The sequence below is a fragment of the Urocampus carinirostris genome, chromosome 2 (genome assembly GCF_059441175.1).
Source record: "Urocampus carinirostris isolate Australia breed hairy pipefish chromosome 2, RoL_Ucar_1.0, whole genome shotgun sequence".
Classification (NCBI taxonomy): domain Eukaryota; kingdom Metazoa; phylum Chordata; class Actinopteri; order Syngnathiformes; family Syngnathidae; genus Urocampus; species Urocampus carinirostris.
Genome location: NC_142350.1, coordinates 49,178,717 through 49,321,210, shown reverse-complemented (window position 1 = coordinate 49,321,210; position 142,494 = coordinate 49,178,717). Strand labels below are relative to the sequence as shown.

At 39.1% G+C, this 142,494-nt stretch overlaps 11 protein-coding genes across 20 annotated transcripts in view; 5 read left to right on the top strand and 6 right to left on the bottom strand.

Moving 5' to 3' along the window:
• ccdc106a (coiled-coil domain containing 106a) overlaps positions 1–5,616 on the bottom strand; it is a 13,221-nt gene extending 7,605 nt beyond the window's left edge. Inside the window, exons 1-7 of the mRNA XM_088326921.1 lie at positions 5,480–5,616; positions 4,266–4,344; positions 4,084–4,185; positions 3,564–3,779; positions 2,889–2,948; positions 793–1,059; positions 557–724 (exon numbers count right to left, since the gene is read on the bottom strand). Coding sequence (XP_088183047.1) covers positions 557–724; positions 793–1,059; positions 2,889–2,948; positions 3,564–3,779; positions 4,084–4,185; positions 4,266–4,335 — 883 coding nt within the window. The 5' untranslated portion in view covers positions 4,336–4,344; positions 5,480–5,616. The remainder of the gene's footprint in view (positions 1–556; positions 725–792; positions 1,060–2,888; positions 2,949–3,563; positions 3,780–4,083; positions 4,186–4,265; positions 4,345–5,479) is intronic.
• Positions 5,617–7,427: 1,811 nt separating this feature from the next.
• On the top strand, positions 7,428–9,980 carry LOC148372270 (transmembrane protein 238-like). The gene is made up of 3 exons (XM_088326920.1): positions 7,428–7,578; positions 7,708–7,845; positions 9,451–9,980. The coding sequence occupies exon 3, from the start codon at positions 9,453–9,455 to the stop codon at positions 9,780–9,782; it is 330 nt and encodes a 109-aa protein (XP_088183046.1). The 5' UTR covers positions 7,428–7,578; positions 7,708–7,845; positions 9,451–9,452; the 3' UTR covers positions 9,783–9,980.
• Positions 8,860–51,602, bottom strand: LOC148372268 (C-Jun-amino-terminal kinase-interacting protein 3). 3 transcript variants are annotated; one of them, XM_088326917.1, is made up of 27 exons: positions 51,457–51,602; positions 31,493–31,718; positions 31,240–31,434; positions 31,062–31,182; positions 29,682–29,752; positions 29,543–29,607; positions 27,532–27,592; positions 27,075–27,471; positions 26,105–26,162; positions 25,864–26,016; positions 25,755–25,791; positions 25,147–25,274; positions 24,994–25,047; positions 24,784–24,906; positions 23,361–23,493; positions 23,191–23,277; positions 21,516–21,563; positions 21,312–21,453; positions 21,133–21,175; positions 17,803–17,883; positions 17,668–17,735; positions 14,098–14,246; positions 13,861–14,032; positions 11,964–12,077; positions 11,785–11,883; positions 10,979–11,065; positions 8,860–10,908 (listed from the first exon to the last, which is right to left on the bottom strand). In XM_088326917.1, the coding sequence occupies exons 2-27, from the start codon at positions 31,589–31,591 to the stop codon at positions 10,796–10,798; spliced, it is 2,898 nt and encodes a 965-aa protein (XP_088183043.1). In that variant the 5' UTR covers positions 31,592–31,718; positions 51,457–51,602; the 3' UTR covers positions 8,860–10,795. The 3 variants fall into 3 exon arrangements, with proteins under 3 accessions (XP_088183043.1, XP_088183042.1, XP_088183041.1); XM_088326916.1 differs by lacking the exon at positions 51,457–51,602 and adding an exon at positions 33,297–33,428; XM_088326915.1 differs by lacking the exon at positions 51,457–51,602 and adding an exon at positions 33,280–33,398.
• Positions 38,322–51,487, bottom strand: LOC148372269 (uncharacterized). The gene is made up of 3 exons (XM_088326919.1): positions 51,457–51,487; positions 44,762–45,126; positions 38,322–40,104 (listed from the first exon to the last, which is right to left on the bottom strand). Exon 3 carries the CDS (start codon positions 40,053–40,055, stop codon positions 39,639–39,641), a length of 417 nt encoding a protein of 138 aa, XP_088183045.1. The 5' UTR covers positions 40,056–40,104; positions 44,762–45,126; positions 51,457–51,487; the 3' UTR covers positions 38,322–39,638.
• On the top strand, positions 51,411–61,725 carry rcvrn2 (recoverin 2). The gene is made up of 4 exons (XM_088326918.1): positions 51,411–51,507; positions 51,591–52,060; positions 56,660–56,771; positions 59,521–61,725. Exons 2-4 carry the CDS (start codon positions 51,680–51,682, stop codon positions 59,607–59,609), a joined length of 582 nt encoding a protein of 193 aa, XP_088183044.1. The 5' UTR covers positions 51,411–51,507; positions 51,591–51,679; the 3' UTR covers positions 59,610–61,725.
• Positions 61,726–65,903: 4,178 nt separating this feature from the next.
• On the bottom strand, positions 65,904–86,606 carry LOC148372266 (germ cell-specific gene 1-like protein). 4 transcript variants are annotated; one of them, XM_088328008.1, is made up of 10 exons: positions 86,443–86,606; positions 86,301–86,318; positions 82,955–83,084; positions 78,770–78,820; positions 78,291–78,522; positions 74,467–74,649; positions 71,562–71,609; positions 71,336–71,488; positions 69,543–69,654; positions 65,904–66,596 (listed from the first exon to the last, which is right to left on the bottom strand). In XM_088328008.1, exons 5-10 carry the CDS (start codon positions 78,484–78,486, stop codon positions 66,212–66,214), a joined length of 1,077 nt encoding a protein of 358 aa, XP_088184134.1. In that variant the 5' UTR covers positions 78,487–78,522; positions 78,770–78,820; positions 82,955–83,084; positions 86,301–86,318; positions 86,443–86,606; the 3' UTR covers positions 65,904–66,211. The 4 variants fall into 4 exon arrangements, with proteins under 4 accessions (XP_088184134.1, XP_088184135.1, XP_088184132.1 ...); XM_088328009.1 differs by having other exon boundaries at positions 78,291–78,618; positions 86,301–86,606; XM_088328006.1 differs by having other exon boundaries at positions 86,301–86,606.
• A 1,624-nt stretch (positions 86,607–88,230) lies between these two features.
• atg12 (ATG12 autophagy related 12 homolog (S. cerevisiae)) lies at positions 88,231–94,971 on the bottom strand. Its single transcript, XM_088326914.1, has 4 exons — positions 94,855–94,971; positions 91,106–91,242; positions 90,958–91,020; positions 88,231–88,628 (listed from the first exon to the last, which is right to left on the bottom strand). The coding sequence occupies exons 1-4, from the start codon at positions 94,946–94,948 to the stop codon at positions 88,569–88,571; spliced, it is 354 nt and encodes a 117-aa protein (XP_088183040.1). The 5' UTR covers positions 94,949–94,971; the 3' UTR covers positions 88,231–88,568.
• A 37-nt stretch (positions 94,972–95,008) lies between these two features.
• Positions 95,009–100,696, top strand: isoc2 (isochorismatase domain containing 2). 2 transcript variants are annotated; one of them, XM_088326912.1, is made up of 7 exons: positions 95,009–95,149; positions 95,276–95,366; positions 97,010–97,214; positions 97,283–97,495; positions 98,465–98,535; positions 100,367–100,484; positions 100,554–100,696. In XM_088326912.1, the coding sequence occupies exons 3-7, from the start codon at positions 97,080–97,082 to the stop codon at positions 100,617–100,619; spliced, it is 603 nt and encodes a 200-aa protein (XP_088183038.1). In that variant the 5' UTR covers positions 95,009–95,149; positions 95,276–95,366; positions 97,010–97,079; the 3' UTR covers positions 100,620–100,696. The 2 variants fall into 2 exon arrangements, with proteins under 2 accessions (XP_088183038.1, XP_088183039.1); XM_088326913.1 differs by having other exon boundaries at positions 95,011–95,149; positions 97,090–97,214.
• A 3,355-nt stretch (positions 100,697–104,051) lies between these two features.
• On the top strand, positions 104,052–115,133 carry foxj2 (forkhead box J2). Its single transcript, XM_088326910.1, has 10 exons — positions 104,052–104,170; positions 104,403–104,705; positions 107,555–107,629; positions 107,697–107,789; positions 108,684–108,809; positions 110,294–110,621; positions 111,177–111,317; positions 112,683–112,784; positions 112,860–113,120; positions 114,685–115,133. Exons 2-10 carry the CDS (start codon positions 104,412–104,414, stop codon positions 114,795–114,797), a joined length of 1,533 nt encoding a protein of 510 aa, XP_088183036.1. The 5' UTR covers positions 104,052–104,170; positions 104,403–104,411; the 3' UTR covers positions 114,798–115,133.
• epn1a (epsin 1a) lies at positions 114,915–130,212 on the bottom strand. 3 transcript variants are annotated; one of them, XM_088326907.1, is made up of 13 exons: positions 129,897–130,209; positions 127,064–127,221; positions 126,789–126,890; positions 126,292–126,450; positions 125,828–125,956; positions 122,353–122,473; positions 122,128–122,285; positions 121,919–121,990; positions 119,105–119,188; positions 118,742–119,030; positions 117,980–118,144; positions 117,616–117,858; positions 114,915–116,311 (listed from the first exon to the last, which is right to left on the bottom strand). In XM_088326907.1, the coding sequence occupies exons 3-13, from the start codon at positions 126,855–126,857 to the stop codon at positions 115,872–115,874; spliced, it is 1,929 nt and encodes a 642-aa protein (XP_088183033.1). In that variant the 5' UTR covers positions 126,858–126,890; positions 127,064–127,221; positions 129,897–130,209; the 3' UTR covers positions 114,915–115,871. The 3 variants fall into 3 exon arrangements, with proteins under 3 accessions (XP_088183033.1, XP_088183035.1, XP_088183034.1); XM_088326909.1 differs by lacking the exon at positions 117,980–118,144 and having other exon boundaries at positions 129,897–130,212; XM_088326908.1 differs by lacking the exon at positions 121,919–121,990 and having other exon boundaries at positions 129,897–130,207.
• A 9,115-nt stretch (positions 130,213–139,327) lies between these two features.
• Positions 139,328–142,494, top strand: part of sbk3 (SH3 domain binding kinase family, member 3) — a 13,119-nt gene continuing 9,952 nt past the window's right edge. For both annotated transcript variants that reach the window (XM_088328004.1, XM_088328003.1), the window contains exon 1: positions 139,328–139,490. In XM_088328004.1, the coding sequence (XP_088184130.1) occupies positions 139,485–139,490 (6 nt within the window). In that variant the 5' untranslated portion in view covers positions 139,328–139,484. The remainder of the gene's footprint in view (positions 139,491–142,494) is intronic.

Here is a 142,494-nt window from a genome sequence, read left to right as displayed (position 1 = left end):
TAACACAATAAAGCCTATCAATCAAAATAACGTAAAATTTAAATTGTAAAGTGTAAAATGTAGACTTATAATGTAAACATTATAAAAGTATTTAATTTTATATTTTTTCTTAATATTTTTACATACATTCATACGTTTTGATAAGGTACTTTTAGATAAGTGTCATGTTTTTCATGATCATGATTATTTAACTATGATATAAGATTAACACAGAAAAATTGTAAAAACACAATAAATTAAATAAAAAATACAAAACATCCTGTAGATATTGGCAAAGCAATTTTTTGTTGCCTTAACTAAATCCCAAATCTGGGAAAAAAATAGAAGTGATTTTTTTTTTCGAGAACTGTGCATATTTCCATAAAACAAAACAAAAAAACCCACAGAAAATAATTTCCAGGGGGCTTTTTTTTAACATAAAAGCACAATTAAATTGATTTAAGTTTTAAGAAACGAAAATGTTGGAAAATGTTCCAATTAAAATCGGAGGGTTTTTTTTTTTTCAAATCAATATTGCAGTTATCAAATAAATTTGAACTCATGGTTCTTTTGGTACCTCTCTGCCTCTCTCGAAGCCCCCGGAAAATCCGCCTCCTCTTTATCAAAGACTGTTTGTTGCCGTTGTCTTGGATGATGGAGCCTTCTCCGGATAACATCCCCTCGTCTTCTAGGTAGCCATCGTGCTCCAAGTACTCCTCCGATTCTCCCAAGAGTGAAAGCGAATCTGTAGAGAACAATCACAATCCTTTTTTCCCTTTTTCACACCCAATTTCCTTAACTATTTGATATTACCTGCACCCATGTTCCCATGACCGTTCAGGTCGCTCACAAGCGTTCTGGCGGCGTTGCCGGTGGCAACAGCCGGGGAGCCAGCCGTGCCGAGGCTTTGCAGGAGCACCGCCGATTGCGCCGAATTGAATAGAGCGTTCATGGAGGCCATCTGATTGCTGATCGGATTAGAGATTAGGTTTTTAGAGGGAGTTGCGGGCGGAGGAACTTGCAACCTTCGTTGGATGAATTGGCGAGAGGGCAAGTGAGGCGAGTCAGTTGCCTGTTGGGCTGGAAATGTAAAGAAAAAACATGATGCTACTTAATGGCTCTTTATTCATTTGAATAAAATATGATAGAGAAATCCAAAGCTACTTCGCGCTTTGGTTATTGCTGGTTCACAGCTTCACACATTTTGAAAGGAATTGTCCTTATCTCGTCATTGATATCAACGTATGGCGCATTGTGTTATCAGAAGACAGCGCACGGCAAATGCTGTCACCGGGGCAGGTTAAGGAGGGATTTGTGTGATGGGTGGGCTTAACGCTGTGTGCTCGACTGTAGAGCCTCTATGTATGCTGTCGTCAAACAACACGGGGGGCGCACAAGTCAATTTGTTCACACAAAAGCAGTGGCATGAACAAAGTCATAAGTGCGCAAAGACATGGTGATCGCCAGGAGATAAACCCTGATCTCATGTTTGGCCACCATCTTATTACTTTGAAACCCCTAATGACCCTTTTGCCAAGCTAGCTTGTCCCAGTGATTCTTTTAGCTATTAACGGCCACTTACCACACAAAGTTGATCAAAACATGTGATCACTGCCGAGTCCCCTGTTTCAAGCATATTTGCTCTTGCAATCCTTTACTGGCCTTTGTATTAGCTTCTCTAGCCAGTAATGTCAATCACTTACACCAGCTCAACCTAAGTCTAATTACTTGTTCTATTCAGCCACAGCGGGTATATCAAGCTCGCTTAGCCTAGGTGTTATTGGGGGATTAAAACTATCTTTCATGCCCTGTTGCTGGCTAATATTCATGTGAAATGGTCATATAGTATGTCTCCAAATCATATTTGTATTGTGGTAAACATTAGATGGATTTAAAAGGATGCGACAAGTAATTATGTTTTGAATTACAGATGCTCCCCTACTTACGAACATTCGAGTTACAAACAACGGTACATACGAAATTTTTTGGGGGGATGTCGAAAAATATCCGGACATTGCTCTAAGTTAGATTTTGTATTATGTGCACCTTTTTCTGAGTAGAGAACAGTGCTGCAGAGCTTCTTTCCACCGCTACCGGCATGTGGCGCTGTGAGAGGTCACCCAGCATCCACACGAAGAAGAAATTCGGCTTCTACTTCCTAGTTTGTGTGTATACACACTGCACTGTATCTCAAGCACGCTAAGAACGTTGACATTTTTACTTTTTACTATCTCGTGCATCAGTTTAATTGGGTGATGTAAATTGTAAAGAAGAGGCGAGCCGTTTTTTTTTTTTTTTAATTAAAGTGGAATAAGAAAGCTTGATGCATTTGAAAAAAATGATCGGAACCCTTTTTTTCGACCACTTTTTACCACGGAGGAGGAAGTCGCCTAACTCTTCGGGAGGTCTTCATTGACTTGAAAAGCGCTATATAAATGCAGACCATTTACATTTAAACGTAACTTTAGTTATCTTTATAGTCAAGTCATGTTTATATGTGACGCCCTTAATCACAGGGAGTCTCAAAGGGCTTCACAGACCAAGATTGTCAACGCCTAATGTGTAGGTTTGTTTTTCAGTACTATGCTTTATCATTAAGCCTGCTTTGTAACGTTATAGAGCATGGTATTTTATTAAACGTTTATTTTTCAGTTTCTAAACAATACAGGTTACTTATGCACACCTTAAACATGCTTATATAAACATTAAATATAGAAAATATAGCACTGGAGCAACTTAAAAACAAATTCAACATACGAACGATTGACCGGAACCTCGTTCGCAAGTAGGGCAGCGTCTGTATATTGAATATGTTTTCAGTCAAACACTGTAATTAGAGTTGATACATTTATTGGATGAGCTCTATGCAGGAGTCTGCAAGTACATATACATTTTAGTCTTTATCTTACCAGCAACAGGTCGTTCATCATCTCTTCTTCCTCTCCAAGTGAACCGTCTTGACTCATAACCTGCAAATGGGATGTTTTCTCATTCATTGTCATTAAACAGAAAGGAAAAAACATATTTTTTTTATAAATTAGGGTGCACCGATACCATGAAATCCTGCTTCTGGGGGCTCAATGTAACATATGCTTTGACTTAGAAAAATATATTACTCATTTTCATCAAGTGACCTTATATTAGCTGTACACATTACGAATGCTTTGACTACTTATACCAAGTAGTATTGGTCAATATCAAGATTATAACGTGGCATCAGGTCTTTTTTTTTTCTTCCCATCAAACTGATAACTGTGACCTCATATTTGGCAGTTATTGCTTTGATAACCATAGTCCTGATAATGATCATGCATCCCAATTTATATTAATATAATAATAATTTCCTTTGTATTGTCATTCTTTGTAACAATGTACACAGAACAAAATGTCGATACACCTGACCCGTTGTAGCGAGTCGATGCAGCCGCAGCCAGAGGGCGCCACCATTATACCAATTAGGTATGTCTCGGCCGAGGCGCGAACCAGCGACCTCCCAGTCTCAAAGCGGGCACACTACCATCTAGGCTACTGAGCTGGTACATATTGTATTGCTAACATTACTAGCAAATATCATAAATTCTCACCATTATTGTACTGGCTCTGGTCCTGCCGCTGGTTCTTTGTGGACGAAATGAAAGAGTCTAACTGGCAGCGGAGGAAATCACGCTCCTCTTCCAGGTCCTCAATCCGTTTCTGGAGCCACGAGTTTTTTTCCACAGAAATCTGTAGCTGCGTGCGTAGGTTGGTGAGTACCACGTATGAGCTGTTAATGTGAGACGGGCCTGCAGGTGATGACGACTCTACCGAGGGGGGAAAGACACAGTCAAGCGTATGTGAATGTATTTGAAGCAACTATTCTGAATATTTCGCTTTATTTTGCTAGCCCACCATAGATAGGCTAATAGATAGCTTTAACACACTAAAATCATCTTTCCTGCATTGTTTTTAACATTTTAATTTGGCTGTCCAAGATAAAAAGCCAGACAGGCCCCCATTTTAGACACTTAAATGTCACTATTATGGACTAAGTGTCAAGCTGGAATGGATAATTGTTAATTTCAACGTCAAAGCACACTCATGATTAGCCCAAAAGGTAAAATCTACCTTCAAAACTTTGCTCGCCTTGGTTAAAAAATCCTCCTTGTTGCTCAAAGTTGTTTTCCTCCAGCGGCATGGTGACATCATAGGTGTCTTCATTTTTTAAATCTTGATTGGGGCAGGGAAACAGAAGGAATTAGGATATTATTTCCAATGTGTGATTTTGTGAAAACTTATTAAGATCTTACTCTGTATTTGTAAAGTTCCTGAGGGACTCTTGGACGTGGGTGCAGCATCAGATCTGTTTGCGTTCTCCATCACCAAAATCTAGAAACATGGGGAAAACATTAGTTTTAGGTTAATTGTTTTATGTTGTTGCCAAAATAATTTCGTATTTCTTTCAAGCATCTACATGAGAAGTATATTATTCTTTATATTTTTGCAAAATGTTGATGCTAATGTCATTACACGATTCGTCAGTGCACAATTTTCCAATGCACTGATAACTTAGGCCAGTGGTCAGTCTGTAAGCGCTATCTTGTAGATGTTGCTTATTTATCCGCATAATCTTTTTAAAATTTGATTTGTTTCTTTGAGGGGCAGCACGGTCGCTGAGCGGTTAGCGCATCCGTGGCACACTTCTGAGGTCATGGGATCAAATCCAGCTACCAGGCTTACTGTGTGGAGATTGCATGTTCTACCTGTGCCTGTGTGGGTTTCCTTTGGGGACTCAGATTTCCTCCCACATTCCAAAAACAGATTGTCTGGCCGGTCCAAATTGTCCCTAGATGAGAATGAGCGAGTGAATTGTATGTGTCAGTGTGCTCTGCGACTGACCAGCAACCAGTTCTGGTTGTCCCCTGCCCACTGCCCGAAAGGAACTCGGATGGACTACAGCACCCCCGCGACCCCAGTGAGGATATGCAGTGCAGATAACGGATGGATGGATGTTTCCTTAGGTCTTTTATTACATGTGCCACATTTATATAACCTCATTGCAAACGATTTATCTTAAGATGTGATCAATGACAATAAAGAATTTTCAATATTTTTATATTCTAATGTAAGAACTATCATAGTTGTTTTTCAAAATACAATTAGTTTAAAATATATATTCTTACGAGAACGATTTTCCAATTTGATGCCATTAGAAGTGTTCCTTATGAAGTGTCCAGTGATTCAGGACTACCAAAGCTAGTAATTTGTCGACGAAAGATAATTTTGTATACCTTTATTTATTCGCATTAAAAATGACAATGAGCTCAAATGTACTTATGACATGTCTATTGTTTGCTTTTTTAATACATATTGAGGCTAATGCTAACGAGCTAACAAGGCTAATAACGATAAGAAATTAAAACACCAACAAAACCTTTTTTTCACTCTAGGTTTTCATTCTGTCTCGGGAGAATACATCTCATCATTTCTATTGAAACGGCGCCAATGTGGACAAAATACATACCGGTTGAACGCTGGTAATAATAACCGTTGGATAAACATGTAATAAAGCGTCGTTATTACTCTGTCATGTCGCCATCTTGCGAGCCCTCCGTTAGCTAACAAGCTAACAATAACAATATTATTATCATCAACGTTGCATCTTGGTGACGTCATTTCCGGTCAACGAGAGCTTTGCGGCCTGTTAAAAACATGAAATAAATAATGCGTGTAATGACAAGTAAATAACAGAAAATTTGGAAAAAATTGTTATCTGTAATATTATTATTACAAATCTGGGGCCCCTCACGGTAGCTAACAAGTTAACAATAACCGTAGTACTGTTTTATTGATGTGTGCAGGGTGACGTAATTTCTGGTTACAGTAATTTATTAAATACAGTACTTTAATGCACTGTTTATGCAATACAGTGGTATGATGTTCCTATGGTAATGTATATGCAAATTTTCAATAAAGCAAGCAAGAAAGAAAAAAAAAGTAATTAATAAATATTTAAAATACATGTAGTTTGGTGTTTTTGGAAAATTTTGTAAATTTAAAAAAAAGTCAGAACCCTTTGGTAGCTAACAAGTTCATGATATTGCTATTGTTATTATAATAAATACTTTCATTATTGTTTGTATCATTGGGGCTGACGTTATTTTCGGCCACTGTGAATTCCCCAGACTGATTTTAAAATATTTATGATACATATAATGGCATTGACATTAAGTTAAGTTTGGACAAAAACGTGTTGTTTTTTTTTTGTTAAAATTGTTTTTTAAACATGTGCTAATAATATTCTGACTGCCTTTGTGGTGACGTCATTTTCGGTCAAAGTGGTCATGAAGCGTGATTTTAAAAATATTTAATAAATATTTAAGATACATCGAATGACATCTTTACAGGTAAACGCGGTGTATCGTATTTGTTCAGGTTTTTTCAAAAGTTTGTGTTATACAACAACTTATTTCAAATGAAACGCAAATAGTTACTTTCCCCAGTAACTAGTTATTGGGATTCTAACAATACTGTAATTACGAGCAAAGAATAATTGCAGACACTCAATTTGGACAAATCATGGAAGGGTATGAAGTTCCAAATAGAATCAGGACTTTTGATAAAGTGTAAGACCCAAATGATTTTAAAATGATGTATTAAAACTTCCAAAATCAAGAAATCGTAAATCTCACTTTGCGTAGTCATTAGCAAAAGCAGGGTTTTTTCCCCACACCAAAACAGCTTTTCAATTTCGGTCAACGATTTCTTTTCCAAAAAACAGAAAATAAAAAGTGTCCGTTTACTGAGAAAACCCTTCTGCCTTAGACAGGAAAGGTCCCACAAGACCACTGGTTTGATTTCTTCTAAAACATTTTCAATGATAGGAATGAAGTTTAAAGCAGTGCTTTTTGCTGTCCTTTGGTAATTGTAACCTCTACCCTAGATAAACAAGTCCAGATTTTACAGGAATATTATAAATATAATTGACTGAACATTCACTGAACAATTCCTTAATAGGCATGATTTCACATTTAATGAGATTCAAGCATAAACTGGAAGCTGTGGAAAACCTATGAATCATACTTGTTGCACAATAAACTTGTTTTTCATGTCTAAGAAAGAGCATTTGTCCATTTTGAATCAATGAGAGCTTCTTACTGAGGAGATAATTTATCCCTCGTGCCATGAGGCTCTTTAACTCCATCCAGGGGAGTAAAAAGCCCACATTAAACCCTAACCTCACATTTGCACATGTTGCTTTATGTTTTGTGTATTTTCTAAAGAGCTTATTTCTGTTGATGATTACAAAGTCATAGTATTAGGTGGTAATTTTGGGGGTGCTTGAGCACTTCCGAAAACAGGCTGGTTACGCCTATGTCTAGCACTAATCTCACGGTTCTTTTGTGATGTGTCTGTTACTTATAAATCATGACTGAGTTTCATCAATGACAGCGCCTTCTAGCCATGACTTTAACCTCCTTGCAAACAAAAGAGCCATCGTTTTATAATCATTGTTAAATAAGGAAATTGGACTAATCTATTTTTGTTAGGTTTAGGAATCAAAAACAATATTCCTCTTCTAATTATTTTCATTGCATGCGGATTACGACATTTCTCGTCACGGTGAGCTTCGAGGCAAGATTTTAGAAACATTTTATAAATGTTTACAAAACATATATTGATATCAAAATTAAGTTTAGTTCTGAGAAAATGTTATGAAAATATTTTTTCTTTTTTTAATCACTTGTGTAGGCGCCAGAGTTGAACAACAAAACCGGAAAAAGACAGGTAGAGATGGTGTCGGGTTTCACTCTGTCCTTACGGGGAGTGTCACAAACTATTTGCTCACCAAACTCCAACAGAAACCGAATAACTCTGGATTTATTTGAGGTAAGAATCAAAGAACGATACGTACGTTTGTTAAAAGATTGTTTTCGATTGTGTGCTTGAGTTAAATGAGGTGGATACTTACCTGAAACTCACAGAACAGGTGTGACATTTTATGACCGTTTAGAAAACAAGCTAATGTTTGCACAATATCCGTCATTTTAAAGTCGGTTTTTAAATCTTTAAATGACTTTACACTTTGGAATGTTTTTGAGGGTATATTTTTAGCACCAATTTTACAAGTAGAGCATTATTGGATTTTTTTTTTAAACCTACCACGACAGAGACATAGGACTCTGACAGAAAATTAATCAATCCATTATCGGCACCGCTTATACTCAGTAGGGTCGCGGGGGTGCTGGGGCCCATCCCAGCAGTCTTCGGGCAGTGGGCAGGGGACACCCTGAACCTGTTGCCACCCAGTCGCAGGGCACATATAGACAGACAATTCACTCGCTATTTCACCACTAGAAACAATTTGGACAGCCCAATTAACCTGACATGCACGTTTTTGGAATGAGGGAGGAAACCGGAGTGCCCGGAGGAAACGCACGCAAGCACAGGGAGAACATGCAAACTCCGCACAGGAAGGCTGGTAGCTGTTTTTAAACCCATGACCTTGGAACTGTGCCGCAGACGCACTAACCACTCCTCTGCCGTGCTGCCTCCGAAAATTAATATAAGAAATATTATATAGAGGACTGTATCAGAAAATTAGAAAGTTGTAATTAAGTTCTTCATCTTCTGTAGGCCTAATGGAATTTAAAAAACAAAAATATGCATTCTGGATTCCTTACAAATCAATTGAATTATTTCAAATCTTTTATTTTGATATTGCTAATCATGGACACATTGTGAATTTCATCTAAAATATTAAAATATCATTTGAAAAGTATAGTAGTAGGCCATGAACCATAATCGGCAATATCAAAATAGTCAAAGGCTTGCAAAATATTTAATGAATTTTAATTGCATTACAGAAAAATGAACTTTATTGCCATCATCTCATTCTCAGACAGTCCTGTATATATTTTATTTAACCTTGAAACCAAAGCTGAATTGCCAAAATTATTAAACATTACTCAACATGCAGAGGTTAAATGAACAATTTTCCTTAACCAAGCAATTTTTTTTAAGAGTCGATGGTAAAATTTGAAGGCGGTTCATCATTTTCACAGGTTAAAAGATGGGGCCTAAACCATAGCAGCCGTACGTGCTTACGAATCGAGTGCAATTGTTTGAGTGGCAGGGACAAAGAATAACAGTTAAGGGTGGACAACAGAAAGGGACAGGAAGGAGTTCTTTGAATCTACATTGAGGGGATTTTGGTTGTTTTGCAGAGCACGGGCTCTCGCGGCAAACTATTCACAGCCTCTTAACGTCTCGGCGCACTATGTTAGCATAGCAACATCGCACACACATCTAAATAAACTTATATTTCTTTTAAAAAAGAAAATCGGTGAGAAAGCGAAGCTCAGCCCGACCTGAACATAATGATTGAGATTTTAGACCCAACTCGTATTTAAGCTTGGATTTTGGGTTTAATATTACACCTTTTGAGTACAACATACTTTTTGATTTATGTATCTTTTTTTTCTGAATTTTAAGAAATGGCCCCAAAATACGACGGCTTGTCCCACTGCAAGCCCGCCTTGGTGTTTGCGGTTCTGATGGACCTGTTGGGCGTAACCTTCCTTTTGCTGGGCGTCTTTGCGCCGCTGGAGATTCGAGGGAGAGATTTTGGGGACTTCCTGGTGTATTCTGGGGCCCTGTTGGTGCTGATGTCGTTGGCGTGCTGGGTTTTGTGGTACAGCGGCAACATTGAGGGCCTGACTTCCAAGAAGGAGCTGGGCGGCGCAATGGGTGGCGCCGTGGACCGACTGGCTCGATCCCTGAGCCGGAGGATAAGGCTACCCCGTACTCGAAGCAGTCCCACATAAAAGGAGTGCCGCTGTCTGCAACCAAGGACAAAGAAAAGTGGTTGCAAAGCAGGAAAGTGTATTGGATGTGTGTGTTTTTAATTGACAAAATGGGGAATACTGTACCTCAACCTGATGCGTCATTTCCAGTGTTGTTTAACAAACAAGCAAGAACTCAAGCTATGAAATAAATCACATTTTTATGTACAAGATTGTAGATTTTCTCAATAGTTACTGTGCGTTTCAACTATCTCCATTCAAACAAATCTTTTGACATTAAAGCAATCAACAATTTGAAAGAAACATGATTATAAAAATAAATATGTTCTTGCATTCCATGATTGTAGAATGTTAAAAGACAGGTATTTGGATACCTAAACTAAATCACTGCTAGCCCAGTAAAGTTTTTTGGATGTCTTTCCCCGTTAAGAGCACTGAATGAGGTAAATATGTACATCACAACCAATTTGACTTTTTTTTCCCATAAGAGAAATAATTAATTCTAGTTGGTTGTAAACAACATATGCAGTAACAACAGATGAATAATAAGCATCAACAGAGTAGAACCTTATAGGTTCATCAACACAGCCCAGACAATCATCAGCAAATCTCTGCCCAGTCTGGAGGAGATTATGGACATTATAAAGGCCTCCGCTCACACTGCCCACTACTTCTTTGACTGGGTGCCCTCTGGCGTATGCTACAGGTTCCTTAAAACAAGGACTAGGAAGCTCAGTTTCACCCCTAGAGCCACCACTGCCCTTAACAAGCACACAGCACTGTAAAAAATAAAATCTCATTGTGAACAATGAACACTACATTGTAATCAATGACAACAAAGACAATTCTATTCATAAACTTTGGAACTAAAAAAGACCCTCGAGAAAAATAAATTGGTATTAAAGTGTGAAGGTTCAAAGCATGACAAGTGACATTCAGTAACAGAAGAACAACAAAAAAAAGACGAGTTTAAATAAAAACTGCAAAGGCACACATGGATTTTTTTCCCCACAATGTCCAGATTTGGAGATGTGTCAGAGGGCCGATGTGGGCCCTGCGCAATCCTGCCAAATGATCAAGTGACTGCGCTCGAAGCGCTGCGGCGTAGCCTGCGATAAATCCGTCGAGCCGTCGCTCTCGTCGTCGCCTGGTGGACGAGATTGAAAATTACTGTGGCCGGAACTGACAATTGGACATTTTTCCGCCTGTCCGTTTACCGATGCGAAAGTTGATGTAACCTTCACCTCCGCTCAAAATTAGCTGACAGCTTGTGATGCTACTGCTCCCGGTCGACATTAAACAACCTGAGGCGAGACAGAGACAAATCTTAGTTCGTTACCATTGAAACTTAAACATAAGTAGGCATCCAAGAATTAGAAATATCCAACTGCATTTGAATGCACCTTAAACCGCACTAAATGCTCTCATTGTTTATGTGCCGCATCATACAATGGCACACACTTTAAATTGTGTTGTTTGAGCATACTTATGTAGGGCTGATTAAAAATTGAAGCCAATATTCTGATATTTTGTCACAGGTTGGTTGAGATCAGAATAACTACTACAAATAATGCTAGCATAGCTAGAATCGCTGACATGTATGCTAGCATTAGCAAGAGAACTTGAGCTGCAATTATTTACAGTGTCTATTGCTAGTAGTTTAAAGGTAGCAGCCACATCAGCGATACCCCTCACTAGGCAAATAGCGTTTGACTAAACGGCAATTATTTGGAGCGTACATGATATGCTTGAAGACTGGCCTAAGTTTTAATAATAGTGCAATGAAAAGGGTGCATTGCAACAATAAAAATAACATTTAACAGCAAAAAAGTTCCCAAAAAGATAATTTTTTTTACAGTTTTGCATCTTTGTGGCTAAGCATGACTAGCTGCTAATGCTAAGTGACGCTAGCCAGCAATAACAGCTTAATAAAAGGAGTAGACTAAATTAAAAATAAAACTATTGTATAAAAATGAACCGAACTGCAAGAAACTGCAACAAGATTGAAAAATAAATTAATTACCTGGTGCACCAACAATGAAGCGGACAGCTTGTCGGTGTCCGTGGTAACACAACTGGGCGTTTGCAACAGAGCAATATGGGATGGAAAGTGCGTCAGATGCTGAGGAGGAGAAGTTTGCGAATAAAAAAAAAGCTGCCTTTACGATATGTACGGTATGACATAAAAGTCATGAGGATTACTTATGGACAGAGGGATGGAGATGATGGCCCCGCCCGTCGTGCCCACCCAAAGGCGGCCACAGATGACAGCCAGGGCAGAGATTTGAAGAGGTGCCAGGTTGAGGAAAGCTTGGCCTGGACATATATGACAAATATGTTTGTTACTTGGTGTGAATACATTTCAACAGCCCTTAAATAGCCAATGTTAGCCCTTTTTAAATCGGAGTCCTTGAGCATTGTTGACATTTGTACATGGCCACATTTCGGCATGGTAAGTTTCACGTTTTTGTAAGTAAAATTTCAGTTTCAATGTAATCATTTCCATGTAAAAACAAAGTTTTGTGTTTCATTGTAATCATTTCCATGTAAAAACAACCAAAGCCGCGGTATGTGAAAACTTTACTTTATCACATAAATACATAACATGGATCTATGTCAAAAAATTAATTGCAATAGAAAAAAATGACTTTTTTTTTTTAAAGTTTCACTTCTTTGTGAAGCAATTAATGGCAATTTTTATAACTCTGATTTTGTAAGCACAAAGCGACTAAAAACATGTTATCTTTAATTTTTTCTATTATTTAAGTTATTGACAAAATACTAAGTTACCGGAACTTCATTTTGCCAAATATCAGAATCACTGTAATACACTTTGGTTAAGCTTTCATTTTTAATTTGAGTAATAATTTTACTAGTTATTTCTTGAAAATACATTTGTTCTTTTTTGTCTCAATAGGAATAAGAAATTTGTATCTCTTGCATGTATAAATACAGAATAAGGTTGAAAAATAAATTAGTAAACCCTGAAATATGTTCCAGTAATTTTTTCAGAGATGCACCATTACTGTTTTTTTTCCCGTATTGATACCAAAAACATTAAACGTTGCTTCTGGCGACCAATACTGACAACTTTTTATTAAATGCAAGCTTTATTTAGGAAAAAAAATAAAATAAAAAACACACAAAAGGTCTTTTTGTCTGCAATTATAACATCAAACAGCTTCAATAACTATATCTCCAAATGGTGTAGGGGGATTAGATATTGATTTTATCAAACAATAGGTTTATACTTACTTATTTCACATGCGTGCTGGTTGTCATTTATTTGAGGATGAAAATTGTGTATAAAAGTAAAGGACTGTTTTAACTACAGACCAAATGCCAACGTAAACACCCAAAAAAGTGGAAAAGGAAGAATTTATTCGAGCACATCTGAGATGGACAGGAACGTGCACGGGGCTAACGGCCATTTGACAGAGGCTGCAATGACGATTTCAGCCGCAAGATGGCGTTAGTAAGTAGAATATCTATGACGTGACGGACACAAACTTTTATAAATAGAAATAAATATATAAATATTCAAGCAGAAAGCAAATATAAGGCTTGGAATATTACAGATGTAAAGGTCTTTCAAAGTGATGATTTACTTTGGTAGTACTAAACATTAAAAGATGTGCACTACACTTTACATATGTCTCATCTCATCTCATTAGCTGCACCGCTTATCCTCAGTAGGGTTGCGGGGTGCTGGAGCCCATCCCAGCAATCATCGGGCAGTGGGCAGGGGACACCCTGAACTGGTTGCCAGCCAATCGCAGGGCACACGGGGACAGACAACTCGCTCGCTCATTCACACCTAGGGACAATTTTGACCAGCCAATTAACCTGAAATGCATGTTTTTGGAATGTGGGAGGAAACCGGAATGCCCGGAGGAAACCCACGCAAGCACGGGGGGAACATACAAACTCCGCACAGGAAGTCTGGAGCTGGATTTGAACCCACGCAGGAGGTTCCCATGACTTGAACTGTGCCACACATGCGCTAACCACTGCGCCGCCATGCTGCCCACTTTACATATGTGTTGTATAGAAAAGTAACAGATTGTGTCACTATAAAGACGTTTGTTTTCAGACTCACCCAAAGATTTTGTCACCAACGCAGCAAAATCCACTTCCTGTAGTAGACGTCCGCTGGACCAATCAAATAGCCTTATGACTGAGTCGAGTCTGCAAGACGTCCACACGCTGCTTCCTCCGGTGCACAGGAAACGCACTTGCTGCTCGCTGCGTTCCGACACTGGAAAAACGTGCTGCCAAGCAAAAACCCCAAGTCAAACTGGCGTGAAACACTTGCACACTCCCTGTGTCCGCTTACCTCCACCTTCCGCTTGTTAATGTCCACCACATGGACTCGGTTCCAATATCCGACCCACAGCCGTCCTCCTTTGGCAAGACAACAGCGTATCGGCTGAACGGGGTTGGAGCCCAGGTGCATCAAAGAATGGGACTGCAGGTTCCAGCCGCCTTCAAATCCCAATCAGATTCAGATTCAGATTCAGATCTACTTTATTGTCATTCTAGTACACGTGTATACAGAACGAAATGTCGATGCATCTGACCCCCACAGTTTCCTTGAATGTACAGATATAAATAATGTTGTATTGTATTTTGGCTACGTGTAGTATTTTACCATAGTGCCGATAGTGCAAGAAGAGTAGCTAACCAGATGTGCAATATGGGCAGTCAGGTTAACAAGTCAGGTACACAGTAACATTAACACTGTAACAATAACGCTGTAATTACAATAGTGCAGAGAGCAATGTGCAAGGAGTGGCAAGCTATAAAAAAAACTGCCAGTAGTGCAAAAGTCAGATTAGCAGCCGTTTAGATTTAAGTTAACTATATGTTAGATTGACCATTTAACAGTCTAATGGCCAGGGGGACTAGACTATTGCGGAGCCTGGTGGTCCTGCACCGCACACTGCAGTACCTCTTCCCAGAGGCTAGCAGAGTGAACAGTCCATGATGGGGGTGAGAGGGGTCCCCGGTAATGTTTTTTGCATGGGATAGGCAGTGCTTCTGGCCAATGTCCTGAATGGAGGGAAGTGTAGTCCCGATTATTTTCTCTGCTGTCCTCGTTACCCTCCTCACACTACCCCAGTCGGCAGCGCTGCAGCCTCCACACCACACAGAGATACAGCTGGTCAGGATACTCTCTATGGTGCCCCTGTAGAATGTAATGAGGGAGGGTGGGGGCAGGTGGGCTCTCCTCATCCTCCGCAGGAAGTACAGGCGCTGCTGTGCCCTCTTAACCAGTGATGCAGTGTTTACGGACCAGGTGAGTTTGTTTGTAATGTGCACCCCTAGGAACTTGATACTGCTGACAACCTCCACAGCCTTGTTGTTGATGCAAAGTGGGGCATGGTTGGGCTGGTTTTTCCTAAAGTCGACAATGATCTCTTTAGTTTTGTCGACATTCAGGACCAGGCTGTTGTCCCTGCACCAGCCCACCAACTGCTCCACCTCCTCTCTGTAGGCCAGGTCGTTGTCATCCCTGATGAGGCCCACCACTGTTGTGTCGTCAGCATACTTCACGATGTGGTTTGTGGCGGACCTAGGGACGCAGTCGTGTGTCATCAAGGTGAACAGCAAGGGGCTTAGGACGCAGCCTTGGGGGGAGCCCGTGCTGAGGTAGATGACATCTGAACTGTTCTGACCTATCCGCACTGATTGGGGTCTGTCACAGAGGAAGTCCAGCAGCCAGTTCCGCAGGGGGGTGTTGAAACCCAGGAGTCTCATTTTGTCTACCAGATGTTGTGGGATGATGGTGTTGAATGCTGAACTGAAGTCCAGGAACAGCATCCGCACATGGGTGTTCTTCCCCTCTAGATGTGTCAGGCTCAGGTGAAGCGCAGAGGAGATGGCATCCCTGGTGGAGCGGTTTGTCCTGTAGGCAAACTGAAAGGGGTCGAATGAGGAGGGGAGACTGGAGGTGATGTGCTCTTTAACCAGTCTCTCAAAGCACTTCATTATGATAGGAGTCAGTGCAACGGGCCGGTAATCGTTGAGTGATAAGATCTGGGGTTTCTTTGGCACTGGGATGATGTTGGCAAATTTGAAGCATGATGGTACTTTGGCTTGGTCTAGCGAGGTGTTGAAAATGTCTGTTAGTACACAAGCCAGCTGATCGGCGCACTCCCTAAGTACCCGCCCCGGAATGTTGTCCGGGCCTGGAGCCTTCCTTGTGTTGACCCTTCTCAGGGTCTTCCTCACGTCAGATGAGTCCAGGTGGAGTGCTCTTTCGTCCTGATTTGGAACCGCTTTCGCTGCAGGGGTGCCGTTTTGTGCCTCGAACCTTCCAAAGAATTTGTTGAGGTCATTCAGAAAGTCCATGCTAGTGTTCTGCACTGGGGCGGTGGTTGACTTGTAACTGGTGATGGCCTGAATGCCTTTCCACATATCCCTGGTGTTGGTTGTGCTGAGGAAACGTTCCTGGATTTTTTGACTGTGCGTTCGCTTTGCTAGTCTGATAGCCCGGTTCAGGTTAGCCCTCGCTGATAACAGCGCCTCCTTGTCACCAGATCTAAAGGCAAGGTTCCGTACTTTTAGTTGTTTTCGTATTTCAGCAGTCATCCAGGGCTTCTGATTGGCACGGGTGCATATAGTTTTGTTATTGCTGACGTCTTCTGCGCATTTACTGATGTAGGCTGACACAGAAATGGCGTACTCATCTATTTTTATTTTGTTGTTGTAAGTGGCAGCCGATTTAAACATGTCCCAATCAGTGCAATCAAAGCAGTCCTGTAGTGCCTCCATTGCCCCCTCAGACCACACCCTCACCTGCTTCACTGTAGGTTTTTCTCTGGTCAGCAGGGGCTTGTATGCTGGAATTAGCATAATAGAAAGGTGATCTGATGAGCCAAGATGGGGGCGGGGGGCTGCTTTATATGCACCTTTGATGTTTGTGTAGGCCAGGTCTAATGTGTTCCTACCTCTTGTAGCAAAGTTTACATGCTGATGGAAATGCGGGAGAACTGTTTTCATATTGGCCTGGTTAAAGTCCCCCGCCGCAATAAAAATGCACTCGGAGTAAGCATGCTGCAGTTCACTCACAGTTCGGTAGAGAACGTCCATTGCCTCCTTTGTATTAGCGCTGGGGGGCACGTACACGGCAGTAATGATGGTCGCGCTAAACTCCCTCGGTAGGTAGAATGGTCTGCAGATCACCGTCAAAAGTTCAATGTCTCGTGAGCAGTGTTTCGATATTATCTTCGCATTTTTACACCAGTTGTTGTTGGTATAAATGCATAGACCGCCCCCCTTGCTTTTGCCGGTGAGCTCGCCGCTTCTATCAGCGCGGAAAGCAGTTAGCCCCACAATGCTAACAGCGTCATTCGGGATAGTTGAGTTTAGCCATGTCTCCGTCAGAATTAAAGCACAACAGTTCGTCAATTCGCGGTTCGATGTAAATTCCACTTGTAAATGGTCCAGTTTGTTGTCCAGGGAGCGGACGTTGGATAGGAAAATGGATGGTAGAGGCGTTTTGAAGGGTTTAGCCTTCATCCGAGCCGTTAGCCCGGCCCGACAACCTCGTTTCCTTCCCCGGTCACAGCGCTTCCGCTTGCCACTTTTACTCGCTGCTTTGTCGGCCGCTGCGTTCTGTTGACGTAGCACTCCGAGGCTAAGTAAACACTCCAGAGTGATCGTCGAAATTTGCGCTGGATTTCTGGATGTTCGCATATCCAGCAAAAAACTGCGATCGTATATTAATCTACAGTTAGAGTTGTCTTTGTTCGCCCTCATAAACTGAGTCGAAGATTGGGGTTTTTGACTAGAATGTGAGAAACTGTCGGGAGCAGATCCAGCCGCCGCCATAGAGGGCGCCGCCATTTTGGTGTAAGAACATTATGGTGAGAAAATATGCTCGATAACAGATAGCTCTTACCTGAACCGCTTGAGAAAAACGCTAAAGTTCCGTCACCTAGGCCGGCTATGACTTGACCCTGGGAATATCTGTTGAAATGGAACAAACATGTCAAGAAACATAAAAATAGTTCTGTCAGGAAATACTCGCACTCACTTGAGTGAATGAACGCTTTCGGAGAGGGAGACCGAGTGCAGACAGCGTCCCCTGCCTGCTGAGGCCGAATGGATCACTATACTGAAGAAGGAAACAATTACTTTATCTAATGTCTCTTTTTGGTTTAAATTATTACTATACATGCCAACCTTTTGACATTTAAAAGCGGTAGGTGTTATTGCACACTGGAAGTGGCAAACTTTTACCCAAACTGAAGTCTAATTCGATTGTTAGAGTGGTTGATTTCCTGCACAAAGTCTTGTTTAAAAATGAAGCAGCCGTGAACAAAAATACAAGACTCAAGTCCCGATTTTATCTCATCTCATTAGCCGTACAGCTTATCCTCAGTAGGGTCGCGGGGGGGCTGGAGCCCATCCCAGCAATCATCGGGCAGTGGGCAGGGGACACCCTGAACTGGTTGCCAGCCAATCGCAGGGCACACAGGGACAGACAACTCATTCGCTCATTCACACCTAGGGACAATTTGGACCGGCCAATTTACCTGAAATGCATGTCTTTGGAATGTGGGAGGAAACCGGAGTGCCCGGAGGAAACCCACGCAAGCACGGGGAGAACATACAAACTCCGCACAGAAAGTCTGGAGCTGGATTTGAACCCACGACAGGTTCCCATGACATGAACTGTGCCGCACAAGCGCTAACCACTGCGCCGCCGTGCTGCCCTCCCGATTTTATGTGTTGTTTAATTTAAAAAAAAAGAAAAGCTGTAGAATAATAATAAAAAAAAAATCATAGTTATTTTTATGGGAGAAATGCAATAGTCAAACGCTTACAACATTTAGTGCTGGTAGGTATGAAATATGCCAAAATCCATAGAGAAAAAAAATCAAATATTTGACCTTATGTTATTAGTCACAAAATTAGTTATGTGTATCTTAATTTTTTAAAAAATAAATAATATTATAACAGAAAAAAATAAAGCATCGACAAGTCTACATTTTTTTTTTTTTTTTCAAATTCAAGATTTTACTTTTTTCCAGTACGGCCGTGTCTATTTTGTTTCAGATTTGTATGCTCTGGAGGTGAAATTTAAAAAAACAACTGTTATTGGTAACAACATTAAAAATAAAACGAGTGAATGTATATCTTAATTGAAAATAATGTTAAATATTCCAACATAAAAAATAATATATACACAAGTGTAAATGCAACTAAAATATTTTAAAGATTTTTTATCTTATCCGACTGCTGTTATTTTAATTTTGTTTCAGATTCGTAAGCTCTAAAAGTGAAATAAAATTAAAAAGAATAGACCTTCATAAAGGATTGCTGGAGCCAAGATTAGAATCCTAAACCCCAAAACCGCGATTTTCTTTTTCAAATTACCAAACGTAAAAAAAAGACTGTCGAACACACTGAACAACAGGTGGCGCTAAAAACCCTGGTAAGCCTGGCAGCCAATCAGGGTTGAGCATTTATTGCTGGTAACAACAATGTGATTCAAAAATAAAGCAAATAATTGAATATAGGATAGAGCAGGGGTGGCGAACACGTGGCTCTAGAGCCACATGCGGCTCTTGGCCAATAAGAATGCGGCTCTTCGCCTCCTGATATTTTCTATATACTGTGGCGCTTTGCCTCGTTTCTTTTTTTTTTTAGTGTTTTGAGGGTGGACACTTTCCTTGAAACCAACACAAAAACAATACTTGTTGTATCGGGGGCGGCAGTAGCTCAGGAGCTCAGGAGGTAGAGCGATCGTCTTAGGATTAAGGGATCCCAGTTCGAATCCCGGCTTGTCCGTGTTACATGTCGAAGTGTCCTTGGGTAAGACATTGAACCCCCAATTACCCCCAATAAGCAGGTTAGCGCCTTACATGACTGCACAGATCACGGCCGCTATTGGGAAATGTGAAGCACACTGTAAAGCGCTTTGGGAAGTCATTGACTTGAAAAGCGCTTTATAAATGCAGATCATTTCATTTCATTTCATATTGTAAGGAGAGGAGTGTGTGTTTGTGTGTGTCTGTCTGTCATGGCAGGAAGTGCGTGGTGTGGCTCTTTGACTCTCACAGTTAAAAATTTCGGCTCTTTGTCTCAAACTTGTTCGCCACCCCTGGGATAGAGGGTATAATACGTTTATGCACATGCACAATTTACAGCCACGAATAACCTCCCATTAAAAAATGACTGTTGTGCACACTGAAGCAACAAGTGGTGCTCAAACCTCTGATAATTAGTCCAAAGCAGCCAATACAATTGAGTATTGCTAAAAACCACAACAACAATAAATGAAAAAAAATAAAGAAATACGATAATACAGTGGAACCTCGGTTCTCGACCATAATCCGATCCAGAACCCTGTTCGAAAACCGATTTGGTCGATCACCGAAAATCGTTTTTCCCATTAAAAGTAATGTAAAATCGTTTTAATTCGTTCCAACACCCTGAATGTTTACCATGAACGTAAACATGAAGCTAACCCAGGCTAATTGTACGTTCGCGTTAACGAAAGATTACGCTAACGCGAAGGTGTAAAAATTAAAAAATCAGGTCGTTTACACGTCATTTAGCACCCGGGTCTCCACAACAAGTGGAAAGGGAGCTCGGTTCCAACACCCTGAATGTTTTACGTAAACAAAGCTAACCCGGGCTAATCGTACGTTCGCGTTATCGTAATCTTCCGTACGAAATATTACGCTAACATGAACGTGTAAAAATAAAAAAAGGATTATGAATAGGATTTCTTACCTTTGTGGTGGACGGTGGGGAGAGAAAAATCCTCAAGTTTTTCAACCTCTTCCAAAACTTGCGGCAGTCTCTTGCTTATAGCGCTAACTTCCTTAGCCGCATCACTCAATTTCACAGCCTCCTTATTCTTTACTATCGTACTGATAGTAGATTTAGCCATGCTGTATTCACTAGCAAGATCGGAAATTAGTACACCTTTTTCATATTTAGCTATTATGTCTTTCTTAAAGGCAACAGTTGGACAAACAACTTGTTTTTTTTTCACCTGTCCTGCTTGCACCGACCTTCTTCGGTGGTATAATTACGGGCTAAAACACCCGTACGCCGCTCAGCATCGCACCCTAGCGTACCGGCGTTCAAACTCCGATTTTTTGACCGAACAGGGAAGCAAGAATTTCTCGAAATTTTTGGTCGAACACCGATTTGTCCGAACTGAGAGGCGTTCGAAAACCGAGGTTCCACTGTATAACATAATGAACATTTGAATATAAATATATAATTTAAATAGATCTGTGTTTTTTTTTTACAATAAATGAATATAGAGGAGGGATAGGGTGTGAGTTGTTACGACGTCTTACAAAAACCGTGAATGGACATAAGTGCTTGTTCAGCATACATTTACCTTCCTTCCTGCGTTCCGATCCACACGGTTCCTGGAGAGTCCCCTGACATAACAAAAACACGGAAGAAAAATGTGAGGGAAACAAAATAATGTAGCCAAGCGACTCTAATCAGTTTCCAGTAATGGGTGGGAGCAGACTAAACAACGTCTTGGGAGAATGTCGGCAAGAGGGCACTGACCGACGGGGGGCACGGCACAGACGCAGAGGGCAGGAGCTGTGGGGGGGAGGCTGAACTGATCCAGGACAGTGTTGGATCGGGCGGGATCAATCACTGTGACGGCACTGTTGGAGGCAGGCCCGGAAACTACCCACACGGAACACTGACGGAGTTTGGATAAGAGGTTACTTTAAAGATGCAAACGACCGGTCGTCAAAATCTTACCGTCGCTTGTCCGGAGATCTCGGGTGGGACTGCCACGGCAAGATTCAACTGTGGAGAAAGTGGCGTTTACGTTTCCAGGTTAAAGTAAAGGTGGTCATCTCTGGGTACCTCATGATTCGATTACGATTTAGTGGGAACCATTATGATCACTGAGGTTTTTTGTTTTTAAAAAATATATTTTTCCCTTCACAAAAAAATTTACAATATTTTTCTGACTAAAAGACACCTAAAAAGCATAGTTATAATTAATTAATAGTGTATATTACAGTAGTCTCGCTTACTGTAATGCACTACTCTCCGGTCTCCCGAAGTCCAAAATCAAGAGCCTTCAGCTGGTACAAAATGCTGCAGCGAGGCTTTTAACTAAGACAAGAAAGTTTGATCACATTACCCCGATTTTAGCTAACCTGCATTGGCTCCCTGTTAGCATAAGATGTGATTTTAAGGTTCTGTTGGTAGTATACAAAATACTGCATGGACTTGCTCCCTCATATCTTTCAGATTTAATTTCCCACTATGTTCCGGTCGGGAGCCTTCGCTCCGAAAATGCTGGTCTACTAGTGATCCCAAGAGCCAAGAAGAGAACCGCATGTTCCAATGCGTTCTCCCTTCGGGCCCCGGTGCTGTGGAATGCTCTTCCTCCTGAGATTTGATCTGCAACCTCAGTGGAAATGTTTAAATCTAAGCTTAAAACACAATACTATTCTATAGCATATGAATAACCTATATTTTATGTTGACAGTATCTGTGTATTATTTGCCCTCATGTAGGTTTTGGATCAGGGCATGGTGTCATAATAGTCTGTGGTTTGCAGTGTTTCGTGGTCTGGGCAGCCCTTTGAGACTCTTTGTGATTAAGGGTGTCACAAACAAACATGAGTTGACTATATGGTAACTGTTCGCCCTTTGGGAAACAGAGTGGTCTTCGAGTGCCCTGTTGTGGTTAAGATGTTGTTTGTTACTAAAAAGAAACAAAAGAGAAGCGGAGAACTTCAACAGTAGCTTTGATGCCAACTTTCGAATGCTCATTGCAAATGCTGCTCTGTTTGTTTTGTTGCTTTTTAATTTTGTTTTTGATGAAAAGGTTTTCCTGAGCACGTGAAGTGCGTTCAAATTTCTGCAATAGCAGCAGTTTTTCTTTTTATTTGGGTGCAGTTTCTAGTCACCAATGGTAAAAAAATAAAACAAAATCACAGTTACAGTAACAAATTAATGCGTTGAACAGTGTGTTCATTATCCTTACTTTAAAGGAAATGGACAGAAATGTGAGCAGTTCGTTATTTTGACTAATATACATCATTGTCGTTCATTATTTGGACTATTATGCACTGTTTACATCATTGTCAATATCTGCTAATAATATTTTTGCGCTTGGGGGCAAATCTGCTTTTTGTATCCTAAAATATTTAATAAAAAGAAAGGGCCCAGGGGAGGACTTTTTTTAGACCAGATTTTGAATTTGGCATTGTAAGGGTTTTTTGTACAGTCCTCTCCTGTTCTTCTTGCTAGTTCAAAATCTATTAATGTATTATCTCCTTATTTTGAGGGTCTACTAAAATACAAACTTATCAAAAATGTACAACTCGATTGCGATTTGTTCATGTCAGAATTGCGATGCATCGAGAAATTGAATTTTCCTCCACCTCTAAACATGAGATCTGCAAAACATGCATCACCTTAGCAGTGCAATCTTTCTGGTCCAGGAGGCGGAGTTGTGTAAGGACTGGTGCGTCTTTGGTTTCTGGGAGTGCTTCCTGTGTTTCCTGTAAAGGATTGATGACAATACAAAGTAAAGTTTTGATCGGAGATGATAAGAAAAGTACTGCCTCAAAGCTTTTTCCGCTACCTGAGCGTTAGCCAGAGGCACGCTCCAGCCGTGCAGCTGATGTTTTCCCAGCGTACCCCAAACGTGCGAGCGGATTTCTCGGTAGAGTTCCCGTCTCCTGGCGCGAGGTGATACAACGGCAACAGCAGATGATCTGAGGAGGAATCGTGGGCTCAAATGAGGGATGTTATCCAATGAAAAGTGTGCATCAAATTAGCACACAAACACATTTCCAGTTGCTAAAATAAACAATTAGGTTACATGATCAAGTATTTTTGATCAGACTTTCTTTTAGATGGTGGAACACAAAGAATAAAAGATGGGTTGAATTTACTCAGTTTTATTTTATCAAGAGTGTGCATTAAAAAAAAAAAAAAAATCCAAACGAGTATAACCAACTTAAAATACGGATCTGCTTCCAGATAATTATTTTTTTTTTCAACCACTTAACACAAAATAAGAAAATAAATTCAGTATATTGGGTTTCCCTTTTATTTAATGACAAGTAAAATGTGTTTGTTATCATAGAATCCATCCATCCATTATTTGTACCGCTTATCCTCAGTAGGGTCGCGAAGGGGGCTGGAGCCCATCCCAGCCATCTCTGGGCAGTGGGCAGGGGACACCCTGAACTGGTTGCCAGCCAGTCACAGGGCTGTTCATCATAGAATTGTAATTATATAACTAGACATTTTTATTGTGTCAATTTACATAAAACCATGTAAAACAGCAACATTAAAACTATTTAGAAACATTTATGATCGTATTGGCTGATTTATTATTTACATAAAATAACGAAAACATATTGATATTAAATCAAATCAAATGTATTTGTAAAGCACTTTTCAAAGTGCTCTATAAAAACACGCAGGGTAGAAAAGGGCAATACATTCCCCTCTTTTATCCTTTATTGTATCTATTTTTAAAAACATTTATGAATCAGTCAATTAATTTATTAAGTCTACTAAAATAATCTGGAAAATGAAAACACGCATTTAGCAATTCAATAATTTGCTGCGGTAAATAATACCAAAACAAGACACAATAAAAACCAAAACGTACTTTACAAAATACAGTGATTGTGTTCTGTAAAGCATTTAAGTAATTTTGATGATAAATAAGTGTATTAAGTGGTGATCAAAGCGGTTTACCATGTGTCACATTTTTTTGCATAAACAAATAATTCTAATGGTATTCGTAATTTACTGGTGATTATAAATAATACTAAACAAAATGTTGTTTATATTGTTGGGTAAAATTGAGATTTAAAAGAAAATTAAAGTTACAGCTACACTACAGAAAATCTTCTTAATTTACAATTTTGCAGACAAATTACTTTAAATCCAATATTTCCAAAAGTCGAGATAAAATAATTTCATGTAATATTAACTCACGGGTTGCATAATGTCACATGAAAACAGACAGGGAACAAATTCTGGCTTACTCTGCATGACTTTGTCCGACTTCCTGACGTTGCTGAGATGGCGGAGGAGGGGGCGTCACTGTCGGTAAAACTGAACGAGGTAAGATCAACGGCTGCTTGTTCAGCCCAAAAAAGCGATTGAACCTTTAAAAAGAATCGGGATGGACAGAAATTCCGGTTTGTTTATATTTGATATTATTACAAAGGATTTTTGAATCTGACCCAACGTACTTAGCCCAAACACTTGACCTTCTCTCCTCTGATAGCTTCTCTTCTTTTGTCGCCCTGCAAGAGAAATAAAGATAGACAGTTAGAAAGCTATAGCCGCATGGTTTTAAAATTGCAAAGTCACGAGCTAAGTCTCCCAAAAACTGCGTGTTGTACCTGAGTGTCTGGCTTTGCCTCATTGCCTCTTGCAACTCAAACAAGCGCTGTTTGTACTGGTTCTTCTCCATGACCACCCGAGCCATTTCCGAGCGAGAGAAGTGACGCGTGGATGTGGCTAATAAGGCCTGGGTGGAGAAATGAGAAAGGAGAGTGATTTTTTAATTTGTCTCTGTACTACACGTCTTGCACTGCTTTGCTGCAGAAAAATATTGACAATGAGGGAAATTACTCAAGTATAATAATGCACAATAATAAACAGATTAATTACATTAAGCTAGATCTATTTGTTCATAATGCACATTTATGTATAACACAAACACTTAATTTTTCATTAAAAAAATCTGCATAACATTTTGTTTTTACTCTTTCTTGGCTTATATTAAGCATTGTAAGGGACAAACATTGTTTAATATATGCGGCCATGATTAAAATGATTTATGAACCATGTAAACTATAAGCACAACAACAACATACAATGTATTTATTTAATGTACCGGTACTTTAAAGTCCAATTTGTTAAAGGATAGGTGTTAAATGACTTAATACAGGTTTTTATGGAACAGATTAACCACAAAAACTGAGGGAATACTGTAATTTATTCTTACATCGGGATCTTCTAATTTCTCCAGTTTGTCACGAAGTCTATGAAAAAAGACAAACACATTAAATGAATACAATCAATTTGAAAACGTTGACCCAAAACGGAGCTGCCACCTATTCATTTCCTCCTCCTTCTCCTTAATCCGGCCTTCGACTCGCACCACCGTTTCTTGAAGAGAGGCTACTTCCAGTTTCAGAGCAGAACGATCATCCATCAGCTCTACTACTCGAGATATCAGCGCCTTGCGGGCCGTGTCCACCAACTCACTGAAAGTGGGGGGAAAGGAAGATAACACTTCAATGTCTCTTTCCTGGGAAGAAAACACATTGGTCGATTTAAACAGACGGGACTCACTGGGTGCGTTTTAACTCTTCGTACTGAGCAAGGAGCTCCTCAAACTGGTCAGCGCTGTCTATATGAGAACAATTGAAGGCACTTGTGAGTGTTTTTTCATTTAAAAATGAGCTAGAATTTTTCATTACTGACGATTTAATAACAAAAAAAATAAATTGATTTGTATGGCTTTAGCAGGTAGCGTCGTAAAGGTTAGCATTCACTTGTAGCATTACCAAAACAGATACTAGCATTAGGAATAGGCATCACAGACTCGAGCGCTAGAAATTAATGCTGCAAATACTCACAAACCGAGCTCACTTAACTACATTGATCCTTTTTAGCACTATATTGGATCGCACTCAAGCACCAGCATTATCCATTAGCACCATTCAGTAGGCATAAGTGCTATAAATACTCACAAAACAAGCTTACTTAACTAAACTGATTTCTGAGCAAATAAATCCTCCGTATCAAGTAAAATATGTTTATATTTTTGGATTGAAAACTTGTTTGAACAGCAAAATATTAAATATCAGTTTGAAAATAGCATTGGAAAAGACAGCCCTGCTCTGTAAATGATGTGTCGCATCAAACCTGGACAATATACGCACCACTCCCAAGGCTAGATTATGGTTGTTGATGGCCAAAATCACCATTCCTCCTCACAAATAAAATGTGAAAATTTGGGTTTAATTCTGGCTTGGTCCCTCAAATCGAGTTATTGGTCGGGCTTGAGCGGATTTGGGTTTTATACCCGAAGGCCGAGTCAATTCGGTCTACATTTTTTTAGGCCCAATCTTACCTCTAGCTGCAATACTTTGTAAGTAAACAGTACAACACAAGGATCCTGACTATCAAATGGACAAAAGCCAAAGCGGTGCACCTTTCCTGCACATTTTTTAAGGACATAATGCAAAATTTATTTTAATCTTGACAGAATTTATCAGGAAAAAAGAATGAGAAAAAATGTGGAGGGTTTTTTTTGTACCTCTGATACTGGCCCCTTGGTCAACACTGTCCACAAAATCCTGACTGAGCTCCGACAACTCGGAAAAAACAGAGTCCGTGTTGCGAAGTTCCCACTCCACACTGTCTTCCTCTAGCTCAGACTCGTCTTCCTGGTCCTCCTCATCCTCTCCGGATTTTTCTTCACGCATTTCGTCTTCTGTCTTGCCATTCTTCAGCTCATCCTCCAAGCTAGTGGAAGAAAGTTCAGTGTCGGGTCTTGCATCAACTGAGAAGCCGTGAAACTGTCTCAGTTCAGGAGTGGAGCTTATGATGTCGTTGACAAACTGATCCGAGGCTAACTTGATGATATTGATCGGCTTTTCTTCTTTGGCTTCGGTGTCTTCCGAACATAAAGTTCCAGAATTGGAGTGGGGGCTCTGTTAAAAGCAAGCAGCACACATCCATAAGAATGAAATGACCATGCAAGGCTGATTTACCTGAGAATTTGAGTTGGACAAGATTATGCTGCATTCGGAATTTTTCTGCCGTGTGTGATTCCTAAATATGTTGAGAAGGAAACAAAAAACAAAATACATCATGCAAGCTTTGTTATCAACAACAATTCAATATTACTAGGGATGCATGGTAACTGATTATTTCTTACTGAAATGATAACTGATAAAATCGTAATTGTGGGCACTCATGCTTGATATGTTTTTTCCCTAACTGCATGCTGTATTAAGGAAAAAGAATAAAAAACACATTATTTAGGTCAGTCTATATTGTTCTCTACAATTACAACTAACATCATAAAGCTCCAGTAAATATGTCTCCAAAAAGTAGTGTAGGAGAAGAGAGCTTGAGTTTATAAATAAATAGATCATTACTGACTTTGTCAGTAATAACTATAATGACAGGATTTTGTATGAGCACCATAACGCTGACATATAAATATTGCAGATAGTGCAAATCATTATAGGTGTGTTCAATATGGGACAGTACAATATGTCACTTCTAAATATAATACGAAACTCCAATACAACGTCACAAATGCCTTGGTTAAGAATAATATGACACCCTTTCTTAACAAATGGAATTATCTTAATTGTACACATTAGAGATACTTTAAATAAAAACAAATATACAAATGCTGATGCAGAGAAAGGATACTACATCAGGCAAATTTAACATTTCGCAAATTACAGAACCGGCAAGCGACATCATCCAACCAGGAGCACAATTTCCTTTGCACGAGCAGGAGAGAAACCTCAACCACCCAAGAAGCTTTAAGGGGGGGACCTGTTTAAAACTGCAAGGGACTGGCAGCTCCTGGTGGACATACGGAAGCAGCCCCAGATATCAACACAACTACAATACCCCAACCAGACATGGTGCTGATGTCTGGAGCAAGCAAGAAGGTGGAGCTCCTTGATCTGACGGTCCGCTGGGAAGACCGGATGGATGAAGCTAAGGAGCAGAAGAGGGCAAAGTACGCCGATCTCCAAGCTGATTCCGAAGGAATGGGTGGAGGGCCCGCTGCGAGCCTATTGAGGTGGGCTGCAGGGCGTTTGCAGGCAGGTCTTTACACTGTGTCCTGGGGCTCATTGGGATTTGTGGACTGCACAGGCGAAGAGCCACCAATAACATCCTAGGAGCAGCTGAAAACGCTTCCACTGGCTCTGGTTATGGAGGGGGAGGCTTGGGGAATTGTGATACCTGGACACAAGTCGGGGGATTGATCACCCTCAGCTGAGTCGCCTGGGTGAGGGTGTCTGACTGAGACACGAAACACTCAATGACTCTGGGAGAGTCACTGATAATGTGTCCAGGTTGCACCAGGTGTATTGTGTAACTGCTATAGAGGTCTCATAGCAGAGATTTTTTGCTAAGGGAGCACGAAACATTCAAATATGTAAAGCACAATATGCGTCTGTCTAAAAGTCAAGTCAAGTTATTTTGTTTTATACCCCTAATCACAAAGTCTCAGATGCACAGACTACCATTGCACCACCCTCTGATCTAAAACCTAGTACAGAAAAGCAACACTGGTTTGCAGACTTGGTTGGGCAGCTGTCAATCAATGTGCTGTCAATCTTTATTAAATCGGGATTCACGCACAAACACACGCAAGAGCGTGACAAAAGGGCGAAAACAAACATTCTAAAAACAAAACAAAACTCAATGTAAAAGTTCAGAAATATGTACAATCACAACAGCCTTCACACATCCTTAACTCTCAAGTGCCTTGCCCACATTACGAAGTGGTAAAGAGGAGACACAACCAAGTTGTGCTTGTACTTCTAAAGAAAGTCAGATTATTTTATAATGAATAAATAAATAATCATAACTTTCATTACAAATAATGTCAGCTGATTGAACATTGTAGTTACTAATTCTAGTTTTTTTTTCTTCCATATTTGGCCAATAACTGACTTCATATTTGGCCGTTATTGGACCATTAATTATCGAGCATCCCTAATACTACAGTGACCATATCAAAATTCCAACCTCAAAGGGGAATCTCTTTCAGAATCCTTCCTCTTTTCCAGCAGTTCCCGATAGGAGTGGCTCAACTTAATGAGAGAGACCAAGAATGTGAAGCAAGAGATGACCAACAATATTCGTGTAAGTTTGAATGATATCGTACCTTGTTGTGCGTAAGCCTCAGTGTGCTCAGATCCCTCCCCAGGGCTGATTTCTGCTCCTCTAGGGCCACCACTGCAATGCAACATGGACAAAATAAGCCCTGAAGAACTATTGTACTAGTCATGTCAATATAGTATTACTGGAAATAAGAAAAATCAAATAAAAGTAATATTTAAAATAATTGCTAAATACACTTGTAATTACGACCAAAACATAAAATAAAATTCTGCAACTTTTATTCTATTCCAGCAACGAAACGAAAAAATGAGAAATAGTATTTTTTGAAAAAATGAATTGTCTTAAATGATTTACTTTTGTTAACAAAAAGCAGGAACAATGAACATGCTGTTCTACTTATAGTGTGAAAAGTGCATTTCATGTAGTGGTTTTGCATTCAGATATCCTTAAATGGAAAAAAAGCATACACATGAGCATTCATTTTCTTCATGTGGTTAAATGCATTTGATATATTACTGTTAATCGTTAAGAATCCATTAGTTTATGAGCTAGTATATTGTTTTTCAACTCATTTTTAACACTATTTTTATTTAAAAAATACAGAATGTTTAAAAAAGATTTACTACATTTTTGACGTCATTTTCATGAAAGTGTCTAGAAATAATTTCCTTATTTGAGTCAGCCACGGGTCGGGTTAATAGTTTTTGTAAACATGTATGTTATTAATTTTTATACATCCCTCCATCCATCATCTGCACCTCTATCCTCAGTAGGGTCACGGGTATGATATTTTTTTTTTTTTATTGTATTCATTAATTGTTGTCTTTTTTGTAACACGAGAAAAATTAGCCAAGTCATCTGACGGTAGACGGCTATTAGTTTTACAGTAACGGATCTTGATTTTCTTGAAAAATAAATAAACGAATAAAATAAAATAAACCGGAAATATTCCCGGTTGAGAATCACTGAAATAACAGAATTTATTCATAATTAAGATTTACAAGTTTTTTCTGATGACTTTTTTAATCAATTATTGCTTTAATTCCATTATGAAATAATTTCAATACATAGTAAACATAACGCAACACATGCTCCATCCAATTCAAAAGTACATACTGGAATTCTGCTTCAAAAAGCCTTTTTAATGCATACCATATTGATTTATTTGTTGATCATTCAATACATTGTGGATAAAATGGATGTACCTTTATTTATAATCTAATGTTTATGTGCACGAAAAATACATGAGCAAGTATTGCAATTCAAATTTGCAATTTTTTTTTAGCATTTTAAAATAGTTAATATTTGCTGGTTAATCGACACGCTTTAATTAGTAATGCCTCATTCATTGCAAAGAAAAAAATGGATTTTTAACACGCTAACAATCAATGGTAAAATGGTATCCGAGTATTGAAATACTCACACTGATCGGCTTGCTCCCTGGCTTTCTTTTCCAGGCGTCTCTCTCTGCTTTCTCGCTCCTTTTCCCTCACTCTCATGGATCTCCTTTCCTGCTCTATTTGGTCATCCAGCTCCAAATACCTCTGAATGACCATGATATCAAATTGGAGCTCAACCAAGTCAAAGAGAAACAAGCTCACCTCTTGACTTTCTTTCCTAAGCGCCTTTTCGGCCTGATATCGATCCAGTAGCGCCTCTCGCTCGGATCGTTCCCTTTCTGCCTCATCCTCTCTTTCTCTCAGCTGGGCTTTGCAGCTAGCCAGTCCCTCCAATACCCACACAAAAATGGGCACCAGAGACTCTACAACACCCTCGCCATGTGTCTCCGCGACCGTCTGCGTAATAGCGAGATGTTTTAGGTTCTACACTCAAACAGAACAACAGGAAGGTTACCTGTAGTTCTGTATACAGCTTCCCGGCCTCCTCGCTGACAATGTTGGGATCCAACTCCAGTTCTCCCGTCCCGCACAGAACTCTCTCGCTGCACTCCATCAGCACATCGACTGTGGATTATTTTCCAATTGTGTGTGATAAAATCTATCCAGTTGGGGAAACTCCAGCATTGTCGATTTTCAAGCACCGACATGTTCCGGTAGTGCGCGAGGAAGGCATCCTCGGCCTGAAGTTACATAAATAAGGATCAGTAAAAATATTATAATGTGGATATGTTTATCATTCAAAATCTTAGTGGAAATTCTAAATAATTTCACCCAAGATTTAGACCTTCTCCTTTATCTGTCGCAATTGGTCCTAAAATTTCTTTTGCGAGATGAAAACTGCAGGGTACACCCCAGGTTATGACGTCTGCTTGGAACAAAACCTCAGAGTGCTACCTTTCAAAAGAGACCAAAACTGTCCTTATTCTCCAAACAGTTCAAGAACAGCATTCAATTTACTTCCTGCATTGGGATATTTGGCGAATTCTACAGGAAGGTTAAGAGGTTAAATCAATAAAGTCTCTAAGGGCATGACAAAACTTGCAAGTGGAAGTCTTTTTAATTTTAATCCGCCATCTCCTCCCCCCTTTGCACCCACCCACTAAATCATCGCGATCAGCTAAGGTCATGTCACACCATATGTAAATAACATATCATTTTTACTTTACATGTATATTCTTCGCTCTTGTTGGTGATAGGAATGAGTGTAGAGGTGTTGTAAAGGGATAGTGGGATGTTTAGTCGCGTTATAAGGGATGGGCATGGCACCTGTATGATGCGGCAGGGGTAAACCAGTGAAAGCTGTCGAGTAGAAGAGTGTGTTATGTCACCCTGACCCGAGTGACATGGCCGCTTTCTTGTGTCCCGTTTCATCTGGAGGGACGAAAGCATGACCAACTTAGGTGCCAAAGTGCCTAACTTATTTGGGTGTTTGGGCATTTGGGTTGGCCATGATCCAAACATTTTTATGTGTGTTTTTTGCTATTTTTTCCCTTTTTATTTTCTTTGTTATTGTATGTGTTTGTCTTCCTGTCTGTCACCCCTCTTGAGGGATATGACCATGGTAGATATATATTTATTTATTTAGAATGTTATTTAATCGTGCACCTATGTTACAAATTCGTAGAACTTGACGTATACTATTTTGTTACTTTAATGTTATCATCTGGGATACAGGGGGGGGGGGGGGGTGAGCTTGTTACATTAGGTTTCTATCCCCCCGCTAAACGGTGATTTCACTTTGCATTCCTCACCTCAAAACAGATTAATGTCGTATTATACTGTAAAGTATGTATTTGAAAACAGAATATTCAGTATTGCCATTGGTTTGGCAAAAACGGCTATAAAGTAATGCTTAAAAAATGGTTAACTGAGATCACTGCACAAAACCAACTATGAAATTATTCCAGAGTAAAAAATAATTCTATAGAGTTAAATGAACTCGTGGGGAATTGAGAGTTTCTTATCTTATCTTAGTCAGCATTTTAGGCACAAGAAACTCGTGTCCTGTTAAATATTACAACCGACTTTTTTCTTGTACGTATGTAGTCAGTTGAGCAAAAACACACAGAAATACTTTATGATATTTATTAAAGTCAACATTTTCGGCAAAATGTTAAGGATGCTAGCAAAAAAGCTATAGGTGCTAATTTTGAGAGAGAAAAAAAAGAAGTAAATAACGTGACTGACAGGAGACACCTGAGAACTCCAAACCAAACTGTCGCGTTGTTTTTCGTCACTTACCTGATTTTTTAACTCACTTTTCGTATTTTATTCCATTTCCTCACCCCAAAAAGTCAACTTTATCTCGTTTTTTCCGTTGTTGTTGGTGAAAAAGTGTCAATTACCCCACACTGAGCCAGTTCACCAAAAAGAGGGCGGGGCTTAATTTTGACGCGTGTCGCGTTTTTACAGATATCCAATTGTGTTGGAGTATTTCTATTTTTAACTAATGAGAGGGCTTGTAAGGCGGGACTTGGGCGGCTGGTGTTTTTAGAGGGGGAAGAAAAAGTTACCGAAAGTTGAAGGGCGACACGTGACCCAGAGGTGTGTCATGTGACTTTGAATTGAAAGGCTGATACCTGCTTGAGGAAATTCCTTACATACTTTTAACGACATATTTTGTTTTAATAACTAGTGTACACCCATTTCTTATGCCTCTGTTAAGCAGAACCAAAACTACATTTGAGTTTTGTAAGATGATGGTGTCTGGTTTCGTGACATCTATTAAAAGAAAAAAAAAATGTAACAGTATGCATGGCCGGAGTGGGCCCCTTTTTCAGCCAGGGACCCTTTATCTAAAGCTATGGAGAAGGAATTTGAATGAATGGAACAGCAGAGAGGTCTTATTATGCATTTTTATTGGGAAAGAATTCTGGTTTATGTTGATTAGCATACCTGTCAACCTGTATGTTTTTGACGTACAAAGTACGTTTATTATGCTTTTTAAGACGTGTACGACGTACGAGAAAATCTGTACCAAAAAACGCAAATTTGTCAATTATGGGTACCATCCGGTATACACAGACTATCACGAAACAGCAAATCAATCAAACGAGTTCGTCGCGGAAGCCTCTTTCTCGGTATTGTTTTTTTGAAGCGAGCGGTTTGATGTAGTGAAAGGAAGTCCGTCTCTTTTTAGAGAACCGGCTTTTTCGGCTCAACTCATTAAAGAGAGCCGGCTCTCACAAACGGTTCACTTGCTTTGATGCACTTTGTTACGAATTATTATGTTGTATAAAGAAGTTAAGAAAAAAAGGAAGTATAAGATGAGAAAATTTAAAAAGACAGGTTTGTGGTTATTCCTTTAATCAGTATATTACCAACAATAATTTAATGCAGAAAATGAATTCAGAATTTGAATAAGAAAATGTATTATTCTACTTAATTATATTTGCATGTATTTTTTCCTTCTACAGTGAACGTCCGAGCTACTTCATTTTTGAACTCTTTTTTATAATAAACCTCATTCATGTCGAGCAACTCAGGATCTCACAACAAAATGTTAATTCACAATACATATGATATAACGAAACACATGTACAATATAACATGTTAAACTACATAAATAAACACTTTTGAAAAAAAATATGGTGTACGATTATTTTATATTTTGTAAGGGAAAATATGACAGTTTGTAAGGGCATGGAGCCTTGGAGCTTGACAGGTATGGATTAGTTAACAGAAAACACTTCACCATTTGAATTTAATGGAAATGTGAATAAAGATTGTGATATAGATGAAAACCTATGAACAGTATTGGTCATTTCAAATCAAAATTGCATTTGCCTTCCTAACAGATTGTTAGGCTTTACACTAAAGTTTAGTTATTGGACAAGTTGTAAGAGTTTAGTGACTAAACTGTTCTAACTTTTATGAAGTAGCTTCACTACACTTTAAAAAATTGAAACCCTCCTAAGCAAAGCACTAGTCTCTGTAACTTTGTTGAAAGTCATTGTCTAAGACAGGAGAATTCATTCTTCAGTGTACATCAGCATGCAGACGGTAAGCTTCCTAGCCCAATTTTCACACATTTTAAAGTAAAGAAGCTACCTGTATGCTCACATGCAACCTGAGTATGGGAAAGGCTCAACAGAAACTTATATGCCAGCCCAATGACATGGTAGGCATCTGTGAGGAAGTTATATTGTGAGAGGACCTGCTTTTTTCCTTCATTTTCATTTCTTTTTTATTTCCCAGGTTTTTTTTTCTAGCATTTTCCATCTTTTTTTTATTTTTCCTGCTTTTCCTTACTTTTTTTTCTAGTTTTCCTTGTATTCTTTTGAGTCTTATATCCGTTTAATTCTTTTTTTCTTCCTTGATTATTGTTTCCTCTTTTTTCTCTCTCTCTTTGCCCTTATTTTATTTTTTCTTCTGTTGCTTTGTTTAACAGTTGTCTTATTTAGCTTTATTTGCCCCCCCCCCCCCCTAAAGTAATTATATGCATAATGTTGCATAAAAAAATAATATATGGATAGAAGCAACACAAATCATCCAAAGAGGCCTTTGGAAGCTGAAGGAGTTGGCTTTTTTTCGTGAACTGAGCAAAAAGAGCTGTTTCACGAAAAAGAGATGGTATTCCAATCACTACAAGCTTTGAGCATGAGGAGCTACACGGTGAATGATTTAAGTGCTTAGTTCTACAGACACGTAGCACAACACACATCCGGAAACACACAGATGACAGGCAAAAAGTGCAAGACGAGTGAAATGAATGTTAACAGTCCTTGTTTTAACACGTCTCTTAATATTGTCCTGGCTTTTTCCGCTCCACGCCACCTAGCACCCTTCTGTCCTCCATTCTACCTGCCTCTTATTATTTGTGCTGTCCTTTGTCCAATTTACCGCAAGAGAAAAGAAGAGTGGTGGTGGGCCAAACAAACTTCAAATTTGTGAGGGAAGAACTCCCCCAGATGCTAAAACTCACCGCATCTGTTGCACTGAATGTGGTCAAATAGCTTATTAGAGATCGAATGCACAAATAAGATTAGTGCAAGTGACAGATACACGTTCAAATTATTTTTCTCATCCAGCCGGCCTTTTGGGAAATCTTTTGTTCTTCCTGATTAACCATACCGGCATTGGCAGTATGAAGCAATTGAAACACATGTATTGCTATTAATCATAAAATAACACTTAACATTAAAATATATATCTAAAGACAGTTTCTACCTCCTCTCTAACAGGTTATTGTTATACCCTGGAGAAACAATCTTACACTCCCTTAGCAGAAAATATTCACTTGTTTGAGGCTATACTTTTCTTATTTCTCTACTAAAATGAGAAAAATCTTCTTTTGAGTTAACAGCATTGTCTTATTGGGCAAATGGTCGAAGGTGTTTCTTATTTTAAAGGGACTGTATTATTCAGTGTCTCTTTGTGGTAAAATAAAAACTATTGATTTAAATAACAAGCAAGAATATGATCATAAAAACTACCAATTTTCAAAATACTGTCGTTTGAGAAATTTGAATTGATTTTACATAATGTGGGGCTCAGTTGTGGGGAGCTGACATGGTTTTCCACCATTTTGCTGCTACAGGTACCCTCAAAATTGTGAAAGACTGGGCAAAAAAAAGAAAAATGGTTTGGTCACTTTGTATTTTCCTTCAGCGTTTTGGCACTCGTTGCACGACATATTACAGTGACTTGTAGTGGGCAAATAATACACAGTGTCCCTTTAAGAAATTTGTTTTTACTGAGATTGGGAAAAAACACTCAAAATGAGGAGATTATTTTAAATACCGTAATTTTGTAATTTTGCTAGAAAAGCAAATTGATAAATATGAAAAACAAAAGTAGAAAGTATTTTATTTTTACAGCATTCTTTGGAAATAAGAAAAACAAATATTTTCAATTTAAATCAAAACATACAACTTCTGAACTAACATCTGTTTAATCTCTCAATTTTACTCTTTCTTATTCAAGTTTTCTTAATTAACTAGCTATTTAGCCCGGTGACCTTGGGGATAGGGTGGCCGCCCCGAGACTGGAAGGTTGCTAGTTCGAGCCTCGTTATACCTAAGACTTGCAAGATTGGTACCAAGTGCCTCCCTGCTTGGCGCTCGGCATTGGGGGTTGGAATTAGGAGGTTTGGTCACCTAATGACTCCCAATGAGATGTTGCAACACGTCAATTGGGTTGAGTAAGGGGGCTGGGAATCCCCTACTCTGTATAAATCTCCTCGAAAGAGTCAAAAGTTTTCTTATTTAACTAGAAATTTCTCAAAATTTGCAAAAATAGACTCAAAATGGGAAATATTTTGTAATTTCAAGTTAAGTCACAATTGTCTGTAGAGCCATTAGTCACAAATAGTCTCAAGGGCCAACAATGCATTTTTATTTGTCTTTTTTACTCAATAGTATAGAACAGCGATGTCAAAGAAGGGATTCCTGGGAGACAACGCTCAGAGATGCGCAAGAGAAAAACGAGCCGCAGGTTGAAATATGTCCACTTGATGTTGCCAAAACCAGGTGCATCTCACAAACGCTGTACTCATATTTCTTTCTTTCTCTCTCTCTCTCTCTTTCTCTCTCTCTCTTTCTTTTTTCCTCTTTGTCTCTTTCTCTGTCTTTTTACCTTCTTTTGCTGTCTCTTTTTTCCTTTTCTTTCTTCTTCTCTATCGCTCTTGCTTTTCCCTTCTCTCCTTCTCTCTTTCTCTCTATTTCTCTTTGGATTTAGTTCTTTCTGTCTCTTTCTTCCCCCCCTCTCTCACTATTTCCTGTTTTTATCTCTTTTGTTTCTGATGCTCTCTCTCTCGCTCTCTCTCTCCCTTACTCTCTTTCTTTGTCCCACCCTCTCTACTTTTCTCTTCCTCTCTTTCTCTTATTTCTTTCTGTCTAATCTACTAGTCCGGCCCCCGAGAGAATGTTTGTTCTATCGAGTTAAAATGAGTTTGACACTCCTGGTATAGGACATACATTTTCAAATATTGCATGAAAACAGATATACAAACATTATTTTTTTTTCCGTGTCAATAAAACAATTTCCATTCTTTTTTTACACTCCAACTATATATTACATAAGATGTTCATAAAACACACAAATAACGATAGTATTATAAAGAGGATGTAAATTGTTCTGATATTGTATTTTTCCTAAGATTCTTTTTTATTGGAGCATTGGGACCACACATTTTCTCTCACTTTATTTCTCTATTTCTTTTAGTCTGTTTCTCTTTCTTTCGCTTAATTTTCTCTCAGTTTTTTCTCTTTTTCCCACTTTCTCATTCTTTTTTCTTTCTTTGTCTTTTCGGTCTTTCTCTTTTTTGCCTCTCTTTTGCTCCCTCACTCTTTCCTTCTCTCATTTTCTCCACCCCCCTTAGTAATAGTGTCCCCTCTTCCAATGGATTTAAACTACATCAGCTGTTCAATTTCTTTCTTTGTCCAATCAGATAACAGCATCTTGTTCCTGTGTCATTCCTATCAGCCAAGGTCATGATAGTCAAAGTTTTCTTCAACCAATCTGATTTCAAATTGGTCCTCACAGGTCCAATGAGATGACATCATATGATGATCGTGGGGAAATCATTTATTTTTATTATATTAGTTTTTACAGCACATACATTTTCAAACACTGCCTGAAAAAGTATATGCACTTAACAGTTTTATGCCACGTCAACAAAACATTTCCAACCGTTTTCTAGATTGCAGCTATATGTGTGGGTGGGTATCTCGGTTAACCACTACGGTCGTAGAGGCACCATTTCCTGTGGTGTACCTTGGGCAAGTACAGCCTGGTGGTGCTGCAATTATGAAGTACATCTAAATTGTTCTGATATGGTATTAATATTTTACAAATAGTGGATTCCATTGTAGTTTTTTTTACATTACATCAGGCATGTCAAACATGTGGTCTGCGGGACAAATCCGACTCTTTGGATGATTTAATATGGCCTGCCGTAAACCTCTGAGTATGCCAAAAAAGCAATTTTGTAGCAGTTTTTTTTGGTAAATACAAACCAATGGCTCTTAAAAGCCGCTAGAGTACAGTAAAGATGTAAAATAGCTGATGGCCAGTCTGGTTTTATATTAAAGACAATATTGTACGGTATTTTCTCAACTTCTGTAGACTCAGCCTGGTTGAATCAGATGTTATTGCCAGTTCAATGCTAAAAGTCTTATTTTTTCTATTTATTTCAAATCAGTATGACAATTGAGGCAAGTATGGTTCTGTTTATAGCTCCCACTTGAGTTTGTTTATGTTGAGTTGGCTCAGTTGTAATGCTGCAAATATCCAACTTTAAAATAAACAATTTGTTAACACATTCAATGCCCGGCAAATATTTTTCCATTGTTTGGGAATAAATGTATTGTGCTTGGAAAATAACCCTTTTCATTAGCCATTATAATGTAAGCTTAATGATCACGCATAGTACTGCTCCAGCCCACCTGAGAACATTGGTTCGGGGGCCGAATCCAGACCTTAACTAAAGTTGACATGCCGGCATTACATTAATAATTTATTTGTTTTTCCAATCAGATAACAGCATCTTGTTGCTGTGTCATTTTAATTTGCCAAGGTCATAAAAGTCTAAGTTTTTTTCAGCCAATCCAACTTCAACTCGGAATCATAAAAGTTCACACATGGTTTAATCTGATTAGTTAAACAGTGACTCTTTTTAGCGTGTTCTCCTCCACAAGGACTTCCTTGCCATCCTTCCTTTTGCTCCACCCCCTGCCCCGCCTCCTCCTCTTGGCCAGGACGTGGAAAACCGCTACGCCGCCCACCACGGCAAAACTGATGGCCAGTATGACCAGTCCCAGGGCCAAAAGGTGCGATGTAGCCCCGTTGAAGTGGTTGACCTGGTCCCAGGCCCCCACTCCGACACAGCTGCAGCCGATGAGGGCGCCCCAAAAACCGAAGGCCAGCATGCAGGAACCGCAGGAAAGCTCCACCCCGCCGGTCACCACGGCCACGCCCGCCACTGAGACCACGCCTCCCGGTAACGTTACCACTTCGGATTTGGGATCGTAGGTCACGACTGAAGCCGACAAAGCGGAAGCGTCCAGGCTTTCCATTGCTTTTACTGCACCACCACAATTGAGCTGCTCCAACTTTTTGGGTTTCCTAGAAGATATCATATTTATATGTATAAAATATATATTTTCTTTTACATTACAGTTATAACAAGGAATTAAGACATGAAACATTCCCATATGAAATATTTAAATCAGGGGTGGGAAAACATTTTGGGGTGGCAGGCCTCATTAGGTTCAATCGTTTGGGTCCTGAGTATGGAGATGAATCCAATTTTTCCTCATTTAATTTATAATAAATAAACATACTCGCAGACATTTACACGTCATTTTTTGTTTTATGTTTGTTTCTAAATAATTTTTATAATCAGATTGGTTTCGAAACACTCAGAACTGAAGCAAAATAATAATTTTGATTAGATATTTCCTTTTGTAGTATTGTATTTGTGCAGTATTTATTTAGTATTACTGTACTGTGGAGAGGTGTTGTGAAAGGATAGTGGGATTGTGGACGCGTTCTTAAGGATGGGCTGGGCACCCGAATGATGCGGCAGGGGTAAACCAGTGAAAGCTGTCGGGCCCTGGTGTTGAACAAAAGAGTGTGTTGTGTCACCCTGACCCGAGTGACATGGCCGCTCTCTGAGGTCCCATTTCATCTGGAGGGACGAAAGCATGACTGACTTGGGTGCCGAGGTGCCTAACTTGTTTGGGTGTTTGGGCAATTGGGTTGGCCATGGTCCAAACATTTTTGTGTGTTTTTTTTTGCCATTTATTTCCCTTTTATTTTCTTTGTTATTGTATGTGTGTGTCTTGCTGTCGGTCACCCCTCTTGAGGGATGTCACCAAGGTAGATAGATAGATTTTATTTTCTATTCAGAATTAAAGCAAAGATATATTAGGACCCTGTTTTAAGCACTTACTTTCAAATTCAGTTTTGTAGTAATGGTTTAGTATTTTTTGGTAGTATTTCTGTAGTTGTATTTTGGTTGTAGTCACACAAAGAAACAATAGGGACAAAGCTGGTATCAATGGGAAGTACAGGCTTAGTGGTATTCCTGCCAGACGTGCCTCCTACGGCGCCCTTGGAATGTTTGTGTACCCTGAACACTTTGGCCCGACTGGGTCATTAGCTGGAGACCACCGGTCATTGATGTTTCGCTCCTTTATTCCCCGGTGGCAGCGCGACGGCTGGGAATTCTCCTTGTCAACCCCACTGATGCCCTAGGTGATGCTTGAAGGCCCCCCCGCTCCTATCCTTGCTCCACACTCACCACCAGAAGCTGCCTTTTCTGCCTCCACTGCCAGCTCCTTTGTTGTTTTTCGGTGGCCAACTCCTGTAAACCCAAGTCTCTGAGCAGGCGAGATGTTCATAAGCCCACAAACCCCCTGCACTCCACCTAAACTAGGAATACAGCGGTCTTCCAAACCGCCTCCCTGCACTCGGCTGCCAGATCTTCGTATTTGGCCCGTTTCCTCTTGTATGCCGCCTCTATTCCCTCCTCCTCAGGGACAGTTAGCTATATCGCCTTGCTGGCTACTGACCACAGCACTATGTCTGGCCTTAATGATGTTTCAGTGACCTCCCCGGGAAACTGCGAATGTCTCTTGAGATTGACTCTCATCTTCCACTTTTTGCCGGGTGAGAGGAGCCTTTTCATGTTTGATGAGCGGGTGGCAGTGTTTTCACCAGTCCTTGCAAAGCGGATGGTGTTTGCTTCCTGTCTGCATGCTTCCACGACCTTTGCCAGCTTCTTCAGAACAGCTTCATACCGCCATCTGTAGTGGCCTTAGGACAGTGACGTCGTGCAGTTCGAGCGGATGTGCTGAAGGCTAGCATTGATGGTACTACAGCGAGGACAGATCTCTTCAGTGCTGAACCATAGGTGGAGATTTTGGGGTCAGGTTAGCGTGTTGTAAGTTGCTCGGATGAGGAAACAAAGCCTGGCGAAAGGGATCTTCTGTAGGTCCGGCAAAGACCTAGGCCTTTCCATGACACCTTACCATGTTGTCCAGCCGCCCTGTCTTCTCTGGGAAACTGCTTTCATGGTATGGCGTTCCTGCTCCCACCTTATTACTTTCATTACCACCATGGTTTTCCTCTCCCTCTTTGAAGCCTTTGACCAAAAGGGGGGCTACTTTGTTCAATCGAGACCTGCCCGCCCCACCTGAACCCTGTTGATTCCAACGCGACGTTTTAGCTTGCCGATTGCCTGTTCAACCTCCTTCCTGTTCGAACTTTTGTGCCCGCTGCCTGCTGCCCGAATTAGGTGTTCGGAGGATTCGCTCAACTTCAAAACCATGCGGGCTTTCTCCTTCCTTTAACCCTGGCTGAAAAAACATGTATCTCCCTGTTTTTAAGGACTCAATTCGATACTTAGTTTTGAAATATTCCTGTAGTCGTATTTTTTAGTATTTATTTTTCCTTTCAGAAACAAAACAAAATAGTATGTTCAGTCCCTGGTTTTAAGCACTAAATTTGACATTTAGTTTTACAAATTTAGTTTTATAATATTTCTGTAGTAGTATTTGTGATGTAGTCTCACAAATGACCGATGGGGACAATGCTGGCACACAAAAAAACAACAACAACATTTTTCTATTTATAGTTTCTTTTGTTGTCTTTATATATATATATATATATATATATATATATATATATATATATATATCGTCATGAGACTGTTACCCTCGTCATTCAGGAGGACGGATTACAAAGCCACAAGTGGCCAACGGGCCGTAGTTTGCCCACCCCTGATTTAGACGAAAAGTCAAGTAGTTAAAGGGACAGTGTGTATTATAATCGTGCCTTCTAGTGGTAAAAACAACTTTCGTTGAAAAACAAATTAATTTAAATAATAAGCAAGAATACATTAACTATTATTTACCGTAAGCGTGATAAAGCATAGTACTGATCCTGATACACTCGTAAATCGAGATACTTGCATTTCTTTTACAGAACATGAGCCTCACCTAGCCGGAGCTGACAATTGATAATTGTTGGCCATCTTGCTATCATGGGTACCCAAAAACCTTACAAAGTCTGGACCAAAAAAAAAATATATATGGTGGCAGCACGGCGGCGCAGTGGTTAGCGCTTGTGCGGCACAGTTCATGTCATGGGAACCTGTCGTGGGTTGAAATCCAGCTCCAGACTTCCTGTGCGGAGTTTGTATGTTCTCCCCGTGCTTGCGTGGGTTTCCTCCGGGCACTCCGGTTTCCTCCCACGTTCCAAAAACATGCATTTCAGGTGAATTGGCCGGTCCAAATTGTCCCTAGGTGTGAATGAGCGAATGCATTGTCTGTCCCTGTGTGCCCTGCGATTGGCTGGCAACCAGTTCAGGGTGTCCCCTGCCCACTGCCCGGAGATGGCTGGGATGGGCTCCAGCCCCCCCGCGACCCTAATGAGGATAAGCGGTATGGCTGATGAGATGAGATGATGAGGTGCAGTTTGATTCTTCTGTGTCTCCGTAGTTTGCATTCATCCGTGAGCTTTTTAGCACTCGTTTCCAGGAGCATTACGCAACACAGCGACATCTAGTGGTCAAATAATACACACTGTCCCTTTGAAGCACTTAATATGAAGTAACAGAGCAAATATTGCTTAAAACGATTTCTGCCGCATGCAAACTGTAATCAGCCATGTTTTTAGTCAAATTTGCAGTCAACCTTCCTTGATTTTTTTGTCATGTGCTGATCAAGACCATAATATTTATATTCATAATATGGTTTTATCTTGTCAAATTAACATATTTTAAAGTAAAAGAATAATTGAAAAACGTATAACATTACTAATCATAATAAAACACTTTGTTTTTTGTCATGATTTTAACATTATGATTTTAAATTAATTTGATGCTGCAGACAAATTTTGCTAATTTAAACTAGGTAATGAGAATTCTGTAGCTTTAACAGGTTGTTTTGTTAATGCAAATTTGATCAGAAAATGTCCACATTTCAAATGATTAAATGAGCGTTGATGTGTGATACAAATGATTTGATGTGTATAAGGACATTTAATTTCATCCTGCTTACAATGAAGAGTGTGGTTGTATTTTGGCAATCAAAACACCTGCTAAGTAGATTGCTTGAATTGCAATTTATACATTTCCCCGTATTTTATACATTTTTTTAACATTTCAAATTGTGTATGCTAAATAACAATTTTTGTGCAGAATTTTTGTTAAATATATCGCTATGTATAATAAGCAACACTCAATTTACAGCAAGTGGGGAAAAACTAAGATACTGAAAAAAATGTTTTATTTGGTCAATAAAATAAACTTGTTTTATACAAACTTTCTTTTTATTCTACAAAGTCTGTCTATGAGTATAAAGGTGCTGAGTTATGTTTGTATGGTTTATTATCGCTTAATAAGGGAACTGTGATCATTAATAAAGGGAGTAATTGCCTCTGGTTGACAGGTGAATGCAGTTCAAAGCTTTTTTTTTTTAGCAAGGATTAAAATAATTAAGAGTGTGAGTTTATTGAGAAAAGACAATTAGACATGCATTTACAGTGCATGAGAATGGAACCATGCACAAAATACTTAAAGAGAAAAACAGAATTCATATTTTCCATATGAAAATCTGACTACTGTTTTACTGTGTATATATATATTTATAAAATACTGAATACAACTTACTGACGTTAAAAAAAAAAATCAGAAACGTAAACTTTCAAATTAAATTTAAAAATATGAAATGATGTCAGAATTTGATTTTAACAAACAAGCATAGCATAGTCTTACCTTCTTGTGGAGGACGTCCCCGGGGTATAGATTTCCCGACCGGCCCGAAAAATACTGGAGCTGACCTTCTCGGACGACAGAAATGTGCAGTGGACGCCGCCTTGTCACGGAGGGCGTCAGAAAATTGAGGTCGAAATTGTTTTTTGTTTGTTCCTGTCATTCCTTGCGACGCGAGGAAACGCTCATCTGTCATTACGCGTCATTATGAGCCATTAAGTGATATTTATCTTGGAGTTACTCCCTTCCTCTGTGCAGGGAGCAGAGATCTCAGAGCTGCAGCCGGGGCCCGCCAAGGCATTGTTTAGGGGCCCTTGGCCGTTTTACCGTTTCTTACGTCATTTTGTTTTGGATTGGGATGAAAAGCCCTGTTTAAATAAATACAAAGTGTGTAAAAAAACAACACTCAACATGATGCATGCATACATTTACATCAGGGATCACCAAACCTTTTAGAAGCGGAGAAGTACTTTTTTTGCTACTGATTAAGTACAAAGTGCTACCAATTTCATATGCGTTTCTAAAATAACAAGTTCTCATTTTTACAATGTTGTTATTATTATGTTATCACCAAGTTATGATTATTACAAGTAATGTTAAAACTGGCTCATTCATTTACTCATTCATTATCTGCACCGCTTATCCTCAGTAGGGTCGCGGGGGTGCTGAAGCCCATCCCAGCCATCTTCGGGCAGCAGTGGGCAGGGGACACCCTGAACTGGTTTCCATCCAGTCGCACGGCACACAGAGTCAAGTCAAGTCATTTTTATTTGTATAGCCCTAAATCACGAAGAGTCTCAAAGGGCTTCACAGATTATTACACTATATTACACAGACAAGAGTAGGTTATTCATATGCTATGGAGTAGAAGTGAGTTTTAAGTTTAGATTTAAACATTTCCACTGAGGTTGCAGATCGGATCTCAGGGGGAAGATTAAGTACAAAGTGCTACCAATTTCATATGCGTTTCTAAAATAACAAGTTCTCATTTTTACAATGTTGTTATTATTATGTTATCACCAAGTTACAACTCACTCCCTCTTTCACACCTAGGGACATTTTGAACCAGCCAATTAACCTGACATTCTTGTTTTTGGAATTTGGGGGGGAACCGGAGTGCCCGGAGGAAACCCACGCAAGCACGGGGATAACATGCAAACTCCACACAGGAAGGTTCGATCTCATGCCCTCAGAACTGTGCCGTACATGCGCTAACCACTCCTCTGCCGTACTGACGCTGGCTCATCTCATTAGCTACACCGCTTATCCTCAGTAGGGTCGCGGGGGTGCTGGAGCCCATCCCAGCAATCATCGGGCAGTGGGCAGGGGACACCCTGAACTGGTTGCCGGCCAATCGCAGGGCACACGGGGACAGACAACTCACTCGCTCATCACCAAAAAAAATCATGGCAGTTAGAAATCTTATTTCCTAGAAAATCTTAATGACCCATCATTAGTGGCTATTTTAAGAATCAATGCATGGAATATTTAAATGAGGCCCACCATGCACCATCTAAAACTGTACTGGTTCTGCATGCCGACCATTTTGAATCAACGAATAAAAAAAATCCACTACAGTTCAGTACAGTATTGAAAGCAGTTCCGACAAATTAAGCCTTGCAAGATTGAAACTGGTTAATATTTTAGCTGTAATTTGCACAATTTGACTTGCTAACATTGTCTATGTAACTGTTGTGTATGTAGTAGATTCAAGACAGGCACGGACTGTACGATTCATAGACTGTTTACTTCACTTCTTCCTTGGAAGATCTCAAGCACAAGTTCAAGGCTGCCTAGTATACAGCGACACCGCAGGAAGGGGAATGTATTACACAACACCACATATTCCCCTTTTGTTAGAAGAGGACACAAACAGTAGCATAAGAATTCTACTCCATTATTTGCAACTAGAAATAACAAATAGAGTAGCATTATTCTGAAATAAGCAATAACTCTTTGGTAAGTATGAGCTTATAGAAAACATTCATTTCAATATTCATTACCAGATTAGAGGTAAATATTTATCAAAGGTAAGCAATATTGTAAGGAATTACACTATCAATCTCAGTGAAGCAAATAGTAAAGTAAGACATGTAAACATTGTGAACTAATACTCATTACCAAATTGCAGGAAGTATTTATCAAAGATAAGCCATATTGTAAGGAACTATACTGTCAATATCGGTAAGCAAAAAGTGTGTAAACCTTGTAAACGTAAGCAGACTGTATGAGGATCACAATCATAAACATGACAATTTTTAAAACAATGAACATTCATCATGTCTTTTTTTTTTAACATCACCACATCTTCTCTGTATCTTTTTTTTTAAAGTCACGTAATCTTGAAGCCATGCAGGAGCATTCTCGGTGCACTCGGAGAGGGATGTGGTGAGGGCACAGTTCCAGGTTCAGGTGGCTCAGCACCTTGGTTGCTTGGCAGGAGACAAGCATCAGCATCAGCAGGCTGTGGCGCTGAAGCAGCAGCACAGGTGGAAGAAGGGGCAAGGTGGAAAGCATTCCACACCTTCCCATCAGGCAGCAGATAAGTGGCTGGACCCTTTTGGGCTACCACTGTCAGTGGCTTGGTGAACTTTGAGTGTCCTTTGGCAATGATTCCAGGTTTGCGGATGCGAACCGCAGAGCCAATCTGGAAGCTGGGTGATTTTGCACCACGACGTTTGTCAGTGTATTGTTTTGACTTCTGTTGTTTGTTTTGTAGCATGTTGCCTTTGTCAACAGTGGGGCGCATGGAGTGAAGACCTGTAATGTGAAGCTTGGTATTCAGTGGTCTTCCATGCAACAGTTCAGCGGGGTACACTGAAGTCACGGCATGTGGTGTGGTTCTGTAAGTGTGTAAAAACGCAGTGAAGAAGGCATTCAGTGGTCTACCTTTGATGTTGGCTGTTTGTAGACAGTCCTTGAAGATTCTGTTGAAACGCTCAATTTCACCGTTGGCCTGTGGGTAGTACACCGAGCTGCGACGGTACGAAGAAAGTTTTAAGCGCATCACAGGCGGATTTGTAAGAAGTGCCAGTGTCGGGAAGGGAAAGAAAAAGTCTCTGCCCTTCTGTGCCTAAACAGTGCAGCAGTAGTGCGCGTTTTTGTTTGTCCGGCAGGTCGTTTGCAGTCATTGCTAGCAGGTAATTTTCGAAAATCTGAATCCAAAGGGTGTACAACATCGTAGGCTCACCCGGAGTTTCAAGCAAAGCAGGGGGTTGTGAGATTCTGATACAAGTCATCCTGGTCGCCAATATGTTGTGTATGTAGTGGGATTGTAGTATAGACTGTTCGATTCATAGACCGTTTACTTCACTTCTTCCTCGGTACATCTCAAGCACAAGTTCAAGGCTGCACATTACTATACAGCGACACCGCAGGAAGGGGAGTGTATTACACAACACCACAGTAACCATTTTGTCTAACTAAAATGTGGTCAAGTGACAATGATATGGTTCTAATCTAAAATACAGTATATCTTTTTTTAGATCGTCTCACCAAATGACAACTACCGCTATTTAACATGAACCCTAGCATAGACTCACGCCCCAATTTGTGCTTATACAAATTGTCTGGGGTAGCACGGCGGCGCAGTGTTTAGCGCATGTGCGGCACAGTTCATGTCTTGGGAACCTCCTGCGTGGGTTCAAATCCAGCTACAGACTTCCTGTGCGGAGTTTGTATGTTCTCCCCGTGCTTGCGTGGGTTTCCTCCGGGCACTCCGGTTTCCTCCCACATTCCAAAAACATGCGTTTCAGGTGAATTGGCCGGTCCAAATTGTCCCTAGGTGTGAATGAGCGAGTGAGTTGTCTGTCCCTGTGTGCCCTGCGATTGGCTGGCAACCAGTTCAGGGTGTCCCCTGCCCACTGCCCGATGATTGCTGGGATGGGCTCCAGCACCCCCGCAACCTTACTGAGGATAAGCGGTGTAGCTAACGAGATGAGATGAGACAAACTGTCTAAGGGAGAATAAGTGTACTCAATCTATGTACACAAGTAAAACGACTATGTTTAATACCTCATAAAGGTAAAAGTGAGGAAATAAATAATGTGTGGTGGCATAATTGAAGATAAATAGTACTGAGATAAACCTTAGCATCAGCTAGCGCCTTAAATTGTGCTTATTGACAACGTTACTTCGTCTTCCCCCCTTCTATCATGATTCTCATTCTATCTTTATTCAAATATGGAAACCTATACATGTCTGGGTGCTTTTACTTAATACAGACACAATTTTTTCTGCAATCTGTGTGATTAGTGATAAAAATCAAATGATATTCGATGGTGATTTTACACAGAAATGTGAGAAATACAACTTTACATGCTAGTTTCACATAGCTGACAATGCTACTGATATGGTTAAAAAAAACGTTGCTGAAAATTACATTTTTTTAAGATTAATATACAGTAACAAAATGAATAACTTATATGTTAAACTTAACGGTGACAAATGAGTGTATATGCTCGTCTCATACAAATGGTTTCTTGGTTCAATTTACACTAGCAAAATAAACGTGGCTGTGTTCGAACATGTGCTAACCTAAACCGTGTTAAAACGAATGCTTGTTTTACACAGCTGACAATGCTAATATGACAAAATACAGCGATTTGTTTTTAGGTTAGGAAACCGGTGCTGAACATGGTCTGTTGGTTTAATGTACACTATCAAATAGAAAACATGGACGTTTTAAAACATGTATTAAACTGTGATTGAAATGCGTGCTAGTTTCAGATAGCTAACGATGTTAATGATACAAAACACAAGCGATCTGGTTTATGGTTGAGAAAACTGCTGGAAATGGTGTGTGTATGTTCAACATACACTAACAAAATAAACGTCGCTGTTTTATAAAATTTGTTTAACTAGACCGAGAATACATGCCAGTGTCGGATAGTTGACAATGCCAATGGTACAAAAAACAAGCAAACTCTTTTTCCTAATGCGAAAGAATTAGAGCAATGTTTTCTGAGTAGAGAAAACTGCGCTGAAAATGGTTTGTTGGTTTATAATACACTTACAAAACAAATGTGGCTGTTTTAGAACATGTGCTAAACTAAACTGTGATCAAATAAATGCTAGCTGACAATGCTAACGGAACTAAAAAGAAGCAATAAGTGTTTTGGGTTCAAGAATTGTGCTGAAAATCCTATGTTGGTTCAATGTACATTAGCAAAAATAACATGGCTTCTTTCAAACATGAGAAACTAAACCATGATAAGAATACATGCTCGTTTCAGATAGCAGATAATGCTAACAGAACGAAAATCTTTTTGAGTTAGGAAAACTGCTGAAAACGTTTTGTTGGTTGAATAAACACTAGCAAAACAAACATGGCTGTTTTAGAACACGTGCTACACTAAACAGAGATAAAATACATAGTTGTAGTTTCAAATAGCTGACAAGGCTAAATTTTCCAAAAGATGATCAATTCACTATGTTGTTAAGAAAACTGTGCTGAAAATGATTTAATCACAATAATTTTAAGATTTCTTTAATATAAATGCCTGTTTTGAAAAGTCAATCATTGTACTAAACCATTCAGCCCTGAAAATATACCACATAATTTACCCCGGTCTGGGGCAAAAGTCAGGATGTTTTTTCCCCCTCTATTTTACTGAGGGGCTAATTCCACTGGTCATGAGTCTTGGGATGATGGCAATGATGCTAATTGGCTAAGTGGTGGATCGGTGGGACTCGACAGGGTAAGGCTAATCCAACAAATGGACTCACAGAGCATATTTATGGCGCTTAGTCAATCCAGCCAGGAAAAACAGCGAGCATGTGCGATTTAGTGTCATTTAAATGGTGAATAAAGGTCGTTAGGTAGAGAATTATTAGATGGTGGACTTTTTGTGTTAAGATAAATAAAAATAGGACAAAGTCTTGGAATGGGAAAGAAAAGTTTGTCAGTTTAAGTTCAAGAAGATAAACAACAATTGACAGTCAATGAAACGTTCAATTGGTAAACACAGGCCATGACAGATTGTCAAAGGTCTTAAAAAAAAAAAATCGACTTATTTGTGGTTATAATCTCTTAAAATCAAGTCACGGCCTTACAACTGTCGATAATTAGCGCTCGAGTCAGTATTTAAAGAACAGACACATCATTTAGTTGCAGGACTCTCAAAGAAATTCATATCAGTCAAAAGCTCAGCCACCTTAAGTGGGTAGTTGTTCCTTTATCTTCTTTGTTTTCTTTTATTCTCACTGTAAAATGTGAAACTGGAGTGCCACGTCCAATTTCGTTGTCACAATATGTTCAACCCATTTTGTAACAATGACAATAAAGGTATATTCTATTCTATTCTTCTCTATTCTAAAACTTTTGTGGTAAGGAAACTGAAAAAATAGGACTAAGACTTTGAATGGAAAAGAAATGTGTCAGTTTAAGTTCGAAAAAAGCAAACAAGGTATGAAAGTCACTGAAAATTTTAACTGGTAAATGATGACCTCGACAGATCGTCAAAATTCCTAAGTAACTCGACTGATTTGTGGTTGTAATCTCTTAAAATCAAGTCACAGCCTTCAAACTGCCGATAATAAGAGCGAGAGTCCGAATTGAAGACATAATTTTGTAGCTAGGGAGCAGGACCGTCAAAGAAGTTCATTTCAGTCAAAAGCTCAGCCACCTTAAGTCCCGCATTAACAGAATTATCCTGGTCCCACATTAGCAGATAGTTTTTCCCCCCTGCCCTACTTACCTCCAACTTATCTCGCAGACGCTTGAACGTGCTTGACGTGCTAACCCAAAGGTAGGTTCGCCTCTCTCCTTTTTTGTTTTCCACATCTTCCAGCAGGATTCACTTGACCAGAACTTGGCTTTAATCCCCGTCAGGGATCACCTCACCGGATCTTTACGTGACGGCCTGCGTTGCCGAACAGGCTCAAAACGTCCAGTCTCATTCACTTTGCCAAATCCGAACCATGGGGAATAGCACGAGTAGCGCCTTGTCCAAGGAAATCCTGGAAGACCTGAAGCTGACCACCAAATTCACAGAGCACGAGATCAGCCAATGGTACGAGAACTTCCAAAAGCAGTGCCCAACCGGTCGCATCACGCCCGAAGAGTTCGAGCAGATCTACAGTCGCTTCTTCCCAGACAGCGATGCAAAAAGCTACGCCCGCCACGTTTTCCGATCTTTCGACACAAACGACGACGGTACGCTGGATTTCAAGGAGTACATCATCGCCCTTCACATGACCTCTACCGGGAAGACCACCAGGAAGCTCGAGTGGGCCTTCTCGCTCTTCGACGTGGACAAGAACGGATACATCAACAAGACCGAAGTGACAGAGATCTGCCAGGTAACCAATACTTGTATGAACGTTCTATAATAATGTGATTGCACTTTTTTTCATTGCACCATTGTTCTCATGCACTCACAAATGGCATATTTTTCCCGACATTCTTTTTTCTTTCTTTTATTTAAACCTTTGTTACGTGTTTATCCTAGTACCAAGTCTAATCTCGTTGTAACAATGTTCATTATGTTGTTACCACAGAATATCTCGTACTATCTAACACTACTTACTTTGAAAATAACAGAGGTAAATGAGGACTCAACTGAGGTTCTAAAGGAAGGTCTTAGAAACCTCAAGGACAAGGTTAAACAGATTTGACAGGCAAAAAATTGACATTCCCTTATTTTAAAAATTGTTTGATGGTTTTACCTTCAATTATATCACTTATTCAGCATTTTGGGTGATTTACTTATAAGATGGTCAGAATTTAACTAGCGGCCGAAGCTAGGTCAAGGTTTTAAGTATGCGGCTTTATCCCAAAAAAGGGTTTTTAACCCTATTATTTTATTACGCCTCGAAAAAATGTTAGAAAAAATGAATGGGGTCTCCATTAATTTTAATAGAAAATTAAGATTTTAAATTAGATCATATGAACTACAAGAGTGTCAAGGACCTGAGCGCTTTTATTTTAAATCAAGGCGCAAGGTGAATCCTAATGTTTTTAAATACTGTAATTGTCAGTTTAAACCTAAAACGTTTTGCATTTAGCTAGGGACAAAGCTGGTCAAGGTTTACAGTATGTTACACTATTTTAAATTAGGGATTTTCACTCAGTCTTTTAAATGCACCCCAAAAAATGCTAGATTTTTTTTTTACATGTTTGGAACGAATTAATGGTCTTTTCATATATTTGAATGGGAATTCATGACTTGAGATGAGATTATTTGAGCTACAAGAGTGTCAATGACCCGACAGATTAATTATATCCGTCATGGAGACGCCCTAATATTCTTTAGTATTTGTTTTTTATTTTTTGTTCTTTTAAGTCTTTTATTACGTATTTTCTTGTTGGAAACAATGTACACTTCGTTTCTATTAATGACAAGATAATTCTGTCGCATCCACGCAGCAGTAAAAATACTTTTTTCTTTTTTTTTCCTGACGACATTTTAAAGACTTAAAAGTAAATTCCGACTTTGATTTAGTTATACTTCCAGGCCTTCTATTTCTTCCTACGCCAAAGGTGGTGATCCTTTCACCCGGCTTGTAAGCGTTAATTGACAGCCCACTTGAGCCACAGACGCCCCCTAATCTCTAATCTTTAGCTCTCGGCCTTCAAGAATAACGCTACATCCTTGTTCGCGTAATCTGCATTTCTCGCTCTGTACACCGGCTGTTGTGTTTTGATCGGGAAAAAAGCGATACTGCTCAAACCCCGACAAATGTTAATGATCCAAAAGTGTGCAAACCTTATTAGAAACTGGAAATAAAATTAATGTGTGACTAAATGTAGCAATTAACATATTTTTCGGACTTTAATACAGTGGATAAGAGTGAAAATGCATACAGTATTTATACATATGCGTTACTACATGAGGTTTTACAGTATACTTCTGTACCTGAAAATGATGGATGAATCAATCATCATCGCTGGTCCGAATGGCAATATATTGCACGCAACGGATTCAAACTAGTATCATAGCATTGGGGGCACCAACTCTCTACTACAATACCACCGGTGGTACAGATGCATCAGAGCTTATCTCATTATCACACCGTTTTTACTCACAGTGCCAGAAAAACTGATTGGCATGGTGTTTTCTGATAGATTAAACAGTTTCTGAACTTCAATTATGCGTGAATAACGTTGCGAAAGAGAGACTTAGAAAGCCTTTCGACAAAATACAATATAAACTCTTTTATGTATGTATACATATTAAACCAAGAAGTTATACTGTTTAACCTATCAGAGTGATCCATGCAATCAGTGTTTCTGGCACTGTAAAAATAGTGTAATAATAATATTAACTCTTAAATGCCTTTTTGTATGTTATCTTCACCACTGGTGGCGCCTTATGGTCCGGTGCGCCTTATGTATGAAAAATAGATGGCGAAAGATTAAAGGGGGCGCCCTTTAACCTGGTGCACTTTATAGTGTGGGGAATAGGGTATAAGAAATGAAATACCCAAAGGCAATAGAGCAGGTGCTTTAGCACGTCCTGGTAATTTAGTTCTTAAAAGTCTGAAATAGCAGTAAAAAAATAGTAATTTTTGGTTCTTTGTTCTGTTACTAGCTACTGATTAGTTGTGATATTCTATGAAATGGGTCAAATGTCATGGAAACTGCTCTCGACAGGCGGCAAGATGTAGGCGGGTAGTCCGAAGTAAGCGGAGATCTCGTCGTTTGGCGCTCGGCCTGAGTCTTGGCTCTAATCCATGTTAATCTAAGTGTCTTAAACGTGGCAGATGAGTGCTTCCTACTCTCTAAAGTGGGACACACACTAACTCAAAAATAATGTTGGGCCTCACCTCAATAAATTCTGTTTTGCAATCATAAATTTGTAAATAGTCGCGCATTCAACAGTGGCGGACGGACTTTAGAGAATGTGACATATGTCGGGTATGACCGCATGTGCTACCTGAAACGTCAAGGGGATTTACTTAGCTTAATCCAGCTCTCCTAATACCACCACGTTGCGATTGTAGGAACTGTCAGCATTTAAATTATAATGTAAAAGAAGGCTTTGTGTGGTGCAGTTTTGGATGATTATTAAGACAATAAAATGCTTTGTATATTACATTAAGGCTTTAGGAGAATTAAACCTTCTACTGCAGTGCCAACCAATCTTTTATAAACTGAGTATTTTTGGTAACCCATTAGCTCCAAAGTTTGATATGCATGTCCAAATTAATAAGTTATTGTGTTAGTACTATGTTATTACGCTGTTATTATGTTATCAGGTTGTAATTTCTGGAATCATGGTTAAAATTGGTCCAGTCATATACAGTACATATATATATATATATATATGTACTGTATATAGGCTAATTTTCAAAATGTTGTTTCAGAATTGACCAAGTATTTAAAGACACTGATCAACTCAATGATGTCCTCACACCAAATGAAGTTTCCTAAAAAAATCTCAATGACCCATCACTGGTGAGCTATTTTCAGAATTGGACAGTGAGCTACTAAAGTGCTCTTCGCGGTCTACCTGGTGTTTGTGGGGTACTAGCTGCAGCAGATGACCTTCTGGGCTGTGTTGATTACTCTCTTTATGTTTTTCCTGTTCGCTCCCGTGCTCCCAGCATACCACACGGCCATGACGTATGCCAGACTGCTCTCATTTTTAAATTTGGAGAAGAACACCAGCAGCTTCTAGGTTGTTCCTCCTAAGAACCCTCAGGTTGCTGTTAGGGATGAGGTGGCATACAGGAAGGAGGTCAAGACAGTGACTATGTGGTGTTCAAAAAATAAGCTAATACTCAACGCCACAAAATCCAAGGAGGTTACACTTGACTTCAGGAGGGCAAGTACAGACCCACCTCCACTCATAAACAATGGAGACTATGTGAACAGAGACCACTCCTTCTGGTCCACCAACACTAGGGCTGTGGTGGGGCAAACACTTTCTGAGGGTTCTCTCTACAAGGCCACAGTGGAGACCTATCTGGCATACTGGCTTCACTTCTCATCAATGGAGACTATGAAGATAGAGTCCACTCCTTCAAACCACTACGAGCGCACATCTCCGACAACTTGTGCTGATCCACCAACACCAGAGCTGTGGTGGGACAAACCCTGCAGCGACTCCACTTCCTGAGGGTGATCTTTACAAAACCACAGAGGAGAGCATTCTGTCATACGGCGTCACGGTTTGGTAAGCTAGGAGCACGGCAATGGACAGAAAAAACTTAGAGAGTACAAGCTCAGAAGATCATCAGCTGCACTCTTCCCAGTATAGAGTACATTGTAAATTCTAATTCTATTCTATTCTATTGCCGGCTTGCAATACCGCAGCAGAGCCATTCATATTTTCAAGGACTCTTCTTAAGCCAGCCACCACCTTTTTGACCTGTTGCCCTCTGGTAGAAGCAGTTCCCTTAAATCAAGGACAAACAGGCACAGACAGCTTCTTCCCCAGGGCCATCACCACCCTAAATGAGCGCACAAAACTGTAAAACCTATGACTTTTTTGTCGTTTTTGCTTCTGCTAAAGGTTATTGCACAAAACTATGAAAAACATATATGTTGTGACTTCTTTTGGGATTTTTGTTGCTACTAAGTGTTATTGCACTTCTTTTCATTGCACTGTTGTTACAATGCACGATTCTTTTCATTGCATTATTATTATAACTTGGGCCAGTCTCTCAGCACTATGTTGTAAATTTGTTTGCCTTTTTATCCGGACAGTCTTTAATCCATTTACTCTTTTTAGTCTTTATTACATGTTTACTTTGGGGCGCCATGTCTAATCTCATTGTTTCATAACATATCACTGACAATTCAATTTAATACTCAAGTGCTCTAGCTTGCTAAGCAGGTGTTCTGAAAGGGAGCCAACCGGTACTTGCGGGCTTCTCAGGTGTTCTTAGGGGGCTACCACGTTGGTGACCCCTGTTCTACTGTGTTTAATTGAGGTTATTTGAAACCTACCTTAGGCTATCTTCAAGCTGATCCCCAAGGAAGACCAGAGCAAACTACCTGAAGATGAAAACACGCCAGAGAAGCGAGCCAATAAACTGTGGGCCTACTTTGAGAAGAAAGACAACGGTAAGCAGAGTTGTAAAGTAAACAGCTACTTTTTCAACTTTACTACATTGACTTTGAGTGGAAGTCAACACAAATATTTACCATCAATAATCTGGGAAAGGAATTCAAATTTTGTATTTGTAGGGTAGGCATAGAGAAGCAAATTCCAGCTGCTTTTATTTGATAGTAATGGCTGCCATTTTGAGACTGGTTGTCAAGTGACAATGACATCCAAGCTCCTACGACCAATCACAGTTTACCTGCTTTCTAAAGGAGAACCAAGATTAGTCATTAGATGAAGTCTGAGCAATTGTGACATTACAGCTAGAATCAAAAACCTTTGGTACAATTCTTTGGTACAATTTTCCGTTCATGGAGGTACAAGAATCAAAGTATCTCTGTTACAATTTACAGTAAACTAGGTTTTCTTTATCATCAGCGTAGAGACAGATCTCCTAATGTTAAAAATTGATACCGTGAACTGGTTCTGCTACCATGTTTTAGCACATTTTATCCCTTTTTTTTTTAGGTATCTTTAATTTGTGGAGGATGTGAATGTCTTAGAAAATACATCCGCACTGTAACAATGTCACAATATGTGAGATTGGGCCACAACGAGTTTTTGACATTTTCCTAAACAAATTAAGTTTCCAAATATAAACAAAACAAGATAAAGAATCAATACAAAATTAGATCAATAAATAAACTTTGACTTTCAAATAGAACACACCGTAGCTGGAATTGGCATTTTGCAAGCTGATATTTTCCAGCACGAGCTAGCATCCATATCAAACTTGTGCAGGTCACACTATTAAGCCGGGGACTGGCCCACTGACTGCATGTACGAAACCACTGCAGTAAAATATAATTGGGACTAACCCAGAATTAGCCCCTACAAAAATTGTGTAATCCTTTAGATTTTGTCCGGGAGAATTCTACAATTTTATTTTATTTTTTTAAATAATTGGTTAATCTTTCTTTCCAAACAAATTCATCTAAATTTTTTTGTATATCAACCTGAACAATTGGGTCACTCTTTTTTTGCAGAATTGTCTTGTACATAAAAACATTCCAAACTTTTAGAAAAGGGTTGTTTCTGTAAAACAGCACAGGACATTGGGTCAAATCAACCCAAGTATTTGGGTCAAAAATGGAACCGACTCAATACTTAGATCATTCTGACCCATTTTTTGGATCGTTTTACACATAACGACTTAATTGTTCGAGTGGTTCAAACAAGACCCAGACTGTGGTAAAGAAATGAAGCTTATTTTTCACAAGTCTCTTGTATACAAAACACTGAAACATTAGACCATTTTTGTGGGTGGTAGTTCTGCAAAACAACACAGGACGTTAGTATGATACAATCTAAGTTGGTTCAATTTTAACCCAAACTTGAGTCATTTATGACCCAATGCCTCCAAATATGGGGGGTGTTATTGTTAACAAATACTGTACTCCTTTTTCACATAATTCTCTAGTAAAAATAAAATACAAGACATTATTTCAAATCAAATCAAGTATTGGGTTGGTTCATTTTTGACTCAATGTTATTTTTTTGGAACAATTGTCCTTTCTTGTTTTGCAAAAACAAACTCCACAAAAAAAGTTTCAACTTCTTACCTTTTTAGTCCAGGAGAATTCAGCAAAAATAGAACATTTTTGTTTCGAATAATTTAATGCCATTTAATAAGAATATGCGGCACGACAGCTGGGTAGTTAGCGCGCAGCCCCACGGTGCAGAGGTTCGGGGTTGAAGTCCAGCTGCCGCAGCCTTCCCGTGCGGGGTTTGCGTGTTCTCCCCGTGTTTGCGTGGGTTTCCTCCCACATTCCAAAAACATGCATGTCAGGTTAATTGGCCGGTCCAAATTGTCCCTAGGTGTGAATGAGCGAGTGAGATATCTGTCCCTGTGTTCCCTGCAACTGGCTGGCAACTAGTTCAAGGTGTCCCCTGCCCACTGCCCGAAGATAGCTGGGATGGGCTCCAGCACCCCCGTGACCCTACTGAGGATAAGCAGTGCAGATAACGGATGAATGGATGGATAATAAGAATATGTGATTTATTTTTCTTATCCAAGGTATGTGTGACACTAGCTACTGGAGCAATTATGTGGGGTTTCCACCCTGGCTGTAGATGGAGCCCAAAGTATTATGAACCAAGTATTTTTCTCATCAATAATTGACATTTTTAAATACAGTAGTAAAAGTATGGATACACGTAAGGACTTGGAGTAAGTATTCGAACTTTTCCACATATTTTGGCTCAAACAGTTTCTAATAGTTTTTATTATAAACTGAAAATATACCGCATGTTTTGCAACTTATTGGGAAAATGTTGTTGCTGCTAATGTTATTGCACTACTTTTTATTGTTACAATGCACTATCCTTTCATTGCATTTTATTATATCTTAGGCCAGGCTTGTCCAACCTTTGAGTGCCTTGTCTAATCTCATTGCATACAATATTTCAGCACTTTGATATCGATGACAATAAAGGCAATTCTATTCTATTCTTATAGGCTTAAATATGGAGTGTCAGCATCACATCTGCGTGCTAACTTTCCTCAGCAGCTGTGCTCACAAAAACACAGCGATTACATTTCACAATAAGCTGGTGGGCAACAAAAACAAACAAAAAAAGAAATAAATCCACCTGTGGGCGTGCGAGTTTTGTTCGGACCTCAGCTGACCCCGTCGTGTTGCATGCAGAGCAGATTTCTCAAATACATCTTAGTTTTTTCTTTGATTTCACTGTATTTTTCCCTTGCAGAGCGATTGGCCGAAGGAGAGTTCATCAAGGGAGTGATCGAGAACGAAAACGCCATGCGGCTCATCCACTACGAACCAATGAAACAATAAAATGTCGCCTTTTTTTGGGCGAGTCAACGATTTTTTTTTTGGATGCGTTTGATTATGCTCATAGGCGTAAACACTTTGGGTTACTTCATGGAAAATAAATTGTATTAAATGTGTTGTTTTTATAAATTTCAAGCACACTGCAAAAAAAAAGATCTTACCCCATTGGCAAATATTTTGCTCAGTAGAATTTTTCTTTTTTTCAGATATTTAATCTTCTTTTCTAGTAAAAATGAGAACATGTAGTCTTAAAATAAGCAAAATTGTCAGACAGGTATAAGGTCGTTCTTCTTATTTGTTGTCCTATTCTCAGTAGAAAACAGCTAGGTCTTTTACCAATTACACAATTCTGCTTACTTAAAGGAAGAATATTCCTATTTCATTAAAGAAATAAAATATCTCAAAATTAAAAAAAATGTATTTTTGTTCTAAATTGTACCTAAACAAGCAAAACTATCTAATCTATCACGAAAATATTTCTCAAAATTTGCAAAATTATCCAGCATTTCCTACATAAGTTGATTTAAAGATGGTTACTGTTATCCCTCGCTACTTCACGGCCTTATTGCATCGTGGGTTGAAAAATACTCCAAGATCCATTATTCCTGCTCGCATATTGCTGTGAGCAGAGGCCATCAGAACGCATATTTGTCAGGTTTGACAGCTCCTTGTTTCTGTTATGGCCAGCTAGAAGTTAATGGCACTCATGCAGCCGCGATCCATTATCCCTCATCGCTTAATGTTTCGAGCGTGGGCTGGCAGAGGGAACTTTTGTTAGACCTGCAGGCTCTTTTTAGCCGTTATTTTCCCTTAAAATGGATCTTGGCTGCACAAGTGCGGTTCTTTATCCCCACATTGTTGGGAGCAGGGACTAGCAGAAGCCAATCTTGTTCTGTTATGGCCTGCTGAAAATTAAATGCATGTTTGTGGCCGCAGTCCATGATCCCTGGCTGGCTATTGCTGAGAACAGAGCAGAGCACTATTTTCCGGTTCAGGTAGCTAAAGCATGCCATCATGGCCCCTCTACAATGAACTGCACTGTTTAGGCAACAATCCATTATCCCCTGTCTGGGGATGATTCGTGATTAGGGATGAGCACTACATTAGATTGCTAAGAGCAGGGGAAGAGAGAAAATCTGTGTCATGTGTGGGGGCTCTTCTTTTCCCATTCTTTCCGCCTAAAATGAACAGATCTTATTCAGCCGTGATCCATTATCCCTGTTAAACTATTGCTGGGTGCAGATTTTTACATTTCACTAGTTTCTGTCCCCATTAACATCAATAAATAAGGAATTACAGTATCTTTTTTTCAATTAGAAATTAGATATTTCAAAACAGAAATTATTAAACAATAAATTACCTACATATTCTGCCAATGGGGTAAGAATTTTTTTTTTTGCCGTCCGATGAGCAGAAACTTATGTTGAAAATAGTTGACTTTCCCTAATTTTAATGGCCAATTTAAAAATCACTAAATCTCGTGAATTGGTTGCCCACTTGAACATTTTGAGTAAAAAACATGTAGAAAAAAATCAGGTAAATATTTCATAGAAAAATATTTGGAGTATAAATGCATGAATAATTTCTGGGTATACTGTATTTTTTTCTTGATATTTTGTCAAGCTGGTTAACAAAAAACAAACCATAATAAATTGACTGGCCAAGAACTTGTATTTTTGTGTTGGAGTAGTGACAATAGAGATCAAGTTAAACTATATAAAAGTAGTAACTTTGTTATAACACATTTATACAGCTTGGTTGACTATTTCTGTTTACTTGTGTAAATTTAAAGGACTGGGACGAATACAAGATGATTAGAGATTTAAGTCTTTTACCTCAAAAATATTCGCATTATAGTTAACCTTTAATGTAAGTGAGGATTTTATGACTAGATAACTGGAAGAATTCACCAATCCAAATCGACTTGATAGCTGAAGCGGTAGAAAAAACATGAACTGATTTTGTGAAAGAAAGGATCCCTTTAAATCAGTGCTTCTATTTGTTTTTGTTTTTTAATGACATTTTAGCGTTTATCGAGTCATGTGTTGAAATGCAAGAGACAGTTTATTGCAACTTAACACTGTACAATACTGCGAATGACAATAAAGGTTTGCTCATATATGTCGACTTGAATGATTAAATGAAGGTTTTTATTCATGTGTAAGAATAAGCGATGCACGATAACTGTTATTTCTATATTTAGAAGAAAAAAGATCAAGCAAGTTCTTACGATTTTTATGTGTCTTGGATTTTGCCTACAACTACAATAACATTACACAGCTTTGGTAAACTTTTTTCCGAAGATTAGTGTTGAAGAGACTAGTGCTCGACTATGATAATCAATCAAGCAATATGTACTTGGTTTGTCAGTAAAAATGATGATATTAAGATATTTTTGAGGAACCATATATATATATATTTATAAATATTTAGCAGAAAATTCACAATATTATGGCTGTGTTCATGATGCAAAATTTTAAAATTTGTAAACATTATAGAAATGCATGAATAATTAATGTCACACATGCTCTGGTTCAGAAAAGAAAATCACTCATTTATATCAAACGTCATCTTCTTAACGGTACACATTAGGAGCTAAAATAAATCAAAAGTAAAACTACTCCCAAAAAAATAACTCAAGATGACGTCATAAATGAAAAAAACTCCATACTTACCGCCGCTTGCGAAACTATTTGGCCCCCTTGAACTTTGTGGCCTTTTGCCACATTTCAGACTTGACACACAAAGATATAAAACTGCAATTTCTTGTGGAGCATCAACAATAAGTGGGACACAATCATGAAGTGGAACACACTTTATTGAATATTTTAAACTCTTAACAAATAAAAAAACGAAAAAGTGGGTGTTCAAAATTATTCAGCCTCTTTACTTTCAGTGCAGCAAACTCTGTCCAGAAGTTCAGTGAGGATCTCTGAATGATTCAATGTTGATCTAAATGATTAACGATGATACATGGAATCCACCTGTGTATGATCAAGTCTGTATAAATGCACCTGCACTTTGATAGTCCCTGTTTAAAGCGTAGAGAGCATCATGAAGAACAAGGAACACACCAGGCAGGTCCGAGATACTCTTGTGGAGAAGTTTAAAGCTGGATTTGGATACAAAAAGATTTCCCTAGCTATAAACATCCCAAGGAGCACTGTGCAAGCAATACTATTGAAATGGAAGGAGTATCAGACCACTGCAAATCTACCAAGATCGGGCCGTCCCCCTAAACTTTCAGCTCATACTGATCAGAGATGCAGCCAAGAGGCCCATGATCACTCTGGATGAACTGCAGAGGTCCAAAGATGAGGTGGGAGAATCTATCCAAAGGACAACAATCAGCCGTCTACTACACAAATCTGGCCTTTATAGAAGAGTGGCAAGAAGGAAGCCATTTCTAAAAGATATCCATATAAAGTGTTGTTTAAAGTTTGCCACAAGCCACCTGGGAGACACAGCAAACATGTGGAAGAAGGTGCTCTGGTCAGATGAGACCAAAATCGAACTTTTGGGCAACAATGCGAGACGTTATGTTTGGCGTAAAAGCAGCACAGCTCATCACCCTTAACACACCATCATCACAGTCAAACATGGTGGTGGCAGCATCATGGTTTGGGCCTGATTTTCTTCAGCTGGGACAGGGAAGATTGTTAAAATTGATGGGAAGATGGATGGAGCCAAATACAAGACCATTCTGGAAGAAAACCTGACAGAGTCCGCAAAAGACCTGAGACTGAGATTTGGCTTCCAAGAAGACAGTGATCCAAAACAAAGAAAAACCTACAATGGAATGGTTCACCAAAAACATATCAAGGTGGTAGAATGGCCAAGTCAAAGTCCAGACCTCCATCCAATTGAGAATCTGTGGAAAGAACTGAAAACTGCTGTTCAAAAACGCTTTCCATCCAACCTCACTGAGCTCGAGCTGTTTTGCGAGGAGGAATGGGCAAAAATATCAGTTTCTCAATATCCAGAACTGATAGAAACACACCCAGTGACTTGCAGCTGTAATCGCAGCAAAAGGTGGCGCAACAAAGTATTAACTCAATGGGGCTGAATAATTTTGCACACCCACTTTTTTGTTTTTTTATTTGTTAAAAAAAAGTTTAAAATATCCAATAAAGTGTGTTCCACTTCATGATTGTGTCCCACTTATTGTTGATTCTTCACAAGAAAATACAGTTTTATATCTTGATGTTTGAAGTCTGAAATGCGGCAAAAGCTCACAAAGTTCAAGCACACTTTTACCGTAAATTTCGTGCTCAAGTTCAGTTATGTTGAGTGTCTACTAAACTATAATTCGAATCACCTTGTAATAATATGTAAAAAATATATCTTTACATATCAATTCATCCCTGCACATAGCCATCTTTGGCAGGTCCCCTGACAATCTCTCCACAACTGTTATTCAGTATAACGTTTTAGCCTTCACCTCTTTGATACCCTGTCGGAGGATACTACTTTTGACCAAGTCCTCAGAACCACCTGCCTTTAAAACATGGCACGATTTACTCTTTTCGCTTGAATTAGAAAAAAATCAAATTTCATCACATAGTAGTGGGACGGTAAATTCTATTCTCATTGGGCACCCTTTTTGGAATGCTCCCACCTGACAGCCTATTATGACAGACATGTGTGTCAGGGTCTGGTTGTTGTTTTTTAAGTTTTGGTATTTCAGAGGCTTGTATGTTTGGGGAAGTTGCTCCAGGATATTGAGTATATTGTATAATTACGAATATCACATGTTTTTATTATCTATTCTTTGCAATGGGGAGAAAAACAAAACCATGTACGACTGCCTGTAATGTTGATGATTTTGTCTATTAAAAATAAGATAAAAAATATCCATATATCCATATATATATATATATATATATATATATATATATAGATAGATAGATAGATAGATATTCATACATTTGTGGCATTTTTGTTGTCAGTAAAATACATTCTCTGAGGACAAAAACTGAAATTACTGCAAGAGAAATATACCTGATGACTGTGTTGGTACTGGGAGATGCAACTGTTGATAAAGCTTTTGATATGTATTTACCCCAGTTGATAAATCCAGGATAATCCCAAATGTGTCACCTAAAGACATTAAGGTGAATTTGGCTTTAGCGTTTGTGCATGATTCGCACCACAATGTGTGTTAGCACTAACCTCGGTTTTGCGCTAGCCGTTTGCCAGCGCCGCTTTCCAACTTTCCTTCTGACCCCTGCAACCCCTTTTCGCCATCTCTCCTTGCGCGTCTTTCCGTCCAACTGTGGATTAGTGCTTTACGCATAATCTTCTGTTCAACATCAGAGAGCAGACTTTTCAAAATCTCCATAATCTACAGTATAGGGTACACGGTTTCAGCCGCTCCATTATAAATGCAATATTGACCATGTGTTTATTGTATTTATCCAACTCATTGTTGTTTTTTTTTTTTTGCAAATTAAGGTCTGTGAGTGTATGCATTATTTGACAGCTAGATGTCACTGTACGGTGTAGTGCATGGTTCACGAACACCTTTGAAAGTGAGAGCTATTTTTTCTTTGCTGTGATTAGCACGAAGGGCTACCAGTTTGATATGCATTTCTAGAACAACATGTTATTACTACGTTGTTACTACGTGATAACCAGGCTGTAAATCTTAGAGGTTAAAATAAGCTCTGTCAGAGTGACTTTATGCTCTTCACTACAGTTTTTTGTTTGTGCAGCATGAAAATGTAAAAGTAAGAAAAGGCCTGTTTCAAGTACAGTCCTAACGCCAACCCAGAGCGCAGAAAACATGAAAAGAGTTTAATAGACCGCGTCTAAGAAATGTACGTTCTTGCACATGCAACATAAGGAGCTTGACAGAGGCTGCGATGATGACACAAGTCAGGAGATGGCTTCAGCAAGTAGAATGCTTCCAAATTCTGTCCAGCTCCTTTCAAAATAGGCAACAATCAATCGTGCATTGATAAATTAAAAGGCACAGGAATTTTTTCATCTCCAATCAAAGAATAGAGCGGCGCAACCACTCAATGATAGGTAAAGATATCAAGAATAAGGAACCGATTAAAACCACTAAGTCTTCTAAAGGCATGATGATCCTCCTAGTGGAAGTTTTAAATCAGTTTTAATTTGAACCCGCTGTCTCCTATCCCTATGCATCCACCAACTAACTCTACCGTACCAGATCAAGTCATGTCACACCCAAAGATGGATAAAATGTCATTTTTCCTTGACAAATATATTTATTCAGTCATATACAAGTAACTTACACATAAGTGCTGCTTACCATTCACCGTTAGGTTATTATAATGTTTTTATCTGGAGGACCAAGAGTTGGGAAAGCATAAGTTAATTACCATACATTTCTAGCCCCCGATATATGGTATTTTCACTTTGCAATCCCCACATCAGAACAGCTTCATGTCATATGCTGGAGGTCTTCTGTGTATTGTATTTGCACATGCACATATTAGTACATTACCTTTCTTTGCATGAAGCATTTCAGCATGTCAAGTTCTTTAAGTTGAAATCAATTGTTCTTCAGCTTATTCATGAGTCTTCATCCGGAGTCTTAATGCTCAGTGAGGTATGAGCGGTGGTCTATCATTCTCTCAACAAGGAGAGTCCACTCCTTGCTTAGGTCCCTGCATTTCATCCATCTCCCTCTCGCAGTCTTCGCAACCCTCCGGCCCACATCCCCCCACTAAAACCAGAGTAGGAACGTCCCCGTTGCCTACCACGCTGCCGTTGGGGTGAGCCCAGGCCACGTCGATCATGCCGTCCGGACACTGCAGCAGGCCGCTGACCGAGTAGAATCCCCCGGGGCCACCGACGGCCCCGGAGACCACCTCCTCGTAGCAGGGGGCCCGGGCGGTGGCCCTGGCCTCCTCTAGGCGGAGTCTCTGCTTCCGGCGCAGTTCGATGATGGTTTTGGTGTAAGAGTTGAGCGTCACAACGGCAGCACCCATGCAGCAGCTGAAGGACACCCAGGCTAGTCTTTAAACACAATATTAAGAAACGTCAGGAGGCTTGTTAAAGGGAGGGAAGTCTGGAAATATCTTGAGGTGTAGCTAAAAAACGTTATGAGCTGGTATCGTGTTGGGACTAACTAGTTACAAAGGAACACGATCCTGGAAGGCATTTACAGGAAACCATCGGTACTTCGCTCTTTGGTTATCGCTGGTTCACTGCTTTGCAGTTTGTGAATTGAATTTTCATTGATATCAACATATTTTGCATTGTGTTCTGAGGAGACAGCAAATGACGTCTCGGGGGCAGGTAGAGGTAGGGGGTCTTTGTATGTTGGTTGGGTGTGACTGTCTGTGTGCGCAACTATGATGGTTGGAGTATGTTGTCAGTCAAACAGCTGAGGTTGGCAAGTGCACAAGTCAATGTGTGATAGCCAGCGAGTGCTCCGTGAATTGTTACCAGGTCCGGGAAGCGACTGAGGCAGCATCAGGAGAAAAGGAAATCGTGAGGTTGCAGGTCCGGCCTACTGCTACGGCTAGGCTAACAACTCTCTCAGATCTCACCAGCACTAGATCCATTACCCATGAAACAGAAGACCTGAAGCTACAACTTGTGGAAACCGCTACACTTGTGACTCTTGTATTTTAATCATCGAGGAGACCTGGCTCAGAACAAGGTAACCCAATGCCAGCGAGCAGCAGGCCAGCTGCTATCTAAATTGCTTTCTTACCCTTAAATGAAATGAAATGATCTGCATTTATATAGTGCTTTTCAAGTCAAGACTTCTCAAAGCGCTTTACAGTGTGCTTCACATTTCCCAATAGCGGCTGTGCAGCCATGCAAGGCGCCGACCTGCATATTGGGGGCATTAGGGGTTCAGTGTCTTCCCCAAGGACACTTCGACATGTAACACGGAGGAGCCGGGATTCGAACTGCGATCTCTTGATCCCAAGACGAGCGCTCTACCTTCTGAGCGATTAAATGAGAAGCCCTCCAAATTTGTTGCAATATTGTATAATGACATTAAAGACTATTCAGTCCACTCAAATTCTGTGTTATGTTTTCATTTGTAGATCTATAGTTGTTATTCTATTACAGTCGTATACTCTCAGTCGCTAAGGACGTTATCTCAAGGTAAGTTTGACCTTGGGGGCTTTTATGAAGGTGCTATGCCACTTTGCAGATTTTCACTTTTCGTGGGCGGTTCTGTTCCCACAACTGCGATAACTGATGGATTACTTTACTTTTCTTGGTAACAAATACTGTAACAAATTATTTACAAAATTTCCTAACTCAAATGTCGTTACAACAAAAACTAAAATCAGATCATGAGTTACAACATTCTTTGCTCGCAAACTGTTCCTCCATCGTGCATAATATAACTTACAACCCTCATTCCAACAGCAACGATCAATGACGGGGAAGGGCGGGCGTGTTTGTATTTCCCTAAAAAGTACAGCGAAATACAGTAACAGTGGCGCCATTGCAAGAAAAGAGTACGAGGGTGCGGAATTTCTCCCAACTGATATTCTCCTTACCGTATAAACAAGCATCTAAGCCAGGGTTCCCCAAACATTTCCCTATGAGGGCAACTTCACATATCCCTTCCCTGCTAAGGGTCAGGGGTCCGTTTGTAACAGAAAAAGTGGGAGTGCCTAAATGTAAAAATGTATTGTTTTCCAGCCACAATCAAACAACACTTTTGGATTCTTTATCGAAAAAAGTCAGAAAATAAAAAAACTATATAGGAAATAGATAATGACCACATGTAACTCTGTGGGTTCTTCACAGAACTATGGTCCATCGAACATAAACTTTCCGTTGTGCCGTTTTAACAGGTCAAAGTTCAGCTAAGTTGTCTTGCGAAAAGGCAGAAGATTTTATCTTATTTTTTTTAGTCACAGTACCAGAGACGAATGTCAATTTCACTGAGAATTTCACATGCTACAATGACAGTAAATGTTACTACTTTCTAAGCATTGTTAGTGAAAATCGCCATTGTAACATGTGAAATGCACAGTGAAATCAACATTCGTTTCTGGTAGTGTGACTATTGATAGTGAGATGAAAGCCAAAGCCTTTTTGTATGTTATTCATAAGCCTGGTAGTCCAGTAGTAAGAGTACAGCGCTCCAACATGACTTGAGTTTGATCACATTACAACTAAAATCACTCACCCAGACTTTGAGGTCTTTTCTTAGGTAAAAGAAAAAAATGTGCCTCAAAATGCTCCCTGGTATTGTTCAGGGGACCAGACCATATGTGGAGGCAGGCTGTATCTGGCCTGCGAGTCGTCGTTTGGGAACCACTGATCTAAACCGTATTTAGAGCTATAAAATAAAATACTGATGGCTCAGTTTATATGCACATATTTGGTTTTGTGTCAACAGTAGCGAATGCTGGTCTGCATGTGGGGAGGGGGCATGACTTATACAGGAACAACAAAATCAATTACGAAAATGTGAGCACAGAATTTACGGTAAAAGTGTGCTGAATTTGGATCTTTTTATTTATAAAATCGTTTTTTTTTCAATACACCATGTTTGGAGAAAAAAAGAACGTCTCGGACAGTACCCAGAAATGGAGAAGGAAATCATCGAGTGGTTTAAAGCGCAGCGACAAAATGGATGTGGAGTGTTGCGGCTAAGTGTTAGTTTGCAGGCTCTTCGAGATGGCACAAGTCAAGAAATATGAAGCCTTCACCGCTTCCACAGGTTGGTGTACACATTTTTGTCTATTTATTTTATGATGTGACTATTTTAAAGCAGTTTTAGGGTTTCGGCTTCAATGTGAGTACATACGGTAATTTGTAACTAGATAGTGGGCAACTTTTGGGTGACTGTAATCCGCGGTTTGACACAATTACATCGTAGGTAAAGTAACTGGTTACTGTAACTGATTATTTTCTCAGTAACACGCCCAACACTAATGGGATCTACTGTAGCCATTTTTGTGTTATTTGAGAGCAACCTACGCAAAAGACCAGCCGTAGTCCCAGGATTGAGGCCTCCAGTCCTTGGGCCCCACGATGACAGTCATCTGAAAGACTGTGGTGTACATCATGTGGGCCACCATCCCCATAAGACCTGCAAGAGAGACATTGAGAATAATTAGTTGACATTGTCAATCCCTTAATCACCATAAATCTGAAATGGCTGCACAGACCAAACATCATTTTTGTATCTACATCCATTGTTTCATGTATTGAAATGAATTAATATTTAGGTGGATAAAAATGAAATCAATGATTTCAAATACTATACATAAATACACAAATACATAATTCAATAAAAAGGTTCCATTAAATAGTAAAGTGTCTGTGGAAACAGATCCATGCAGTTTTAAATATCTATCTATCTATCTACCTTGGTCATATCCCTCAAGAGGGGTGACCGACAGCAAGACAAACACATACAATAACAAAGAAAATAAAAGGGAAAAACAAAACACACACACACACACACACACAAAAGTCTTTGGACCATGGCCAACCCAAATGTCCAAACACCCAAACAAGTTAGGTACCTCGGCACCTAAGTTGGTCATGCTTTCGTCCCTCCAGATGAAACGGGACACAAGAAAGCGGCCATTTCACTTTTAAATATATAAAATAAAAAATAAATTAATAAATATATCTAAAAAAATAAAACTTAAATGATAGATTATTTAAAAAATAGTGAGGGCTAGGTAGATAGCTTGCTAAATAGCTAAAAAGCTACGAAGATAGCTAGCTACGAAGCTAAAGAAAATGAGCCAGATATCTAGCTAAAAAAACCTTCACATTTTTTGCTCATTCACTTTGTGAAACCCAATTACTGGATTGAAGTATTTTGTACCACTAGGAGCCACAAAATATTACACACGGTCCCTTTGAAGACTAACGCTGCTCCAAATTTTAAACTTGAAGCGCTCACCTCCACGAAATTAAGATTGATTGTGTCCAAGATTCCCCTTGGACAGATCAGGATTACGATAAATACAATTGAAATAAGCACAATATTTTCTGCAAAAAAGTCAAGATTTGTATTTGTACAATGAATTACATTGTTGACTGTTGTCGCCAGACACAATTTTCCAACTTTAAAATGTTATCTAAACTTCAATATAAAAAAATCTAGTTGTTTTTCTAATTTAAGGATTTATTTTCTATTTTTACACCAATTTACACAATTTTTTTTTTATTTGGAATGAAATGTTTTATTTTCATTAGTTGAATTTAACTTGACATTTATTTTCAAACTTTAACAATGATAAAAAAAAAACTGATTATTTTGCTAATTTAAGGATAATCTTTCTTGATTTACATTATTTTATTTTTCTAAACAAAAGTCTCATTCATTATGTAATTTATCTTTAACTTTGTATTGTTCTTACTTTTATTAGAAAAAAATACTTGATATTTAAGCTAATTATAATTTATTTTATTATATTTTCCAATTTTTATTTTAGTAAAATAAAATAATCATTATATATAGTTTTTTCTTACTTTAATATATTTTAAAAACATGTCAAAATATACTAAAATCTACAGTTAGATAAAAAGTAGTTAAAGAGAACTGAATTAAACATCAACAAAAGAATATTTATGCCCCACAAATCTAAATTTTTTTTAAAAAGGGAGATAATTTTCTTTCCTGGTAACTGTCGTTGAAGTTTTAACTGCAGTTTTTTGTAAAGTGCTCTGTAAATAAATGTACCAACAACAAACTGCCTTTTTTCACAAAATTGACAAAACCAAAGTGAAGTGTTCCCCCCAAAAAGCATCACCTGACAACACGGTGCACATGGCAGCGTAGGCACTGATTTTCAGCGAGTGCATTTCTTTGTGGCAGCACAAAACTTCCAGCCACATGAGTAAGAAACCCATCCCGAGGAGTCCGATGTACGTAAACTCGGATACCACCGACAGCCAGAGCACACCTGCGGAAAAAGTAAAAAAAAAAAAAAGGACGAATGAATAAAGGCTTTAATAAACTGGCGCTAGCAAACCCACCTTGCGTCTCCCCTGGAGTCAGCTCGATAAAGCTCCGGCATTTCTCCCCTGAAGACCGGAACATGACGAAATGGTGACATGAAAAGGCAAAGAAAATTCGATCTCTCTTGATGAATTGCAACACCATTTTAAGTGGAACACATATACCGTATTTTGCGCACTATAAGGCGCACCTGGTGATAACGTGCACCCCCCAAAAGTAGTCGGATTTTGTCATATGGTTGGTTGGTTGGATCCCTGAACCACTATGGTCGTAGGGGCACCATTTCCAGTGGTTTGTCTTGGGCAAGTACAGCCTGGTGGCGCCCATCCCTCTCCGGGCCAACAAACGTTTCCAACAGGTCTCGAACCGGGGACCCTTTCGCGTGATAGGCCAATGTGCTAAACCCTGCCCTATGGAATCATTTTGTCATACATTTTTCATACATAAGTCGTATGGAATTGAAACTACGGTAAGATTTACTTTATTTATCCATTTCACATTTTATACACTTACGGTATATATTAGTGCAATCATCGATAAGTCGAAAAATTGCAAAATAATAAGGGCAACGGTAATCAAACCTGGTTGCGGTGGTGACAACGTTGAAACCTAATCACCGCCAGTAAAAGATGTCATACATAAAAGCATTCCATTTGGTATCATCATCCCAATATTTTTACTCACGGTACCAGAAACGAATGTTAAGATATAGAGAAAATGGAAAGTCGTCCTACAAGATATTAAAAAATGCAAAAAAACACAACTAGGGAAACGACTGTGTATCTGATTATGAATCGGACTTTGTGTTTCTCGGGACGAATCCTCCGTTTTCTCCATTCTCGAACATTTGAGTTAAAATAATGTGATCATGATATAAAACCTAATGCTTTTTCATATGTCACCTGTATCACTGGTGGTCTAGTAAATAAGCATTTGCGCTCTCACCAGTGCCACCCAAGTTTAATTCCCATTGCAAACATTGCTTTGTGAATATGGATGGGGGGATTACCACTTGTGTAGCCCCTTCTCAAGGGTTTTTAATTTCCTCGTGCTGAGGTTTTGAGATTTTCCTTGCCCGCATGTTGGTTTCAGATCAGGGGATGGTGTCATTGTAACCAGGGCAGTCCTTTGAGACGTTTAGTGACTAAGGGCTACACAAATAAATGTGACTTGACTTGAGAATTGATGTTTTGTCAATAATTGTTGCACAAATGCGGTAGTATACAATAAAATCACATGCATTAACGCAGACATATAAATGCTCTATGCATTTCCACTGTATTTTACAGTATATAAGGCTCACTTTTAAATTTCTGTCTAATTTAGGGTATCTGGGTGCACCCTATGGTCCATAAAACACAGTAAATAAAAACAGAAGATGAGAGGAATAAGGAAGTTTGTTTTAAAAGATGGATTTTCTTTTTTTCTGATCAAGGCACTTATTTAAAAAAAGCACAGAAGAAATGTAATATATATTGATCAGACGTTTAAAATTGTGGTCAACAGAAAATGTATCCATAAAGTTTAAATTTACATTATATTTCAAGATTTCTTTCTAATTTTACTGTAAAATTTGTAAAAAAAAATAATACATAATTTAAAGAATTTCTGAAAAAGTCAAGGAATACAAATTCTTGCCAGATTGAAAAATATTCCTGCTGTTTAAAGACTTGCCTTTTCTTGACCATCTGCCCCACATACTGCCCCCTTTTAACTCTAGTGTGTTCGATTTCCTATTTATTATTTGCTTGTTTTACCCTCGCTTTATTGTTATGTCCCACTATATGAACAGCGACCTTGGGTGTCCTGAAAGGTGCTTCGAAATACAATGTATTATTATTACCATTATTTAAGAAGTATTTCTTTCTAGATCTGCCAATTAAAAGTGTTGCTTTCTTATGTAAAATAAATACATCAATAGTAATAAATCTTCAAAATTCCTTTTTGGAGAAAAATGTAATCATAAGGTTTTTATCCTAAAAAATAAATGAATTTTGGAGATAATGATATAGATGATATGCAAGGACAAAATCAATTTACTATTGATTTTTGTTTTATTTGTAAAAAAAAAAAAAAATAAAATAAATTATATATATATATATATATATATATATATATATATATATATATATATATATATATATATATATATATTTTTTTTTAACTTTGCCTGGATCAATTTTAAATCATTACATAACATTACCCAAGAACTTATTTTCAGAAGGGTAGAAAGAAAAAAAAAAGATTAGATTAATTGATACATAAGAGAAAAAAAACATGTAGGCCTATCCAATTTCTCTCAAATCCATTTATAAATAAATATACAAGCAGACAGCAACATTTATGTCTTATATTTCAATTTATATTTGTTTCTAAATGCATTATTTTGTAATATTTGTTTCGAAACACTAATATTCAAGGAAGAGTAACTATGGCCCGCTTTTAAGTTCTAAATTAATAATAATAATAATAATAATTTCCTTTGTATTGTCATTCTTTGTAACAATGTACACAGAACGAAATGTCGATACACCTGACCCGTTGTAGCGAGCCGATGCAGCCGCAGCCAACAGAGGGCGCCGCCATTTGGATAATATGCTAGTATAACATGCAAAAGTGGGTTTTTTTTCGGCACGGCATTTGATTAATAGCTTGATAAATAAACTTAATACACAATAAAAAAAATTACTAAGGGACACTGGGGACAAGGGTGGCATCAAGACATTTTTTATTAGTGGTTACTTTTTAGCATCCTCTACGTCATGTGTCAAACTCATGGCCTGCATTTTTGGTGGTTAATCCCGTTTCATTTCAACGGGAAAACGCGTTTCGATTTACACCGGTTTTATTATGCATCGTCACTGCTGAAACCAACTAAATTCATAAGAGGTACCACTGTTCCTCCATCCTGCTCCCGCTTACCATCACTGTGCTTCTCGCAGCTTTCCCAAAAGCCAGTGTGGAAGTATCTGAAGGCAAACTTGTCTTCTCCCGTCTCCCAGATGTAGTGAACGGCGTTGGACAGCTGCCTCTGGCGAATCTTGGCCAGCTCCTCGCGTCTGGCTGGCGACAGCGTGCGGTTGAAAGGGTTTTGGGTCGGGCTTTCTGTAGAACGACACACGCACAACAACAATTTCTGTCTTTTGGCATACAAGACGGCCATCGGACACGGGAAAATAATCTCACTGGAGACCAACAATCTGTGATAGAATTTATACGAGGAAGTGGCAGTCTTCTCCTTCACCAACAAATTTCCCTCTGGGATAACAACATTCGTCGCATCCTGTATTTTACTAGCCCGACTCCAATCTTATTAAATCCATGAATCAGATCTCGAGTTGCCACAATGACTTTAAGCCAACGTTGTAAATTGATAGGAGTACATCCTGTACACAGTATACAGTGCGATCATAGTTAATTCCTCCGTGCAGTTAATCCCTTCCTGAATTACATATATAAACATGACGAGCAGATGAAGGAAAGCGCTCCATCAGTCATCTGTATCCACAGATTAAAAGTCATCCATAATTAAAAGTCAGATCTGTTTAAAGAGAGATATACCATAAATTCCGTACTACAGAGCGCACTTGAATAAAAGCCTCATGCGTAAATTTAAGGAAGAAACTCAACTTTGTATATGTATAAACCGCACTGGATTTTAAACAGCTATAAAAATAAACACAATTAGCGGGGAAATGTCTAGAAGGGAAAAGTAACATATTGTGCCGTAATCAACACACTTGTTTGCGGACTGTATCTGCAGATGTCAACTGTAATAAGATAGGGGAATAGTCAGTATTAATTAAATTGGCCTCAACATATATGCAAGAGTTGGACCAAAACATTCTGAATACAAATCTCATTGTACTACAGTTCAGAGGCCTGGACAATCACAACAGCCTGTATACATGCTGAGTCATGCGACTGATCTTAAGCTCTCCCATCCCTTGCGCACATAACTAAATTTTGTTTGAGGAGAAATTAAGTATCTTTGTACTTGAGATGGTGCCACTGTAAGTGTATTTAGCTGTACTTTGTGGGTAAATACAAACACACCTACCGTCATTGAACGTTCCTGATGGAATGGGGTTGTAAGTTACATTGCGAGCAATGGAGGAGCTATTAAAGGACGTTTGGATTAATTTCATTCATTCATGATCTGCTTTTAATAAATAGACGAGTAACACACCATGTGAGTTACAATTTTTTTTAAACAACACAATACTATACACGTTACAGAGAAAGTACATTAATCCCACGCTGTATCGCGGTTTACTTTTCACGGTTTCACTACTTTGCGGATTTTCACTGTATTTTGCATTCTGATGGAACAGACAGTTCCACCGCCCCTACTGTACGTACGCACAAATCTTTTTTAATGTCAGGTTTTCTAAAAGCACCCATGTAAACAAAACGCAAGCTATACTCTGACAGTACAGATATTGGTTAAAAAAAACAAACGTTAATGAGGTATAGTAGTTTGATTTGTTGTTAGGAATATTCTTTCCATGCCACATTTTTGTCATCCACATCATAGCGACAAAATATCATCTGAAGTGGATCGTGTCAATAATCTTAACAGTAGTGCAAAATAGCAGCAGGATTATTTTCAAAATAATACATTGACATGCCAGATGTTATTTGTGAATAAATAACATTTATAAAGTACAGTACTTTCATTTGCTGTTTAATTTCGTCAGCATCTAAATTGGGTTTTCTTTACTCTCAATGTATAACAGACCAGTGGTTGGCAACCACTGGGCTGCGGACTGGTACCGTCCACAAACAACAAAAAAAGTATCTACTTCTTATACTGTATTTATTCATGTGTACATGCATATTTTATACCCGCAAAAAAAGTCAAAGTCTGAGTCCGCGTTTTACTGAGGTATTACTTTAGCACTGTGATTGAGCAATTATTAATCAGTCTACAAATAACGCTGATTATATTTGCTCAAAATTGGTGGCTGATTGGGTAACGTGTCCATTACACAGTTCTGAGGTCATGGGATCAAAGCCAGCTACCAGCCTCGCTGTGCGGGGTTTGCATGTTCTCCCCGTGCTTGCGTGGTTTTCCTCCGGGAACTCAGTTTTCCTCCCACATCCCAAAAACATTCACATCAGGTTAATTGGCCGGTCCAAATTGTCCCTGGGTGTGAATGTGCAAGTGGTTGTCTGTCCCTGTGTGCCCTGCGCCTGGCTGGCAACCAGTTCAGGGTGTCCCCCTGCCCACTGCCCGAGGGATGGGCTCCAGCACCCCCCCGACCATATTGAGGATAAGGGGTGCAGATAATGGATGGATGTGAAAGGCATCAAAACCTGTGTTCTCCGAAAACGTCCCACCAATGCTGAGTGCGCATGCGCACAAGGCTGATTACTTTTTCCTACAGAGATTACTTTTTTTTACGAAAATTTTCGTTTTGATATAGTCTTATTGGACTCTTTCACTGCTTCAAAATACTGTTTTATGATAAAGTTTTGAAGCCTGGCGTGTCTTTCTACAAAAGCTCTTCAGCATGGTGTTTGTTGACTATGGAAATCACGCAACGTAAGTATGCATGCCAACCCTCGTTATATGTCCTGAGTAAAAGTTCTGTTTGGAATAATTAAGTTACTGTGTTTTTACTTTTACTTGATAAGAAAGAGAAAAAAAAATGCTGTCAGATTAGATTACATTTTGGCAGAACACCGGACCGAGTCGGAGTGAGCGCTGAATCCTAACCACTAGGTCACTACAATTGTGGTTAAAAAAGGAAAAGGCATAAGATTTTATTTCATCAAACTATTTTTACTGACTTTATTTTCCATTGCTGCCGATTTACCTTAAAGGAAGTGCAGGAATTAAAGACATGTACCTGTGCCTGCAACATGTCAGACAAGCAAATGATGTAATGTCATCACCACAAAGTTTATTTTTCAAAAAAGATATGCAAGCCACAAATGATGCAATTAATTTTGTAAAATTTTGAAAAATTAACCGAAAAAAAGAAGTCTTTCCCCAGTGATTTAGGTTCTAGTATTACTGTTGTCGCACAAACGTTGCTATGAGTCATTGCCAAGGTCCAGCTCATCTCTGAAGAGCGGTAGGACACTGTTAACCAAAAACTAACGGCAACCAGATGATGAAGGATCTGTATCAGAGTCAAATCAGGAGACTTTTCATGATACTTGTAATAATGGAAACCAGTACTATCTGTTTTGAATGGGGGAGCAAATACCTGCCCTGAGAAACCGCCTGGAAAGAGATGGGCAACGCCAGGCTACACTTGCCCATGAGACACCACAGGAATTGGTGCCCCTACAACCCTGGTGGTTAAGGGTTTGTGAGTTGTGAGCCACCTTGTATTAGAGCATTATGGGAAAGAGTTCAGCCAAACCAACGTTGTACAACGCTGTTGGTTGTTTGGTTGTTGGATCCCTTCACCCCATGGGGGCGTAGGGGCACTATTTCCTGTGGTGTGTCTCAGGCAAGTACAGCCTGGTGGTGCCCATCCATCTCCAGGCCAGCATATGTTTCCACCCGATCTTGAACCGGGGACATTTTGCGTCTTGGGAGAATGTGCTATCCACGGGGTGCCGTAAGTAAAAATTGTGTGATGATCTAATTTACGAGTTTTGACTATCGCAAGACTAACGCAGGACCTTTTTGGAATGCGACCCCAGTGAAAAGAAAGGTATTACTGTAATTGCATTCCAGGAATACGTTCCCTATTAACGTGTTGGTTCCAACACTGAAAAAAAAGTACCTGTCGTGTAAGGCTCGCTGTTGTTCTGCCCGCAGTTCTTCATCTTGACAGGCGACAAGCAAAGGGGCTTGACCACCTTGTGGGTGCCCTCGCACCAGTACGAGGTACACAGGGCCAGGATGGAGAGCGCCAGGGCCAAGGAAGTCAAGGTCAGGGAGAGAAGGGAGCGAGATCGTCGCGACATCGGCTCCGGCATGGCCGAAGGCGCCGGGGGGGCCGACGAATCCGGCGTCTAGAGATGAAGAAAGACGGGGGACAGATGCTTGAGCCCGTGAGAGTATGCTGATGAGCTGCCAGGTTTTAATAAAAAAGATAAATCTGGCATAGCCTGTGATTATAGGGAGAGGAAGATGCCGTTAAGTTCAAGCGTGTACAGATGGAGGTAAAAATGCACAAGAGGGGATTTCCATGGTTCACGTAAGGAAACAACTTATGGAGGAGGGCTTGCCTGGGAAGAATGCGATTAAAGTGACTGTTACCTAACGGCGCCTTTGTCAAATCCACCAAAAGGGGAAGCGTTGCAACAGAACCTGAAGATAGAAAAAAAGGATCAGGGATGATTGACTTCAAAATTCAAATTTCAAATAAGGGATGCATGATAATTATTGGGACGATAATGGTCAAATCTGACTTAAACATTAAAAAGGACTAGATAATTAGTCACATGATGCCACGCTATAATATTCAATGAGACAGCGCTTAGGTTCCTCATTAGAATATATTAAGATTTTAGAACAAAGCAGTAGCACAACTTGGGCCTGTCTATTCATCTCCAACAGGGATCTCCAACTTGCAGCATTACAATAGGTAGAGGGTTCCACATTAATATGAAAGTTCAATGTTAGTGCGACCCGCACATATTTGATATGATGCTACCTTCGTGCTAAAAAGACAGGGCTCGAAATTGAAAAATTCACTTATAAATGCAATGGGTGCAGGATAGAAACAAAACATTAGCATGCAAAAACAGTTCCGTCTGCAATGTGCTTTAAATGCGGTATTTGAAAGTCAGTGTATTTTGCGGGGTGCTGCCACTAAAGGAACGAGGGAGTAAAAATAGACCAAGATAGCAAGAGAGACACAGAGAGAAAAAGACAGACAAAGCGACAGAAAGAGAGTGAGAGAGCACATAAGTGACTTCAGACTAATTTTGTTTTTCTACTCACATACTGTATTTGGATTCTCAGGTCTTTCTTTTGTTGCCTATTATTGTATATTTTATGAATATTATTTACTTCTAGCTACTTTATTTATTTTCATATTGAAGGATTTTATACAATTGGATACAAGTTACATTTATTGAGTGCAATGAAGATTTTCACCGAGTAGGCTTTAGTTCAATGACAATCACGCTGTTCTGAATGCAGAATATTTTCTCTAATTCTGTTGATAACAGGACTCTGACGGAGGACGGCAGGCATTGTTTTGAGAAATGCTCTCCGCTGTTTTGAGGAACCACAGACATCGGGACGCTCGTCTCTGAGATTGTGAAGTTCACGTTGGGCTTTGTTGGCGCGCCCATGGGAGGAGTCGGCGCGCCGTTGTGCGGGGAGAGGATGGCCAAGGAAGAAGAAAGCTAGAGGACTTCAGAGAGGGTTTCCCAGAGACTCCAACGATACTAATTCGACTAATTCGGCCATTTACAATGGAGTTCACTTAGTTCTACTGTTAAAAAAATTAAATCTGCCCCTGTGTGAAAATTTCTGCTTTTCTTGTTCATATTTTCCATCAAGAAACAAGCGCGCATTGTTGGGTGAATGTAGGCTGTGTTTGGTTAATGGAGTCAGATAACTAATTCGAACAATTTGGTAAATTATACATTGTAATATTTAATTCCCAACAATATCAATTCTTAATATATCAAAACAGGGTTCGGGAACCTTTTGGACCCAAAGAGCGATAATAGCAAAATATTTATATACCATATCTTGTATTTTGCGACAAAATTCAGCAAGACCACCAAACCCGCTCTCCAGACAAAAGCTAATTTTCCAACGCATTTCATTTTACTGTGTGACATTAGGTGATTTGATCAAATTTATAAAATACCAGGGCCTGTGTCCAATATCAACAAATAAACCACTTTAAACTTCTCTCCTTCCCACAATTACTTAAAATCTTTGAGGCTCTAAAACAAGGTGCAAGTGGTGTTCTCTGTTAAAAATGTCACAGAAAACTGCAAACAAAAAGTTCGCGGAAGTACTTCGATTCAGCCAGGCGCGCGTGTGTGAGAGAGGCGAGCGTGCTATATGTGTAGAGATCCACCAATTCCTACCGCTCACCCAATCAAATTGCTCTGAGTGCTTGGCCGATGTTTTGGGTTGTTTAAAGTTTGTTCTGTGGGTTTTTAACATGAAGTCTCTCAACAGTGAACATCCATTATTCAATGAGCTTTCATATAAAGGTTTCCCCAGCAATGTACAGCCAAAGCGGGGTCTGGACCGAATAGTTTGTATTTTCAGCATTGCTTTGGCTATGCACGCACCAAATTCAAATCTTTATTTAAAAACAGTACATTGTGTTATGCCAAGTTTTTAGCATGTTTTTCTTTTTGCACTTCTGAGTGTGTTTGTCCAAAAGCACTATTTCAAATAAGATTAACAGATTGTTGATTAAGATAGACAGCTGCAGTCCCCAGACGAGTGTCTTTAGCGCAACACAACGTGTTGCTTTTCGTTGCTAGACATACAGTGGCTTGCGAAACTATTTGGCCCCCTTGAACTTGAGGACCTTTTGCCACATTTCAGACTTCAAACACAAAGATATAAAACTGTAATTTCTTGTGAAGCATCAACAATGAGTGGGACACAATCATGAAGTGGAACACACTTTATTGGATATTTTGAACATTTTTAACAAATATAAAACGAAAAAGTGGATGTACAAAATTATTCAGCCCTATTGAATTCATACTTTGTAGCGCCACCTTTTTCTGCGATTACAGCTGCAAGTCGCTCGGGGTATGTCTATTAGTTTCGCACATCAAGAAACTGATATTTTTGCCCATTCCTCCTTGCAAAACAGCTTGCGGTCAGTGAGGTTGGATGGAAAGCGTTTGTGAACAGCTGTTTTCAGTTCATTCCACGGATTCTCAATTGGATTGAGGTCTGGACTTTGACTTGGCCATTCTAACACCTTGATATGTTTTTTGGTGAACCATTCCATTGTAGCTTTTGCTTTACATTATGGATCATTGCCTTTTTAGAAGACGAATCTCCGTCCCAGTCTCAGGTCTTTTGCCTGTCCCTGTTGAAGAAAAGCAGACCCAAACCATGATGCTACCACCATGTTTGACTGTGGGGATGGTGTGTTGAGCTGTGCTGCTTATACGCCGAATATAACGTCTCGCATTGTTGCCCAAAAGTTCGATTTGTCTCATCTGACCAGAGCACCTTCTTCCACATGTTTGGCTTGTCTCCCAGGTGGCTTGTGGCAAACTTTAAACAACACTTTTTATGGATATCTTTTAGAAATTGCTTCTTTTTTTCCACTCTTCTATAAAGGCCAGATTTGTGGGTTAGGGTAAGGGGTTAGGGTTACGACTGATTTTTGTCCTATGGACACATTCTACCACCTCAGCTGTAGATCTCTGCAATTCATCCAGAGTGATCATGGGCCTCTTGGCTGCAACTCTGATCAGTTTTCTCCTTGTATGAGCTGAAAGTTTAGAAGGACGGCCCGATCTTGGTAGATTTGCAGTGGTCTGATACTCCTTCCATTTCAATATTATTGCTTGCACAGTGCTCCTTGGGATGTTTAAAGCTTGGGAAATCCTTTTGTATCCAAATCCAGCTTTAAACTTCTCCACAACAGTATCTCGGACCTGCCTGGTGTGTTCTTTGTTCTTCATGATGCTCTCAGCGGTTCAAACAGACCTCTGAGACCAGCAGGTGCATTTATACAGAGACTTGATCACACACAGGTGGATTCCATTTGTCATCGTTAGTCATTTAGATCAACATTAAATCATTCAGAGATCCTCACTGAACTTCCGGACAGAGTTTGCTACACTGAAAGTAAAAAGGCTGGATAATTTTGCACACCCATTTTTTATTTGTGAAAAAAGTTTAAAATATCCAATAAAGTGCGTTCCACTTCATGAATGTGTCCCACTTATTGTTGATGCTTCACAAGAAATTAAAATTTGATCTTTATTTTTGAAGTCTGAAATGTGGCAAAAGGTCACAAAGTTCAAGGGGGCCAAATAGTTTGAGGTGCCACTGTATTGTAGTATATATATGATTCAACGTGTCATAGCTTATTTTCCCTACAAAAAATTTGCTTCATGGCCTTTACAATGTATTATATTTATTTTAATTTCTTATGGCAACTAATGTGCGCAGCAAATATAATGCCACTTGATAAGAATGTGTGCCATTCAGCATTGGAGCACTTGCATAATGTTTAGATATTTTCACAACATGAACACACTGAAAATAATTTTCTGCAATCTGTATGTAACAGTGCTATGCTGCTCATAACATCTCATCATCATGGTTATTACGGATAAATAGAGTGTTGATTGATTCATATGTTCTTGTAAAGACACACATAAATCTGAATATCACTATCAGTCTCCAGAAGCAGTTTTTCACCGGTTATCAATTTCTGTGCATCCCTATTTTAAACGATAATGCAGAGTCTAAAAACCGTTGCAGTCTCACCTCCAATCCAAAGAAATCAAAAAGCTTTCAAAATGTCCATCCCCCTAACGTATGTCCCCTATTCACTCCATCGATGTCCTCCGTTGCCGATAAAGAATCTCTGGCCTGCTGTTCATGATGGACTGGGCTGCTGCAACCATGCCAAAAAAATGAAAGAACAAAAGCAAAGATGATGAATTTATAACTAAAGCACCAATCTGAAATTTGGTCCGTAATCCCCGGGAATCTTTAATCTGTTTCACGCTAGAGGTGTGGTTTTAACAACAGCCTCCTTTAACACAGCAGTTTTGCCACCACTGTGGATGCTTTTTCTAGTACAGTATAATATTTCTCAAAGGCAGGGTACTTTAATTGGTTCGTGAGATATAAAAATATTTCATAAAAAGTTGCATAAATCCAAAATAAAAAACTTGCTTTCCGATAACATGCAGTGCAAAAATCAAAATTTATGAATAAACCCCGATTTGCGTGCGTGCGTGTTCGTATCTGGCTTATAGTCTCCAAAACAACTGAACCGTATATTGAGAAGATTGACACAGTTGTACTTTAGGCCTCAGAGATTGTTTTGAGCTAGGTTTGGTGTCAAGGCACCCCCAATTAATACCAACAAAATCGCTAAACATCGCTTTTGTGTACAAGCGGCCATGGGTCTGCATGCGGCCCTTTGTGGCTCCATGGCGCTTTTTCAACAAAACACAGCCCCAACAATCTCGGCCAAGTAGAATCCCCGGCAACGCCAAGCCCGGCAATACTGGGCCATCATGCTCGTAAATAAAGAAATACATTTCCTGCTTTATTGGGAAATAACAACAATTTATTTCCATCTGAACATATTTTAACTGTAATGTTTTAAAAATCTGATTAAAATCATTAGTTGAATTGGGAGGTGGAAGCATTTTATCTTATTAAATATTATTAAAATGTTTAGTTTTAGAACTTTTTTCTCATTATACTGAACTTTTTTTAAATACTGCATTTTTTTATAATCTCCACAAAAACAGTCTAGGCCAATTAGGAAATAATTTTGCACTTTTACACGATTATTTAATTATTTTTACTAAAATAATATTTTAAAACCTAATATAATACGAATCAGTTCAAACACTTGCAATTTTGGTGAATTTTTTTTCTTGATTTGTCCCTTTTTTGTCACAGTTGCCTATTGCCTTCACTTGGGCCCGCCCGTTTGGCGCCCGCTGCCGCTCGCTGCCTGATTGGCTTCCCTCCTATTTAAACACAGTGCTCTCATTCACTCCTTGTCAGTCCGCCAACGAACCTCTGCACTTGCAAGACTTGTGGTTTGACTCTGTCGGGTATCCCGCTCGTGTATCCAGTATCTGGCATCCATCCCGCCTGTCTTATCCTGTCCGGTATCTTGCTACAGTCTCAAGAATCCGGTATCGATCCCGTCTGTCTCGTCCTATCCGGTATCGATCCCGTTGTCCCGTCCTGTCCGGTATCTTGCTCGTGTAGCCAGTATCCGGTATCGGTTAGTCTGTCCTGCCTTCTCCATTATCTTACTCCAGTATCCGATATCGATGTCGTCTGTCCCGTCCTGTCCGGCATCTAGCTCATGTATACGGTATCGATTCCGTCTGTCCCGCCCTGCCCGGTATCTTGCTCCAGTACCCGGTATCGATCCCGCCTGTCCCGTCCTGTATCTTGCTCCAATATCCGGTATCGATCTGCCTGTCCCGTCTGGGATCGATCCCGTCTATCCCCTCCTGTCCGGTATCTTGCTCGTGTATCCAGTATCCGGTATCGGTTAGTCCGTCCTGCCTTGTCCATTATCTTACTACAGTATCCGGTATCGATCTCGTCTGTCCCGTCCTGTCCGGCATCTAGCTCGTGTATCCGGTATCCTATTCGCTTCCTATCACGTCTACCTCTAGCTTCCTGTTTACCCGCGCCTGACTTCTCCGTCTCACTTCTTCCGCCGAGCAATCGCCGAATAACTGCCGTTTGTGTTCACGCGCATCACTGCTCCATTTCCGTAAAATAAAGCCTGTGTGAAAACACTACGCGTCCGGGTCCACCGTCTGTTCGGGTTCTGACAGTTTTACGCTTTTTCTTTTAAATTTGCTAATTAAGACTGTTTTAACTACCAAAAATAAACTACACAATATTGTTCCATTGGCAGATAATAATAGATGCAAAGTGTAATACTATTTATTGTAGATTAAGTCAATTTCACAGAGAAAACATATTAAACGTAAAAGCTCAATCTTTTTTTTTTTTAATTCTCACTGGATAATTATGGTAATTTAATTTTTCAATATAGTTTAATATTGTCTTATTCCTGGTTAAATAAACTGCTGGCATTAGGTAATATTTCTTTTTTTACTAGAAGAGCAAGTTTGAAAAAAATGGTAAAAGTAACCTTTAAAATGAATAGTAATGTTCCTTCAGTGCTTAAAGCTTCATAAAAAAAATTCACTGGGGTTAGATCATTTAAAACGTCGGGTTTCTCTTCCACCATTATTGTAAAAAATTAATTTTCAATGCAATCAACCCCATGAAAAATACAAAACCACCACAAAAATCAATCTTCTGTTGTCTTTAGAGAGAAAGGTCATTTTAAAAGTTTGACTGGGATCTAATAATAGAGCCATCCATACACGTTAAGCTGCTAACATGTGCAAATACCGTAGGCAATTTAAATGAACGGCACTCATCCTAAATCACTGGGGGAAAAAAATACGCTGGTGAATTTTTGAGTAAGCCTGTTTTACTTACATTCACATAGTAATTGTGGTCATTGCAGTCTTTTAGAAATGAATTGAAAATTATATAAATATATATTTTTTAAATATGCAACATCTTTAAATTGGTGAATCTGTTCTGTATGGATGAGAATTCAAGCCAGGGAGGGACAGAAATAATTGTGTACGTGCAGTCAAATTGGTGGTTAGCGTTTGTACTTATTCACAAATCTCTGACAAATTCTCATTTTTTTCACCAGAATTAAAGGCTAAATTTTGTATAAAACAAGAGCGGAAAACTGCTGTATTTCGACATGTTCCACTTTAAAAACTAACAGGACAAAATGTTTTTTGGTTGTTGCTGCTCAATGATATTTCACGTCTTTTCATTGCGATATTGTTACGACGCACTACTCTTTATTATTACTATCTTAATAACTCGGGCCAGTCTCTAAGCACTAAGTTAGATTTTTGCCCATTTATCCTGACAGTCTTATCTTTTTCCCCTTAAAAGACTTTCGTCCACGTTTACCCTGGAGTGCTATGTTTAATCTCGTTGCATATGATGTTTCACAACGTTTATATCAATGACAATAAAAACAATTCAATATATTTAACTATGCTGAATTGTCTTCATAACTCACCAAAGTCCTTCTCTTTGACTTCAAGTATGAGCATCAAATGTAGAAAACATTATCCGGTGTTCAGAGGTGGCGGAGAAAGAGCATCACATTCCTCACTCATCTTCTTTCATATATCGCTTTCAATTTTAAAAAATGACATTACCATGGATTCTCCCACGAGTCTGCTGCCTTTCCTTCATTATCACCACGTTCCCTCGTCCGTTATGGGCACAGATGACCCTTCAGCAGCGCAGCCGCGTCTCCGTTAATCCTCACGGCCAATGGTAAAGACGCAGAGTCAGGCTTCTTGTGCCTGCATTGCTCGAATGTCTTTCTTGGGAATTGCAGTCTCAAACTCACCCTGATTCTTGTAATCTCCCCTAAATCCATCTGCGACTGTGAACCCCATGACTGGACGTTCTTCTGACCACTAAAAATATTGAAGAAGATTAAGCTTTTTGCTTAGGTTGTCAATACAGTAGACCTCCGGGATACGGCATCCCCGCCTTATGACATTTTCATTTGATGATGTAGAATAAGATGTTATTTTCTGGCCCATCTAGATAGATAGATGGATAGATAGATACTTTATTCATCCCGTAAGGAAAATTCACACTTCCAGCAGTATCCTTGTGTTGAAAATAAAACAATAATAAAGTAAAAGGAATATAATACATGAATACCGAATGTAACGTTTTGCTATAGAGTATTTAGATAGTGCTACAGAAAATACACACTGCAATAAAAATACGGTAATATACAATGAGGGGGTGTGGTTTAATGTGGGCTTTTACTCCCCCGGGTGGAGGTAAAGAGCCTCATGGCATGAGGAAGAAATGATCTCCCCAGTCTGTCCGTGGAACAAGACTGTAACAGCAGTTTGTCGCTGAAGCTGCTCTTCCGTTACGTCATTTTCCTCAATTTACAATGTAAAAAAATTATTTTGCGTGCCCAAAAACAAATACAATTCAAACTTGGCGCTGTTCGGGCGTATGGAAAGTAAAATCTCTGAGATGCCGATCTGCTATTGGTTTACACTAAATGGGATGCTTGTCCATTATTGGTTTGCATAATGCATCATGAAGATGCTAATATTCTATTGGATGAACTCCCTTCCAGAATGCACCATTCTTCGCGCCTCAGTCAATTCAGAATGTAGTACGCTTCTTACAGACTTTCCGAGTTAGGCGCCACGAGTCTGTATTTTTGTGCTATATCCATTAACTATAAGTCCCAAGGTATGCAGTGATGTTATAGGGAAAAGCAAAAACAGGATAACCATGGAGAAAAAGCTTGCAACTCTTTAGAAATATTGCCCACGAGTCACTACCCTCACTAAGTTTCATGACCGTAACCAATCGTTAATCAGGACTATTATCTAAAAAAGGTGGTGATTAAGGCATGAAAAAGTTTTGTATCCGCCGTAGCTATCCCCCTACCCCTTTGCATCCACCCATTACTCCGCTTGACCAGCTCAACTCAAGTCATACCAAAGCTAAATAAAGTTTTAGTTTTCTTTCACATGTGTATTAATTTCTATTATTTGTTTGCACGCATTAGATGTACTTTACACTATTTTGTTATTTAAATGTATTTAACTGGCTTACCGGGATCAGAATGTATCAGTGTGTCAATATAGGTTTCGGTCTCCTGAAAAACGTCAATTTCACTTTAACATCCCCCATCTCAGAAGGGATTAATATTGTATCTTTTGGGTCTACTGTATATTAAAGAATTGCTCACAAGATACAATTAACAGGAGGCAAGAGTTCAAGGCAAACCTGGTGCCTCAGCATTCAGCTGATAGGCTGTTCACTGGTGGAATTTGCTTACCTTAGAACTGAAGTACGTCCTTTTTGGGGGGGGTGTTGAAAAATTAAGTGTTTACATACATTTGTAAGCTCATGTATGAAATGCACTGCTAACTTCATAAAAAAAATGAAAACAAATATAACTTTTATAACGTTAATCATTTATTTACAATATGTACACAAGACATAAAAAATTCTTCCTGGTGTTAATGGAGGCAAAATATTATTTTCCTTGACTTTTTTTGTGAGCGCCTGCCCGAACTCATGCAAATGAGGCAATCTTGTCATTAAGGAAAAAAATAAAGTTGTGCTTACTTAAGCAGACTGCAAGATATTATTTAGTTTGGATTGTTTGTATGAAAAAATAGCTTCAACACAAAGAAAAGGGCATGAGTTTTAGGTACGGTCTCAGTAATAAGAAAATATTCATAAAGCCTCATTTAAGTCCCCAGTCCTCAAAATGGTGGAAAACCTGAAATTAACCCCATGCTTGAGATTTACAATAATGCAGAACCAGTTTGCTGTCACTGCCAAAACACTGAAAGAGAAAGAAGAATACAAAATAATCCAAGTTAAAAAGTTGCAAAGATTACATGTGCACATAAGTATGTCACCCAATTCTGGATTTTGACGTTAAACCTTTCTTTTTTTTAAAAAATTCCACCAGCACTTTAAATGAAGCCAAGGATTTATTCTCACAGTGATCCTGTGGCGGTTGGCGACCTCTGCTGGCCAAAGTAACTAAATGCGGTTTGCTTTAAATACACTATATCGATTTGGTACTGGTATTCTTTTGGTCTATTTTTTTTATTGACTTAGACTGTGAATTTAAGCCAAAAGGTTGAACTCTCACTATCAACTAGATTTTTTATTTGCAGTTTGACAGTGCATCCTGGTTGACTAACAGGAAAAAACTACATTTTATTTTTGCAAAAAAGCATGCCATTGTTTAGTATCTATGCTTTCTTAGGGTGATCAGAAGGATGCGGCAGAGAATTATTATTTTTTAATGTACAAATATCTGTTCATGAGGTAGTACAGGGAAATATATTTAACAATGTATTTTGTTAGATGAAACTGTTTAAGATTGCACTGCAAAAACATAATAAATGAAATTAGGTAAAAACTTTGCGCATAGTTTTGTTGATTTCGATTATTATTTTCTTATTTTTATTACTGACAAAAAAACAAAACATATAGTGAGAAAAATGATCCACTGGAAAATTATTTTTGTTCATTTTAAGTATTATTTGTGTTATACTTCTAGAAAAAAAACAGGAGAAAACGTAAAATTAAAGGTTTGACCAGTGCAGTTTGAACCGATTATAAAAATTTTAGTACAGAGAAATATATTCAACAAGTCATTTGGTTTGATGAAGCTGTTTAAGGATTCTCTGACAACAATAATAAAATAGATCAGATTAAGAAAAAAAACTTAAATTTACTTATTTTATTTATATTTTCTTAACAGTTACAACATAGTAAAGAAAATTAGATAACATATTGCTCATTTATAGTAATTATTTTTGTTTTTTTCTAGAAAAACAAGATAAAAATATAGCGAAACTATAACAAGTACGGTACAATCATATTATTTACAAATTACATCAGAATTATTAACCTAATAGAATAATAAGTATTACTCCCTTAGCCACAAATTATATAAAAAAATCCTAATACTGTCAATTTACCCAACATGATAATTTAAGATAAACATGAAACTGGTTCTAGAAATTATTTTTTAAACATTAGATGGAGTGCCTCAAGATTTAATCCATGAAAACGGTGTGCCTTGGCTGAAAAGACTGCTCTAAATTACATAAGAATTATTAACCAAAATGAATAATAGTAATACTTCCTAAGCCATCGTGACCACAAAATATACAAATTTTAATACTGTCGATTTGGCCAACATGATATTTTTAGCTTTTAGTAAAACAGATAAAACTGGTCCAAGAAATGAATTTAACAATTACCGCAGATTTTTCTTTTTTTTAGGAAAAAGGGTGCCTCTGCACCAAAAAGGTTGAAAATACTGCTCTAAAGAAGCAAACATTTTGTTGAGTTCACCTTAAGACTTCATCATGAAACCTTACAGCCCATAAAATCATTCATTCCTCTGCCCACAACTACACTGTTATCAATGATGGTATATGCAATACAAATCTCAAGGTCCGTCCACCTTTTTCATGGACAAAATTGAAGACCTTTTCAAGGTTTTTCAAAGCCAATTTTACAATTTCGCCAATACCGTTAAATAAGAAATTTGCTGGGAATCTGAGAAATATAGCTTACTTTTTCAGTTGCAGGAAGTTCTTTCGATAGAAATAATCCACAGGGAAAGGCTACCTTAATTTTATGCACGGCGCATAAAAACTGTCCATAAGTAATGCGTAATCATTGTACTAATACACATTTTATAGTATCAAGTTTAGGCATAGCATAAACCTATCCTCTTTGGTCCAACCTGTGGGGGGCCGATGATGCTTCATAGGACAATACCATACAAACTAATGCTGGGTTCCGTTAATCACAATGGAAAAGAGATACAATGAAAAAGTGAAGCCACCAGAGAGCAGTCCCAATGTCATTTTAAGCAGTCTTGTTTAGAAAGATGAACAATTTTAAATATTTACAAGCACTTCACCCAATATTCAAGCACTTTTCAATCCTTTAAAACACAACATCAAAATTCATGCATTTGCAAATATTTCAAGCACCCGTACAAACCCTGAAATCTATTCTAAAAAAAAAAAAATATGAAAAGAGAGCTGAAGATCCAGACATGGAAACCCTTCTGTGACTTTACTTTTTATTTTTGAAAATTAAATCCTGGTGGTCATGGAAACAGTGTTTTAACCACTTACGTCAAAGAGGATCCCCACTTCTTGGTCCGGTGATGGTGCAAATGACTGGTTTACGTAAATAAACTGCAAAGAAATGCAGGTAAATTGTTGTAATGATGTGCCAATCGTCATCAAGATAAATGAGAAAGCTACAAAAATTGTGTCTCACAAGTTGCTCATTGGCGTCCAATTTGAGGAAGCGAGAGATAAATTGAGAAAGTGAGTTCACTGTCCTGCTCCTTTCCACAGCCCATTTCTTTGTTTTCATGATGGGCGTGTCTCCAACTGCCTTCAACAGGACATCGACTAGACATAGAAAAAAAGGGAGAAGTGGTTTTTAAGATTGGAAATATTTATTCTTATTGTCAATAAGTTTGACAAAACTTTGCTTATAGCATCTATTCATTCAGAAATTAAAAGAGAATACAAAATCCTAAGAATTAATATGCACAGTATATATCAATAAATAAACACCAAACCCATAAATGACCCATGTGAACATTACTAGTGCGGACATGGTACCCTAAAATCTCAATGTTAAAGTGCAATTGTGTCACATGGTCACCATTATTGACAAGATAGGAAAAGTTGGTGACTAAAGATGATATACTTCAACAATACAATCAAGTGATTCATTTCAATTAGAAATCCAACTACAATGATCCCTCATTTATCGCGAGGGTGGTGTTCCAAAAAGAACCTGTGATAAGAAAAATCCATTTAGTAAAACCCTTTTACATTTATTAGACTATTAAATACTCTATTATAGATTAAAACCTAGGCGCAAACCCCTTTTTTTCAGGCTAAAACAAGTATTTAAAAAATAAAAGTATGCTAAAAACTATTTTTAAAAGGGCAGTGTGTAATATTCGACCACTAGATTTCACTGCATTGTGTAATGCCACCAAAAACAAGTGCTAAAAGCACAGAAAGAATACAAACTAAGGAGACTCAAAATGACCAAAATGTACCGTGCGTCTATTTTTACCAGCCTATTACTAAGAAAAAAAGGAAAAATACAGGAAGAGAAAAAAATCAAGAACAAAAAGAAAGAAGCAGGGAAAAAAGGAAAAGAAAAAGGAAAGAAGCAAAAAAAAGAAAAAAAAGGACAGAAAGACAGTAAGGAGGGAAAACAGAAAAGGGGAAAAAGAAAAGTAAAAAGGAAATACAAGAAAAAAAGAGAAAGAAAAGCAAAAAAAGAAGAAAACAATGATGGAAACAATAAGATAACAAAAAAAGAGGAGGAAAAGAAAAAAAGAAAGAAAAAGAGAAGTAGTAAAATGAAGGAGACAAATCAAGGAAAATGAAAGAAATAGTATTGAGATTTTAAAAAGTTAATGGTAGAAAAGCATGTTTGTGATTAAGAGAGTAAAAAGTGTAGTTAACTTAGGGTAGCAGGTTCAGATGGACACTGATACATTAGCTCTTATCACGACATTAGTTTGTTTTACTCAAGGCTAACACATCAACCTTCCTTTAAGTCATCATCCTTCCGATCTCCTCTTTCTTCCACTCAGTCGCCTCACTTCCACATCCTCTCACATTTAGTGTCCCTATAACTAGGGTTTGCGAGACCTTTCGGTCTCCCGCCCCCCTTTCTTTGCCTTGCTGTCCAGAGAAAGCTGTCGAGCCCTGCTGTTGAACAAAAAAGTGTGTTGTGTCACCCTGACCAGAGTGACATGGCCGCTTTCTTGTGTCCCGTTTCTTCTGGAGGGACGAAACCATGACCAACTTGCCGAGGTGCCTAACTTGTTTGGGTGTTGGGGCATTTGGGTTGGCCAAAATTGTGTGTGTTTTTTGCTATTTCTTTCCCTGTTATTTTCTTTGTTATTGTATGTTTTGTCCTGCTGTCGGTCACCCCTCTTGAGGGATATGACCAAGGTAGATAAATAGATAGATAGACGACATTAGTTAGTCAAACTGTTCTTAAAACAGGAGCGCCCATTCTTTTCAATTTTCAGATTCAGATATACTTTATTGTCATTCTTGTCCACGTGTATACAGAACGAAATGTCGATACATCTGACCCGCACAGTTTCCTTGAATGTACAGATATAAATTAAATTTGCGAGCTCTGTTGAAATTTCCATTGGTTTCTGCACTTATTGTTATAGGTGAATTGAAGTCACGTGGGTTGTTTTGACATTTTTACTTAATTGTTGTAAAAATTACAACAACAAAAAATCAGGGAGCCATTTTCATGTACCTTTATACAAGTTGCTGCCAATTTTATTTTCTGCACTGTTTGTTTCGGATTTAAGTAAGAGATAAGTCATTTTAGTTATGTTAAAATTCAAATGTGTTTACTGTAAAAGGTTTCAGAGAGTTATACAAGTTTCATTTGAATTTGTAACATTCTTTGTTTGTTTTCGAATTATTATACATTTCTCATGGCAATTTTTAAGCTTTTACAGCAAATGATTATCGACTCGGAATATCGATTATCTACTTACTCTCAAAACTCGGCCCTGAGTAACCCATAACGGTCGATACCTATCAAATAATGCACGCGTATACTGTAGTTTATGTATTTTACCCAATATCTAAATCCAAATGTTTTTTGTTTTTTTTACAACTAGGAGCGGCTTAAAGCCCTTCAGCTGATTTTTTTTTGATTTTATTTCGATTTTATCTCATCTCATCAGCTGCACCGCTTATCCTCAGTAGGGTCGCAGGGGTGCTGGAGCCAATCCCAGCAATCATCGGGCAGTGGGCAGGGGACACCCTGAACTGGTTGCCAGCCAATCGCAGGGCACACGGGGACAGACAACTCCCTCGCTTATTCACACCTAGGGACAATTCGGACCGGCCAATCCACCTGAAGTGCATGTCTTTGGAATGTGGGAGGAAACCGGAGTGCCCGGAGGAAACCCACGCAAGCACGGGGAGAACATACAAACTCCGCACAGGAAGTCCGGTAGATGGATTTGAACCCACACAGGAGGTTCCCGAGACCTTAGAACTGTGCCGCACACGCGCTAACCACTGCCCCGCCGTGCTGCCCGATTTCGATTTTATATTATACTTTAATTATTTTATATTTCATATTTAATTTTATTGTTTGTTAATGCAAAATCCATTGCAGCCTGCTCATCCTAGAAGGGGGGTTGCCTCATGTGCAGTTCCTTCTCAAGGTTCTTAATTTTCCTCATGCTGAGGTTTTTGAGATTTTCCTTGCCCTCGTGTAGGTTTTAGATCGGGGGATGGTGTAATAGTAGTCTGAAATTTTTAATAGTCTGTGGTCTCTGCAGCCTTTTGAGACTCCCTGCGATTAAGGGCGTCACATAACCTGCGCAGCCCTTTGAGACTCTTTGTGATTAAGGGCTATACAAATAAAAATGACTTGACAAGTATACATGACCTGACTAAATATTACACACTGTTCATTTAAATGACTACTGTACTGTTGAATAAAAAACTGATCATAGGGCAGAGACTTTTTAGCCAATCAGAAGGCAATGCACGATGCAAATCAGTGAAGTAACGAGACCGTGAAAAGTGAACTGCGTTATCACGAGGGTTAACTGTATGTCTCTTCGAGAATTTACACTGAACATTGGAAAAACAGAATTGACAGTTCAGCTGAATGTAAAATTCTACAATTATTTGTGAAATTCACTTTAAAATAGCTTATTTTTTAAGAGTATTCAAGAAATTTGAAATGAATAGTATTTATGTAAGAATAAAAGAAAATCTTTTTTATTGTAGATAGAAAAACGTTAGCATTGGCTACCAACCCACCAAAAAGAAAAACACGTTAGCAACCTGCTCCCTCACTGGCCAGATACCTAGCAAGCAACAAACTGATTGGTTAATAACAAAAATATTTGTCAAATGCGTCACAATCCGGAAAAAGCTTCTACTACTGCTTTGCTATGAGTTACGATAGAAGAGAGTGTATCAAATAAACTGGTTTACTTTTTTTCTTCTCTTCTGCAGTTGTTGAATCTTCGGGGGGTGAGAGTGGCTCCGTTTTCTTAGCCTCTGTCGGGGACTCCGCATTGTCAGACATCTTTGGCAACCAAAGTGCTTCTGGGTTGCTCTTACCGGAACTCGAATACTGATTGGTCAAATTTCCGTTTTTAATTGGTTGTTACGACTGCCAGTCACTCAAACACTCATTTCTATTTGTGGATATTCCTAAGGCGTGGTTTAAAAAACACAAAACAATTGGCAGCTCGCACTCGTGTCTTGGAAGTGTTTGCCTGCTCAGGTTTGTTATTGTTGACCTTCGTTGTTAATTTCTTTAGATAAACAAGACATTAGACATTCTTTGCGTTTATTGTATTGAAATTGATGTTTTTCTTTCTTAGATGTAACACTTTCTCTTTGAACACAGGTGCTGTGTCACAGGACAGCTAGAACTTCAAACAGTGTGTCACAGGAGGACAGTGAGAACTTCAGTGTGCCTAAATAGTTAATCATCAACAGTAAGTCAACAAAAAATTGTTTTGCATGAGAAGGGATTAAAAAGATAACTTCTTAACATTCTTGCATTAATCACAGTTCAAAAGACATATTCTTAACCTGGGTGCAAACAACAAGTTTATATGCAAACAATATTTGTTTCGGAAACAGACTATTACCGGATATGTCAAATCAAGTAAATGTGCACAGAAATCCAATAAAGCTCTTATTTAGTATTCCAATTGCAATAGGATGGTTGATCTTTTCATTTTTATATTGTGCATGTAGATGCATACGATTGCGTGCGCGCACACGCAGTGCAGAGCCGAATGAGTTTTTGCAAACTCTGGTTTGCTCTCTAAAAAGCCTTATGTATATTCGTTGATTGTTCTGGGACATTTCCCTTTTATTTCACACCTCCATTGTGAAAATGCCGCACATATATCCAGCTACCAGTGGTTGGTCGTGCATTTGAGACCAAGGCTTTCAGCCCCAGTCTGAATTAGTGACGTGTTTTTCTTGAAGTGAAATTTCCTATTTTATTTGTGAGGACTATGGTGGAGGAAAGGTGATGTTGACCGACTATGTCCCCTGCTGTGCGCTGGGTTTTCTAGGTCCCAGACGCCGCTGTCGCAGAGCACCGTCTGCTCAGGGAGCTGGTAACGCTGACTGTGAAAGGGGGGCGTGAAGGGCCACACGCTGCATGGGCGCGGGACACATAAAACCTGTCTTTTGTAACGAAATCCAAGTCAAACAAGACTGTATTAATGGGGACAAATAAAAACAATAATGGGTGGATAACAAAAAAAAGTCTGCAAGAGAGTAGCTCAGCCCGACCCGAACATACCGACCCAGCCAAAAATTCCGGCTCGAGCTTGAGATTTTACTACTAGGCTGAAAGCGGCTGACAAAACCTTGCGAAATATTTGCTCGCTTCGGAGTTGTACAGCCTTTCCCTATTTAATCAACACAATACATTTCCTTTTGCAGCCCATTTTCTTCAAGTTTAATGTTTGTTTGAGCAATCACTTTGGTGGATTATCGCCACGTAGCCATGGTAAACCTGTGGAATAAAACAGGAGAATGATGCCTAAATCACAGATCTCATCGACATCCAGCTGTAGAAAGCTTGTGCCACTGAATGACAAAAATCAATAATCCACCACATGTTTTTTAAGGCTTGCTAGCAGGCACTCAGATGCTTACCTGGAATCTGATTGGCTAACCAGCAGCCTTCTCAAAGACTGATGTTAAGGTACATTGCCTTTAGGATTCTTTTGTGTAGGCCCCCTGGTAGATTTATGAGCCTTGCAACAACTAATGGCTAAAATGTGATTGGTTAAATGTTTATATATGAAAGCACACATCTTGAAACAGCCAACCAGGGAGAAGCAACGGAAGGAAGCTGACAATTTGGAAGTATTCATGGACAAAATATCATTATCACCCTATGATTCAGATATTTGTTTTAGACCAGCAGAGAATGCCTTACAGGCCCTGAAGGCACACCAGTGACATCTATATACATTTATAGTGGATGCTGCAGTTGTATCCATCCATTTATAGTGCCAGTCTTCTCTTTTGACCAGCCAGATATGACAACATCTTTGAAATAGCAACAATGATCCGAGAAAAATGGGATATATTGTTCTTCTTTCTATAAAAGACCCAATGCACCCGGTGACTTAAAAAGTTTCCCCACCACTGGGTTACTGCCTGCATGTAAACAAGCGGTCATGTCGACAGTGGCAGGCATCGGCAGACTCTCCACCAAAGACGCCGTTCTCCTCCTGTGTGACATGCAAGAAAAGTTCCGACCCAACATCTTCCAATTCACCAACATCGTCAGCAACGCTGCCAGATTGCTCCAGGTTGTAGCAAAATCCAAATAAACCTTCCCTTTCGTTTTTTAATGTCATTGAACACCACTTTTTGAAAGGCCAGCCGGATTCTGGGGGTTCCCGCCATCCTGACTGAGCAGTACCCAAAAGGTTTGGGTCCAACGGTTCCAGAGCTGGGAGCGGAGGGCTTGACGGCTCATGCTAAAACGTCTTTCAGCATGATGATCGAGGAGGTTCAGAAGGAGATGCAGGCCCTCGGCAACCCCAAGCAGGCCATTCTGTGCGGCATCGAGGCTCACGCTTGCATCGCGGTAAAAAAACAACAACTATATGTATAATTATATATAATGTACAGTGGAACCTCGGTTTTCGAACGCCTCTCAGTTCGAACAAATCGGAGTCCGACCAAAAATTTAGAGAAATTATTGCTTCGCTGTTCGGTCCAAAAATCGGAGTTCGAACGTCGGTAATGCGTGAGTGCGTACGTTAGGGTGCGATGCTGAGCGGCGTACGGGTGTAGATCGCTCTTTTCGAGACCAACTGTTATCGCTTGCGGACGTGCTTCGTTTTGCTTTCGTTTTTAATATAGGTGTTCGAAGTGTTTTAGCCCCTAATTATGCCTCCGAAGAAAGTCAGTGCAAGCAGCAAAGTTGCTACAGGTGAAAAAAGAAAAGTAGTACGTACAACTACTGCTGATCTTGCCTGCGCCTTCTGCTGACCACCACAAAGGTAAGAAATCCTGTTCATAATTCTTTTCTTTATCCTTTTTTTTATTTTTACACGTTCATGTTAGCGTAATCTTTCGTACGGAAGATTACGATAACGCGAACGTACGATTAGCCTGGGTTAGCTTTAAGTTTACGTTAAACATTCAAGGTAAACATTCAGGGTGTTGGAACGGATTAAAACGATTTACATTATTTTTAATGGGAAAAATGATTTCGGTGATTGAACAAATCGTTTTTCGAACAGGGTTCTGGAACGGATTATGGTCGAGAACCAAGGTTCCACTGTAGTTACAAATGAGGCCCCAGGTCGGTATGGCGGGAAACTGATGCGCTAACTGGGAGGAGCTGAAGCTGGCCGTGAGCGGGCTCTATTGGTAGAGTCTGGAACTTCTCGTAACTTGGATTTTCTCCCGTGTGTCGAGTACGACTTTGGTTGGAAAGAAATCTCAAATTTCTCGTATCGAGTAGCTCAAGTATCACTGTACAGTATATATTAACAACTTGTTTGGTAAATAAATGACAAACTGAGTTACCTTTGCCCTTTTATTTCAGTGCACAACGTTTGACCTACTAGAAAAAGGAATCGAGGTCCACATTGTGGCGGACGCCGTGTCGTCGCGGAGGTGGTTATTGAAAAAAATGCTTTTTATTATTAATGAACCCTTCGGATCGTTAGCAAAGTTAGTTGTTTATCGAGTCATTGAAGATATAGAATTAATATTGTACATTCTTTATTCATATTTCCTTCAGACGGATTCTTTCGTTTTCAAGCTGATTTGAATAATTAGCAGGGAAAGGTTATAGTTTATTAATAGATTATTGTATATCTTTTCAATTCATATTTGATTTATTCAGACAGCAAATTTATTTTAATGCAATATTTTTATTTTTCAATCCATTTTTAGTCATTTGGAGACTGGATATTATCTAGAATTGTTTTCCACAGTTTCCTTCTCTAGTCACTCTTGTTAGCCAATTGGCTGAAGGCTGAGGCTTTACAATACCATTAATGTTCTTGTTTGCCGCTCCGTGAAAATTAAGCTTGCTTTGTCCTTCAGTGCCACTCACCGTCCAAACCTCGCTGAGTTCGGTGATTTTGGGTTCTTCGAAAAACATTTCTCCCGTTTTCTTCTTTAACCACTTTTGCTAGCCGTAAGGCCGCAGGCTATGGCTCTCTGCTATTATGGTCGGCTGTTTAGTGTAAATATAGTTTGATCCGTCCTTCAGTGGCACTAGCTTTCTACAGGTGAAAGTTACGAGTTTTGTGATCCAGGCAGCTTTGACCTTTTTTTTTTTTTATCACTCTCTCCTTTTCTAGCCACTTGGCTGCAGGCTATGGCTTGCCACTATTGTTATTGTTAGCTGTTCTGTGTAAATATAATTTTATTTGTCATTCTGTGGCACAAGCTTTCTACGGATAAAAGATGCCGAGTTTCATGATTCAGGCATCAGTCTCCTTTTTAGCCACTCTTGTTAGCCACTTGGCTGCAGGGTATGGTTTGCCGCTATTGTTATTGTTCGCTGCTTTGTGTAAATAGTTTGCTTTGCCCTCCAGTGTCAATAGCTTTCTACAGCTGGATGTTGCTGAGACTTGTGGTTCAGGCATCATTTTCCTGTTTTATTCCACGTTTTTCTTTTCTGGCCACACGTGGTAGGCCCTTGGTTAAGGCTATGGCTAGCTATTATTGTTAGCTGTTCTGTGGCACAAGCTTTCTACAAATGAAAGATGCCGAGTTTCATGATCCAGGTATATTTGACCTATTTTTTTTATCACTGTCTCCTTTTTTAGCCACTCTTGTTAGCCACTTGGCTGCAGCCTATGACTTGCCACTATTGTTATTGTTCGCTGTTCTGTGTAGATATAATTTGATTTGTCATTCAGTGGCACAAGCTTTCTACAGCTGGATGTCGATGAGATCTGTGATTTAGGCATCATTCTCCTGTTTATTCCACAGTTTTCTTCTCTGGCCACACGTGTTAGGCCCTTGGTTGAGGCTATGGCTGGCTGTGATTGTTAGCTGCTCTGTGTAAAGCTTGCTTCGTCTTTCATTGTCACATGCCCTTTACAGCTGGTCATGCAAGCAAATGTTGCCGAGTCCCCTGATTCAGGCATCATTTTTCACTTTTTCCTTCTCTAGCCACTTATGTTACACTTTGCTGCAGGCAATGGCTGGCTGCTTATGTTAACTGCACCTGGTTGGTCCCTCAGTGTGACTCGCCTTCCACAGCTGGTCATGCAAGCGAAAATCCCAGTTCTTTGATAATTTTTTTCACATTTTCCTTCTCTAGCTACTCATATTAGCCACTTGGTTTCAAGCTATTCAAACTATTTTGTAGACATTTTTCACATTATCTGAATTTGTTAAATTATTATGACAGAAGCACTGTTCATTGTAATTAAGTATTCTGTTTTCAAAATCTGTATTACTTTTTTTTTTCTTTCATTTTCATCAGCCAGACAGACCGCTTGTTTGCTCTGTCCCGCCTGAAGCAGAGCGGTGCCTTTCTAACCACCACCGAAGCCGTGCTCCTGCAGCTGCTGCAAGGCGCAAAGCACCCCAACTTTAAGGAGGTAACACAATATTATACTTATAATTTTTTTATCATGTATATACTAACCGATTTGACGGCTCCCACTCAGGTTCAGCAGCTTATGATGCAGCCGTCCCCTGACACGGGCCTCCTTGCCTACTTCAGCGCACTTTGAGGAAAAAATATATACGGTGTATATCTATGGAATTCCATCTACGTACATAAGTGCTTCAATAAAAGGATGCTGCATTATTAATCGAGTTTGTCTGTTTGTCTGAGTGCTGGGGAACAGCACAAATGTGGAAAGTCATTTGGCAGGACATCGATTTCCTTTAATCGAGTCACAAGAATAGCAATTTGACCCTAGAATGTTTTTTCTTTTTGTTTTGTTTTTAACCTACAACGCTGTACCTTTGTCAACAATCAAAAATACATAATTTATATATATATATATATATATATATATATATATATATATATATATATATATATATATAATTTATATGTAGGGTTTTATATATTTGATTAAATATTTTTTTCAACTTATCTTGATATTTAATCTAATATAAAACATAATTTACAATGTTTTACATTAGATATTACACGCAAACTAATAAAATAATTTGATTTAAAATAAACATTTTCCTTTTTTTCAATTTGAGAATATCAAAATATAATATTTAATAAAATAATAAGTATGACATTAATGGTATTTGAAATCACTATAAAACTGATTTAAAATACTAAGTCAGTCATTTAAAAACTGGAAAAGCTGCGGTCAATCATGGACAATCCATCGCATCCACTACACAGCAGTTTCTCCAGACAGAAGAGCAGTTTCAGCGACAGACTGCTGTCACTGTCTTGTACTACGGACAGACTGAAGAGATCTTTTCTTCCTCATGCCATGAGGCTCTTTAACTCTACCCGGCAGAGTAAAAGCCCACATTAAACCACACCACCTACATTGCATATTACCGAATTTTATTGCAATATGTATTCTGTGTAGCACTATTTAGATATTCTATATAACACGCTAAAGTGGGCATTTGCACGTCACACTGGGTATTTGTATAGTGTATTCTTTTTGCTTTATTATTGTATTGTTCTCAGCTCAGGGATGCTGCTGGAAATGTGAATTTCCCTCCGGGGATGGTTAAAGTATCTATCTATTTAATTGTATAATACTAGAAGAATTGGAATTGATTTTCCACTTTTTCAATTCTATAAGATTTTAATATATTGTTTAATATAATCCTTAAATAAAATACTTTGAATTAAATATTAAAAGCAATCTGATTCAGAATACAATTATTGGGTTATACAGTATGTCACAAAAGTGAATACACCCCTACCGTTTCTGCAGAGATTTTCTCATTACGTTTGATTGAACAACACTGAGGAAACATTGCTTTGGCACAATGAAAGGTAGTCAGTGCAAGGCTTATATACCAGTGCAAAAAAAAAAACTTAAAATATAAGCATTAGTAGCTAAACCCCTGGTAACAAAAGTGAGTACACCCTGAAGTAAAAGCGCCTGAAGTTCAATATTTTGTGTGGCCACCATGATTATGCAGAACCACCTAATCCTCCTAGCCATGGATTTCACCAGAGCCTCACAAATTATAGCTGGAATGCTCTTTCACTCCTACATGACTGAGCTGGAGGATATTCAAGATCTTGTGCTTTCCCCCTTCCGCTTAAGGATGCACCAAACATGATCAATTGGATTTAAATCCGTATACATGCTTGGCCAGTCCATCCCCTTTTACCCTAGTCCCTTTAGAAAAGCCTTGGACATGTTAGGTTTCTTTGGGGGCATTTTCCTGCTGGAACTGTGTCCTGCGACCCAGCTTCTGGAGGGAGGGGATTTTCTCTGCTCAGTATTTCACAGTACATGATTGAGTTTGTGTTTTCCTTAATGGAATGCAATTCCCCAACTCTAGTTGCACTCATGCAGCCCCAAACCATGACATTCCCAACACCATGCTTGCCTTTACGCACGACACAAACATGTTTGTACTCCTCACTTGGTTGCCACCACACATGTTTCACACAATCTGAGCCAAATTAATTAATCTTTGTCTCATCAGACCGGAGGATATCTTTCCATTAAGCCATGCATGGCCTTATTTACATACTTCATTGTGTCAAAGCAATGTTTCTTCAGTGATGTTCTAATAAACTTTATAATGAAATCTCTGCAGAAATGTGAGGAGTGTACTTACTTTTGTGACATACTGTAAAATGAAAAGTTTTTATTGTTTTAAATATTTTGTCATAATAACAGTTAAATATAGTATTTTTATATAATATGTTACATTTGCTATCACCCAAAAAAAATATTTAAAATACTAAGTGAATTATTTAATTGCATAATACTAATAAAGATGGAACTACTTTTTTTTTTAATTTTATGATATTTTGATACAATTCCATACCAACATTGTTTTATGAATTTTCTAACAATATTTAAATATCCATCCATCCATTATCTGCACCGCTTATCCTCAGTGTAGGGTCGCAGGGGGTACTGGAGCCCATCCCCGGAATCATTGGGCAGTGGGCAGGGGACACCCTGAACTGGTTGCCAGCCAGTTGCAGGGCACACAGAGACAGACAACTCACTCGCTCATTCACACATAGGGACAATTAATCTGACATGCATGTCTTTGGAATGTGGGAGGAAACCCACGCAAGCACGGGGAGAACATGCAAACTCCAGATAGTAAGGTTTGATCCCATGACATCAGAACTGTGCCGTACACCCGCTAACCACTGCTCTGCCGTGCTGCCCAATATTTAAACATATTTTATATAATATTTAATACAATATTGTATATCATACTTTAATAAAATAATTTAAATGACATCACCAAACTTCATTAAAATGACTCTACACACTGGTTGGCTCAAATGTTTTTTGTTTTGTTTTTATAATTTGTTATAAATGTTTTGGAAATGTATTATTCATAATTATTCAACAACAATAAATATTATTTGAATTTGAGAGAATGTTTTTAATACTGGACACTTGACAAGGAGGTCGCGTAAGACGCCAGTTTTTTTGTTTTGTTTTTTAATCATTGCGTACTGCTGTTAGTTATTTGGACTATTATGCACTGTTTACATCAATATCACTTTCAGCCAATTGTGTTGCCGGTGTTTGATTCCTACACGTTTTAGAGCGGATCTGCTTTTTGTAACCTCAGGGAGTTCATAAAAAGAAAGTGCTCAGGGAAGAGGTTTTAGAACAGGTTGGAATTTCTTATCTGAGGGTTTGCTCCTCTCCTGTTCTCTTTGCAACTTCATGTATTCTCTGTTTATTTTGAGGAACTGATAATCCATAATCTTAAGTTTATGAAGTTTTAGCAAGTTTGTCTGATATAAATTCGTTTTGTTTTTTTAATCCAATTAAATCAGATGACCGATACACCTACTTGATGTTACGCAACACTTTTTGCATAGTACACAGTAGTCAAACAAGCTCCCTCCTGTTTTTTGGAGGGAGGTGTCCTGCAAACCCGCAGGGGGAGTCGTTCAAAATCAAAAGCAATGACGTCACCCACAGATGGGAGGATCGGGTGACGTCATTCTGGAAAAAAAGGAGGGGCGGAAAAAAGGAAACTCACCCGATAGGACTTGTTGTGTACAAAGTTCCTGCAAACTTTTTCTTCTGACTTGAGCTGTGCAAGGGATTCCGATGCCGAGGGGGCCGATCTGAAGGTGAGGAGGTGGGAGAGGGAGGGGTTAAATATTTGGACGTTTTCAACCACCCCTGCATGAAATATCACAATTTTTTGAAAGGCCTTGGCCCTCGAGTAGTCACAGGAAAGGGAGTAACTCATCTACGTAGAGCAAATTCATGTCGTGAGATTGAGTCATTTTCACAAAGTGAAAGAATGCTTTGGAAAGTGAACACTTTTCTCAGAAGATAACGTCGGCTTTTCTTCTTCAGGCTCCTGATATGACCTCTAACCTGGACTCCAGTCTCACCAGCATCGACTGGTTGCCTCAACTGGGAATCAGCGGCCTCCGTTCGGGCCGGGAAAGAAGGAGAGATAAGGGAGGGGAGAGACTAGACTCTTCCTTGGAAGATTCCCTTCTCTCTAATAAAAAGGGCAAACCCCCCCACAGCTACGCCGCCCTCATTGCCATGGCCATTGCTGCTGCACCGGAGGGGAAACTGAGCCTGAACGACATCTACACTTGGATCAGCGACTCTTTTCCATACTACAGTCGCACGGGACGAGGGTGGAAGGTAGACTATCTTGGATTATAGCTTTCTGGACTTAAAGGTTATGAAATGAAATGATCTGCATTTATATAGCGCTTTGCAAGTCAAGACTTCCCAAAGTGCTTTACGGTGTGCTTCACATTTCCCAATAGCGGCCGTGCAGCCATGTAAGGCGCTAACCTGCTTATTGGGTGTATTAGGGGTTCAATGTCTCACCCAAGGACACTTCGACATGTGACACGGACGAGCTGGGATTCGAACTTGGATCCCTTGATCCCAAGACGATCGCTCTACCTCCTGAGCTACTGCCGCTCAGGAGATGAAACATATATAAAAAATGTATTTGGGCATTGCAAGACTTCCAAATGACAGAACCCATCATCTGCTGGACTAGACGTCAGGCAAGGGGTCAGACGCCCGGTAGGATTGATGTGGTTTCATTTCCGACATTTTCAAGAAATTCTCTCACACGATTTGCCAATTAATCCTACTTAATACAGTTTGATAACATTCTACCTTTCTCAATTCTAAATTTTCTGGACTAAAAGATGCGCTGGATTTGTCAGGTTCTGGTATTGAAAACCCAATCCCATACATGTAGAAGCAAAATTAGGAAGTGTTTACATAAAATGAATTGTATTAAATAGTGTACAAAAACAAAGTATCTTCAGAATTTCGACATGGAAGATATTCTAACACAAGCTGGGCCCCGCATCGCAGCTACGTAAAGCTTAAACAATAACTGAACCTAAATAAAAAAGAAAGGAGACCTAGGATATGGTGGAATATCAACTGTTTCTAACTGAACGAAACATGAAAGTATAAGGAAGAAGGGAACATACTCAATAAATACTCATGCGTGGATAGAACCACCACATGCTTGAACACCAACTAGCTCTAACAAAACATGGAAGTAGGACGACACATTAGAAGTATTCTCGAAGTGGACAGGACATAAGAGTGCCATGACGACGAGACCATGAAATATAATGCTGGCACATTAACTAACTGTAATCGAACAAAACTTTAAAAGAAAAAAAAAACAGGATATGTTGGAACACAAACTGTAACCTAACAAAACGTGAAAAGTAGACAATGCCAATCTTGTTGGAATATATGTGGTTCTGACTGAACAAAACACAAAAGTAAGCTGACCCAAAAAACATATTCTTGCATAGAACAACAACATAATGTTCCAACACCAACCAGCTCCAACAGAACAAAAACATGAAAGAAAGACAACTCAGGAAATACTGGAACACTAACACTAACTCTGAACAAAATACATAATGTTCCAACACCAGCCAGCTTTGACAGAACCAAATTCTAAAGACAATGAAGGATGTGTTAAAACACTAACTCTTTCGAACTGAAGTAAATCATGAAAGACAGACAATACAGGTTATGTTGGGGTACTTACTCTAAGTGAAAAAAAAACTGAAAAGATAACAACAAATACAGTATTACCACAGTTACCTCTGCAAAATCCCACACAAAACTTGAAATTCTACAAAGTAGCGACGCTTTCATACAAATTTCCTTGAGACGAAGTCCTTACCGACTGAGAGTATACGACTGTGACAAAATAACCATAGACCTACAAATAAAAACACACTCACACAAAATTGCAGCTGAATGAATGTTTTTTATTCTCATGAAACGTACAACAAAAATGGAGGGCTTCTACTTTCAGAGTAAGAAAGTAATTAAAAAAGTATCTGGCTAGCTTCACACTAGCATCAGGTATCCTGATTGAGCCAGGTCTCCCTGATGATCAAAATACAACTGTCCCAAACGTAGCAGTTTACCAAAAGTTGTAGCTCCAGGTCATCCGATTAATGGGTAGTAGATCTTTTATGGGTGGGATATACAGGCTTGGCAGGTAGCTTCTGAGAGTTAGAATAGAATAGAATTTACTTTTATTGTCATTCTTTGTAACCATGCACACAGAACGAAATGCCAATACACCTGACCCGTACAGTTAAACCGTAGCGAGCCGATGCAGCCGCAGCCAAACAGGGCACCGCCATTTGAGACCCAACTGTGTTGTGTTGGGAGTCATTAACTGACCAAACCCCCCCAATTCCAACCCTTAATGCCGAGCGCCAAGCAGGGAGGCAATGAGTACCAATGTCTTAGGTATGACTCGGCCGAGGCTTGAACCAGCGACCTCCCAGTCTCGGAGCGGGCGCCCTACCACCTAGGCTACCGAGCTGGTAAAGTTGTTACATAGCCTAGCCACAGGGGGCCAGACCTGCGGCACAGCCATTGCTTTTTCACCTGATGCTGCCTCAGTCTCTTACCGGACCCGATTACGATTCACAGAGCGCCAACTGATGATGGCCATTTCCTTGCGGTCTTCTGACGTTCCTCAGTCCATTTAATTGATGAATTTCTTTTCGATGTAACCATCCCCTGAAATACTAGCTGTAGCCATGCGCCAGTTTGTTTTGGGGTGGACACATTGACTTTGAGCCTGCCCATCCCAGCTGTTTGACTGACAGTACACGCCAGCCTATCACAGTCGCGCACACAGTCAAGCCCAATCGCTAGATAATTTTGCTAATATTTCAAATGTTTGCAAATATTTTTCCATATTATTTCTTCTGCATTTATTTTGCGGTTTTTCGTTTTCTTTTCCATATTTTTCCGAATTCATTTTTATATATTTTACATTTATTTTTCCATGAATGCAAACAGAAATTGAAAATGTTTTTATTTTTCGAAATATTTTTACATGTGTTTTCCTTATATTTTGTGGTTTTTCGACCTAGAGAGGGACACACCACAGGAAATTGTTTTTAATAATTTTAAAACTTAAACTTGATCTCTCGTTCTCACAACAAAGCATCATTATCATAATTTTTCCGCAGAACTCCATCCGGCACAACTTGTCCCTAAATAAATGCTTCCGAAAAGTCCCTCGTCCGCACAATGACCCCGGAAAGGTAAAAAACAAATCAACAAAATAACCATAACAAGGTCGCTGAGTTTTTTTTTTTTTTTCAATTACAGGGCTCCTATTGGACAATGGAAGGACCTGATGTGGCCAATCAAATCAGGGTGCATAAACGTCCTTATCCAGATGAGGAAAATCCAAGACGGGAGGTGGGTCATTTCATTTTCTCATCTCATCTCATCAGCTGCACCGCTTATCCTCAGTAGGGTCGCGGGGGTGCTGGAGCCCATCCCAGCAATCATCGGGCAGGGGACACCCTGAACTGGTTGCCAGCCAATCGCAGGGCACACGGGGACAGACAACTCACTCGCTCATTCACACCTAGGGACAATTTTGACCGGTAAATTAACCTGACATGCATGTTCTTGGAATGTGGGAGGAAACCAGAGTGCCCGGAGGAAACCCACGCAAGCACGGGTAGAACATACAAACTCCGCACAGTAAGGCCGGGAGCTGGATTTGAACCCACGCAGGACTTGAACTGTGCCGCACACGCGCTAACCACTGCGCCGCCGTGCTGCCCTCATTTCATTTTCTCGTTTTCTAATGCCTAATCTTCTCACCCTGGCCACCACCCTTTTGATCTGTTACCCTCTGGTAGGCACTACTGGGCTCTTAAATCAAGGACTGATATAGTCAAAGACAGTTTCTTCCTCAGGGGCATTACCACCATAAACAAGAACGCAAACCAATGAAAATATATACCGTACAGTATTTTGTACAGTATTTTGCACCCTTTTAGGCTTTTTTTGATGCAGCTAATGTTATTGCACTGCCGTTACAATGCACAATTGTTTCATCTCAGTATCATTATAACTTGGGCCAGTCTCTAAGCACTACTTTGTAAATATGTTTGCCTATTTATCCTTGTCTCTTATTTTTCCTTTTTTAAGTCTTTATTACATGTTTACCCAGGAGTGCCAGGTCTATTTATTTTTTTGCTTTAGCTATTTCACAAATGTTGATATCAATGACAATACTATTTTATTATTTATTTAGTTAAACTTTGCTTATATATTAATTTCTATTTATTTTACTTAAAGGCCACAAAGGAAGAAGCAGGAGACGCTTCCCCTTGCCCGGCTTCCTCCAAAGGAGGCGGTGTCCCCTTTGAAAATTCCCTGCAGAGGCCCCCTAGGACCGCCTCACTATTTCCTCCCCCATGCAAGGTAACACATACAGAAAAATTCCAATTAAAAAATAAAATAAATGATAGTAAATTAAGTCAAATATTAATGTAACCTTTTCCATTACAAAATAAACCTGGTTCCAATGTATTTATTCACATTTAAATATTTTGTCTTTTTTTAAATGTATGTTAATATTTCACAATTTAATTGAAGAATATACTGTGCAAATGTCCTCATGTTGAGGTTTTGGAGTTTTTCCTTGCCCTCATGTTGGTTCCAGATGAGGGGATGGTGTAATAATAGTCTGAAAAAATAGTCTGTGTAATAACCTGTGAAGCCCTTTGAGACTCTTTGTGATTAAGGGCTATACAAATAAAAATGACTTGACTTGACTAGATCACTACGATTATTTTTTAACATGTCATTATTCATGTATCTATGCATTTATTTACTGGTATTGTTATTACACATCTATTAGTTTATCATTATTATTTACATTTCAGTATATTTTTTAAATCATGGTTCATTTTTATCATTTTTGATAACAATCAGGATTTTATATAAATTATATATATAAATATATATACATATATATATATATATGCATATATATAAATATATATACATATATATATATATATATATATATATAAATAAAAATAGTATCTTGAAAAGGACACGGTATGGTAAAATAAGTCAAACATTTTTCTCATAAAATATTATCATTATTATTTAAGTAAATTTTGAGAACTATCTTTAATAAGTACCGGTAATTTGATTTGAATATATATACAGTATATTATATATATATATATATATATATATATATATATATATATATATATATATATATGTAAATTAGTCCAAAAAAATCCAGTATTAAAAAAAGGATAGTACAATAAGAACTACTATTATTACAATACAAGTACAACTAAAAATTATTTTACAGTAAAATAGGAAATGTGCCTCAAATAGCCACATCAGATCATTAGGATCGTTTGAGTATTTTTATTTTACTGGAAATGATAATAGTAAAAATATCTTAAATGTAAAAGATGATGATAAATAATTAAATGGTAAAATGGTAAATGGGCTGCATTTATATAGCGCTTTTCAAGTCAATGAAGACCTCCCAAAGCGCTTTACATTGTGCTTCACACACACACACTCACACACCAATAGCGGCCATGCAGCCATGCAAGGCGCCGACCTGCTTATTGGGGGAATTAGGGATTCAGTGTCTTGCCCAAGGACACTTCGACATATAACACGGAGGAGCCGGGAATCAAACCTGCGATCTCTTCATCCCAAGAAGAGCGCTCTACCTCCTGAGCTAATGTAAAGAAAAATTTTAAAATAACAGCAAACTATATCTGGAAGAGAAACATGAAACAACCAAAAATTACTACGCACAGCAATTTAGATATTTATTCAGTTGAGTTCATCATAAGTAGGTAACTCAAGGTTATAGTCGACTAACTACCAATATTTTCTGTTTGAGTCAATTGTTTTTGTGTTTTCAGAAACAATCCTGCACAGTGCCCCCTGTAACCACAATCAACCCTTCCCCCAGACCAGTTCCTGGCCCCCCACCGCCCTTCTTTTCAACTCCCAATGTCCGTCCAACATTCCGTCCCCAACCAGGACCAGACTGTGGCCCCCCGTCCTCTCAAACCCTATCCACACTAACCTTTTTGTCCCCTTTTACCACACCCGTGCCCACGCCCGGGCCGGGACCCCCTGCGGCGGACCCCCCGCTGCGATTCACCTTTGATGAGATGAATTTACCGGACTTGTACGCCTCTTTTAAGTCTCTCTGTAAGAGCGTGAAGGAAAGGGGAGGCTCTCAAGGTAAGGACGGGCCAAAAAAAAGACACGTTTAATCGGATGACCTATTTAATTTGACGATATCAAAGTGATTGATCATTTCAACTGTAAAAATAATAATTTACCAAGCGTTAGGGTTAAGGGTTATTAGGGTTTGGGATTTAAGTTAGGTTTAAGGATTCGGGGTAAAGGGATAAAGGTTAGGGTTATGGGTTAAGGATTGGAGGTTAGGGGATAAGGTGTTAAATTTAAGAATTTGGGGGTCAGAATTTGAGGTTATGGATTAGGGGGTTATGGCATAAAGTTAGGGTCAAGGGGTTGAATGGTGAGGTTAAAGGTTGTGGGTTTAGGGTTAAGAGGATAGGATTGGAGGTTATGGGTTAAGGTTCCAGGGTTATGTGTTCAAGTTAAAAGGGTTAGGCATTTAAATTAGGGGGTTTGGACGGGAGGTTACATATCATTGGTTAAGTGTTTAAGAAGAAAGAGGGTTAAGGGATAAGAGTTAGGGGGGTTACAGTTTTGTATTAGGCTTTCCGGTTATTAAATCAACATTTTAATCATGTTTATTTTCGGTCCTAGCCGATTCGGTTCCCGTGGCGACGCCAGGCAATGACGTCACCCCCCTTCATACCCCGGTTCTTTTGCCTATGTCGCCCCACCTGGCACCACCACCGGCGCCACCTGCCCCACCTAGCGAAACAGTCCGTCTATCACAGCCCAGTGAGTCAACAATATATTTGACTTATTGTACTGGTGCTTTTTCCACTTTTTCCTTCTCTAGCCACTCATGTGAGCCACTTTGCACAAGTAATGGCTAAATGGTATTGTAATAAAGTTTGCTTCAACCTTCAGTATCACTCGCCTTACATGGCTGATAACGCAAGCGAATACAGTGATTCAGACAACTGTCCAGTGACCTCTTCAGCTTTTTTCCTAAGCTTCATTTTCAAGCCTCTTAAACGCAAGCTATGGCCCACAGCTAGCTGCTTTGCATTTCAGTGTCACTTGCCTTTCATAGCTTGTCATGCAAGTGAGCACTGCAATCTCATAATTAATGGATCTTCTACTTTTTTCCCATTGTTCCCTTCTCTAACTACTCCTGTTAGGCTTACAGCTGCAGAATAAGGCTTGCTGCTATTGTTAGCTCCTTTTTGTAAATAAAGCTTGCTTAGACCTTTGATGTCACTCACCTTCCACAGGTGGTCATGCAACTGTAAGTCGCAAAATTTCATGATTCATGAATCTTCCACTTCTTTTTTTACTCAGTTTCCTTCTCTAACCACTTGTTAGCCATGTGGTTACAAGCAGTTTTGTTATTCAGGTATCTTGCACTTGTCATATTTGACTTTTTTTTCCCCAGTTTCGTTTTCTAGTCAACTAATTTTAGCCTCGACGTTGCTATCTATGGCTTACAGCTAGCTGCTTGGCCCTTCAGTGTCACTTGACTTCCACAGCTGGTCATGCATGCAAAACTCACTGAGTTCTATTAATCGGGTATTTTGTCACCTTTGATTTTTTTCCCCCACCATTTCCTTCTTTATCCATTCATAATAGCCACTTATTTTCACGGTACGGCTCAGTACTATTTTTATGAGCTTTATGTAGATAAAACTTGTTTGGTCTTTGTGTCACCCACCTTCCACAGCTTGTCATACAGGCAGGCTTTGCAATGTTCTGTGACTCAGGCAACTGGCACTTGTCAACTTTTTTCCAGTATTCTTCTCTAGCCACTCATGTTAGCCACTTTGCTGCGGGCTATGGCTCCCCCGCTATTGTTAGATGCTCATACTTTGTCCTTCAGTGTCACTCGACTTCCACATCTGGTCATGCAAGCGAAAATCACAAAGTTTTGTGATTTAGACATCCAGCCCTTGTAACCGTTGACTTTTTCCACTTCTTCCTTCTCCAGCCGCTAATCTTGGCTGCAGGCTATGGCTAGCTGCTGTGATAATGGTTAGCTGCTCTGTGTGAATGAGTATTGCTTAGGAGAACGCTTCATCTCTTTCTAAGCTAACACATTTATGGATGAATAAATACAGTCGCTTTAAAAATAAGGTGTGAGTCGCTGTGTTGCGTTTTCTGCAGCGGTACCAGCTGACTGGTTCACAAACACAGACGCTTTGAAAGAAAGCTTTCGCATCGCCAGCAACCTGGACTGGGCCAACATCGACCTCTCGGGTCATCCAGGTGAGGCCGCGCTTAAGAACCCACCCGATCCTCATAGTGAACTCCGAAATCAACATCCTCCTTACCCATCCTCAGACTTGCTGGAGAGCATGCGGCAAGCAGAGTTGTGCGACTGGGCCCTGGACCCAGCGCTCTTCACTTCCCTGTGCGACTCACTCAACCGCTTCTTTGCCCAGAAAGGCATGCTGACTTCTGGGGGCCATTCCCCAGGGACCAATCACCCCTCGCATATGGCCCCATCGTCTTTTCACTACGGCCCCATTAATGGGTCACCGCTGGCCCGCAGGCCACTTCACGCGCCGGCCCAGATTCTCCATCGACCTGCAAACACGGCAGGTAAGATCTGGCTTGTGGCATTTTCAGGTAATTGGCTTTAAATGTAGGTTACATTAAGGGTGATTTGATTAAAAACACATTGAAAAGGAAGCATGCACAGTACACGAAATCATTCCTTGTCATGCATATTTTAGAGGCAAGCCCACGAGCATTTCTTCTTTTACTAATTTTCCAAGTGACACTAAAATGTTCCATTTTTAAATATGCAAATTCTAAAACAAAAGATATGGGTCTATTTCATCAGGTAAAAAAATGGCGTATGAAAATTTGTCTTTACAAATAATAATTCAGACTATAAATCGAACAACAATTCAGGACTGAAAATGTATCTTAAATAATAATTCTTACCTGAGATTAAGACAAGTAAACAAATACATAATAATAAGGTGTGTAAATGTGTCCTAAAATATTGTAAACATTAGCACCAGCCAAATAAATAAATAAGGCGTATTTTTCACGTGACAGCAGTAGCTCAGGAGGTAGAGCGATCATTTTAGGATTGAGGGATCCCAGTTCGAATCCCGGCTTGTCCGTGTTACATGCCGAAGTGTCCTTGGGTAAGACACTGAAACCCCAATAAGCAGGTTAGCGCCTTACATAGCTGCAAAGATCACGGGCGCTATTGGGAAATGTAAAGCGCTTTGGGAAGTCATTGACTTGAAAAGCGCTATATAAATGCAGATCATTTCATTTCATTAGGACTGGCGGAAATAAATTGAAATGTCATTTTAACATCATCATTCTTATGAGATTGAGATTAGCAATAAACAAACTAATGAATGAGCGTGAAAATTTGTTTACAAGAATAATTCCTATGTGATGGGCAAAAAAAATATTTAAAATAATGAATGCAAGGGCAACAAAATTTTTCTTTAATAATATTTCTCATCTGGGATGAGGATTAGCAAAAAAAACACAATGGACTCAATTATAGTAATAATTATTATTCGATATTAGGACCAGCCAAAAAATAAAATAAAACCGATATGAGCATAAAAAAATACTCTTCAATGATGATTCTTATGAGATTAAGACCAGCAAATAAAAATATTTTTAAAGTAACAAATATTTGACATAAAATGCTGTGTGTGTAATTATTGTAATAAAGGACTTTTTGGTAGTTTTCTCACTTAATAAAATTATTTTTATATTATAAAGATTTAAAATGATTTCCATTTTAGATTTGAATAAAATCAAAACAAAGGGGTAATGATCTGAGTTAAGACAATATTGCTAAGTTAACGCAAAGTCAGTTCCTATTTAACGAGTAAAACTGTACTTTAGCACCCTATGGAATAAAATCAAACCCTTGTTCACTGGCAGAAAGTCATGCTCTATGTTTAACAAATATTTTCTAGAAGGAAAATCTTTATCCTAAATAGCCTCTGCTAACACCAAAGCGCAGAAAGTTGGTTTGATTCATCCCTCGGAGCATAAAGTAATGGAAATAGTTTTTCTTTCTGTGCAGCCCAGTACTGATCCAAACTTAAGAGGTTATGATACTCAAAAAAAAAGAGAAAAAAGATCCCAACAGAAATAACTACAGCAAGTTTATGCATTTCAGGTAATGTACAGCCTCACCCGACAACACCTCGACAACGCCCTCCATTTAAAAGCCTCCACAGCAACAGCGAGGAAATTCAGGATGACTTTGACTGGGATTCGCTACTTGTCTGAAAGTAAAGTAACCACGAGAAACGAACATTTCACCCAAACAAGAGCAACTTTATCACTTACATTCCAATTTCTCCTAATTATTACCAGGTTATGGTTTTACGACAGACTAGAAAACAGTTTGATCAAGGAAAATAAAATATACATTTATTTTTGTCACATTTTACTCTGCAGCAGTAAAAATTGCAAATAGGATAAAGACATGAAAGTACAGCACAAGCATGAAACCGGAGACATCCTCTTTGACTTCTTTCAATTTCATTTTCTTGTCAATGAAAACAGCAGACCATTTTTTCTTCTGTCGATATAAAATGTGTAAATTAAAAGAACAGCATGGAGCGTGTCTGTGTTTTTTTTTTTAGTTCAGTTCGATTCATTCCTTTGTCAATTTCCAAACAAACACGAGGACACTTTTGACACATGATTGGAAGTGAAAAGTCGATTCTCGAAATCGGATTGGCGAGCATTAAGAATAACATCTCATAATAAATTTCCACAGTAGTAACACAGTCTTTAAAAACAAAACAAATATTTTGATGATGAAACAAGACGGACCACGAGAAAAAAGACAAAAAGGCATGGGAAACATTTCCAAAGTCTTGCACTTCGACCTCACTTTTCACATACCTCTGTCATGGAACGGCGGTGCTGCCAATGCGGAAAATAAGCATTGTACACGATCACATTTGATTTTCTGTCTCCATCCAAAATAAAATAAATTAAGCTTAAATTAATTCAAATGATTTGCCCATATTGTACCTGAAATGTTTGTTTTTCCTTCAGTCCATGTGCAGTGTTAAAAATCATCCTTCACAGGTTCAGTGTTTGTGAAAAAAGAGGAGGTGGAGTTTCGTCTCACCCCTTCCTCGTTCTCTCTCTTGCGTTGTGCAAATTGGTAAATGTGAGCTTCACACGGAACTAAATAAATAGTTCTTTATATGCCCCCAAAATAACCCCTCTTAAAATGTGAAATGCTTCTCGGACAGGCTGAAATGTGATTTCCTTTTAATACGGCTGATTTGTGAGTGGAGTTAAAAAGGAGAGCAGCAGGTTAGGACAGAGGAGCTTGGAACGCCCTCAAAGAAGAAACGGATTGGTGCTGCCCCCCGTCGCCCCTGTCCCCCCAACTGTACTGCCGGCCCCCATTACTCCTCCTGCTCTGCCACCCAAAATCAGTTGAGGGGCGGTCACCCCACCAGGACCCAACATACCGGAACTGGGCGGCGCCATCTGGGAGAACCCCGTGTAGCCCATGCTCATGGGGCCAGCAGACATCATGCCCATCGGGGGCCCCATACCCATGGGGGCCATTCCCATCCCGGGCGGGACGAGCAAGGGGTTGGGAGGCACAGGGCTGGTGCGAAGGTTGCTCAGGCCCAGCGAGGAGGGTTGAGGAGAGATAGAGGTCATGGGTGGAGCCACGCCAAAAGGGTTTGATGAGGGCGGAGTCGGGGAAACACCGCGGCTGGAGATGGTGCTGCCTGGGGTCACGGCCATGCTCGGGGCTGGGGATGAGCCTGAGGTCAGAAGAGAGCACAAATTCAAAATCATTTACAAAAAAATTATTCAGTGGGTTTCATTTTGACAACTAGCAAGTGAACAATAACGTGAGCTCAGTGGTCGGCTAGCACTGGGCCTCAGACCAATAACGGGCCGTGGGTAGTTTCTTAACGGGCTGCACCTATTCTTGATTTACTGACACTGCTACGTTTCGGACTGAACCTGAACCAGGGCTTGGAGGGGGTACATTTTGAATGAAAAACAATGTGGTTCGAACAAGCGGACGCCTGTTGGACGGTGCTGACGTTGGTGACAAGGATTCCCACCCGTCGAAGATACCATGAAGGATGAAATAAACCTAACTTTTGTGCTTATAGCCATTCACCGTGGAGCATGCTCATCTAAGTCATGCTACAACGGTTGTAAACAACCTTGCTGCTATGGAATACCTTTTGGCAACGGAGTTTGAGGATGCATGAATCTCTAAATCAAGAAGACAACACAAAGATCTCAAAACACCCACAGCTTTTAGCAGGGTTGACTAATTTGGTGAGATTGTATTATTTATTACTTTGCACGCAGATCACCATGATGGTAGCAACCAAAGTCTGTTGCTATTAGCACATCCGCCTGACAGTTCAGGGGTGCCGAATTCAATCAAAGCTACCGGCCTCTTATGTGGGGTTAGCATGTTCTCCCTGTGCCCTTGAGCACCACGGTTTCCTCCCACATTTCAAAAACATGGCTGGGATGGGTCCAATAGCCCCATTAGAATAAGCAGTTCTGAAAATGCAACCCTTTGATGAGACATTCATTAGTTCTCGAACTAACTCAATGGTGACATGTCAGCAAGGTGTAGATTCGGCATGCAGAGGTGAAGTGGTCGCATTAATATCGAGCACTCATTGATTTGCCCCCAGAAAAATGTCACCCCTGCCCCCAACAAAAAAAGATGGACCAATCAACGTCTCGTTCATCCAGCAGCACAGAAATAGTTAAATCTCATCCTCTGCTGAAGGGAGACTAACATATTGGTTGTGTTATTCTTTTATTTTATTTAAGACTTATATTTGGTTATGATTTGCCAACCCCAAACCCACGTCCTTGCATGTCAGAATGAGGATCTTTTTTACAGGAAGAAAAAAGGGCAACAACTGCCAATCAATATTATCTTCTATCGGAAAAAATACCACACCTGTAGCAAAGACTTCAGAAGACGAAAACAATGCAAAGCACAGGACCTTATTGACATCAAATCACCTAATTTATAATTTTCGGATGCCTTTGTGTTTTGGTGCAAAAGTACACACGAGTAGCTCACCTGTGTTCTGGAGGAAGGGGTTGTGCGCCGACGACGAGGAGATGGAAGGAGGTGGAGGCTGCTTGGGTTTAGGTTTGGATGATACCAGCGAGTCCAGATCCACCAGAGCTGCGTTTGGCCCAAGAAAGGACTCTGGAGTCTTGCGAACCGGCAGAGAAGGACCGAGGGAGGTGAGGTCAAAAGGTATCGGCGAATTGGTGTTGTTACAGCCTGTTGTTGTGGACCCTCGTCGCTCGGCGTCTCCTGAGAAATTAAGACCTTAAGTCAACCGGTGGAATGAAAGCCGGAATTGAAACATTTAAAGGAACGGGGATGAAATGTTGGACCAAGACACATTTCAGATCAGGGAAGTGACTCACGGTACCTGTTCCGTTAGTGTGTTTGGCAGACTCAATCCAGATGTCGGGCGAGATTGGGTCAGAGGCGGGGACAGGCACGTCCTTCACCCAGGGGTCTACTGGCCCCCCTGAGGAGGAAGTGCTGGGTGGCACTGAGGGGCCCCAGGGGTCAACACTGGGGGATGTCACAGCTACAGGTAGGGAGGGAGGGAGTAGATGCAGGAGGGGAAGGGAAAGGGGGGGTTAACAAGACACATTACAGACAAACAAGGGCTGGGTGATTTATTCAAGTTCAAGCGGGGACTGTTGCAGACTGTGATAAGCGTGGTTTCATTTATTTAGGTGGAAAAGGACAACTTTATTTAAATAAAGTTTTGATAACTTAGTAGTTACCCAGCCCTTGCACAAATCCAAAGTATGAAAAAGCAGGAAGCTATTTTCCTAGACAAATGCTCTTAACTGACACTAATCTATCTTTAAAAAAAAAAAAAAAAAAAAAAGAAAGTGTGAATTTCCCTGCGGGTATGAATAAAGTATCTATCTATCTATTAAAATAGTCGATAGTTACAGCCCTATAATTGGTAAGCCATTTTGTTATCTTAAGAGCCCTCAGCTTGGTAAGCAGCTCGTCAATCCCGAATATAAACAGATGGATTTTCATCCTGCTTTAAGACACGGAAGGAAAATGAATTGAACAAGCATGCTTTCGTCCACCTGAAAGCATGAGTCAATGACAAGAACAGTGACAAGGTGGCCAATGATAATGTGCGGATGTTAGCATTGCCTACCTGAATTTCCCCACGGGTCGGCATTGCTAACTTTGGTTTCTCCCCAGGGGTCCGGAGGAGGGGCAATGGTTGGCGGTGGCCCTCCGCCCCAGGGGTCAGGGCTGGTGGGGGAAGTGGGGGAGGCTACCCCCCAGGGGTCTACGGCGGCTGCGCCCCAGGTGCCCAAAGTGGCGATGGGAAGGGCTGGCGGAGGTGAAGGGCCGGCTGAGCCTGCAGCAGGGGCGGGAGTGGCGGCCGTGGCTGCGGCGGGCCCCCAAGGGTCTACGGCACCCAGTTCCATTAGAGTGCTCTGTTGAACACAGAAGATTGCACACAATATTAATTTCCCTTCAATACAAAAAATATTGAAATTAAGATCATGACCTCTTCTGGATTTGCTTTCTCTCGCTTGCTCTCCTCAATGGCCATCTGCAGTCGCAAATCGTCGCCTCGCCGAAGTCGTTCCTCCTATAAATCAAGCACACATACAAACACAGTAGCTCCGTAAAATAAAACAATATAACAAATTATTTTGCTTAATTGGTCATTTCTAAGTTGTGAGCAGGGATACTGAGTTTATTTGAACTACTCATAGCCGGTGCTAATTAGTAAAACAGTACTTACTATAGCATTCAAGCAGGTCATAAGCAAAAGATATAAATAGATACTTTTGCATGATCTTTTACAATTAGTTTTTCCTTTAAAAGATCTCACTAACACTTATGAAGGCGAGAGCTACTTTTTTGTCACTGATTAGTGGGGAGGGCTACCGGTTTGATATGCATTTCCAAACTAAACAACATATAATGTTATTGGTTGTTCGGATCCCTTAACCACTAGGGTTGTAGAGGCCCCATTTCTTGTGGTTTGTCCAGGGCAAGTAAATGCTGGTGCCCATCCCTCTCCTGGCCAACATATGTTATTACCAGGTTGTAAATATTAGATGTAGAGTTAAAATAGGTCCAGTCAACCATATATATAAAAGGCACTGAGGGTTTTCAATATATATATTACAGGCTCATTTAAAAAGAAAAATTTGAAGAACTGATCATGTATTTAAAGGACCTGATCACGTCAATGATTTCTCATGCCAGTTAAAAATCCATTTCCGAAAAAACCACAATGACCAATTGCTACTGAGCTGTTTTCAGCACCTGTCTGCGGGCTATTCAGGCTTTCTTAGAGGGATATCTGGTGCCCGCTGGCACCACGATGGGGACCCTGATATAAAATGAGTTACTCCCATCCGAAACTTTTTCACATGAATTTTTCAATCAATGAAAGCTGCTTTAAAAATTGTGGGCCTTTGGGCAATTGTTTGAAATAAATTACAATTATAAACATCCTGACTGATTAAATGTAGATTTTTGGGTAGGCCAGGTCTCATAATGTTAATTAGCAATGCACCGAAATAAAAATTTAGGTAAAGATTGAAAGGCTGCAAAAAAATATATCAGGAAAGACTTATTTTTCCCAGACTTGCAAAAAAAGGAACAATATAAAATTGTTTGGTGCTGTGGAATGCTCTGCCCTCTGAGATTCTATCTAACATCAGTGGGAGTGATTAAATCTAAGCTTAAAAGACAATTTTATTCAATAGCTTATGAATGATGTTGAACTCGGGGAAAATGTCAACTCATTGTTGTAACATATATTTCATGTTGATGATAATGTCTGGGCATTGTCTGTACAGCCTTTTGAGATTTCTTGTGATCAAGGTCTATACAAAGATGACTTGACTTTTTAAAAAAACTGACAGGCATATTACTTTTCAAGTAAAGTCTAAGTGATACAGAAGAAGTCAATCTGTTGGGATAAATATGCAGCCGTGCCATGTGCAAACTCCTCATGAGTTAATGTCAGCTTCACATTGCTTGCCTCACCTTAGACAACATTTTTCTTCGGAAGGCTTAGTTCGGTTTTAATTTTTCTTTTGGAGGAAACCGCAGATGCACTTTTGGTCATTTTCAGCAGAGATTTCCATTGCTGAAAATTTGGTTAATCCCTACTGTTAGTTTTCTTTTTGGAACAAGCAAGTAAATGCTGACCCAACTGATTGCCTGTTTAAAGTGTTACATTACCAGCACCGTAGGCTAATTATCAACCAGGGTTTGATGTAAGAGGAAGCAGACAATGGTTCTTAACATATGACTGGCATGTACCATGTGTTGTGGTTTCAGGAAAAAAAAACACACGCGCACACACACACACACAAAGAGTGAAATGTCAGTAGAAGATAATTCAAATCAAGTCCAAAGTTCAATGCACTAGGAAAGAAGAATCAATATTTGCAGAGTACACCACTCCTCAGGGTTAATTATTTTGTTGGATAAGAAACATGGCATGCAAATTCCACATTCTGACGAATCAAATACAGAAAATACTCACCTGTACATGGTCCTCTATTATTTACATTGTTGCCCATTTCTCCCTCTTGGTGAGGTTTGTTTAGGTCTAGTGTTACACAGTACAGTCATTTAATTTAAATTAAACTGTTCAGAAACAAATTCTGTGGAATACTTAATCAAGGTTCGAGTTGTTTTATAGTATGATGCTAATAGTGTGTGGCATATCCATGGTTCAAATAGGCATTATATAAAATAATTATATATTTTTTGAAATAGAAAAATACAATTAAATTAAAATTGAAAAAATAAACAAAAAAGGCATTATTATATGTTTTCCCCCATTTAAAAATAGTATAATTTTTTTCAAAAACAAACAATATTGGGGGCCGTGATATAGCACCCCTCAAAGAAAAATCACTAAATAAACAAGTTGTTACCATCTGAACAAGCTGTACAATTTTTAAAACAAAAGTCTGGTAGCACACCAATTGATCAACAGCCACAGGATGTTTCAAAAGGAAGTGGCCTAAGAATGTCGTCACTAGGTTGAAACAAAACTACAAAAACTCTTGATGAACTAAACGCTTCTGAGTAATTATTTTAAAATCTTAACATGATTCCAAAATATAGGTGTGTGTGAGTGTACATTAGTAACACCACTTAGGCTCAAAAGAAACCAGACCAGGAGGAAACCGACAAAAACAATGTGGATATTAAAAAGAAAACTACTTTTAGAAAGCATCAAAGATAATCAGCAATTTTTCGCCCTGATTGGACAATGCCGAGAATCCCAGAAAGAATAGATAGTCGATGGCGGGAGAGCAGGCAGTGCCCACTGACTACCCCTAACCTCTTGTTGCATCTCTTTGCTGAGTGTGATTGCATAGCGGATCTCTGCATCCTCCAGAGGGTCTTTGCCAGTCTGGATGGGAGTTCAGGGGTCACATAATGAGAGGATAGCTAGACGGAAGGTGTTTCCCATCATGACCCAATTTTTGCTTGCTGCAACTGAGAAAAACTAAAAAGAAAACGTTTCCTTTCTCCTCTTCTTTCTGTTACCTGCTCGGCTTCTTCTTTACTCATGGCCAAAGCCAGTTGGAGCTGCAAGTCCTCCTCTCCGGAACTCTGCGGCCATGCCTGCTCGGGGTCAGTTCCGCCCGAGTGGGACCCCACCGACAGACTGCCCCCGAGGTTGGGTGCCGACGGCGCTGATGAAGCTGCATCAGAACACTGGAGGTGAGTGTGTTTTGTAGAGTGGTGCAGAAAAAAAGCTATCAGTCTCACCACTTGAGGTCTGTGCCATCTTCTCTTTGGTTTTCAGGGCGTGGATCCTCTCCTCTCTTAGTCTTTCTTCATCTTTTAGAAGAATGACCAACTGTTTGGCTTTCTCGCGTACATTCACGCCCTGAAAAAAACATGGTGTTACAATATTCAAATTCATAAAAATCATTGGCTGTGTGTACGTGCAGACAACAATCCAAATGGAAACAAACTGTGACAGTATTCTGATTATGTAAAGCCATGCACGTCCAAAACAATCCAATTAAGGTCTTAGTCAGAGTTTTCTAAATTGCAAAGGCTGGGTTAGTTCTTTCATTTTATTACTCATGTATGCATATTCAAGGAGTCCAATTATTTTTTTTTCCTTTGTCCAGGATATTTTTATGCCTCAAAGTGTTGTGGGACCTGATACACACAATCATCTGTTTCCAATTTGGTTATTGCCTGCATGTCCAGTACTGCTCAAAATAATAGCAGTGAAAAATAGTTAATCAGAATCTCTCAGGTTTTAGCAAATTTTTTTATTGTTACATGCCAAGCAAGTTACCAGTAGGTGCAGTAGATTTTCAGGAAAAACAAACAAGACTCAGCATTCCCAATAGGTACACTCTAAAGCACAAGTGTAAAACAGGCGGCCCGCGGGCCAGATCAGGCCCGCTAAGTAATTGAATTCAGCCCGGGAGACAACACTCAGAGAAGCGCAAGAGAAAAACAAGCTGCAGGCTGAAATATGTCAACTTGATGTTGCCAAAGCCAGGTGCCTCGAACAAAGACACTGTACATGTATTTATTTCTCTCTCTCTCTCTATTTCTTTTCCACCCCTTTTCTCCCACTCTGTCTCTTTCACTCTGTGTCTCTTTTTCTCTTCCTCTGTTGCTCTTTGTCTCTTTCTCTTTCTGTCATTTAACCTCTTTTGCTCGAACTTCCTTTTCTTATTTTTCTCTTTCTCTCTTCATACCCTTAACGCTTTCTTTTCTCTCCTTCGTCTTTCTATTTCTCTATGGATTTCTTTCTTCCTCTCACGACTTTTTATCTTTTGTTTCTCATGCTCTCTCCCTCTCTCTCTTTCTTGGTCCCACCCTCTCTCCTTTCCCCTCCCTCTTTCTCTTGTTTCTTTATCTCTCTTTTTCTTTCTCTTTAATCTACTAGTCCGGCCCCCGACAGAATGTTTGTTCTATTGTGTTGCCCCAGAGTTAAAATGAGTTTGACACCCCTGCTCTAAAGGCTGTGCAATTGGACAAATAGTTCAAAGGGATGTGTTCAAAAAACAGCAATGTCAGCTGTTGGCTGTAAAAACTCAAAAGTATTTTGTATTACCAAAAAGTAGGATTTAGCAAACCTAATACTTAGTTGCATGACCTCAGTTTTTTATAACTGCTTTACATCTGTGAGACATAGAGTCAACTAACTTGTGGCACCTTTAAATTATTATTTCACTCCATAATTTCTTAACAACATTCCACAATTAATCTACATTTTAGAGTTTTGCTTGACAAAAAGTATTTTTGATACAACCTCACAAGTTCTCGATTGGATTGAGATCTGGGGATTGGGCTGGCCACACATAACATTAATATTATTGGTTTTAGAACCAAGACGTTGCTCGTCTACTGGTGTGTTTGGGGTCTTTGTCTTGTTAAAACACCCATTTCAAGGGCATGTTCTCTTTAGCACGAGGCAAAATAACCTCTTCAGGTATCTTGACATACACAAATTGTTCAATGATCTCTAGTATGCAATAAATGGGGCCCAAGACCAAAGTAGGAGGAACATGCCCAGACCATGCTACACTGTCTGTATTGATTACTGAAGTTTGAATTCAGAGTTTGGAAGGTCGTCTCACACACGTTCTGTGGCCCCGTGACCCAAAAAGGACAATTTATATTTCATCAGTCCACAAAACGTTCCTCCATTTTTCTTTAGGCCAGTTGAGGTGTTCTTTGGCGAATAGTAACCTCTTCTGCACATGCCTTTTTTTAACAAAAGAACTTTGGGTGGGATTCTAGAAAATAAATTTGCTTCACACAGATGTCTTTAACTGTTACAGCACTTACAGGTAACTGCAGACTGTGTTTGATCGTCCTGGAGCTGATCATTGGTTGAGCCATTGCCATTCTGGTTATTCTCCGGTCCATTTTAATAGTTTTATATCACGTGTCTCTGGTTTCTCTGCCCATTTTAAGACATTGGAGATCATTTTAGCCTAACGGCCAACCATACTGGTTCTTCCCTGCCCAATCAACTTTTTAATCAAAGAACGGCGTTCTTCCTAGCAGTGTCTTGAACGACCCATTTTCCTTAAATGCATGTTCAACCTGAGCTGGCTTCATCAACCTTAAATAGACGTTAACTAGATAGAGATAGAAAGATAGATACTTTATTCATCCCCGAAGGGAAATTCACATTTCCAGCAGCATCCCTGAGCTGAGAACAATACAATAATAAAGCAAAAAGAATACAATATACAAATACCCAGTGTGACGTGCAGATGCCCACTGTAGCGTGTTATATAGAATAACTAAATAGTGCTACACAGAATACATATTGCAATAAGATTCGGTAATATGCAATGCAACTAATTCACAATCTTTATAGAGCATATTATTTTATGAAATGTTGATTTTTTTTAGCACTAAACAATACAGGTTACTTATACAAACCTTAAACATACTTATACAAATCTTAAACATATAAAATATAACACTGGAGCAACTTACGAACGATCGTTCCTAAGTAGGGCAGCATCTGCACTACATTTTGAACATTGCATTATTTCCAAACAAAATTGACATTAAGGTTTCAGCTTTGTAGTGTTTTTGACTGTTTCAGCATGAAACCAAGTTAACAATTTTCAATGGAACAGACATAAATACAGAGAAAGACAATCAGAAAATAAGTATAAAAAAATAAAATAAAAACAATGACATGTTTAACTCTACCTATGAGGGAGATTCTTGAGCATATATTATTTTCATATTGGCAATGTTTATCATATTGCAAAATTTAACCTCCTAAACAAATCTGTTGACAACATTTTGAAAAGTGGGTTTGTTTACGTTTTTGATATTATTTTGTGGATAAAAAAAAATCTACACAAATTGAAATGTATTGCTTTTTCTTTTTTGTTTTGCATAATAAGTCAAAATGTAATATAATAGGTGGATACGGTGGTAGGAAAAGAGTATCTGACATACTTGCACAGGTGTATAGCATACATTTCTCAGCTTTTTTTTATGATCAAGTTAATTGACGAAAACTTATATTTTTTTATAATTATTGTTTTTATCATAGAATATTTTTTTGTGCACTATCGTCTATTTGTCCAAAACTATAATATTTGAATAAATAGGAGGGAAATTAGAAATCCGGCTCATAGATCAATCGAAAAAAGTAACGACAGATTTATCAATTGTGAAATTAATCGTTAGTTGCAGCCCTACCTGATACCAAAACTTTCAAACGAATTGTTTCCCATACCTGGTCTTTACCGTCCCTGTCGATGTACTGGAAATCTTTAAGGGTCTGGACAGCGTAAATGTTCTCTCGGCACTGCTGGGCGACCCGTTCGGAACCAGTCTTGATCAGATATTCCATGAGGGTCATGGCCTAGTGGATATGAATTTAGCATTTTACACACAAAAACCTTTTACAGTACGGGAGCATGGATGAAGACAGCGGTGTTACCTCTCAACTATTGCAATAAAATTTGGCTGTCCTGTATGATACTTTTCAAGTACTCGAATGAGTCAAGCTCTCTTTTAGTAGTAATTTTTCCGGAAAATGTTTCGGTTAATTCCTGCTGCATAAAAGTTAAACTTCTCTCTTCAAAAAAATTAAAACTTAAAATGAGCCATCTACATGAGACCCAGTGTTTAATTACAGGGAAGGACAATATTTGTGGAAATATGAAGAACAAAATACAGAATTCTTGCCATAAGCACCTTGTATACGTGTCTCCAATTCTTGCCATGGTCATTGAGGCGCTTCCACACCATGCTCATAATTTCAGAGAAGGCCACCACGTTGTACGTCAAGTCGGCTATCTCTGACATCAGAGAGCTGCTGGGGCCCCATGGGTCATTGGAAGTTGCTTCTCGAACCTAAACAAGGGGCAGACTTTAATGAACTGGTGATTCCGTGTCAAGTTTGATGTCTACACTGCAAAAAAACCTTCAGGGAAATGAGACACAGGAGGCAAATTAACGAAGGCTTAATGTGGTTATGCTCGGTCAAGCAGTATATAATAATAAGAAGAAAATGATTGCTTAAACAAATATTGGATTACCGACAGACATTGGTCTATTGGTGATGTAGTAAGACAGGACATTAATTAAAAGATATTGTGCACACAAAAGAGAATGTGGGCGTTAAAAAAAGGTTTTATATATATATATATATATATATATACATAGTTCCTATACAAGCTGTGAGATACAACCTTGATTTCAGCTTCTGAATAGTTGTGGACAATGTTCTTCACTTGTCGCCGTAGCGATGAGGTCGACATGGCAACCGTTGGGCCGTTACGCTGTGTTGGAATCTGGAGTTCAGTTGTTGAAAAGATAAAAAACATTCAAACATCTTTATAGCAAGCTCGTCCTAGCAACTAGGATTGCATTGCGGAATTTGGGCTCATTTTTAAAGGTGTCTCACAATCAAATCTTGTTTTATCAATTGCATTGTGGCAGTAAAAGAGTTAAATGTCATATACACCTGTTATGTTATACAATAATAACACAGAATCGTGGCTTCTTGTCGCGGTGTGTGCGATGGCTTTTTGATCCAACGTGCCACTCATTCACAGCGAGCTGTGTCTTTTTCTTCCCATGGCAACATCGGATCACAAAATCAGACGTCGGGAAAAAACAAAACTGCAGAGAGAGAGAGAGGACCACAACAATAGAAGTAAATGACATGATAGCTTGCTGTTGTCTGCAAAGTCACCCACGTACTTGCATGCACACTGGCTGAGAAGCAGATTCCAAAGTGGCCGATCAAATAAGGACAAAGCAGATATTCACGAGGAAAAATCACATGATTGGAAATAATTTCATGGGCAGGGAGAATGCATTTTATTTGCTTGGGAGGGTAGACAAACTTACTGACCTAAAATTCATAATAAATTACGAAAGGGTTATTTGTACCATAATTTTACTTCCATTTAGTAAAAATGCAAAAAATATATATATCTATATTTGCCACAGAATAGGCGTCAATCATGTTAACTACCCTAATAATGGATCATAAAAATCATTTTACTGTTACTTCTCTTCTCAAGCCATAAAGACCCATAACTTGTAACCTCTTCATAACACTGAACAACAAGCAATCTATGTTGTCCTTGGGACGAAATAGCAAACACTTGCACTTTTGTAAGAGGGCAAAACAAAGGAAAAAAGCCTTCAATGTTTGCATTCTCTGTCTCTTAGAATTGCACAGTGTAATTTTCGGTTTAGTGTTATATAACATATTAATAAATAGCTAAGTGCAAGCACTTGCCCTATTAAAAAAGTTGACTATGTTCAAAACTGTTGCTTGTTCACACCTCTGGCTTGCAACAGAAGACAAAAAAAGTAATACTCTGTCACCAAGTTTAAAGTGACAAGTACCCTAGCAAAAAAACAGCCCTACCAGAGGTCACTCCCCCCCAACGCTCCAAGATCACTTCTTGAATCAATTACATAAATACGTGACTAATGTAAATCAAGAAGAAAGTCTTGCACAGATGACAGTTTAACAGCCGTGCAATTATTTTCAAACCACATCCACATAATGGCCCTACAAAGAGTCATCAACACAGCCCAGACAATCACCGGCCGCTCTCCGTCCAGTCTGGAGGACATTACTGCTAACGATACAGCAGCAGAGCACACAACATTACCAACTATTTCCCTGACTCCAGACACCACCTCTTGGACTTGCCTGGCGGACACTACAGGTCCCTTAAAACAAAGACGAACGGGCAAAGAGGAAGATTCTTCTCGAGACCAATCACCGCCCTAAACAGGCACAAAAGACTGAAAAATATATTGCCTCTGTACAGAAAAACCTATATTCATATTCATTTATTCTTATTTTTACACAATGTTGCTGCTAAAGTCAATGCATTATTTTTTTTCGATGCATTTACAACTTAGGCCAGTCTACAAGCACTACCTTGTGTTTTTTTTCCCAATCTTAATTTTTTTACTACACGATCTTCGAGTACCACATCTATTTTCATATAATACGTTGTTATCAATGACAAAAAAAAGACTATTCTAATTTTAAAACGACCGTAATGTGTGCATTAGCTGCAATCTAAGCTGATGTAAAACTATATGTAAAAGTATTAAAATATTTGGCACCCTTCATAAATTGTACACACGGGTCAAAAATTTACAGCACTAAACAGGGAATGTGCGCCACTTAGTCTCAAAGTTCAGACAAGCCAACGGCCAAGAGTCTACAGCGCTGTACTTGATTTTCCAAAGCTTGACCTTCCCCTTCAACATGTGTACACAGAGTCTCGTTACAGTTTCTGAAATGTATGACAAAATCAATTTCTAAAGTCTGCTGATACAGTCTGTGTACTAAAAAATATTTAATTTCAAAGACGTATAACTATAATCCACAGGGTCTTCCCCCTTTGTATCCACCCGCAACTCCACTCGACCAGCTCATATCTTGTCACAACAAAGGTAAATGAACTTTTTCCCTAGTATTTATATTTATTTGAACTGTTGTTGAATAAACTGCATGTATATCACACAAAAGTAGAAGTTTACAAAGTAGTTTGCTATTTTAATAACGATAGTTAGGGTACTGGTGTTTTGGAACACATTGTCTAGATCAGGGCTCTCCGACGTGGTGTCCACCTGACTACCCCGCAGACAGGTTCTTAAAATAGTTCACCAGTAATGGGTCATTGTGATTTCCGGGTAATTTCTGGCATGATGTTTTAATGGTTGACTGAGGCAATTTAGCTTAACTTCTAATAATTACAACATGATAAGAATATAGTAACAAAACTATAATAACATGATAAATTGTCCTTTAGAAATGCATATGAAACTGGTAGCCCTTCGTGCCTATCAGCAACAAAAAGTGGCTCACAGCTTCGATTAGGTTGGTGACCCCTGGTCTACCTATGACCATATATTTATATCTACCGCCATACGGAAAATTCACTCTGCGATCCCCACCTCAGAATGAATTATTATCTTATCCCCGGGGGTACTTGAAAAGGAACAACGCCAAGGCAGCCTGCCACGCCTACAAACTTATCACTTGCAGTGCTAACTTAGCTTACGCCTTAGTTTGATATAACACTATAAGAGTCCCCTAAAAATCAATTTCTCACATTAAATATTAAATATAACTTCTGACGTAATCTGTCACTGGTACCTGAGGAAAAAAAACACATAGCCCCCGAAGAATTCGCTAATAAAGTAAATATGAGCTACAAAACGGCTAAGTTATTGATGGTTTGAATTTTAATCGTATAACATAGAAGAAAAGTAAATATTTAACAACAGCGGGCGTCCAAAAATAAGTGTTACGTTACCTCCCGGTGAGTGTGGTCAAAGGTAGCGCTCGCCCCTCGCGGCTAGCAGAGATTAGCCAGCAAGCTAGCCGATGCTAGTTGGCCATTTGGACCGTGAAACCGCTTGAGCGTGTCCGTCATGAGGAGCGCACCCGAAGCGTGACGCTTGGTCACAGCACAAAAGCGAGCTTTTTGGCTCGCATGACTGGCGAGACGCACGGGTAGGTCCGAAGCGGAGTGTGAGGACTGACCCCGGGCTAGCCTGAACAGAGCGGCTGAGTAGGAGGAGATGGCCGAGTTTCCGTTTCCGCTTTAGACCACGCCCCCTGCTACCTTTCCTTTGCTGAGGAGCAAGTGCGTGCGCAGTAGGCGCAATTTATGTTTACTGAGCAGCGTTTAAATTACTGTCATTATATTTCACAGATGACTAATTAAAGACAGATCTCATTTACTTCATGAGATCAACTTCTATCAACGGGGTGTTGCTTTTGATGTTATCTTTGACGTCACGTTTCTATTGATGTCATCTCTGTATGACGTCTCGTATGTATCTATGTACAGGAAACCTAGATGGGAGAATACAACAATCTATTCTGAGGCGAAATGGTCGTATAGCGGGGATAGAAACCTATGGTAAACAGCTAATGCGTTCCAAACACCCCATACCTCAAAAGCTTTGGCGGAAATAAAGAGCAAAGGCAGAATGTCACACTTTCACTTTACCTCCAGAAACCTTGTTAGAATATGATATGGTGAAATTGTGAATGTGTTTAATTGCTGTTAAAAGTGTCGATAAAAATTATCCAAACCTCATATTGTTAGAATATGATATAATGAGATTGTGAATGTGTTTGATTGCTGTTAAAAGTGTCAATAAAATTGTTCAAAAAAAAAAAACATTAGAATAACATACCTGTCAACCTCCACGGCTCCATGCCCTTACAAAATGTTGTATTTTCCCTTACAAAATACAAAATAATCTTACACCATATTTGTTTTTCAAACTTGTTCATTTATGTAGTTTAACATGTTATATTGTACATGTGTTTCGTTACATCATATTCTTAATGATAAACTAAAAAAATAAAATAAGAAAAAAATCAGGAACAATTGTTATCAGCGTAACTAAAATATCCTTTAATAACACTTTAAATTTAAATTTGTAAATAAAGATATTTTTTGGAGGAAAGAATTAGTCGGCATTTCTTTTTTTTAAACCAAACCACAATATCAACCATTGATGCTTGTATTTTAAATTTGAATGAATGAATGAATATTTTATTTCGAACATTAAAATAAAAACTGAACAAAAACAATAACTCAGCAACAAAATAATGTTTTATTGTTTTAATAAGCCTACTACATAGAATACGATTGCTATTGTCGGAAGCACAGGAGGATTTTGCAGGGGATTCGAAATTAGGCCCTACAGCGGCAGACGCATGTGAACAATAGCATCAAACGCTTGCACAGTAGCATCAAACGCTCGCTTCATTTGCAACAAATTAAACGATACCGAGATAGAGGCTACTGCGGCCAACTCCTTTGAGTTGATTGATTTGCCGTTTCGTGATAGTAGGTGTATACCGAATGGTACCCATCATTGACAAATTTGCGTTTTTCCGTACAGATTTTCTTGTACGTCGTACACGTCTTAAAATGCATAATAAACGTACTTTGTATGGCAAAAACGTACAGGTTGACAGGTATGCTATGGTAAACAGCTAATGCGTTCCAAACACCCCATACGTCAGGTAAAAACATTAGAATAACATGCGACCTGCATATTTTTGCCATACAACGTAGATTTTTAAAAAAAAAACAAATTCTTGTATAGTAGTACTATTCATGTGTAATTTGTGTGCATATCATTAAATAATATTATAGATTACCATACATGTAAAGAAAAATTTAAATAGGATCTACCTCTGTTGTGATGTTACCTAAACTGGTTCAGTGGAGTTAGTGGGTGGGTGCAGAGGGGGAAAAGAGACGACGGACTGAGAATTAAACTGATTTAAAAACTTCCACTTAGGAGGAAAGCAATGCCCTTAGAAGCTTTCTTTGCTGTAATCACGTCTTGATTCTGAATAATTGTCCATATTTCGATTGGTTATGGACATATTCTTTAGCGGGGGTAATAATTCGTGTGCTTCTTTGCATTTCTTGATAATCGCGAGCTTCATTTCCATGGGTGTCATGTTTTTGTTTCTCCTTTTGGCATCTAAAAAAGAAAATAAAGTAAATGATACCTGGTCGGATGGCGTCATTTTAAGAGAGATCATCAGTCCTATAACACAGTTTGAGAACTTATTGTGGTTCTGTGCGTTTTATTGCTTTTTTGCTAATAATAATGGGTCCCAATAAAGTTTTAATAAGGGGAATTTAAATAGGAATTTAAATAGAACATCAACATATTTTTGTTAATATTTCCAGTTGTTATGGTTGTTTGCGTACACGTTTGGGCAGTTTGGAATGCGTAGAAACTCATACTTCGTATCGAGAAATATGTTAAGATTCCGTGTTTGAGCACCAATTAGGAATGGATTAGAGTAGAGTACAGAAGGATCAATGTATACACACTACCATCCAAACATTTTGGGTCACTCAGACAATTGTTTTTTTTCATGAAAAAGTCACACTTTTATTTGTCTGCGTCTCTCGCTCATATGAATCTCTTTTGTTGGCCAGTCTCAGATGAGGCTTTTACTCAGCCACTCTGCCTTGAAAGCTAACATCTCCGGGTCGCCTCTTCACTGTAGATGTTGACATTGGTGTTTAGCTGGGACTATTTAATTAAGCTTCTAGTTGAGGACCCGTAAAGCATCTATTTCTCAAACAAGAGATTCTAATCTACTTGTCATTTGCTTCGTTTTGCCACTAACTTCTCTTTCCAATCTGGTTAAAACCCATTTGTGCTGTTCTCCAAAGGGAGTAGTACACACTGTTGTAGGATATCTTCAGTTTTTGGGGAATTTCTTTCATGGAATAGCCTTGATTTCTGAGAAAAACAATAGACTGTCAAGTTAAACATTAACGTTTTTTCTGGCCGTTAAATTACCACAAATGTGATGCTCCAGATACTCAACTAGCGCAAATGAATCATCTTTCTAATTATCCATTAGCCTTCTCGAAAATATTTACCACGTTAATTTTGTATGGGGTGTATTTCTGATTAGTTTCATGTTATCATCATTGAAACGACCCCAAAATTCCGTAAGGTAGTGTATTTATGGTTTCTGATGATTCAATTTTATCCATCTATTATCTGCACAACTTATCCTCAGTAGGGTGGCGGGGGTGCTGGAGCCAATCCGAGCTATCTTTTGGCAGGGGACAGCCTTAACCGGTTGCCAGCCAGTCGCAGGGCACACAAACACAGAGAACTCACTCATTCATTTACACCTACGGACAATTTGAACTGGCCAATTAACCGGACATGAATGTTTTTGGCATGTGGGAGGAAACCAGTGCTCAGAGGAAACCCACCCAAGCACGGGGAGAACATGCAAACTCTACACAGGAAATCTGGTAGCTGTATTTGATCCCATGACCTCAAAACTGTGCCGCGGACGCGCTAACCAGTCACCTGCTGTGCCGCCTGATTGAATTTTAAACGCTTCAGAAACTACTGTATTACAATTCCCTTTTTTTTAACTTCAGTTAACTGTTTAACCTTGGTAGTTTCCGTTAGCACGGGTCATGGTTGTAGCCTTCTCCATCCACACCGCGGCACTGATTGTACGCTCAAAGTCACTCGTCCGTGTGGCGATCCAAAAATACCTCATAGTAAGCTTCTCAGATCAGAACAACACGGGGACAGCTGCCTCCGTGTTCCCGTGTTCTTCTTTTATCCTGCATGTGTCTCTCTTATCCCCTGCAGGTCTCCCCAGGGAAGGGCGACAGGAGAAAAACAGCAAGGCGAAAAGATAGCATGCTAACGGGCAGTGACGCTGCTTCGGAAAAATTAATCTGCTAGAGATAACCCGAAAAAACGCCAGCGATTATCACCGTCTCAAACGGCTATTGTGACAGCTGGCGCGGACGGTTGTTATGTCACGAAACGTAAACGTTGCTAGAACACTTTTTCCAAACAGCTGTTAACGATCTTAAAATCCTATTGTTGGCCGATGAATAATCAGTTTCTAACTCTGTTTATTTGCTATCTTCTTGATATGATTCGAAGATAGACCGATTAATCTGTCGGACGATATATCGGCCCTGATTTCTTTTCTTTTGAGGGAGCTGATAATCTCTAGTTTGTAGTAATCTTATGCCTTTTATTTTTTATTTGAAGGTAAAATCGTTTGTGAATTGTCGAGGATATGACATTAACCCGTTATGAAGTGGGGATCACAAAATGAAATTGCCGTATAGCGAGGGAGATAAACCTGTGGCAATTAACTAATGCTTTCCGAAAAAAAAGTAAAAGAAAAATGAAAAGAATAAGAAGAGAAAAATAATAAAATGGAAAGTACAGTATATAGAGTAAATAGTTTTTTTGCCTTTTTGTCTTTCCTTTTTTCTTTCTTTTCTTTTTTGCTTTCTTTCCCCCTTCTTTTCTTTTTAATCCCATCTTCTTTTTTGCCTTTTTTTCCCGATTTTTTCTTCCCTATTGTTTCCTCATTGAAACCATTTTCCCCTTTCTTTTTGTCTTTCTATGTGAAAAGCTTGGGAAAAATTGGAAGCGAAAGGGTGCTTTGCTCACTCTGACACTTCGTAGTTTGTAGTCTTCCGTGGACTCATTTTTGGTTTCATTACACATTGCAGTGACATCTAGTGGAAAAATATAAAACACTGTCCCTTTCAGAACAGCGGAATGTTTTTATCAGCGCTGTTTTTGTGTAAAACCCCTAACTTCAGCGACTCCCAACTCAATTGAGTTTGAGACCCCTGTTCTAGAGAGTAAGTAATCTGTTGGCAAGCTAGAGGTCTGCTAGCAAGCTAATCAAAGATCTTCGACTGGTGTAGTGTAAGATTGTTTCTTTTTATTGATTCATCACAGTTTATGCTTATTCCTTAAAAGTTAAACGTATAGCCAGCAAGCTAATGCTGTAGTAGCTAGTGATATCCTGACAAAGTAATATTTTGCCAGCAAGCCAATACAAGACTATGGAGTGGGGTAAAGTTTTTTGTTTTGTTTTTGAGTAAATACAGCTTTTCCATTTTTTTGTAATCAGTTTAATCGATGGCTAGCAAGCTAGTGCTCTGCTAGTGAGCCAATAAACAACTTAATTCCAAGTTGTCCAATAAAGAAAAAAAAACACCTTAGTTTTGCGCTGTGTTATGGTCCATAGAACATAGCAGTTTAGCCAGCTGACGGATCAGTGGTTTGGCCGACAAGTTGTTTAGTGTTTTGCAAATAGTAAGCTAGTGAGTTAACTGGGTCATCCTAATTGATGCTTGTTCTTCTTGTTCCGCATTTCAGGAAAAACTGAATTTTGACTCTTTTTAACCCCGTTGTGAGTGGGATAATTCCATTTCCTACGGTCATCGAATACAGCATGATAGAGACAAACCGAATGATGGATTGGACGGAGGTTGTCACAGCAGGGGCCGAGGGGCCCCCGTGGAGCAACATCCATAAGGGACCCTCGTTGAAGGGGGGGGGGCACCTGTAATCCAAGCGGGCCCCGGTCGTTGCGATGGCTGCTCATGTTTGTGTTACATAACGCAGTAGCAATAATACCCCGGCGGAATGTACTACCAGGGGAGGTATGGAAGGGCGTCTACAGAAAGAGGAGGAGAGTGTTGAGGCGATGCGAGCCCGAGACTAGCCAAACTTTGACCTGCAGATGGTGCTAAGTAGGAAAAACAGCTGGCATCAAGATGCTAACGTGTCGATAGAAGGCTTGTTTCAACTCTTTGCCGCTATACCATAATAGGCTCCGGGAGGGAGATATGAATACTTTAAACCCCCGGATGAGGATATTAATCCGTTCTCAGGTGGGGATAGCAAAGATGAATTGACCTAAGAGTGGGGGGTAGAAACCTACAGTAATTAGTTATAGTGTTCCGAACACATGGTACCCGGAGTAAAAACGTTCAAATAAGTAAATACGATATAGTACTTATTGCGTGAAATATGCATGCATGTGATTAAATAACATAACAAATATATACGTGTAAAATAAATTGCATTTACTTTTAGTGTGAAGTGACTTCGGCTGGTCAAGTGGAGAAGCAGGTGGACGCACAGGAGGGAAGAAATCGGGGATTCGAATTAAAACTGCTTTTAAACCTTCCACTTGCAAGGCTTTTCACGCCCTCAGACTTTTTCCTTGTTTTAATCACCTCTTTACTTTTATTAATAGTCAAGATCGGCAATTAGTTACAGCCATTACTTTGTGAAGACAGCCATTCATGTGCCTTTTTCGTCTTACTTAAAAATATTTGCAGTCTTTGTTTCTAAAGTTATCATGTTTTTGCATCACTGCAAACCTTAAGACCCTTAGCAAATAAATACAGTCCAAAAAATACAGTATTATTTTGCCGACACACAAAGTCTTCAAAAAGCACACAATATTCTGAACCGAAGGAGATAAAGGCATTGTGGGAAAAAGTTGATCCAAGAGCATATCCGCGTCTTCATGATGCAAACCTATAGCAGACGGGCGTCCGTACGTAACTCGTCATACACACAAACACAGCAAAAAAACGGTTGTCGTGTTTTATGGTTGGGTAAATGCCTAAAGAGGGACCACAAACATATTTTTTTCCCAGATATTTCTATTTACATTTTCTCTTTATTGGCAATACAGAAGATTGAAGAAGACAGTAAACAGAGGGGTCTCCATTGAAAAGCGATTTGTAAGTATGTAAGTATCTAGAAGGGGAATAAATAAATAACAAAAATGAATAAAATGGGTTTCCAGGGCTCATGGAAGGCCTGTAGGAAACTTTTAAGAGAGAATCTAATTTTCTCAAGCTTTAGGTTTTGCAATATTTCATTTATCCATTTGTCACGTGTTGGAGAGGACCCATGCGTCCATTTAAGGTGAATGAGTCTCCTTGCAATTAGGGTGAAAAGGGAAATGATCGTTTGTGATGGTCTAGATTGGCGCGGTGGTGTCGGGACTCCGAAAAGGCAACGAGTGGTTCCGGGTCTAATGGGGATCCGAAGACTTTATATGTATATTTTTTTTAATTGAAAACCAAATGTCGTTAAGTTGTCGACAAGACCCAAACATATGTATCTAATCGGCTGGTGAATCTTTACATTAGTTGCAAGGTTTGCTGGATTTCACATTGGAGGAGTTAGTGTCTTGCGCAAATAGATGAGGAGTGTACACTATTGAGTATTTGGTCCCATTTCGTATCAGAAATTGGAGGTTGGTTTGGAAAGCGAGAAATTCGGTTTTGGATAAAATGCCGAGTCTGAAGAAAAGCAAAATAAATGAGTGGTGGGGAGTCTGAACTTTTCCGAGAGGATAGTAAATAAGGGAAATACACCATCAATATACAGATTGTCTGAGGTCTTCAGGCCACTGTTTGACCAGGCTTCAAATGCTCAATCAGATCAGGATGGTAAGATTCAGTAATTTCTGTAAACAAGGGCAATTCTAGACCAGCATTAAAGTCCAAATTATTTTCTGAATTGGTTCCAAGTGCTCTGTAAAACTGAGTGCGGTGGTACTTGCTTGAATGGTAAAGGTCGTTGAGAGCAAACAACTGACTATAAAGCGGATGATTTGAAGAAAATTCCATGTTGGCCCAGAGGGGGCGTTTATCCGGGCTGATATTAACATTCCAGAAGGACCTTGTTAATATTGCTAGCCTAGTAATATCTGGTAAAGTCTGGAAAAGTAAACCAACAAGGGATTTGGAAAGCTGAAGAGTGGTCCTAATTCAAGGACGTTTTTTTATACCACAAAAATGAATTAGTTAACTGGTCTAATCTGATTAAAAAAGACTTTTGTATGAAAACAGGGACATAGTTTATTTTAATTCAAACCAAAAATAGAAAACATCATAAGGCGGGGGAGCTGAATCTGGTCTACCGTATACTCAAGTAACAATTGGGCAAGAAGAATATTAACGATTCCCTCATTTTACTGTAAAAACTATTATAGTAGTAACAACAGAAGTAACAGAGTACAAATAAGTACCTAATTAATACATTGATAAAAGTACCATAAAATCAAGTTACGAAGTAAAGGAATAAAAGTAACTCGTTCTTCTAATAAAATAAGGGAAATGATACTTTAAATGAGCTTGTCTGATGTAGAAAGTGGCAAAAGAAAAGGCCAAACCTTTTTACTCGTATCAATTATTATTTTTCTTTTTGGAATAAATGGCAATTAATGTTTTCCTAAAAAATAAGTTTGTCTTAAGAATTACTTTTTTTAAATTAAAAAAGAAATATATCAACATATAGCACATTTACTTACAGGCGTTTTCTCGTTTTAGTATACGTAAATGGCAAATCATTTTTACAAGAAATAGTAATAATGAAAGAGACATTTTAAAGATTTTTTGATGCACTGATCGTAAAACAAGAAAAATAATTCTTGAGCAAAATTATCGGATATCTTCTGTGTCAAATTGTTTATCACATTTTAAGATTTATTTTAATTGTATTTTACTAAGAGAGGTAAAATAAAATAACACTAGAAAGTCAATTAAATATTATAAAACAATAAACAACAGAAAATGGTGTACTAATACCATATTTTACTCTACTATATTTTCTACCAGTTTTTCTTTTTAAAATGGGAAAATATTTAGCTTATTTAAAGTGTTTTTCTAATTTAAAGAAGTAATAGCAGTTTTTTTCTAATGACAAAAAATATTCATTAGAATAGATGTTTAAAAAACATTTGTAATTTTCTATATAGTAATTTTCTGCCAATTGGACTCTTATCTTGCATTCCTGGACTTGGAGCTCATCATCATCAGACAAAAAATATTATTAATTTCCATCATTTCAAAATAAGGCCTTTCAAGTAATCCGTAAATGACTCTCGAAAACGACCAAGAAATGCTGCATACGTCAATGGAGATTAAAACGAAAGCTAAGAGGACGGTATCGGATACGCCTGAATCCGCTTTGGTAGGTCTTCAACAGGGGAGTTGACACATCTCGCCCGCTTTATTCTTTTATTGCCTCCCCTGCATTGATAGACAAGGAATGCAGAGTAACGTAAGAGGAGCGTGATCCGGGACGAGAAATCCCACGTGGGCTCGATTAACTGTACCCGGTAAGCCCGTTAAAAGCGCCGTGGATCATGGGTACAGCTTGTTGGCCTATACCGATCATTCCTGCATACTTGTTGATTAAAACGGCAATCCTGCACGGAGCAGTGAGAGTGGAGAGGGCGAGAAATGGAAAGAGGAGGGAGGGTGAAGGTGAATGACAGATTGGAAGCAGGATGGGGGGGAGCGGTTTGAAATACCTCGCCGGGCCCAGACTTGGCTACGGAGTAGGAAAAAAGAGAGAGAGTGTGTCCCAGGGGGGGAGAGGGCCTCATTGTCTACTTGGCCTGCTGCAGGGACACTCGATCAGTCGAAGCGGGACGAACAAGAGTGCAGCTCACCTGCTGCATCCGAGTGGAGAACTCGTGAGGAAGATCTGCAGAATTCAAGGACCACAACTTAACTTCAATAAGCATGACAGTAAGTACCATAGTTATTCGTGTATAATCTGCACTACTAATGCTTGATTGACAATCGGCACAATATTTTGTTTCACTTATTCTCAGTTCAAACTTTGCGATTGAATGCAACGGGAGTTGAGTCCGGGTTGCGGTGGTAAAAGCGCTGAAGCACAATTACTGGACCACCATTGGTATAGAACGAGGGTGGGCAGATCGATACTGAACAAGTACTTGGATCGTAATGACACTGTTGTCTTGGGATCGATACTTCCCATTTTAACTTTTGACTATTACTATATTATTGTTGTCTTATTGACATTATCATACAGAATTTGTAATTTGGTTACCTTGTTGCTTTTTTGGGTTTGACTATCTTGACTTTTGTTCTAAAACAGCTTTTGTAGTACAAGTACTTTATTTTTATACTGTGATAAAAGCTTTTTAAATTGTATTTGCACTTAATTTTCTAAATATTATGCAATAAAGGGTATTTTATACATAACTTATATTTTTGTTACAGTGCTGCTGCTTTGATTTGTCGCTCGATTTTTGTTCTGAAAGTAATATAAATATTTATATAGATTTTTTTATACAGTTAAAGTTTGCAATGCAGTTATTCAATCAAAAATAGAACATTTAAGTGCCTGAAATCTATATGCTGAGTTTGTAGTAATTATAAAATTATTCATGGGAGAGGGGTTCAATTATTCAGGGGTCATGACATTTCTGTGCAAGAACTGTATCGGGTCGGTATTGATCGATAATATCGTGTATTTACTTGGATTGGACCGGTACCACAACTAGTCCTTCCATCCTTAGTATAGATGACATGCGGAAAGACTTTAGATTTGGTCTCATCATGAAATTATTATTAGTAGCGGTACCAGAGATGATTTTTAACTTTTTATGTGCATATCATATGCTATATGGACACTAACTTATATTCTAATATTTTCCATTGTGAGCGTTGTAAGGGACACATTTATAGTCATCGTGCGCGTCATGGTTTTTCACGTTTATTTATGTCTTTCAGGACGATTGTCTGTTTTCTCCATTTCCTATCATTTGTCTCTGGTACCATGACTATCACCGCCACAGCCTGGGTTCACTTCCTGTTGCATACCATGTTTTGCAAATTTGGTCAGCAAACATTTTTAGAACACATCAATAAGTGCATTAATCTATACTGTGTGTTTAGAATGTGCACCAGTGTAACGATTAATACGGTAGCTCTTACTTTAGTTCTAATTTCATCCGCCTTATAGTCAAATGTGCATTATATGGAAAAATATATATGACAAAAGACTGTTTTAGATGTTGCACCTTATAATTCGGTGCACCTTAGAGTGTGGAAATTACGGTTATATAAACATGTTTTTAGGGATGCACGATAACTGTTTTTTCATTCTGACAATCAATAAGCGTTCAGCAACCGAAAATGAGAAAAAAACCTTAGCAGACTAAAAACAGCAACATCAAAAAACGAAAATGTCTGGAGCTGCACAAAAAAATTTTTTAGATGACCTTTTTTCCAAATCAAAATAAAAAGGGATTTATACATAAAAGATAGTAACAGAACCTTAAACTCACATCCTAAACTGTCAAGACCAGAACGGAAACAGGACCCACTTGCGTAATGTTTCTCACAAGATTTATTGGGAAGACGGGAAAGGGCTGCGCCTACAATCCAGGGATTGCTGGGCGCGGTGAGCAGGTCGCTCTGAAGTTGCACTTCCGCGGCAGGTCGCTCTGAAGTTGCACTTCCGTAGCTGGATAGAAGAGCAAAAACGTGGTCGGGATCGGAAACAAGTCGAAAGCCAGGAGAAGAGAGTAGACGTGGTCGAGGTCAAAAACGGATCGTTATTCGGGACAGGAAAGCAGACGTGATCGAGATCAAACAGATTGTAGCGGGAGACAAACAGGAGCAAAAAACGGGACCGGCGAAAAAGGGTTTGCCATGTAAAAACAGAGATTTGCAGACGGACCGACAAAAGGGGACTGACAGGACAGAGTTTAAATACTGGCAGCCAATCTATCAACAAGCTGCAGCTGGCGCCACACGGGCGGGGCCAATTGGGCGCCATGGCAACCGTGACATAAACAACCAGGAGCCAGTGCAAGTTAGCTTAAAATGGTAGCAATATGATCAAATTTCCTTGTCCTAGCTGCCGCATTTTGAACAAGCTGCAAACTTTTGATGATAGATATCGGGAGACCAGAGAGCAATACATTACAGTTATCATTTTGCTCTCCTTCTTTTCCTGTTTCCAAGCATTTTCATAAAATCTCCAGGAAGCCACTAGGGCGGCGCTAAAGAGGCACACGCAACTCTGGAGCCGCAGGTTGCTGATCCCGTGATAACTAGTAAAATTCCATAGCTGGAGACTAATGTTGATAAGATACTAGTTACATGCAAACTCCAATTATTGGTATGAGTGTCTTTTTTCTTGTTTACATTTACTATAACATTGTACCGTTATTTTAAAAATATCTCCAAGGAGTTATGTTGGAAAAACTGGAGCTTGACTTTATCAATCAATCGATCGATACTTAGTTTGTCAGTAATCACTATGACGATTAATGAGCACCATCACAATGACTTAGAAATATAGTAGAAAGCGCAAAGGGTTATGGGTGTGTTGATTATGTAAAAATGTGTTTTTTCTGAGCATCATACAAGATCCAACTGTGAATAGCACAAGTGCCTTGGATAAGAAAAATATATCCCTCATTCTTATCAAGTAGCGTTATCTTAGCTGTACACGTTAGTAGGTATTTAGTAGTAGGTATCAGCAGGTATACAAATAAATACACAAATGCTTTTCAGGGAAATGTGACATTTAGCCAATTACAGATATAGATGTCTTTCTTAGCGCGGCAAGTGAAGCAAGTTTATGGTAACGATGACTTGCTAAAGGAGTACAAAACATTAAAAGATGTACAGTACACTTTGGATATGTTTAGTACAGAAAAGTAACACTCGATGTTGTGATTAAGACACTTGTTTGCTTACTTGGTGTTAG

Excerpts from the sequence above, each read along its gene's own strand:
- LOC148372270 (XM_088326920.1), top strand. The coding sequence starts at position 9,453 with ATGGCCCCAAAATACGACGGCTTGTCCCACTGCAAGCCCGCCTTGGTG.
- LOC148372268 (XM_088326917.1), bottom strand. The coding sequence starts at position 31,591 with ATGGAGTGCAGCGAGAGAGTTCTGTGCGGGACGGGAGAACTGGAGTTG. Across the intron at positions 31,435-31,492 it reads AGCTGTATACAGAACTACAG|ACGGTCGCGGAGACACATGG; the intron begins GTAACCTTCCTG and ends GCTATTACGCAG. Across the intron at positions 27,593-29,542 it reads GAAAGAGATTCCCCTTTGAG|GAATCACACACGGCAGAAAA; the intron begins GTTGGAATTTTG and ends CAACATATTTAG.
- LOC148372269 (XM_088326919.1), bottom strand. The coding sequence starts at position 40,055 with ATGGAAAGCCTGGACGCTTCCGCTTTGTCGGCTTCAGTCGTGACCTAC.
- rcvrn2 (XM_088326918.1), top strand. The coding sequence starts at position 51,680 with ATGGGGAATAGCACGAGTAGCGCCTTGTCCAAGGAAATCCTGGAAGAC. Across the intron at positions 52,061-56,659 it reads AAGTGACAGAGATCTGCCAG|GCTATCTTCAAGCTGATCCC; the intron begins GTAACCAATACT and ends AACCTACCTTAG. Across the intron at positions 56,772-59,520 it reads CTTTGAGAAGAAAGACAACG|AGCGATTGGCCGAAGGAGAG; the intron begins GTAAGCAGAGTT and ends TTTCCCTTGCAG.
- LOC148372266 (XM_088328009.1), bottom strand. The coding sequence starts at position 78,486 with ATGCCGGAGCCGATGTCGCGACGATCTCGCTCCCTTCTCTCCCTGACC. Across the intron at positions 71,489-71,561 it reads GACTCCAGGGGAGACGCAAG|GTGTGCTCTGGCTGTCGGTG; the intron begins GTGGGTTTGCTA and ends CTTTTTCCGCAG. Across the intron at positions 69,655-71,335 it reads CATGTGCACCGTGTTGTCAG|GTCTTATGGGGATGGTGGCC; the intron begins GTGATGCTTTTT and ends TCTCTCTTGCAG.
- atg12 (XM_088326914.1), bottom strand. The coding sequence starts at position 94,948 with ATGTCTGACAATGCGGAGTCCCCGACAGAGGCTAAGAAAACGGAGCCA. Across the intron at positions 91,243-94,854 it reads TGCAGAAGAGAAGAAAAAAA|TCGATGTCCTGTTGAAGGCA; the intron begins GTAAACCAGTTT and ends TTCTATGTCTAG. Across the intron at positions 88,629-90,957 it reads AAGTGGGGATCCTCTTTGAC|TGTTTTGGCAGTGACAGCAA; the intron begins GTAAGTGGTTAA and ends TTTCTCTTTCAG.
- isoc2 (XM_088326912.1), top strand. The coding sequence starts at position 97,080 with ATGTCGACAGTGGCAGGCATCGGCAGACTCTCCACCAAAGACGCCGTT. Across the intron at positions 97,496-98,464 it reads AGGCTCACGCTTGCATCGCG|TGCACAACGTTTGACCTACT; the intron begins GTAAAAAAACAA and ends CTTTTATTTCAG. Across the intron at positions 100,485-100,553 it reads AGCACCCCAACTTTAAGGAG|GTTCAGCAGCTTATGATGCA; the intron begins GTAACACAATAT and ends GCTCCCACTCAG.
- foxj2 (XM_088326910.1), top strand. The coding sequence starts at position 104,412 with ATGACCTCTAACCTGGACTCCAGTCTCACCAGCATCGACTGGTTGCCT. Across the intron at positions 107,790-108,683 it reads AGGAAAATCCAAGACGGGAG|GCCACAAAGGAAGAAGCAGG; the intron begins GTGGGTCATTTC and ends TTTTACTTAAAG. Across the intron at positions 113,121-114,684 it reads TCGACCTGCAAACACGGCAG|GTAATGTACAGCCTCACCCG; the intron begins GTAAGATCTGGC and ends TATGCATTTCAG.
- epn1a (XM_088326907.1), bottom strand. The coding sequence starts at position 126,857 with ATGTCGACCTCATCGCTACGGCGACAAGTGAAGAACATTGTCCACAAC. Across the intron at positions 122,286-122,352 it reads GATGGCACAGACCTCAAGTG|CTTCATCAGCGCCGTCGGCA; the intron begins GTGAGACTGATA and ends GTTCTGATGCAG. Across the intron at positions 119,189-121,918 it reads GCAAAGAGATGCAACAAGAG|GAGGAACGACTTCGGCGAGG; the intron begins GTTAGGGGTAGT and ends CTTGATTTATAG.